General features: G+C 46.6%; 3 protein-coding genes across 6 annotated transcripts; 2 read left to right on the forward strand and 1 right to left on the reverse strand.

Annotated features, from left to right (window-relative positions):
* Positions 1-16233: 16233 nt before the first annotated feature.
* Positions 16234-34834, reverse strand: abcc12 (ATP-binding cassette, sub-family C (CFTR/MRP), member 12). The gene is made up of 31 exons (XM_062472116.1): positions 34802-34834; positions 33630-33698; positions 33197-33363; positions 32637-32783; positions 31939-32086; positions 31578-31814; positions 30853-31026; positions 30345-30492; positions 29805-29953; positions 29138-29245; positions 28594-28833; positions 28415-28486; positions 28160-28284; positions 26444-26516; positions 25988-26191; positions 24640-24774; positions 24327-24420; positions 24181-24240; positions 23745-23828; positions 23087-23205; positions 22610-22795; positions 22091-22317; positions 21666-21803; positions 20938-21127; positions 20059-20148; positions 19183-19372; positions 18798-18957; positions 18497-18575; positions 18198-18311; positions 17526-17690; positions 16234-17187 (listed from the first exon to the last, which is right to left on the reverse strand). Exons 1-31 carry the CDS (start codon positions 34817-34819, stop codon positions 17095-17097), a joined length of 4203 nt encoding a protein of 1400 aa, XP_062328100.1. The 5' UTR covers positions 34820-34834; the 3' UTR covers positions 16234-17094.
* Positions 34835-37788: 2954 nt separating this feature from the next.
* On the forward strand, positions 37789-87023 carry fhod1 (formin homology 2 domain containing 1). 4 transcript variants are annotated; one of them, XM_062472090.1, is made up of 25 exons: positions 37789-38130; positions 39647-39753; positions 43917-43981; positions 60216-60283; positions 60984-61089; positions 62435-62529; positions 63041-63152; positions 63353-63447; positions 63777-63920; positions 64317-64762; positions 66887-66997; positions 69922-70011; positions 72148-72198; positions 74126-74283; positions 76379-76513; positions 77623-78581; positions 78995-79150; positions 79443-79625; positions 81029-81148; positions 81914-82075; positions 82316-82506; positions 82725-82917; positions 83297-83456; positions 84517-84693; positions 85829-87023. In XM_062472090.1, the coding sequence occupies exons 1-25, from the start codon at positions 37966-37968 to the stop codon at positions 85909-85911; spliced, it is 4332 nt and encodes a 1443-aa protein (XP_062328074.1). In that variant the 5' UTR covers positions 37789-37965; the 3' UTR covers positions 85912-87023. The 4 variants fall into 4 exon arrangements, with proteins under 4 accessions (XP_062328074.1, XP_062328076.1, XP_062328075.1 ...); XM_062472092.1 differs by lacking the exon at positions 66887-66997; XM_062472091.1 differs by lacking the exon at positions 72148-72198 and having other exon boundaries at positions 37790-38130.
* A 244-nt stretch (positions 87024-87267) lies between these two features.
* slc9a5 (solute carrier family 9 member A5) lies at positions 87268-115651 on the forward strand. Its single transcript, XM_062472095.1, has 16 exons — positions 87268-87770; positions 93157-93459; positions 93798-93961; positions 97885-97963; positions 98422-98599; positions 100778-100998; positions 101226-101428; positions 103689-103778; positions 105556-105626; positions 105828-105954; positions 110781-110872; positions 111050-111176; positions 111423-111572; positions 113424-113496; positions 113697-113828; positions 114285-115651. The coding sequence occupies exons 1-16, from the start codon at positions 87437-87439 to the stop codon at positions 114863-114865; spliced, it is 2925 nt and encodes a 974-aa protein (XP_062328079.1). The 5' UTR covers positions 87268-87436; the 3' UTR covers positions 114866-115651.
* Positions 115652-144179: the final 28528 nt, after the last annotated feature.

Below are 144179 nucleotides of genomic sequence, written 5' to 3' on the forward strand. Positions count from 1 at the left end.
CAGTAAGTACAGGGACATTCCCCTGAGGCAAGTAGGGTGAAGAGCCTTGCCCAAGGACACAACATCAGTTGGCATGACCGGGAATCGAACCGGCAACCTTCGGATTACTAACCCGATTCCCTCACCACTCAGCCACCTGACTCACCTCGACGAGACTCACCTTACAACACTCGACGCGCATTTCACCAAAATTAGAAATATAATACGTATATCTGAAAGTAAGCACTGTTCCAACAAGGCTACAGTGACAAAAACTGGCCATGGAAGAAAAGCATAAAGAGGGTGGGAAAGAAAGCGAGACAGATGAAATCGTTTAAAAACCGTTTCCAGCAGGAAGATGGAACAACTGTTATTAGTTGAGGCCTGCCGCTTCAAATCGAACACAGCGGCTGGGCGGCGAGCCCGCGAGCGTGCGACCAGAGGAGCTATGAATGTAGTGTGACATAGAGAGCCAAGGCGCTCTGAAACGGACAAAGTAGAACAGAGCAATCCATACATTCATGCACAGCCGCAGGGCCCGAACCACAGAAGAACAAAACCAACTGTCAGACAACTGTGGAAGATGGGATCAAACGCAATGATATCACCGTTATTTGAAATATCCTGGTTACAAAATAAGTCTAGTTTCTTGTCAGGACTTAGGTTTCCTCACAATGTTACACAGTGTGACGCATGTTGGTGACAGTGACACTCAAACTTCCTGCTTCTGGGTCCTGTTGCATTTCACAGGTAGCCTGTGGTGTGTGTATGTGTGTGTGCGAGTGTGTGTGTGCCATGGTCACTGTGGGGGGTGTCCCATTGGGAAAGCTTGTTGGGGACGGCTTATCACTTCCTCTCTCGGACAGTCTGGACAGCAGCAACTTCCTGTGTGGAGGATGTTAACGGTTGTGACGTCAGGTACCTGGATAGAAACAGAATCTCTGGCACAACTGTTTCTTCCAGACCACTTCTCTAACTCAGACACACACACACACACGGGCCCACACCACAAACACACACACACACACACACATACACAGGCAGTCAGAGAACGCAAGAACTCAAGTAAAGTTTTAATGATGACTGCAGGTTCATCAGAGCAAGTTTTTACAGGTTTACTGCGAAGCCCTATCTAGCTGGCAAAGCTTTACTTTAGGGATAAACTCAACTATCTGTGAAAACCTATCCTTGGAATATTATGTTTGAATATAGACATTACACAAACACAGAACACAGATCCACCAACTAAAGATGCATTTTACACCTCCAACAACGTCAAACAACAATTCATACTTGTATTCTCCTTATCATGCTACCTATTCCTTCTAGTTCAACCGATTCATTTTTACTGCTCTTTGGCAGAATCCTCACTGGCCAGGACTAGAGAAACTGTCTTCTCATGGCTGGAGAAGACTGTGTAACTCAGGGATAAGCGACTGTCTCTCCGCCAAGCAGTACAAGAGAGGACTGGGGAGATGTGAGTTACGCCCCACCAGAGGGTAGTTTGGTTTAATCCGACACAGAAATCAAGTCAAAGAAACCCCTCCCTGTAGGGATATGAACCCTGAGAGCTGATTCAATTAGCACTCGAACCCTGAATCATGTCAGAAACCCTTTCTGCTTGAATCCCAGCTAGCGGTCTCAAAACAAGCGAGTGCTTTTTGGAATGATAGTGGAGTCAGCAGAAAAGGACAGCAGGTCTTGCGTAGCGTTGTTGAAAAGAAAATCCTTGACATACAGCAAAGTCAATGAAAATGTTGTGTCTTTAACACTGTAGATTATATGGATATTACATTATGGATATTACTGAATATAATGGATGTGATATAATGGGTTTGATATGTAATCCACCAGTATACTGTATATGTACTACAGATACACTGTTGTATTAGATATAAATCAAGGTAAAGTTTCCAGTATTCATGGGTTAAAATAAACAGTCCTCACTTTTTCCCACAACAACACAGTCTCTGATTGTTCATTAATCACTTTTCACCTTGTCTAAAAACATGACACTAAACACTCCTTGACAAGACACACACACACACACTCTCACACACACACACCCCACCCCAGAGAAGCCCGCTCCACAGTGCCACAAACACGCTTCCACTGTGCAAATACCGCGCGAGAGAGCAATCACCCTGGCCCGGGTCCACCCGACACACACACTCCACCACAACACACACACACTCCACCACAACACACACACACTCCACCACAACACACATACACACTCCACCACAACACACATACACACTCCACCACAACACACACACACTCCACCACAACACACACACACTCCACCACAACACACATACACACTCCACCACAACACACACACACTCCACCACAACACACACATTCTCCACTACAACACACATACACACTCCACTACAACACACACACACTCCACCACAACACACACACTCTCTACCTCGACACACACACTCTCTACCTCAACACACACACACACACACAGTCCACCACAACACACACACAGTCCACCACAACACACACATTCTCCACTACAACACACACACACTCTCTACCTCAACACACACACACACAAACACACACTCTCTACCTCAACACACACACACAGTCCACCACAACACACACACTCTCCACCACTACACACACATTCTCCACCGCAACACACACACTCTCTACCGCAACACACACTCTCTCTGCCGCAACCCCCGTGGTAGAGTTCTGTGGGTGGGTGCAACAGCCAGGGGGGGCGCGGACAGCAGCGTCCAGGATTTACAGCCCATGGTTGGGCTCGCCTGCCTCCACAGCTGCCTAGTCTGCTGCCAGGGCTCCGGACTGGGCCCGGGGTTAGATCAGGACAGGGAGAGAGAGAGAGAGAGGGCCTCAGTCGCACACAATAAAACTGCGTTTCGTTTTATGTAGCGCTGAGGTCGTAAAACCTGAAGAGACGAGAGAGAGACCTGAGATGAAGGGGTGGAGAGAGGGAGCGGGGTGTTGAGTTGGAGAGTCAGAGCTGTAGGGGGGCTGGGGTTGGGGGGGGGGCACAGTGGGGGGGAGGTAGCATGATTCTGATGTCAGGTCTAATCTCTACAGGAGTGGTGTGTGTGTGTGAGGATGTGTGTGTGTGTAAGAGAGAGATTGAGAGAGAGAGAGTGACAGAGAGATTGAGATACTGAGATGCAGAATTGGCATCATTCAGGCTGGAGGTAATCTCTTCCTGTGTGGTAGACGTGAGTGGTTGGGACTGATAGAGCCAGACCCATCCCTATCTCCAGTGCAAACACACAGACATGTCATCACACACACATGTGAACACACACAGTGGTTATTTCTCGTCTCTCATGCACACACAGTATTGTCTCTCTGACACACACACATACTACTCTCTCTCTCTTTCTCTCTCTCTCTCTCTCTCTCTCTCTCTCTCTCTCTCTCTCTCTCTCTCTCTCTCTCTCTCTCTCTCTCTCTCTCTCTCTCTCTCTCTCTCTCTCTCTCTCTCTCTCTCTCTCTCTCTCACATACATACAGATATGGACGCACATACACACACACACTATCAGATACAAGGAGATCTAGGTCTTATCTCTGGCACTGCGTTGTAAAACCACACAGCCCACAGACACAGACGTCACACCACCACAGACATCATGATAGGAGTGTGATAAGACAGAGGCCACCATCAGTCAGACCCCAGCATGGATCTTAAGATGGAGGGGGGGGGTATGGCAGGGGAAGGGGGGGTGTGGGTGGGTGCGGAGGGCTCTAGAAACACTCTCCTCTGTTGCAGTCTCTGTGAACACTGTCTTCACCTCTGCCAGCTTATTCATCACATCAGGACAAAGCCATGTAGCCACTCTGGAGGACTGAGAGTGGACTGGAGATGGAGAGAGAGGAGGAGGAGGTGAGGAGGACTGAGAGTGGACTGGAGATGGAGAGAGAGGAGGAGGAGGTGAGGAGGACTGAGAGTGGACTGGAGATGGAGAGAGAGGAGGAGGAGGTGAGGGGGACTGAGAGTGGACTGGAGATGGAGAGAGAGGAGGAGGAGGTGAGGGGGACTGAGAGTGGACTGGAGATGGAGAGAGAGGAGGAGGAGGTGAGGAGGACTGTGTGAGGAAGAGGGAGCTGGGTAGACCTCTGGCTTTGAAGGGGTAAAAAGAGAGTTAAATAGAAAGAAAGAAATAAAGAGAGAACGAGTGAGTGTGAGAGAGTGTGAGTGAGAGAGAGAGAGAGAGAGAGAGAGAGAGAGAGAGAGAGAGAGAGAGAGAGAGAGAGAGAGAGAGAGAGAGAGAGAGAGAGAGACAGATTACAAGGATACTGTTTACAAACAGCCTCCAGTGTATTTCTTCATTTGCACACAATGTAAAAAAAGTAATCTCCCTTTCACTTAAACGTAAAAGACTGTCTGGCAGAGCAAGCAATCGTTTTGTTGACTGTAAGTTACCCAAAAGATAGCTGACTGGTGATTTACAGTAGTAATACCATACGCTACCTCAGTGATAGTGGCGCTTTACTGAAAGCCTACAGCAGGATGTCCTAATGCTGCTCCTCTCGCCACAGACCTCTTCAGTGTCCCATCCGTCACAAAGCTGCGTGGGGCTGGATGACAGGCCGACCCCCGACCCCCGGCTCCACGCGTGGCCAAGCAGCTGGAGCCTCCAGTGGACCTCTGGGGAAAACCCTGATGAAGCCGAACCCGCAAGTCTCCCCTACACACACACACACACACACGTACACACACACACAGGCACACACACAGGCATGGACAAACCAACACACACACTCTCTCTATCACACACACAGGCATGGACAAACCAACACACACACTCTCTCTATCACACACACACACATGCACGGACAAACCAACACACACACTCTCTCTCTCACACACACGCACAGGCATGGACAAACTAACACACACACTCTCTCTTACACACACACATACCCTGAGCTAGTCTTGACAGCCGCCCTAAAATAACAGTCCTCTGCTGCCCCTTCCGGCATCTTTATGAGGACTTCAACAACCTTGTGACACATCCATTTTTCTTGGCCTCATCGCCATCGCCATCTCTACCTGAGCCTCACACACACACACACAGTAATGCACACTGTAGGTCTATTTGTCTTTGGGGAAGCCTCAAATCACATTCCTCTTTGTACTTTGCCAGAGTCTCAGTTAAACCCAGCATCCACTTCTATTAGACCCTTGTGTCATCTCTGCATTTCAGCCCTGATCAACCCCTCTTGCACACGCTCACACTCTCCACAACGATCAACCATCAATCAGTCCATCCTCCATCAGCAAACGAGCTTCCACCGCAACTAAGGTTTTGGGTCTTGTAACGTTTTGAAACTCCTTCAGGGATTTTGAGACTCGATGGAGATTCTTGACGCCAGACATTGCACACTTTCAATGTTTGTTGAAAGAGGGACTTGTGAAAAAGGTTTGTAAAAATTTGTGAAAAAAAGACGTCAGTTAGGAGAAGTTTGCGAATGGGTGACTCAACTATAACAAACACCTGGAAGGAAGCCTACTGAGGAGAATGCTGAGCTAGCAACGTTGCGACAACCATCGCCTTTAGTCCACTTCTTCTGGGTTTGTTTCATGGTCAGTTTGAGATCTATGTCGACGAGGAAACATCCACTGATAACCTAATTTATTAACCTATATTCTGACTGACGGTGTGTCAGTGTAGTCTACTGGGAATGTAACTTGAAGGGCTTGTGACACACAATATATATGTGGTGGTGGTGTTCTGACAGGAAACCTTATACTACCCCTCTATGGTTATACCTGTTACTAAAGTAAGATCTGTATAATGCAAGTAATCTTGCATTCAATACAATCTTGTCATGTTTCATACCTGACTGTGTGTCTGGTAGACATTTTTAATGTGTTTTCAGAGAAAGATGTGTGTCTAGTCTTGTCTCAAGAGGTGAACTGAACTTCATTTCAACAATGTTGAGCCCTAAGCCTGACCCTCCTCGGTGTAAACTCTTTGGATCGGTATGATTGCGGGTTAAACACACACTCTCTGGAGCACGGGACTGAAAACATCACAATTGACCCCGATCAACCAGAAAAAAATGGCTTTTCTCTCCTTGTGTGTGTATGTGTGATAGTCAGTAAGCCTTATGTAAAGTCTAAGAGGTCCCAAAAACCATGGGATTGTCCCAAATGCCCCTCTACTAATATGACCTTTCAAAGGACCATAGAGTTCACCACCACACTCCTCTCCACAACCAATGGAAACCTCCCACCTGAAACCTGTTGAGGAAGGCAATTTTCAGCCTGATTGTATAAGTCATCCATAGAAGATAAGAACTAATCGATTAGGCTTGATATTTGAGTTTCATTGTAAAAATAACAGAAAGCTCATCACAAACCGTACACGCTTGTGTGGTTTTTGGCTTTTTGACGATGTCCTTGACAGCAACTTCTTCAAACAACTGTACAACTAACGCAAACGACAGACATGACATGACACTTTCTGGTCACTTCTCGACAGATGCATCTCAAACATCAAGCGTCAGAGGATGGCAGGCTGGTTCAGAGGGTGGCAGGCTGGTTCAGAGGATGGCAGGCTGGTCCAGAGGGTGGCAGGTTGGTTCAGAGGGTGGCAGGCTGGTTCAGAGGATGGCAGGCTGGTTCAGAGGATGGCAGGCTGGTCCAGAGGGTGGCAGGTTGGTTCAGAGGGTGGCAGGCTGGTTCAGAGGGTGGCAGGCTGGTTCAAAGGGTAGCAGGCTGGTTCAGAGGGTGGTAGGCTGGTTCAGAGGGTGGCAGGCAGGTTCAAAGGGTAGCAGGCTGGTTCAGAGGGTGGCAGGCAGGTTCAAAGGGTGGCAGGCTGGTTCAGAGGATGGCAGGCTGGTTCAGAGGGTGGCAGGCTGGTTCAGAGGGTGGCAGGCTGGTCCAGAGGGTGGCAGGTTGGTTCAGAGGGTGGCAGGCTGGTTCAGAGGGTGGCAGGCTGGTTCAAAGGGTAGCAGGCTGGTTCAGAGGGTGGCAGGCTGGTTCAGAGGGTGGCAGGCAGGTTCAAAGGGTAGCAGGCTGGTTCAGAGGGTGGCAGGCTGGTTCAGAGGATGGCAGGCTGGTTCAGAGGGTGGCAGGCTGGTTCAGAGGATGGCAGGCTGGTTCAGAGGGTGGCAGGCTGGTTCAGAGGGTGGCAGGCAGGTTCAAAGGGAAGCAGGCTGGTTCAGAGGGTGGCAGGCTGGTTCAAAGGATGGCAGGCTGGTTCAGAGGGTGGCAGGCTGGTTCAGAGGATGGCAGGCTGGTTCAGAGGATGGCAGGCTGGTTCAGAGGGTGGCAGGCTGGTTCAGAGGATGGCAGGCTGGTTCAGAGGGTGGCAGGCTGGTTCAGAGGATGGCAGGCTGGTTCAGAGGGTGGCAGGCTGGTTCAGCGTCACTTCAACGTTGGTGTTCAGTGTGAGGCAAGGCGAGGTGTCCTGGAGCAGAATTGTGTCAACATCTCAAACGTTTCGGGGGGCAGGTGTTTGGCGAGGATCCAGGTGAGAGGTGAGGAACAGTCTGTTCTTTTCTTCTCTCTGTGCCGACTGGGAGCAAAGCTACGCTCACTGCTCCGAGGCTAACCATTCTGTCTTAGGGAGACATAAAGAAGCAATTACTGCTCACCTTAACAGACTGACAGGGTGGGTGATGCAGTGTGAGACTTTGCTGCCTCAACACTTTTCTGTTAAGACTCTGTTGACTCAAGGAGGGTGTAGACAGGTAGGGTATAACAGATGAGCTGAGGATGACAGGGGTGATTTGTGAAGAAAATGGTCTTTCATGGGATTTTGGACTTTATTTGGGATTTATTAGAGTTAGGGTTAGGGTAAGATTCATGACTATTATGTTTATCTTGTACTTATTTCAGCCTGCTTCGCCATCCTTGAAATGCTGCCCATGCACATGTACTGCAAACATTTGACACAGCTTCATTGTCTTACGTGGGCGAGGTGCTTACATTGTCTTGCATGAGTGTGACTTTTAAACAAAACAACTTTCCAGGAAGTCTCCTTTAACCCGTTAAGGAGTAACGTCACACATATGTGATCGTTCGAAAGCGGGCCCCACAGAGTACCGTCACACGTGTGATTCTGAACATTCCAACCGACTATTTTCCGATAGAAAAAAACTATATGACAAACGCTATAGTATGGCTTCAAAATGTACAATTAGGAGGCTAACAAGTAACACTAGCAGGTAGTAGCATTGCTACGAGTATTATGCTAGGTTGCTAGGTAACGGAAGCTAACTAAAACTAGCTAGCTTCCGTTTTGGAAAAATAACTCACTCTGGTGGAAGCGTCGGTAATATTTAGAACTCACTCATTAAAAGGTTAATATCAGTGCTGTGACGCGGTTTGATTACAAGCGAAAACACATGAAACTTATTGTGTCGAAGGGTGAACCTCCTTATACACCACAGAAAATCTGTCAAGCCAAACCACAATCATCATTCTGACAAACACTAATAGCTCTTCATGGTACAGTGCATCTGCAAGAGATTTCAAATCACCCCCTTCACAACTCTAACTGTCAATCAACACGTTCTCTACAATCACAAATCAGAGCACGAACGCACACACATCAGTAACCAAAAAACTGTTCCCATGCCATGACGGAATGACAGAGGATGGCGACTCGCCAAAGGGAGGCCTTTACCGCGGATCACCACACACTCCAAAGGGAGGCCTTTACCGCGGATCACCACACACTCATCCACACCTCTGCTCTCTCATGGCCTCACTTCCTAAAACACAACCGTCCAGTGCCACTGTCCGTCCTCACTGGGTGTCCGAACCCCATAACCCCTTCCTTTTCCTTGACCTTGAAACGACTGCAAAGAAATTCACATCTAACCCATCGGCTCCCCTATGCTCCCAACTCAACAGGGGAGGCAGGCTTGCGTAATTCTCAACATCACCCTTGACGCCCTTTCCCCCATCCCCCACGCGCTGTCCTGATGCGACAATCCCTCTTTATTTTATCTTTTCGTGTAGCAGTGTTCCATCACTTTAAAAACTTATTGTGAAACATTGTCTCCCCGGGCAGTGTGTGTGGAGATAGTGGTGTGAGGCCGAGGCCAGGGTAGATGAGATGATTCTGCAGAGTCAGATGAGAGAGGCCTGTTGTGTATCACTAAGAAAGTTACAGGTAGCAGAGAGAGCGGAGTGAAAGAGGGAATTAATTCGAGAAAAAGGGTTGAGAGAGATGGAGGAAGAGGCAGAGAGAGAGGGGATTCACCGATGTGCGCATTTTTCAGTCAGATGCACAAGGGTTTTATGTCGGTTGGAGGAACTAAAGCAAAAATAAAAGAAAGTCACGAGTATCATCTGTCAGCACTTCTACTCCTGACCAGAAAGGTGAGTCAGGTCAGCTAATATCTACCTCCTCCCCCCAAATCTGACATTACAGCAATAGATGGCTGAGCAAACACAGGCTGAGGGCAAAGTCTGTTGCTAGGCTGGGATGACAGAATTGGCTGAACTAGGCCAAACTAGGCCAAGCTTGGCTAGACTAACAGCTCCAATCAACTCTTTAAAATGTATTGTGGATAATCATTTGTATGATGATGCCTCCCATTGGGTTGCATTGAGCCAATGCTTTTTATTTCACACAGATAAGGCATTTGTCTGGCTGATAGTAGACGTGGTTCATATCCTGCAGGTAGAAAACGGCGTTGTGCTGATTATCCTGGATGCACAAGCGGACGCTACGGTAACTCATTCGGCGATAAGGGCCTTAGATAGGCCCCGTTTGATTTACGATCCGTATCGCTTTTTCGTTATGGCGGCGAACTGGGCCAAGGGTCATGATTACATTGCATTATAGGGTAATCCAGGACAAAGGCCAGTCATACAGGCTTCCACAGGCCGATCCGGGCGAGATGTTTGGGGCTTGGGGAGGGAAAGGAGTGGAGGACAGAGGAGTGGTCGGAGAAACTCTGGACGTTTTACATTTAGCAGACTGTCTTATCCAGAGCGACTTACAGTAAGTACAGGCACATTCCCCACGAGGCAAGTAGGGTGAAGTGCCTTGCCCAAAGATACAACGTCATTTTTTTGCACAGCCGGGAATCGAACCGGTAACCTTCTGATCAGTAGCCCGATTCCCTAACCACTCAGCCATCTGACTCCCGTGTTTTAGAGTTCAGCAAGGGAGCTGTCCCGCCGGCCTCTCCCCTAAAACCCCTTTCTGCCATTTCTGATTGCAAGTGCTAGTTGCTAGTTAAATGGTAAATGGACTGCATTTATATAGCGCTTTTCTACCTTAACGGTACTCAAAGCGCTTTACAATGTTTGCCTTTCATTCACCCATTCATACTCTCAATCACACATACCGACGGCAGCGAGCTACCATGCAAGGCGCCGGCCTGCCCATCGGGAGCAACTTGGGGTTCAGAGTCTTGCTCAAGGATACTTCGGCACATGGCCTGGGAGGAGTCGGGGATCGAACCGCCAACCTTGCGATTAACAGACAACCCTCTCTACCCCCTGAGCCACAGCCGCCCCGTAGTTGTCTGATTGCAAGTGTGTACCATGTGTTTAGGTTAGACACGTGTGTGATGTACTGGTGGGGGTGTGGGGCCGATTGGGCACTGCAGAGGCTCACACACCCACGCAGAAAACACACACACACACTCTCGGGGATGCTGCATGACGCAGTGTTGGCGGAGTGTGTGTCTGTAAAGGCAACGTACTATAAAACAGCACCTTTATCACACCACTGATTAGCACACATCAAATCACAGTTTTATCTGATAACCTGGTTACTTAGTTTCATCCCCTGATTGATTTTATCCCCTGATGATCTCATGCTCGTCTGTGACCCCAAATCGCTGATCACGTGACAATGTGTCGACTGGATTGAGAATAATGGAGTTGCAGACGATTGTGGCCCTGTTGAAGGACTCGCTGTAGTTCTGCTGAGGCTTGAGGTTATAAAGTACATTACTTTACATAATTGTACAAGAGGGCTTGTCACACTATTCCCCACCTTTCTCCTTTTCAGTTTACTTACTAAATCATATTTTAAGCAGCTTACTTGGGGTTCAGAATACTGTAGCCAAAAACGTCTGGGAGGGGTGTAAAGTCCTGTCTGTAATCACAGGGACCAAAGAAGGGGTCAATGATCCTTTTTTATAGCCCATCTCTCTCTCTCTCTTTCCCTCTCTCTCTCTTTCCCTCTTTCCCTCTCTCTCTCTCTCTCTCTCTCTCTCTTTCCCTGTCTCTCTCTCTCTCTATCCCTCTCTCTCTCTCTCTCTCTCTCTCTCTCTCTCTCTCTCTCTCTCTCTCTCTCTCTCTCTTTCCCTCCCTCCCTCTCTCTTTCTCTCTCTGCGCCTCCCTTCTCTCCCTTATCTTATCATCTTGCAGCCTACCCTGTCTGCACACTCACTGATTATCAGTCAACACAGAGGGAGCCGCCTTACCTGTCACCCGGCCAATCACAGGTGTGTGTGGGTGTGTATGTATGTGTGTGTACATGTATGTATGTGTGTGTGTACATGTATGTGTGGGAAAGGTAGGAGGGGCATGGCCCATAGCCATGTGCTGTACACAAGCATGTGTGTGCTGGTGTTTTTGTGAATACATGGGTCTTTGTGTTGTGTAAGTGTGTTTGTGTTCTGTGAGTGTGTGTGTGTTGTGTGAGTGTGTGAGTGTGTGTAAATTGTGTAGCCATTAACCGGGCCAAACTAATAGGTAGAGTTAAGGAAAAGCTCCTAAAACAGATCGACTAAAGTTTGGGAGGCCGGTCTTGGACTTGTGGCTTGTCTCTATTGGTTCAGCTAGGGATCCTGAGGCCCAATCAGTGATGCACATGGGATCATGAGGTATGAGAGGTCAAATACCACAAGGGCCTGATATGAGGAGGTCAGGACAGAGGTCAACTTGATGTTTTAAGGTTCAACATAATGCATTCTTTGAGCAATATAAACAGGTTTGACCCCATCGGTTCACACACACACACACACACACACACACACACACACACACACACACACACACACACACACACACACACACACACACACACACACACACATACACACACACTGTGCTTGAGAAATAAAATCATCATTATATTTACTGGTGTGAAGGGACATTTTAAGTTAGACTCTGATATTTAGTCTTACATTGAAAAACATATCTGTGAAAATTTCCCATAGAGAAAGGTTCAGACGCCTGCCAACATTTTCTTCGGAATCCATAAAAGTATTTTGACAAAAATAACATTAAACTTCAGAGAACTCCCCAATGAACAATTGAATGGTTTCCAAAAACATACTGTCCTTCCTACAGTGGCAGTGATAGATGTTCCAAATGCCTCAATTCAAACATAAAACACAACCGAAACGAGACTCTAATAAATTCCATAGGAGTCGGCGCTCCCTTTGGAAGAGCACTGAACTGCAAACCAGGCCTATCAGCGAGCCGTTCTGCGAACCAGCGTGCACGTTCTGACAATCGAAACTACATTCCACAACAGCTGATTGTGAACGACGAGGGAGAGATGACAATCAGATCATCTTTCTGGCAGGACAGGCTACGATGCAGTGGGAAAATAACCTGACTCCAACACGGCTAAACGAAGGATCATGATGAGCGCCGTTACATGTGACGGTCAAGGCTGAGCGGTTGGTGCCGTAGTGAAAACATCTGACAGCCTACGGTAAAGAGGTAGAAGAGAAGCAGGTCTGGCAGGGGATTCCATTTCAGATAGACAAGTAGGGGCCTGTAATCTACAGAAGTGTGTGTGCATGTGTGATAGAGGGTTCTTTAAAGACCCAAAACAGGAATGATGAACCCAAAACGTGCCCTTCTGATAAGCAATGCTACAGGGAACAAAGAATCTGATGAGCTGTATACAATACATTCATCACAGTGTAAATGACTTGTAACCAACTTTCAAGGTTGGGTGATTCAACCGCAAACTAATGTATACTGTTTAAGTGCATCTGAGGGGGAAAGAGGTGTGTGTGTGTGTGTGTGTGGGGGGGGGGGGGGGTATTTGTGTTTCAAACACACACTTTCTATCTTACATTTCCTTCCCATGATGGATGCACGTGGAAAACACACACAACCATCCCATGAGTGACTATTGTGTGGTGTGGTGGCCTCATGTGGCCAACCAGCTCACAGTCACAAGGGTGAGTCATCCTCTACTAAACTATCCGGTCACTTCTGCTCTTTGGCACAGCGATGAGATCAGAGGTCTCCTGTCACTGCACACAGCGGATGTTTCCTCTTTTCAAACAGGAGAGCGAGGAACACGAGGAGCTAGGTCAAACCTAGAGACCACAGTCAGACTCCAGAGTGTGGAAGTTCTCCTGTGAGTAGGTCAGGGGAGAAGGTTTGTTTTCAGATGTGGGGGGGACAACTTTTTATAACGACTGAGGATGCGGCCATAAAATAGTTGTTCTTAATGAAAAGGGGAGGGGACAGATTTGCCTTTTTCAGAAAGTATAAAAATGCCTCTGGAGTAGTCCGACTGAATGGGGCTTTTCTGTCATGTAGGCTATATATATATTAAATTATCCAGTACAACCACAAATTCATCCTAAAGTTCTTGTACCTTGACTTGTTTGTGCGCATGCCATGAAAGTGGAGTCAAGTTCATCCACAAATGAGTGGGGCGATGCTTCAAATTCAAATGAGCAACTTCAACTGTCTTGAACATGTGAATCATAAACCTGCTACTGTGGACAACCCATGACCCAGAATCCTAACTTAGTTTGGATAAATGCTACATCAATCACTTTTTAACCTTTTATAACCTTTCGTTTCCTTTCCGAGTAGACTCTGTCCTGTCCCAGAAAACAAGAGACACTAAGTTTTGAATCTTCCAACAACTCGAGGGTTTACTGAGAAAAGATCATCTTGCCGGTTCCATCCCAAAACTGTCACTTCCAAAAGCCTCATAACTGGCCCCGCATGTCATGCAGATGGCCCGGTAATCAGGATCAAGCACAGCGCAACATAATCCCTATGACACACACATGAATGAAACTGCTGGGAGTGAATATATTCACAAGCAGCTGATCCATTTGGATGGAAAGAAGGGTCCGTCCCAACAGAAACACATGAAAACATTTAAGATCTTGTGCTGGGGATGCCTTCAGTGCCAGAAAGCAGACATTCTGTACAGTCTCCATGCATACATCAGGCCAACAGTGAAACCAATACTCACAGACAGCAGGCTCTCATCATCCATACCAAACACAAACTCTAAAAAGACTACTGGATGTTTTTCTCTTCTAGGACACCTTGGAAGATGGGGAGAGGTTATGTTCAGGTTAGACCATATATCAAAGGATTAAGCATTTCCTGTGTGAAAACGTAGCGTAATCAGCTTTTTCAACTTGAAGATTTGTTAGCGAAAGGGGGGGTTCAGATGATCGGACTGCAGAACACTGGGGATGAGTAAAACACATCTGCAGATGAGTGTCTGTTTAATGTCTCAAACGGCTCCAATTAGCTTCTTGGCTAGATCCAAAGCACTTTTGCTTCATCCAGAAAATTCACTTTGGTTTTTTTTTCTCTTCCAGAAAACATGAGGAAAGAGAAGCCTCGCTAGCCAACTGTAATACAAGGCTAAGAATAGTCGCCTCACAATTGACAAAGATTTGTTGTTCTTTAAAACTACCAGGCGGATGGACAGGGCGATAAAAATAATCGGAATCGGTTGTAGTCCAGCAGGGGTTTGTAAAACAAGCGAGGCGCACTTAATCACACGTTTTCCTTGGCTCCGTTAATTTTAGTTTGTAGGAAATTGTCAAACACGGTACTTTATGACCTGCACGGGGGAATAAAGTAATGAACCTTGCCGTGTATACATTTGCACTAATGGCAAGGCCAAGTCGTAGAAGCATTTACTGCCAATTTCATTTTTAACTCATTGCTAGTGTCTATTTTTGTGACGATAATGAATGTGTGTGCTACTGTTTCTTTTCCAAGTGTCCTTTCTGAATTTTAGTTGGTACAACGCTCTCCGCCTGAAGTCTTCTGTCCTAGGCAATGCTGACCTCTTGTGTACACCTGCAGTTCTTTCTATCCAAACATGGATATGCAATACAGATTTAAACTAAATTCAGCTCATAATTTTCGATTGAAAGTGGTTGTATGCTCTCCGAAACGTGTTGTCCTTTGTGTCGGTGTGTGAAACTGACATTTTCTGCAGGCTTTAGAGTGCATTTGCATTGAAAAAAATAAAAAATAATCTAACAAATCTAACAAAAAAACAATTTTTTCTTTTTTGCAGATCATTCCGGATCATTCATGCTTTGTGTTTGTTGGCAGGTGTTATTCATCAAACCAGCTAATCTCAATACCGGTTTGGTTACCATCCTGCGTGTGAACGTCTGAACGCATCAGTGAGTGAGAGAATAGAAAATAAATTAGGCTTTGTTTTCTAAAGACAACATTATTTATACACACACTTGGCCTAAATTGAACTACCTTCAACAATCAGACACAGTTTTATTCTCAAAACAAGTTTCATCCTGTTTCATCACGCTTCACTGATGCAATCCAGTCGCAATCTGGTCAAACGGTAAGTAACACAGGATACAGTGACCCCTGCTGTTCAGGTTTAAGTATAAGTGAATTACTTGTAATTTTATTTGAAAGCTTTCTCCCCCTTAAATTATGCTTTATTGAGATACTGGCTTCGACAAGATATCTGTAACAGGGATTTTAAACATCTCAAAATCAACCATCAATCAAGAACACAATCCTCACAAAATGAGTTAAAAATTCAAAGAATGAAAAATAACTCAGAATTGCAAAGTGCACTGAGCTATATAAATACAATCTGTAGATACACTTGTCTGTTCCAAAAACACATTTTTGTTAAAATAGTACTAAAATAGTACTATTTATTCAGTTACATTTAAGGCATCTGAAATCTTGGCTCTTGACATATGATTTACAGTACTGTACATTCACAGATATACCAAAATTGAATAAATATTTCATATTTATTTCATATTGTATAAGAATATAAATAGAATATGTACACTCATTCCAAACGACTTCTGTTGTCAACATTACAGAACCCTGTGCATCGACACAGGAAAATTGTCTTTCACTCCGAACGCTCCTTGCAAAGAGATCAACACTCAAAATTATATGCTAAAGGCATAAAAAATATCTACAAATCCCTTTGCATGTGCTATGGATTTATCTGGAATAACAAATACACTGACTAGACTATATGTTCCATTCTAAGTGTGTCTGTGAGTGTGTTCCATTCTGTGTGTGTCTGTGTGTGTATGTGAGTGTGTAGGAGAGTGTATGCCTGCCCAGAGCCCAGTGAAGAGTTAAAAATTAAAGTGGATGTCTGATCAATGCTTATACTATATGAAAAATATATCGCAATATAGATTTGATATCAAATATATAATCAATCCACTATTTACTGTCTACTCATGTGACTTTATATATACTGTATATACTGTGCATACACATGCACACATAGATCAGGATCGAAACTGGGTCATCCTCACTTCTGTTCTCACTTCTCTAACTCTCTTTTTCGTCTTGGTCTAGAAGACTCAAGGTCACCGAGGAACCGGGAGTAGAATATGATGAGGGGGTTTGGCAGGAGCTAAACGTATGGGGAGTGTGGAGGTCACAGGAGATATGGGATATTGCACACGTCTCAACTAGAATAGGTTTTTTGTGGGTGGCATGGGACCATGTGCAGGACATGGGAACTAGATGTGGGATGCCTCTATAAGCCTTAGACCATGGATGTAGCTTCTTCGAACTTCCCCAATGCCTCAGCTTTTTCCACCTACAGTCTCGACGCTTTTCATCTACCGATTAGTCAAACAGTCTGTTAGTAAACTGGTTAGTAATTTAGTTGTTTTGTTCTTTGCCTAACTTTGAAGAATTAAAGTGAGTACCATGGAATTGGAACCAGTTTTTTTTTGTTGACACTTTGAATAGGAACCAGTTTTGTTAGACAGTCTTTCGAGACATGCCTCCCCAAAAAATCATCCTCCACAACAGCACTGAGAGCTGGGTCAGCAGTGATGAGAGCTGGGTCAGCAGTGATGAGAGCTGGGTCAGCAGTGATGAGAGCTGGGTGCAGGCCAGGAGACTGTGTTCACATCTGGGTCTGCTTCACGTGTTGACCGTGTTGGCTGCCTCCAGGAGAGAGGCGAACAGAGAGTCTGGCCTCTTCATCAGCACCTCTGGAGGGTCAAACTCCACTACCTGGGAGACACATGAAGATCAGATCAGATCAGATCAGATCAGATCAGCCTTTATGGATCCACAGGCAGAGATAAAACAGTCAAACATTTACATTTAGCAGACGCTCTTATCCAGAGCGACTGGACAAACAAAGTCTGTTTTCACGTGAATATATACTTGTCTGTGTATATGCGTACATATGTACATGTGTGTATGTATTGGTATATGGATGTGTGTGCCTTGGTATATGCATGTGTGTGTGTGTGTGTGTATGTATTTCTTATGCATATGTGTGCGTACTTCTTATGCATAGGTGTGTGTGTATTGCGTTACACACACGTATGTGCGCAGGCATTTACCTTTCCGTTGTCCAGGACCAGGATGCGGTCACAGTCCAGGACGGTGTTGATGCGGTGGGCGATGGTGAGCATGGTGCAGTGCTGGAAGGCCTCCCGGATGGTGTGCTGAATAAGGCTGTCCGTCTCTGAGTCGATGGAGGCTGTCGCTTCGTCCAGCAGGATGATCTGAGAGGGGCAGACGAGACATGAAACCTCACACGGTCGCTGGGTCGTTTCTACTTTGAGCGCTGCTGTGGTAGTTTGGGTCTGTGTTAAGCATAGGGTGCATCACATCTGCTGCTGTGTGGGTACGATTTAAACAGTTGTTTCTGCAGTTCTTTTCTGTCAAGGTATGGGTTATCTGGTTGTGTTGTTCATAAATGTATTTATGAATGTTTTCAACGAGCACTGAAATAGTGGGTGTTGGAATCATTGAGACTATTGAGATGATGGAGTCAGATGGTTGAGCGGTTAGGGAGTCGGGCTATTAATCAGTTCAGTTCGATTCCCGGCCGAGCAAATGACGTTGTGTCCTTGGGCAAGGCACTTCACCTTACATGCTTCGGGGGGAATGTCCCTGAACTTACTGTAACTCGCTCTGGATAAGAGCGTCTGCTAAATGACTAAATGTAAATGTGAGAGAGCCCAGGAATGTCGTTGGTACTGGTGGATGGGTGAAGATGTGCAGCACACCTTGGAGTTCCTGAGCAGAGCTCTGGCCATGCACATCAGCTGTCTCTCGCCCACAGAGAAGTTCTCTCCGTTCTCCACCACCTCCGACAGCAGCTTCTTAGGCAGCGCGGATATCTGGGAGAGAGCAGGGTCACCACCATCATCCTCACTATCATCCTCACCATCATCCTCACCATCATCCTCACCATCATCCTCACCATCATCGGCATCATCATCGGCATCCTCTATCATCATCATCTAGAAGTACACAACAAGGCTGTAATCAACCAGTGACACAGAAAAGTGATACAAGAACATACCGTGTCTTTAATATACGTCTTCTCCAGGGCAGACCAGATCTCCTCATCGCTGTAGTTGTTGAACGGGTCCAGGTTATATCTAAAAAGGACAGGTTTACAGAATCAATCACAATAACAAAACAACTAAAATAGAAGATGGACACATTGCATCGAAAAGAAATTGTAGAATATAAAGAACGATACACAGGGATGTGCCACGCACACACACTTCCAAAGGGGAGAGCTAGTGCATGCATGTGTGTAAAAGTGTGCCGTAGCGTGTGTATGTTAGCATGACCAGGTGTAGTGGACTGGGCTGTACCTCACGGTGCCTATGAAGAGGACCGGGTCCTGGGGGATGACGGACAGCTTGCTGCGAAGGTCGTCCAGACCGATGGAGCTGGTGTCCACGCCGTCGATGGTGATTGTGCCCGCGGCGGGCTCCACAAGTCTGAACAGAGCCACACCCAGAGACGACTTCCCTGTGTGGACCGTAGATACGCGTTCAGAGGTACAGTAGCTCAAATACGGAGGTGTTTTTTGTGGCTGTATTCTTTCAGAATGTTGCATTTATCTTACAACTGAAATGAATTATTAATTAAAACCCCAATCTGTGATGAGTGATGCTGTATTTTCAATACTGTTACAGGCCCATTTTTTTCCTTTGTAAAAGTGAGGTATCACAGACACGACAATAAAAGCCTTACCTGAGCCCGTTCTTCCCACAATGCCGACCTTCTCCTTTGGCCTGATGCTGATTTGTAGTCCGTCGAGCACTATGGGCGTGTTTTCCCTGTACCTCATCTTGTAGTCCTGGAAGTTGATGGCTCCAGCATGGGGCCAGCCCTCAGGGATGTGGACACCTTTTACCCTCTTAGGAGCCTCTGACACACAGCCCTGGAGCGAGGGGTGGGAGGGGAGCGAGGGGTGGGAGGGGAGCGAGGGGAGGGAGGGGAGCGAGGGGAGGGAGGGGAGCGAGGGGAGCGAGGGGAGCGAGGGGAGCGAGGGGAGGGAGGGGAGCGAGGGGAGCGAGGGGAGCGAGGGGAGCGAGGGGTGGGAGGGGAGCGAGGGGAGCGAGGGGTGGGAGGGGAGGGAGGGGAGCGAGGGGAGGGAGGGGAGCGAGGGGAGCGAGGGGTGGGAGGGGAGGGAGGGGAGCGAGGGGAGGGAGGGGAGGGAGGGGAGGGAGGGAGGGGAGGGAGGGGTGGGAGGGAGGGGAGGGAGGGGAGGGGAGCGAGGGGAGCGAGGGGAGCGAGGGGAGCGAGGGGTGGGAGGGGAGCGAGGGGAGGGAGTATAAGAGTGGAGAGGAATCTGGATTTGAGACACATAGCAGATCGGTGCCTGTCTGTCTCTTCTTGACATTTATCAATTCCAATAAGCTTTCTTATCTGAAAGTGACTGTTTAAAGTTTCAGGTTTATTTGAAACAAGTACAGACAGATCGGAATTCTTGTTCCCGCACCTCTAAACAGCTTCCCAGTTACCGACCTAACCCCTAATTCTACGTTAGATAAACATTCTCATCAACAGTATATGAAATAAATCAGAATAGACCTGACAAAGTGTGTTTCTGTGAATATGACTCACCATGCTGTACTCCTGCAGTCTCTCCACAGAGGTGAACTTGGCCTCCAGCTCTGTGGAGAGCCTCACTACGTACTGGAGCATGCCTGTCAACTAGAGACCAGAGAGAGAGACGATAGCAGCGACAGAGAGAGAAGACACACAGAGACATGGAGAGCGAGAGGAGACACAGAGAGAGAAAGACACACAAAGACAGACAGAGACAGAGAGAGAGAGGATACACAGACAGAGACACACAAAGACAGAGAGAGAGAGAGAGAGAGAGAGAGAGAGAGAGAGAGAGAGAGAGACAGACAGACAGAGAGGAGACACAGACAGAGACACACAAAGACAGAGAGAGAGAGAGAGAGAGAGAGAGAGAGAGAGAGAGAGAGAGAGAGAGAGAGAGAGAGAGACAGAGAGAGAGAGAGAGGAGACACAGACAGAGAGAGACACACAAAGACAGACAGAGAGAGACAGACAGACAGAGAGAGACAGAGAGAGAGACAGAGAGAGAGAGACAGAGAGAGAGAGACAGAGACAGAGAGACAGACAGAGAGAGACACACAAAGACAGACAGACAGACAGACAGACAGACAGACAGAGAGAGAGTGAGAGAGAGAGAACCATTTGAACCAGGGAACAGGCACCGCTTTGGAAGCTGCACCACAAACCAGCAGAGGGCAGCATTGTGTAACATTGTTGAACTCCCTCACTTGTTAACTCAACAGCAGTGAGTTAACAAGGACAAAAAAAGTTATAAAGTTAAGAGACGTTATAAAGTTAAGTACTTTTACGAAACAATGACATAGTGCTCATTACGCACATTTACACTGAGTAATTGAGCCCCAAACTAAGTCAAAGCTAAGCTCAAATCCAGAGTCCAGGCCATGGCTCCCGTACCTGGATGGTGTAGGACAGGGCGAGGCCCTTCATGGAGGGGCTGATGATGCTGCTGTCGCTGAGCACCACAAACAGAGCCACTACCAAGGTCACGGTGGCCGACAGGAAGTCCAGCCAGAACGACAGCCAGCGTGTGCCGCAGTTGAACAACAGGAAGTGGTTGCTGTTGGTGTCGCTCATCGTTTGGAACCTGGAAATAACATCGGAATTCACCGGATTAAGGGGATGGTAGTACGTCAGTGGTAGAGCACTTGACTGCAGGTCAAAAAGTCACAGGTTCGTATCTCTGTTAGTGGGCATCACACCCTAGCACCCTAGACCAGCATGTTCTGTTGAAAACGTTTGTGTTCGTATTTTGTTAATAAATTGCCTTTTTGAGGTGTACACTGTCCCTGATCATGTGTCCATCTTCAGCTATGCAAGGTCACCTCACTCTGAGCCCCTTGGTTGCTACAGTGTCAACATGCAAATATGTGTTGTCGTCTGTGTTCCTAGGACAGGTTGTGTTAGTTTAGACAAACAGGGACATAGCACACAGCTGTGGTCTTATACTCAATCCGACTTCTAATCTAATCAATAATAAGGGGGTCATAAAGTCAATCAATAGAGTCGATAATTCCTGTGAAAAGCCAGACAGTCCACTATCTGTCCTCCATTTTATTTTAACGAACAAACTACTTGGTAAAGTGTTTAACTCTGACCAGCGTGAAGGGAGGTCTGGGTCTTACTGCTCTATGTACTGCTGTCTCTTGTCGTAGGCGTGGATGGTGCTGAGACCCTGGATGGTGGAGGTGGTGAGGGAGATCCACGGTGAACGACTGATGTTCTCCATCCTCTTCATCTCTCTAATACTCCTCTGGAACATACTGACGACACACAAAGAATAAGGGTAAGGGGAAATTCTGTTTACTCGGCTTGACAACATCTCCTTCAGCACAAACGTGTTCACAGACAACGGGGATGACCAAGACGCCGCCATGACGATGCTGGAAGGGTATAGCTCAGGGTTTAGCTCCTGGTGGGGCAATTGATCACACACACAAATCAAGAGGTCACAGGTTCGAATCCCCTTTGCGTATGTCGCTTTAGATAAAAGCGTCCTTTAAACGAATACGTTATTGCAACGACGGTGTTAACGGCGTCCTGAACTCACAACAGGATGAGGGCGAAGATGGCCCCGAGGACGACCACGGCCGCGAGGAGAGGCGGGAAGACGGCAGAGATGGTGCAGATGGTGTAGGTGACGATGAGGAGGAACTGGAGGAAGTTCTCCATGTTGAAGGGAATCACAGTGTCCACCTCGTCCTGGTCCTTGGAGAAGCGGTTCACCAAGCGTCCTGTGGGGGTGGTGTCGAAGAAACTCATGGGGCTGGCTAAGATCTGGAGGACGGGGGAAGCACAGGTAGTTACAATTAGCTTATCTCGTTAATTAGCTTGGTGTACCTTGTGGCGCACTAAGCATCGTTAAGCACTTTTGGTTAAAGGTTATAATACGCTGTTCTTTATTTACTATAGCAAGTTCTGCTGTACATAATATAACAATGTGTATGTCGCTTTGTCTAAAAGTGTTAGCTAAATGTAAATAAACGTTTAACACCAGAATTAGCTTAGCATGAGCTAAATTAGCGTTTGTAATTGTTGTCTTTCTAGCGTGTTCTCCAGCTTCTCGTACCTTCTTGAACATGGTGTCGTGGAGCTTGGAGGAGGCATGGAGGGTGACCTTGACGAAGGAATAGCCCTTGATGGCGCTCAGCACCAACATGGCCACCACCGTCAGACCGTAGATCATCTGGTAGAAGCTCAGGTCAGGGTTTAGGGAGATGTCTCCCATGTCAGGGATGGAGGAAACGTTCGCTGTCTGCAAACACAAATAAAAAAGGAGTCACGTGAAGTTGTTTAGGATGTCTTACTGTATTTCCACACATCTATGGTGTAAGTCAGATGAGAATTACGATGTGTTAACCTGTGGTCCATCTATTCAGGATGTTCAACAGAAGTTACCCCCCCCTCCCAAGATACATTCTAGAATCCCCCACACCCCTCCCAAGATACATTCTAGAATCCCCCACACCTTCTCCCCCCCCCCTCCCAAGCTGTTGTTCCAAGCAACCCAACTGTTGATGCTGCTGACAAACGGTAAAAACAAGACTGAGTGTGTCCTTACCCCAGGTCCTTGCTCTAACCAGTAGCTGAGCCACCAGTTGCTGAAAGCAGTGGTCCCCACCAGCAGAATGAAGATCAGCATGACTAATGTCAGCAGGATATACCCTGAGAGATGATAAGATATGGATCAGGTACTGTGCTACTGGATGGAAGATATCTGCTGCAGCTAGCACAATGTGGCAAACTCGTACCTCCATCTCTCTAACTGTGTGCATTTGTGTATCAGTGTGTGCGTGTGTAGGTTTATGTGAGCAAACAAGCGAGTGAGAGTGAATGTGTGAATGAGTGAGTCAGTGTGTGGGTGAATGAGCGAGTGAGTGAGTCAGTGTGTGGGTGAGTGAGTCAGTGTGTGGGTGAGTGAATCAGTGAGTGAGTCAGTGTGTGGGTGAGTGAGTCAGTGAGTGAGTCAGTGTGTGGGTGAGTGAGCGAGCGAGTGAGTCAGTGTGTGGGTGAATGAGCGAGTGAGTGAGTCAGTGTGTGGGTGAGTGAGTCAGTGTGTGGGTGAATGAGCGAGTGAGTGAGTCAGTGTGTGGGTGAGTGAGTCAGTGTGTGAGTGTGTGAGCGAGTTACTGAGCTAGTGAGTGTGTGAGTGAGTGAACGAGCGAGTCAATGTGTGGGTGAGTGAGTCAGTGTGTGAGTCGGACCTCCAGCGGCGAGGCAGTACTGATGGTAGGTCCTCCAGGTCACAGATCCTTCCACGGAGCCCTCCTGCTGCACCAGCTGGTCCTTAGACTCTGTAGGAGGGAACAACATCAGACATCATCAACTGTCGCAGATTTAAAAAAAAAAAACAAGAAATTTTGATGGAATTTTTTTATAAATAATTTAAAAAAAAAAAGGAAAATGTTACATATAGTGCTTCCAAGGATCATTGTTAAAACAAGTCTTTTAAATGAACCAGTTAATCCGAAATTTGGTGCAGGATGTGTAATGAATGTGAACTGTGTATTGCCTGTGTATTGCCTGTGTATTGCCGTGGTTAGCTTTCTAATGAGGCAAGATGAGAGACAGTGCTTAGTAGTTTGTCGTAGATAAAGGTCAAACAAGGAAATATTTATTCAACAGCCTTACACTACTTACCCTTAACCTCAAACCTGGATTCCCCTCTCTTCTCATTGGATTCATCTGACATGTCAAAGGCTGTAGAAAGATGTTACACATATCAGCATGTCCGTAGTGTCCAAAACCACAAAAAATGTCATTAAAACGTGTATCCCTGTCAATACCTGGATTATCCATTCCGTTGGCATTTTCTTCATCAATATCCTTCTTGTGTACTTCAACGGGCTCGGCTGGCTTATCCATCTCCTCATTTTGTGCCTAATTATACAAGACAAACAGAATTATATTACACTGTTCATATTATAGTGTGTCAGATTTAATTGACTAGCCCACATACCTGAGATTTAAAAAAAATTATGGCTTCAGAACCAACTTCAAAACTGCCTGTAGGTTAAAGATTTCATAGGCACTGTGCGATAGCTCACGATGATAAACAAGAGCAACGGAGAGAGATAACGTGAGAACAATGTATCTTACTTTCGACTGTTCCAGCTGGAAGTTTTTAATGAGCTGTGCGTATCGGCCCTTGGCCTCCATCAGAGCCTTGTGCGTCCCCGCCTCCTTGATCTCCCCGCTCTCCAGCATTAGGACCTCGTCACAGAACTCCAGGTACTGGTGGGCAGACATAAATATGGATCACACCAACAACACCGACATTTACAGACACTTTTCCCTATTTTTTACTGAAACCACAATTTCCAAAACACAGGTCAGCACTACAATTAAAAGCGAATAATACGGAGAACACTTGTGATTTTTTTTCGTCCTGGACTCGACATAATTTGACATAGGAAAAATCCTGCCGACACAGTAAATAGGTTCAGTTACTGTAATAAGTTATACAAACATTAAAGGCACAAGCAGGCAAGTGTGAATTTGTCGTTTTTCTGGTATCTATTGCTACACCAACCGACCAAGCTTAGAAACCTGAACCTAAGCTAAGCTTTTACCCCTGTGGGGGGAGATAGAAAAGACAGCAAGCACAATGATCAAATTCAACCCTACATATATAAAAGTTACACATTTACACAAAGCACTATGGTATTTGTTTTAGAGCCCTTCGAACAACCTATGTACAGCAAAACAGTTACTAGGTAAATGTGCGTTGACTGTAATTCGGATTTTTTTCAATGTCTTGGTTAGACAAGAGCTTAAAGTAATTGTCTTGGTCACTGACTACCATGAGAACTAAATGAGGGACAACGTGTTCTACAAGAAGGGAAAACAGGGGATCCTGTCATGGATCATATTATTAGCACCACTCATGTACATTTAGTCATTTTAGCAGACGCTCTTATCCAGAGCGACTTACAGTAAGTACAGGGACATTCCCCCTTGCCCAAGGACACAACGTCATTTCACGCGTCCGGGAATCTAACCGGAACCTTCTGATTAATAGCCCGATTCCCTAACCGCTCAGCCATCTGACTAATGTAGAGTGCTAACCCTTCCTAAACCAAAACCGTAACAAACAAAACATTCTAGAATCCAAGTGCAAATGCAGATTCCTTTTCTTCAGTACCCAGTGTTTCCCCTACCATTATATTAGGGGGGCGCCCCGCCCCCCAACGGCACCCCCCTCCCCCTGGAAGGTCAAGTTAATAAAAAAAAATAAAAAATAGCGCCCTATCACAAAATAAGTCATTTATGGTTACCTTTCGTATAAAACAGGTCTATAGCTTGCTCTTTTATTAAACAAACTAAATGGCCTTATGTTATTTATCTTAATTACACGGCGGCATGTCATTTCTGTCTCTACATGGTCTACGGGGGGCGGGGGGCGACCATGTAGAGACAGACATGACATGCCCCCCTCCCCGAGTACCTGCAGCTGATGAGTGACCAGGATCACAGACTTCCCCTTCAGCTGCTTCTTAATGCAGTCCTCAAAGATGTGCTTCCCCACGTGAGCGTCCACGGCAGACAGCGGGTCGTCCAGGAGGAAGATGTCCTTGTTGGAGTAGACGGCTCTGGCCAGGCTGATCCTCTGCTTCTGGCCTCCAGACAGGTTCAGGCCTCGCTCGCCGATCTACGGGAAGTTAGAGAGGACATTCAGAGCGATCTGCAGTATTGGAAAATGCTGCGTAAGTATCCGCTTTTTTGCGAGTCAGCAGGTTTGAGGATAAAGGCTTTACATTTCTATACACGCTTGACACTAAAGAACAGCAAATATAATTCTCAAGGAAATGCAATGCTTTTACAGTTGGAAAACTATTGCATAGACGCTCATTGTTGATTTGACAACTGTTTTTGATGCAGTGACCATGCTAAAAGTCCTTACTTCAGTCTTATCTCCATAGGGAAGAATAGCCAGATCGGGTGTCAGGCTACATGCGTGGATAACTTTTTTATACCTGTTTGAAAGACAGAAAGGAACACAAAAAAAGCAGTGTTGGATTTTGTTTTTGATGTAACTGTTATCCTGTATAAGAATGATTCTGTGTTCAGTATTCCTTGTGTGCAGAGAGGCCTACCCCCAAATCTGAACTCTGGGTAACACTAGGCTTACGTAAACAAGGGGACCTGGGCTTGATCACAATCTTACTGGAGAGGCCATAAAAGAGTTGGTCAAGCTTAGAGGGGTCAGAGAGCGCACACACGCACACACTCAAACACGCACTCACACACGCGTGCCAGGTCTATGCAAGGGAGCCAATGTAGAAGAGCCATGGGACATTTGCATGCCTTGTTTTAACCAATGACTGTCAAGAGCGGGTATGTTTAAATAGCTAGCTAGCACAACATGCTAGCAGACAAACTTTGTAGCACAATGGCATGTGATGTTTTTGTCTCCTTGTGGGCCGGCCGCAAGCAATAAAGCTTTTTTAAACTTGTTCACCGACTGACTGTGCAATGCTTGATAGATAAATATTCCTGACAAGCAGTTATCGGTTATTTTTTGAGGAAAATAAAATATATTCTCTACTGGGTGTACTGAGGCATAAAAATCTCCTTCTTAGTCAGCCATATAGTCATCGACAGCATAATATTCACAATATTGAGATTGCACTGTCTCCTGTAACACAGGGATCAATCTGTCAAAAGGAAGTATATTACATTTACATTTAGTCATTTAGCAGACGCTCTTATCCAGAGCGACTCACAGTAAGTACAGGGACATTCCCCCCGAGGCAAGTAGGGTGAAGTGCCTTGCCCAAGGACACAACGTCGTTTTGCACGGCTGGGAATCAATCCGGCAACCTTCTGATTACTAGCCCGATTCCCTAACCGCTCAGCCACCTGACTCCGAAGTATGATGAAATAAAGTTAAAGCCAGACCAAGTCAGAATGTTCATTAAACAGGGCCCTCTGACGCTCAACCTTTGTGCAAGATAACAAGCGTGGCACTTTGACATACTAAGCCATGCCTGCCCTCTCATAAACCAAGGGTTAATTTCCCATTAAAAGGAAGCACTAAGGTTAACTCAGTAACCAAAGTACTTCAGGAGGCTTGTAAAAGAGTAAGACCAACTCAAAAACACGATGGCGTCATTGCATTATTTGTGCCTTGTCATGTCTATGTCAAAGACCATTTCATCCACAAGATACGGTACGGATGCTTCTCATGAACAAGCTAGCTTTCTCTGCTAGAAGTAACCTGTTACATTGTTTCTTCCATCAGTAGCCACAGTAACCAGCTTTCTTAAAATTGTTAGGAACTTTCAATTCCAGTACTATGTCCTGAGAAAGGAGGAAATAATTGTTCTTTGTATTAATTTCCTTTCTCGTATTGAGATGACATCCTGGGGCTTTCTAATGTCACAAATGTGAACAACCTCAGGAACAGATATGTGATTTTAGTTAGTTAACTTATAGATGCTTAACTATAAGAAAACATTTGTTTTCATTAAAATATGTTTATTTTACCCATATCATTATTTATTAAGAAAATATAAATGATTGACAAATTGTATTAAAAAAAAAGTTGTAACCTTTTTTTTACAAGTCCCAGAAGGATATTGTGGTATTCGATCTGTGTAAGAATCACGCTGATTACCTGTCCTGGTTGAACGGTTCTCCCATCAGGATGTTGTCACGCACGGTACCGTGGAATATCCAGGCCTGCTGGGAAACGTAGGCAAACGACCCGTCGGCCGTCACCGAGCCACTTTCCAGATGCATCTGAAACGAAGGTCCCCCACCAGCAGAATATTCAGCTCAGCTCATTTGCAGATACTCATTATGGTAAACAAATGAGCTGTTTATAATAATGCTAATAAAAGATATTAAAAAGTTATTATAATCTACACACCTGTTCCAAAATGCTCGATAATAGCGATGTTTTTCCGCTCCCGACATTGCCACATATCCCCAGCAGGTTTCCCTTTAAGAGGAAACCCAAACATGGTCATCTTTTGTTTACACACAAATCTCACTCCCCTTATTGACCCCAACTCTCATCCCGTCAGTAATTAACCCTTGAATACACACCTTGGGTAGGGCAAAGGAGATGTCCCTCAGGGAGGGTTTAACACTGCCCGGTGCATGAGTCCCGTTCTGGGGCATATGGTCATCCCTCCCCTCCCTCTGGCTGTCCGCTGGGTCTAGCGGGTTGGTAGACTGGCTCTCAGGTTTGGACCATGAGAAGGTGGCCTTCTTCATGTCCAAGGCTGAGTCTGGGCTTTTTTTACGAATCAGGTAGGATTCTGGATTCTGGACTAGCATGAGTTTCTGTAGTAAGAGTATATGAAAAAAAGGTACACATACATGTAATACATGAATCCCTTCTCAGCCACTTATCTTACACTATTAGTGATCCAGTGATAACAGCCAATCTGGATTACTCAACAAATAAACATGTACATTCCCACACAAACTATTAGCATATTGACTTCATTAAATCTACAGCATGCCACTGTGCTTTTGAGCATTTGGTGTTACATAACAACAAATCGATTATAACATATAACATAGCCTATGAATTATGCAGAATATTGGAATGAGTCAGCATGCAGCTGTCAATGACAAAACTCACCTTGAGTCTGGCTAGAGACACATTGGCCTCGGCCAAAGCTTTCACAGAGAAGGGAAGCAGGCCAAGAGAAAACCTCATAGAGTTGAAGATGGCAATGATGGCGAAAGCCTGGGTAAACACAACACCAGGGATGACTGCATATCCACAGGGTTAAGCATGACTGTACATTTACATTTGACTCATTAGCAGCTGGTTTTATCCAAAGCGACATCCAAACTGTGCATATAGAAAGTATAGTAGAAACATAAGGGTCAGAAGTGTATGGTTCTACAGTATTTCGGGAATCAGAGTCAAGGAACAGTCTGTGTTTACTAGACAAATCACATAGCAATCACTGGCAAACCACAACCAGCAAACATGCCCCGGTACAAAAAAATCGAACAATAACATCTCAATGGCCTAAGTATACAGCAACAATGACATCTCATTTAGAAGGTAGCTGATTAATGAACGGTGAACAAAAATAATAATACTTAACTATGATAATAACATCTCAACTACAGTCTTGCAATGACGTCTCAATTACAGTAGTGCCTTGTGTACCCGGCACCTTGTTCATTTAAGTCAACAATTAACTTTGAAGTCTGACATTTGAAATGGATGACAGATAAGTAACTGTTGTTTAGCGAATATACAGTCTGCTTCAGAGGAGGGAAGTGGGACATACCGTGGACGGGTTGAGGGGCAGGCCGATCACGGTGTGGGTTATGAAGGTGAGGATGGTGGCCAGGGTGGGGATGATGGTGGTGATGGAGGAGTTCACGCTCTGGACATAGCCAGCTTTCTCCAGTAGCTTCCGCTCGTCCTGCCTGATGTCTGGAGACATTTACATTACATTTAGTCATTTAGCAGACGCTCTTATCCAGAGCGACTCACAGTAAGTACAGGGACATTCCCCCCGAGGCAAGTAGGGTGAAGTGCCTTGCCCAAGGACACAACGCCATTTTTCATGGCCGGGAACCGAACCGGCAACCTTCGGATGAATAGCCCGATTCCCTAACCGCTCAGACGGCTGGAGGAGATGAGCGAGGAGAACGTACATCGTCATATTTACAAGATTATATCAACGTCATCGACCAGAAATACTACAATCAACGTGTTTTGGAGCAGTGGTCAATTCCAAAGCACAGACGTAAAAGTGTGCGTGATTCACCAGAGTCCATCTCTGCCTGTACAGTACTTGCACAACTGAATATCAAACACTGACCCAAGATCTTCTTATCAAAGGAGGTTTCCCAGGCATACATCTTGATGAGTTTTATGCAGGTGAGAACTTCGTTCATGGTGCGTACGCGGTTATCGGTCACCAGCACGGCTTTCCTTCTCAAGATGTTGATAAGTCTGGCCATGAAAAACTGCAACAAAACACACAAGTCAGTTCATCCCCTCCTCAGGCAGACCTCCAACTCTACTAATGACACTTGTGTTTCTGTCGACTCATTATGACAAAAGCAGTGTTTGTTTACTTAAAATCGGTCAACTATTCTATCAGACGGCCAGAAACTCGGCCTCTGCTCTGTTCTCAATATGAAACTGAGCACCATATAAATTTATTTGTATAGGTAATATACAATTATTTGTATAGGTAATATATAACATATTTTGTTTATAAGAAAAAATATATATATATTTTGTTTAAGAAACAATATTTATTTTATTTATAACAATTTATATATTATTATTTTCCTCTACTTCAATGTGCTCTCTGGACAAACCTGAATGGGGATGAACACGAAGTACACCAGGACCCCGATGAGGGCTGTGTACCCCAGGATGTAGCATGCATAGCTGATACAGATTATGAGCAGCACTGGGATACACAACAGGAAGGTGCCAAACACCACCGCCTCAAACATCCGGTAGCCATCGCTGGTCAGCACGTTGATCATCTGTCGGAGGAAGGAGAGGTTTGAGGGAGGACGTGAGATTAAGAGTGTTAAGAGCATTTGAGTAGTCAACCATCGACTATTCAGATACCATAACTTGAGAATCTCTTTTAGAATAATCCAAAATCATCTGACTGACTGATATCAGATTGATGAATCAATGTTTCAAAAATCATCAGATTACCGTATGTATCAAATGAACGGACCTGGTATCAAATGAATCAATTGATCTAGTACTTTGGACACTTATATACTGACAGTAACTGTCAGTAACTGAATTTCCCCACGGGATTAATAAAGTATATATCTATCTATCTATCTATCTACATTTACATTTAGTCATTTAGCAGACGCTCTTATCCAGAGCGACTTACAGTAAGTACAGGGACATTCTCCCCGAGGCAAGTAGGGTGAAGTGCCTTGCCCAAGGACACAAGGTCATTTGGCACGGCCGGGAATCGAACTGGCAACCTTCTGATTACTAGCCCGCTTCCCTCACCGCTCAGCCACCTGACTCTCTGCATCTATCTCTAGTAACCCAGCTGCCAAATTACCTCTCCCACAGAGATGCTGTTGACCACTCGTAGGGAGATGATCTTGCTGAAGGCCAACATGGAGAAGGCGTTCTTCACTCTGATGGCCGTGCGCAGGTTCACGGCCCACATCAGCGAGATGAAGAAGGCTTTGCAGAACTCCGAGCAGAACATGGCCACACACAGACCCACTCCGTGAGTCAGCGTGGAGCCATTGGGTTCCTCTGAGTATTTCAGGATCTCGTAGACCAGAACCGACTGGGTGAAGACGTGGAACACGGATTAGCAGTAATACCATTTTAAAGCAAAGCTGTGTTACATTGAATAAAAAGGATAAACTGAACTGACCGAGTTAAATAAACAAAACGCTCAAGAAACTTACTGGGCCGATAAATACAGCAAATGTGAATATGACAGAGATGAAGAAAGCCACTAGCAATCTTGTTCTTTGGAATCTCAGGACGACTCGAGTCAAGGAGGCCTTCTCCAAGCCCACTTTAGACACCTCTTCATCCCAAAGCCTTTGAAACCTTAAATCAGAGAAGGTTCATCATTCATGCAGTGACATCCAATAAAGAAGCAATCCTCATTTCAACTCGCTTTACTGTCAATGTTATCATTCCATGTCATCATATCACACTGTCAATGTTATCATTCCATGTCATCATATCACGCTGTCAACGTTATCATTCCAGGACACTTTTTTTTGTGCTTCTCTCGCTGTACGTCTAAATCACTTATCCAAGTAATTGCGATAAAATCACCAATACTACAATTCAGATCATCAGTTCACATCACTTAGTTTACACATAGGGTTACCCTTTAGTCACACACACACACACAGTAACAATAGTCTCAGATATCCTTTATTTTTAAGTCTCTAGCATACCATCTGTAGATGCTTGTACTGTACTATCAATAAACAATGAACAATATTTAAACTATTGCTTTCCTAGACATCTGGTCAGGGTTAGGGTCGGTTGATGGTAATTTACCATTTGTTGATGATTGTCTGCAAATTGACTGATTTGACTGAATTGACCGATCAAATGTTCTGTTGTTCCGTGAAAACCGTTCTACCTTTTTCCGTTGATGTCGGCTCCGTCGTGGGGAGACAGCGCGAGAGAGCTCCTGTCCAGTCTGTTCCTGAACAGGCTCCACATCATCGGGGTCATCCAGGCGAACGAGGTGAAGGAAAAGAATCCTGCGCTGTCCATAGGGTGGGACCTGGACCAACACATGCGACGTCAGATGACATGCCATACAACAGTACACCTAGCGAAATGAATGATCTTAAGAGTCCATAACTGAAACCCATCCATCCATGTCACAGTGTGTCCTTTAAAAATGTACTGACAACGGAAGGATCCCAGACCGGAAGGCTCTGACGATATGTCTTCTATTATACTTGTAGTAGTTCAAGTGTTTTATCTCTTTGTTAAGGCCAGTTTACACAGCCCTCAACGACGTCCAACAAACACCAGACATTCTACTGTTGGCTGTCGGGTTTAGAATGTTTGGAAAGATAACTGTCATTTTCACACTGCCCCAACAGGCATATCACACCAATGCAACCCAACAACTGTTGATGTTTGTTTGGCAAGTGTGAACAGCCCTTAATGTGTGTCTCATCTGCTTACTTTGAGCCGAAGCGGAAAGGCATCAGTGTCTGAAGGCTCCTGTGGTACTTGTTGCGTTGAGGAGGTGGTTCCTCTTCCCTGTAGTCCAGGGAGGGAAGTCCCTCAGGCAGGGACTCGATAGTGGCGTTGGATGCACTATTCCACTGGATGCTCTCGCTTCTGTTACGCTGTGCGTAGAGAAGGACAGGACAGGGAGGAAGACATAGAGAGGGGTTCAGAACACAAGTTGCGAAAGGTCGTCTTGTGTCATTACGGTGTGCTGTTTAACCTTGAGCTTTGTAAAAGAAGGATTGAGAACAGCAACAAGGAAGAATAACAGACATTTGGCAGTATGAGAGAGACACAGTGACACGAAGCGAGATAAAAGGGAAGACACTTAGAAGGGAATGAGTGAGGAGTGTTGGAGTGGAGAAAGCTTGTGGATTCTACTTACAAAGGAGAGCCCTGTGATAATGTCCTTCTCCCCTGACATTTGATAAACACCCTTCATTTTTTCTGGTGTCTAGGGAATCAAAGTAAAGCAAAAAAAAAACATTCAACTAACTTAAATACATAAAGCCATATATTAGTAAAAAAGTTGCTTTTTAAAAGTCAGATGAAAAGCAGCAAATAACACCATTGAAACTTGTTAGACCGGCAAATAACCAACAGTTCTTATAGTATTCTTTTAACAGATTTGAAATACAGAGCAAGCTAACAATACCTTGTTTTGCTGGTAAGAGATGGGAGAGTTGCAAGCTAGACGACCAACTGATACAAAATCCAAATACTTATAACCGCACCAACGTGCTCCAGTTGCGCATGCTGACAAGAGTTACATCACAGAAACTTTATGCCGCTCAAAGGTTAGCTTGTGCAGGGGTCTCTGGAGCACCTGGCTACCAGCTGCCACAAGCAAACAGTTTTTTTAATATGAAATAAATCATCTTAACAGAATACCCTTAGACCACACATTGGTAAAAAAAAAAAATTGGCTATTTATATCTTTCATATTATGTTACGGATCCATTAAGTTGGCTGTTGAATATATAAATCAAAGTTATTAAAAAGATTAAGCCATGGGATCGGTCCACACTGTAAACAGTTTTGTCAACATCGTTTATTTTAAATGAATAATCCCTATTTTAAAACAAACTATGTTTAAAGTACTAGTTATTAAAAAGATAACTGTGTCCACCTTGTATCAACATTAAAATAGCCTGAATAATGTGAATGTGAATTAAGCTTAGCTCTATGTGGACTGATGTTGTCGAACGTCTGTCTAGAACTCGGTTTGTGTCGGGGCCTAATTGTATTTCCCAATAAATTCAGCTTTACAGCAGCAGATAGCTAATACAGTACTTGTAGCTAACGTTAGCTCTAAGTTAGTTTAAAATCTCAGAACCTGGGATAGCCTAACTGGAATGTTTGATTGATTATTAGCTGGTTAAGAGCCCACAAACGATTGCAAGTTTAGCAAATAAACTTCCAAAGCACTTTTAGTGGATGAAAGAAAATGTACAGTAGCCTAGCTAGCATTAACCCCGAATACTTTCACGATTCAAACGAAACAGACGATGAAATGTGGAGTAGCCTACAGTACAGTAGCATCCAACGGTCAATTACCCGATTCATTCGTTTCATCTCCGTTGTTACAGTGTCTAGCAAGCTTTCATAAAACAGTGAGGGACACTACCAGGTTTCGTTTTAAATTAGATTTGGGCACTAATACTGTAGTTTAATCAATGACCGCTCTCATTTCGCAACATTGTAGTGAACCTTTCTTAATGTCATCATGCACTGCAGGCGAGCGAATGTCGCTCAGTGACGCCAATCGCTTAGTAACCCACATCTGGCGCTGATACCGCATTGTTCATTAATGTAGCCGACTGTCGCGGGGAACAATCCCAAACGTTCTCAAGCATGGTAAAAAAAATAAAAATAAAAATAAAACGTTAGGACTAATGTTCACAATTTATGGTTGTCAAACCGAACTGACACACTATGAATTCACCACAAGTCAGGTTGCATGCTTACACTTGATGTCTTCCACTATGCAAATGAAAGGAGAAATCGATCACAAGTAAGAAACACTAGCGGCATTGAGAACAATCGACAAGAAAGCCACTGGTAGTCATATGCCAGTCAGGTGCTTGTTTTCAAATGTGGGTGGTACAGGTTTTTTTTATATAATTGAGGATGTGGCCGTTAAATATTGTTTTCTTGATAAAAAAGTGCGTGTGTGTGTGAAGGGGGGGGGGGGGGGAGTGCATGGGGGGGACAGATAGGCCTATTCCTATAAAAACTTGAACACCAACTTTCCTCCTGGAAAGTGTCAGTTAAGGACAGTAGCTTCCATGTTAGCTTGCAGGAAACTCTGAACTTACTGACAAGTGGACCAAGGGTGCATTCCCTGCAGGGGGTTTGTGTGATATTGTGCCGCGGAGGAAGACGGCATGCAGTGCCAAAGGGCGAGGAAGGGACCAGGCTCGAGGTTTCTGTGAAACAAGCAGTAATGTTTTGATTCCTTCTGGCCACAGTCTACTGCCACAGACCAAATTAGTCCTCTTGATTACTGGAACCAAGCAATTAACCCTTGTGCTGACTTCGGGTCACATGACCCAAAGGTTCATAACGAACCATCGTTGGGTTTACCCGATTTTACCCAATACAAAAACAAATAAAAATAATTTTCTTTTAACCTTTGCCATGTGGGGGGTCTGAGACAGCCCAACGGTTAAAAGAAAATGCTTCACTTTGTTTTTGTATGCGGTAAATTTGTCGCAATACGACGGTGGGCCACAATGACTGATGGGTCATAATGACCCGAAGATAACACAAGGGTTAAGGTCGCTGTAATGCAATTTGAAGCAATGTAATTCTGCAAAATGCAGTAGAATATCTAAAACTGGAATTCATCCACAAAACCGTGAGATTTTCTCAACTATTTCCCTGCCATGATATTTATTCCAGTTTACCACAGTTGTTTGTGTCTGGGTTTTCATTTGGAATAACATTCATAAACATTCTATCACAATCCTAAACACGTGTCATCACCTGACTGCAAACCAGACACAATCCAGTCAAACACTTTACAGTACTACAGTGACCTCTGCTGTTTTGATGTACTGCAAGTTCAAACATACAATACATTATTACTGAGGGACTCTTCCATTATAATGACCCAGTTAAGACATCATTACATTTTAGTCATTTAGCAGACTAGCACAGAGGTCACCATTTCTGACGACCGCCAGAATGTGGGACCAACTGCTTCCCAAAGGAGTTAAAACTTAAAACGATGGTTTGGGGTATTCATGTCATCCTTTCACACTAATCTGGACCCATGTTTTCTGATTTGGAGTCATCACAGAGCCAGTACCACAGAGGGTAGGCTACTGTCCGAGGCAACCACTACACCTAATTTAGCCAGTTTAAATGGCTGCTAGATGTCACTGTTCATTTTCAATGCGCCGATAGTTTGCCTCTTTGGGCCGGCACAATCCTGAAGAAACCACCAAAGCTTCACAAGGCATCATTCGCCCATCCCTACAAAATAAACCAGAATATTTCACAAAGTTAACAAACTAAAATCCTAGTAAAACTTTCTCATTCTTACCAAGCTCACATCAAGCTGCCCCTCCTCCCTGTACCCAGCCATAATGAGGCTTTTATACCCTGTGGCCCCCCAATCCTAGCTGGCCTAAACCATCTGCCCAGGTGAGTAGGGGGGAGGTACAGTAAACGCACACAAAAAAACTTCTTCCGTTGCTAATAATTGTCTAAACAAACAGACATACATATTATTGATGGGTAGACATTTAACATAAAAACTTCGTGTGTGTTGTGTTACAGACTTCGTAAAAATGTAGTACAATGTATTGCTTGCCATCAATCTATATGTTTGACAGTGGTGGAATGGAGCGCTCCTTGTAATAGCGTCGTTATACCACAAGGGAGAGCTCTTTCAAAAAACGTTGACTGCAGGAATCAGAAAGGGTTTTAATCGCCATGAAAGTTTGCACAAACAAGGAATTTACTTTGGCAGGAAGGTGCATACATTATTAAACATATAGTAATCTTAAAACTTAAATATGTGGTCTAACTATACAAAAGGTACAAAGTCTAGCTAATACTAAGGGGATAAAAAATAAAATATAAAGTAGCCATAATTTACAATATAAAAATAAAAAAAATACAACTAGTACAAAAAATACAAATAGTACAAAATATACAAATAGTGCAAATTGCAATGTGGCAAGGTGTCATTGTGCAGATTGTGATTAATTAAGTCATTAAAGTCGGTGTGAGCCCTTGGCCTTGTTGAAGAGGCCAAGAGCGGATGGAAAGAAAGTGGAAGACACTTCAAGACAACCTTTGCTAAATAACCATCAACAAGTCTGTAGACGTCTTAACGCCAATTATTCCCGCGTCAGTTCTGGTGATGTTACTGATTGTTTAACCCGCAATTGATCCAACTTTACATTATACATTTTACATTTTTATAATTTTGGAATATGTAGGATCGTATAGACAGCGCTGTTGTGGGAAGGGGTGTGTCTGTGCCAGCTGAGCAGTGTGGCCAAGGAAAGCTCTATTTTCATTCGCATGACTCATATGACGTCACGACTCCCACGGGTAGCCTAGTCCGCTCGAGCGATCTTTTCCTCCAGCAATAATTGCGTCTGTTCAACTGAGCGGGTCGCGTCTCCTTTTATTTCTCGTTTCAATGGGCACATAGAACAATAATATTTTAACAGCTACAAACAAGGTAAACACAAGATTGAGCCATGGCTACTATCACATGCCGAGTCCAATACCTGGAGGATTCGGATCCATTCGTTTGCACAAATTTCCCAGAGCCGAGACGACCGCCACCGTACAATATCGATGAAAACCTTGCATTGAGTGAACAAATTGCCGGAATTCACAAACTTCTAGAGGCACCTTTGAAGGTATGTCTGTTGATACTTTTACAAAGAAACGAGTTCAGAAGTGTTCAGAAGTGTTTTGTCGACGCTAGAAGGTTAACAGGTGTGACAAGCTATGCCAATCATAGCTTGAATACCTGAATCCCATTCCTCCTGTTAGCTTTTGAAATCCATTATAGATGACACTTTCCCACTGCAAACGGGTTGATTTGGACTTAAATTGTTGTAAGTGCTGCAGCCTTAGCTTTGTGAATAGTTGAAATTACAAGTAAAAACAGAATGTGCAATGGACCCGCACACTGCATATGACATGCAGGCTGATATGCCAACATGCAAGTTCATTGCACGCTGTATCTTTCCATGTCTGCATTGTGGAGAAGTACGCTATCTGTGTTCCCGTCAAATTGTTTCAACCCCCCACTCAATCCCTCTCTGACTGATCCTAAAAACTTTGTTCCACCAAAACGCATTCCATCGCCAATCCAGTCTCCAATCCCAGATCGCAAACATGAACCAGAGGCGAGACTTGCATTGCTCTGGGGAGATCAGAAGGACAGGTAGCAATAAACGGGTATGACAGTTTGCACACTGCATTGGCAACTTTTATTCAAACAATTTGACCCATCACATGTTTTCTGATGTTTTCCTAGGTTTAGGTCTCTGTCTTTCATAAGAAAAGGGGTATCTGGCAAATGTAACCCCCCCCCCCATCTGCGGTTGCCAGTTTATGGCTAAATTGAGTTGATGCTCAAGGAAAGGGTGGGATCTGTAAACACAAGATAAGCTCAGTGAAATGGCCTCCTTGACTTTGTATTCTGGGATAGGAAACTCCTGAAGTGTAACTCCTGTAGAGTGTGGTATGATATCTTGTCCAACCATTAATAAAATGTACCTTCCGTTCCTCTCAAATGTGATTCTTACATAGTCCCAATATAACTCTTAGGCATGTCGATTGTTACGAGTGCATAGTTGTAATTGTTATGTTATTGCTAATGCCGTGACTTTGTTTACATGTTTTAAAAATATTTCCTGGACTGGTTGGTATTTAATGATTGTTGTGTGGCTTCTATCACTCATTATAAGTAAACATGATATCAGTGAACTGTGCGCATGAGGTATGCCACAGAAATGCCCTTTTCTGACTCACTGTGCTAGAACAACAAGACTATGCGGCCATGCCAGAGTTATCAAGATGATGACTGAAATGCTATAAATAGAGAGTACATATTCTAACCTCAGAACAAGCTCAAAGTCCTTCTAAATGTGAGGGATGACAGCATCTCGCAGGCCAAGGGAGATATCCTGCCATGTTTAGAGAAAGCATGCAGCCTCTCTCATTATCGGTCTGTCGAATACTTTAGAGATTGATCAGAGGGATGTGATTGCAGTCGTGAAGTATGCCAGGATAAAAAAGACGAGAGAATTGGATCTTCGTCTGTGTGTGTGAGACAGAGAGAGACAGGGAAAGTGTGTGAATGTATGTTCACTTGTATGACTGTCTGCCCCTCTCCCCTTACCCCCACCCCTCTCGCCCTCCTAGTTGGAGGAGTGTGCCCTGCAGCTGGCCACCAATGGGAACTACCTGGACCTGGAGATGTCCCTGGCGGAGCAGCGAGATGAGCTGGAGCAGCTGTACGAAGACTCGGCGTAAGGACGGCTCCCTCTATCTCCCCTCCTGTCTCTCCTGTCCCTCCTCCTGTCTCTCCTCCTGTCTCCTCCTGTCTCTCCCGTCTCTCCTCCTGTCTCTCCTCCTGTCTCTCCTCCTGTCTCCCCTCCTGTCTCTCCTCCTGTCTCTCCTGTCTCTCCTCCTGTCTCTCCTCCTGTCCCTCCTCCTGTCCCTCTGTCTCCCCTCCTGTCTCTCCTCCTGTCCCTCCTCCTGTCCTCTAAACCAATTTGTTTTATCTTAGTAAACACTTTCTTTAGCGCTGTTTGGTGGCACAATTCGTTCTGATTGGTTGAGAAGCTGTTGACTCAAACAACTCTGAGATGACTTATTTAAGCCAGTGTACACTGTACAGGATGGGTATTTATGCATAAAAGCATATCCCACAGACACAAGGTGAGTCATTGTGGCAGGCCATGAGTGTGTGTAAGTGTGTCACTAGAAGAGGGCTTAGACAGGACTGGTGTGTCTGTACAAGGTGAGTCAGAGTCCCCTGTACGTATGACACCACTAGGGAGAGAATGAGAGGGAGTAGATGGAGAAAGTGAGGGGAAAGAGAGGGATAAAGGGAGGGGAGGGAGGGAGAGATCAGTGGTAAAGACAGAGTGATGACAGTAAAAACACAGGGTTGACTCAGGATAGAGACAGTGTTTTATTTTTGTACCAGCACAGCAGACGGTGGGGGTTGTAGGACTAGGCCACTGCCTGATCACTGTGATCTGAAACAAGTTACTGTCAGGGGCCCCACCGCCGTGGAAAACTCTGGAAAGTTAGAAGTGGTGATTTAAAGGGCCCGAAAAATCATGGAAATGTTTTTTTTTGTGTGGAAAAATCCTTTGATCTGCAGTTGTTGAAACCCCGGATGGTAGATTTAGACAAACAACCTTTCAGAATCACAGAGACGCAAGTTGTGTGTTGTCTCTTTGTATAAAACATTACCTAACGGACGGCGGACCATTTCTACACCTCTCTGTCACTCCCAGCTCCTCCAGTTGCCGTCTCCGTAGAGACCCGCGGCGCAGAAAATGGCACGGAGCTGTGATGACCGAGGGGAGAGATGGTGTATGGGTGACTGGTCTCTCTGTGGCATGTGTCCAACCAGGCCAACCTGTGAGCATGTTGATGTGAAGCTGTCCTCACTCTCATGGAACCCCTCTGTCAGAGAAGAGGAGCTGGGTAGGGACTTCGAATACAGTAGAGTGCTGCCTTCACACACATTTAGTCATTTAGCAGACGCTCTTATCCAGAGCGACTTACAGTAAGTACAGGGACATTCTCCCCGAGGCAAGTAGGGTGAAGTGCCTTGCCCAGGGACACAACGTCATTTTGCACAGCCAGGAATCGAACCAGCAACCTTCTGATTGGTAGCCCGATTGCCTAACTCAGCTCAGCCATCTGACACACACACACACGCACGCACTCGCTCACACACACACTTGACAGGTTGGCACATACAGTACACACAGACGCTCAATACACACACACAGGTGCACACACCTCCGTCAGAGCAGAGGAGGAAAGAAGGGGTGTCTGCTCGAATACAGTAAGAGTGCAGCTCACACACACACACACACACACACACATTCACTCGCACAATACACACAGACAGTCAATACACATACACACAGGTGCATACGTACTGTCGCATGACCCCTTTAAATGCAACCCAACCATTACCCTTAATCTCTTATAATGGACAAGTGCTGACAGAAAATAATATTCATAATGACATCATCCGACCCGTTTGAACTCCTTGTTTGAAAATAGCGCCTGGGGGGAAGCGTGACAAATAACTTTACCAGACAATTAATGCTTTGTCTGGAGCAGGAAACTCGGATGACTCCGTAGAGAAATGGGTCAAGAAGGAGACCAAGAAACGAGGACTATACGACTACACAGTACCTAACTGTAGATTCAGTTTTAACTACCGGTACTGCAGTAGTGTTTTAGTCTGGTTAGGTCTTGGGAGCCTGATTGCAGGTGGGTACAGACTGGCGTGGTGGAATAGTAGTTTGAATTGTATTTGATTTTCTTTCAAATGGGATTTGAAAGTTGAAGAATGAAGTGGGTTTAACCCGTGAGGTATTGGAAGAGTCCCACGAATCTTAAAGTTGAAATCATATTAACCAATAGACAATCATAATAGTTCCAAGTAGTTATTAGGGATTAAGTTCTAGGGTGGGAAGTTCAACAGTTAGTTTATCAAATGTTTCTGTTGATCTCTAGTACTATACGTCATATTGGCCTGAGACGTGTTGTTCCTCTGCTTAACAGAGTTATAACCCCTATCCATGATCCTGAATCATTTACAAGGTCCAAGTAACAGTAGCATGCCCACACACACACACACACACGCACACACACACACACACACACACACACACACACACACACACACCTGATACAGCTTGTCATGGCATATAATCCTTGGTCTTAGGACAAATGACCATGGAGGCTAAATAGTGGGTTAATGGTGGTAAAAGTTTCATGAATCTTACAGTTTAAATCATATTACCCAATGGCCAATCCTCATAACCATTTGATACACTCTATCTGACTCTATTTGTAGTTTGGAGTTAATTGCAATCTGGGATCAATACCCATTCACTTCAGTTTCTTGCTATTAAATATTCATATGAGCCCAACTGTAGGTTTACACTGAAACAGACAGTCATTGTTGCATATTCCAATGACTACTGGTTCATATCTTTGGCCTCTATTCAGCGAATTGTCAAACAATGAAAATATTTACGATGGCGGAATGCGCTGGAATATTATTCGAATCCTGTTTGACCCCCCCCCTCTCTATGCTGGCTGGCTGTTCTTGTACAGCCTGTATGTTGTCCCTTGTGACAAAGGCACATCCTGTTCTGAATGGGTGAAGTTTCCCTGGGAGACTGACTCAGAACCTTTCCTATCGACCTCTCAGTCATCAGTCTGTCGCCTCATGGCTATCAGAATGTATCTCCATTCAGTGGTGAACATGGATTGGTGACAGTGGTCATATCAAATAGCCTGTTTTACAGGCACAAATAAATGTAAATCCCCCCCCCCCCCACACACACACACACACACACGTAAAAGGAGTAACAACACTAGCAAAATGATGTAACTATTCAGGAGAAAACGTGACCGTGAAAGAAAAACACTTCTGGCTGTTGGAGTCCTGAGCGTGTTTGTTTTGGATCCAGCTTCCCTCCCATTAGAAAAGTTACCTCAGAGGATCCCCTGCAGTTCCTGCAAGACCGGGATGGCTGCTGCCTTTACGAACATGGTGATCAGAGGAAAATTGGCAGCGGGTCTTGTAACTGTGTGTGTGGCTGTGTGTGTGTGTGTGGTTGGCTGTGTGTGTGTGTGGTTGGCTGTGTGTGTGTGTGTGGTTGGCTGTGTGTGTGTGTGGCTGTGTGTGTGTGTGGTTGGCTGTGTGTGTGTGTGTTTGTGTGTGCCTGGGGCAGTTGGTCACAGCTGAAACACTGGTAACTTGGGGTGGGGAAAGTAAGACTGTTGGGGTGAAATACAAAGAGGAAATGTGTCACTAGACGTGGCCTGGAAAATGTGGGCGTGATTATCGTTTGTAAGAGAATGTGCAGCTACTGCACGTGTTCACAGTATGTGTCAGTTGCTGAGAACCTAAATCCTTTATTTCAGACCTACACACACACACACACACACTCTCAGACAGGGACAGATACTTTCCATACCTCTATGTCGGCTCTAGAACTTTCCATAGTACAAATCCCTGCTGGTCGGGCCGCGGCCGTCACAGCAGAGCCTCTGTTTATGGGATGGCAGCATGTGGGAGGGGATATGGAGATCCAGTGTCTCCCCAGCCAGCTGTGTTAGTGTTCAGGCGCTACACATCAAAACCGCTTCTTTTTACTGCTCTACACTTGTTCCCATTGTGGAAGGGCCGGACGATAAAGAAAGTCCAACTGAAATGTGTTGGAGGCATTTTTTTTGTGTGTTTTGTTTTTTTCTTTTTTCAGGCTAATGTTTGAGGAAATATAGTGCTTCACTTCTCAATTTAAGAAGTCTGTGTTTATCTTAGAATGTTGAGTGGTTCTTAAATCAGGTTTTGTCTCCTTTTTCACTCTAATTTGTCTTCTAAACTGTCTTCTGAACCGTCTTCTCATCCTCTCCTCCGCAGAAAAGGAAAGAAGCCCATCCTGATTCTTCGTACCCAACTCTCTGTCCGGGTCCACTCCATCCTGGGTAAGTACCACCTCCCCTCTCTTCACCTGCCCTACCCTCTCCTCCCCTCCCCTGCCCTCTCCTCTCCTGCCCTCTCCTCCTCTGCCCTCCCCTGCCCTCTCCTCTCCTGCCCTCCCCTCCCCTCTCCTCTCCTGCCCTCCCCTCTCCTCTCCTGCCCTCTCCTCTCCTGCCCTCCCCTGCCCTCTCCTCTCCTGCCCTCCCCTCCGCTCTCCTCTCCTGCCCTCTCCTCTCCTGCCCTCCCCTGCCCTCTCCTCTCCTCTGGGTAATATGATTTAAACTGTAGCAAGCAAGCTCTGTTCCCAGTCTCCAGTCTTGGCCATCAGTAGTGGTGGCTTCCAATGGCTCCTAGTGGCCTGTCTTGAGCTTGAGCTCTCCATTCGTCAGGGAAGTTCTGACACCGTCTCAATCTTCCCCCACGCCCCACACCTCCCCAAATCCCCCCCCCCCCCCCCCCCCCCAAAAAAAAAGATCTCAAGTCCTCTTTCCATTATCGGCCCCAGACACTCGTTCTTTCCTAGCTCGTGGCGGGGAGCGAGGGGAAAATTCTCCACCGTCCAAGGGATGCCTAGATGGTTTTTATCCTCCTGTTATTTCCTTTGAATCCTAAGTAACGTCCATACCATTGTGATGGGATACATCAGTATTTCTTCCAGACTGCAACAGCCCATATTGTTGCACACTCATTGAGATTTTAGCACTTTTAGCTGATGTGTCAAAAGCAACGTACAGCTGGGGCATACGCTGTCGTAAGTACAGCACATCACCAAAGATCAGAAATATGTTTCAGTTGCTAGAGCTGAGGAATAGACTTAGTTTTTACCAAGCAGTGCAACAATGTCATCACAACTACGATATTACATAATTCTGGCGATAGGGCAGCATTTTTAGTCCTGTGTTTTATAGCCTAACATATTAAATATGTGTTTTTCTTTTCAATGCAGCCGGTTGACTTAAATTTCTACTATGCAACTGTGTTTAGTCACATGACTAGCCGCACGAGAGAGACGAGTGTAGACACAATGGGATAACCACCCCTACTGTAGAACAGACTCATCTGTTGGTAATTATTCATATCTGGCTTTCATGTGGTGTTACTGTTACCTGGCTTTAGGAGTGTTGGTTTTGACGGGGCCAGACTTGTAACTCTACTGACTCAACCAACCTTCCAGGGTTCCAAGGAATTATGTAACCTTCCAAGGTTGCTCCATGTAGGGCTGACTGCTGCACTCGGCTAGTCTGCTAGTACGTTAAACATGGGTTCAAGTGTGACTACATTTTATCCACAGCTCTGACAAGTCTTGATGAGAACAAGACGTCCCTGAGGTCAATGTGGTTGCTGATATTGAGGTGAAGAAGATGTTTTGGGGAATGCCTGTAATGTCTGTCTGTTCCTGGTTAGCTGGAGAAAAACTCTTTTTACACTCTGCTCGAATTGTGCAGAGTTATGCAAAGAGCAAAAGACTTCTAGCCGTTTCCTCCGTACATAAACACATGAACACAACGCTGCAAAACATGGACGCGCCCTCAAACGAAGTAGCTGGCCATCGTAGCTGATTACAAACGGCCACAATTCCTTCTCCTGTCTCAGGCTGTACGTTTAGAATCACAAAGTTGATGCTCTGCAGTGGTTCAAATCCGCTAGTTTAGCCAGACTTAGCTGGGGGTTTTTTCTTTCTGACAAAAGGTAGTTGGGCTTGACTAACAGGTTCCTGTGCTCCTTTTTTAGCCTCAACAATGTGTGTGTTTATCTAGCATTAGCACATAGCAGGAGGTGTGGGGGACTTAGCACTTAGCTGCCTGCAACATCAATACTGTAGCTCCCAATTCATTTGAACACACAGTCCAGAGTTTCCCCTACCATAATATTAGGGGGGCGCCCCGCCCCCCCAACGGCACCCCCCGCCCCCCCTGGAAGGTCAAGTTAATAATTGACAAACAAGAGAAGGGGTGGGGGGGGGGGATTTAAACCTGTCGTTTCTGGATTTGCTGTCAAATATTCTACCACTGAGCTATTCAACCCTCAATGATCTGTAAAACCTAAAGCAACAGCTGCTTCACCCACTTCTCAAACTTCGAGGGCTGAGAAATGAAATGCTTGTTTTGAGCTTTTACCACTTGTTGTTTGTTTACCAGGGGCAGATCTAGCTGTTGAGGTGTAGGTTTGCAAGTTAACGGCACAGCTACATTCTCGGCCTGTTTAGTCAAGCTGATGGATGTTTTACATTTACATTTAGTCATTTAGCAGACGCTCTTATCCAGAGCGACTTACAGTAATTACAGGGACATTCCCCCGAGGCAAGTAGGGTGAAGTGCCTTGCCCAAGGACACAACGTCATTTGGCACGGCCGGGAATCGAACCAGCGACCTTCTGATTACTAGCCTGATTCTTTAATCGCTCAGCCACCTGACTCCCCACCTGACTACGTTTTCTTGACCCCCCCCCCCACTAGTTTCCTCACAGGCGATGGGGGAGTGAAATGTTTATGGCTCTTGAAAGTGTTCTCTGGGTGCTTTTCATAAGGAGTTCTCCTCAAATGAGTCACTTATCCTGGTTTCCCTTTCTGGCTGTATGCTTACAAGCTGAAGAGGGTTTCCCCTTCTTTTCCCGACCAGCAACAGTGGCTTTTTCCTCAACACACACCCTTCTGGCTTTCTGTTTTACCTGAAGGAAGAACCGGCCAAATGAGAAGGAATATTGCTGTGGACTCTTGTGGACTGTGGAATCTTGTGCCAGCTGGCTCAGTGTTACATTTAGTCATTTAGCAGACGCTCTTATCCAGAGCGACTTACAGTAAGTACAGGGACATTCCCCCTGAGGCAAGTAGGGTGAAGTGCCTTGCCCAAGGACACAACGTCATTTTGCACAGCCGGGAATCGAACCGGTAACCTTCAGATTACTAGCCCGATTCCCTTACCGCTCAGCCACCTGACTCCCTATTCAAGTGCCCTAAGGGAAAACGAGCCACCACATTAGCTGTTGCCTTCGAACATTTTATCAATACCATCAATGATCGAAGTCTGTCACAAAAAAAGCTGTCACTATTAAGTGATGTTACTGCCCACTGTTACAATTCTGACTGTCAGTGGATCACACAGTGGATAAAACCACTAAGGGACCCACACACTGTGTGCGTGTGTGTGTGTGTGCGTGTGTGTGTGTGCGTGTGTGTGTGTTCCGGCAGTCCCTCGCAATGAATAGTCCTTCACGAGAGGCGGGAGCATGCGTGTACAGAGCGCTCCTTGGACATGGGGTAGTAAATACGTGCCAAGCCAGTGAAGCCACGCTGATCGACATGACAGATAAGTCATGTCTATTCCAAATCGACGGGCATGTGAGACATTTCAGATGCAGTGACAGACTACGAGTGCTGTTGAATTGTGTCCTTCCCCTGCAGCTCTAGCTGTTGTTTCTTCAGGATGCATCCGCCTACACACACACACACACACACACACTAACACCACCACAACCACATTGCCTGGAATCGACTGAGTTAGTCTGCTCCCTGATGTTTCATCCTGTTGTTGCGTGATTGACTTCCTGTTGTTGCGTGAGAGTTTTGGGGGGGAATAACTGCTTTGTCAGGACTTACAGGAATGTGTCCGTTTGTCCTAAGGTGCTCTCCAGGCTTTATAAAATATTTAAAAATGATTTGCACAATACACGTTCACACTGCATGTGTGAAATTACATCCTGTAGTGACTAATTCCGACACTGAGAAATTCCTGTTTTGTTGTTGCCGTTGTAAGCCTGGAAAGGCTGTGTAACATGCAGGCGTGTTTCTCTGCTTGCGTTCGTCCGTTTGTCTGTTTCTTGCATCTCTTTCCTCTGTGTGCGTGTATGTTCTGTAGACGTGTGCGGTCTGACACGCTTGACCTGAAGGCCTTTTCACACACGCTGTCCGAACACAGTTTCCATCGATCCACTAGGAAGGGCTTTCACATGACTGGCCTTGGAGCTTTGCTGAATGTTGATTACTCTCATTAGCACATAACAACAAAATGGGCCAAAGGGGGAACCGCTAATTGCTTTTTGTCCTCATTCTAACTTCTCTTGACATAGGTGGCTTTCTGAATTATTTTAGAATTGCATCATGCGTATCGACTATCATTGGCTTGGTGTTGTAGCCATAGCAACCTATTGTGATACAGGAACAAAAAGTTGGTTTGTTCAGTGGCCACACCCTGGATTGGAAACATTACCACAGGTTATGAAGATCTCTCATTCTCTATCTAGGGTTGAGAACTCGATGAGAGAGAATCAAATCCTATCCAAGATTGTCCTTTCAAGAGCAGATGCAGTGAAAATGTTATGTTTCGACTGACCATGTCGAATTTGATGGTTTATTGAAATATTCTTGTCTTGGATTTTTTTATGAAACATAAGAATGAGAACTGGGTCCACACTGATTGCTTTGTGTCGACACGGATCATTCTAATTCAGATGCAGTAACAGGAAATGCCAGACTCATCATATCTGGGTCATCTCGTGTCTTCACAGGGCAGAGGTCCCCTTGTTGACTTTTTCTCTCAGTTAGTAACCCCTACAGTTACATTTACATTTAGCAGACGCTCTTATCCAGAGCGACTTACAGTAAGTACAGGGACATTCCCCCGAGACAAGTAGGGTGAAGTGCCTTGCCCAAGGACACAACGTCATTTTCCACGGCCGGGAATCGAACCCTGAAGACTGCTACCCTTGAAGTGCATTGTCCCAAACTGATAAATAAGATGTTTGGTCTACCCATACTGTCTCACATATTTTTGTTTGAAATTCTATCATACAGTGTTAAGTTGTCTTCAAGGCTAAGTGAATAAACAGTTCCTGTTCACATACTTAACATGCTTGCTGTTAGGGTGTTAACATCTGATCCAAGCCATTTTTAGCCTACACTAATTTCAAAAGGAACAACCTTTTTTTTGCTGTAGGTGCTGCGAAGCAGGCAGTTCTGGTCGATCAGCTCCCAAGCCTGTGTTTGTTCATCTCCACAGCGCAGTCCTGTTTTTTTTACAGACCATCAATCTCTCTCCCTCTCACTTTCTGTCGAAAAAGACACCAGAGTGATGAGCGAGTACAGTCATTAAGCAGGCATGCAGCCTTGACTATGTCACACCTCAGCACCGCGTGGTACCAGTGCGTACCACACATTGCTGGGTGAGTTACAGTAAGCAGGGTTAGCTAGCGTTAGCACTCCAAGGCTTTGAATGAGGTGCTGTTAGCACAGCTTAGCGGTTAGCGTAGAGGTGGTTTGTTTGGGACCTGCCCCATCACAGCGCCAATGCTCCAGTATTCAGGCCCAGTACCCCAGTAGAAATAGCCTGGTAACCAGACTTTCGTACATTTCATTTGTACAGAGAGTCTGGCCTCGCTCCATTGACAAGCATTGACTTCCTTGTAGACGGCTACTCTGTTGAAGTTTAAAACGATTGTATCTGCCCAGAGCCACTCTGATCTGCCATAACCAATCGCTAGCGTTCGCCTTAGCCAATTTACATTTACATTTATTCATTTAGCAGACGCTTTTATCCAAAGCGACTTCCAAGAGAGAGCTTTACAAAGTGCATAGGTCACTGATCATAACAACAAGATAGCCAAAAAACATCGCGGGTGGCCAAAACATGAAGCACACATTGTGAACAACCAATTCCTTCACCACTACTGTAACAGAGCTAGCTGCAGTAGCTGGAAAATCGAACTGTTCCCGAACCCCGTGGGGAGGAGGGCACGGAAGTACGTAGGAGGGCAGAGCCAGGCTACAGTAGAAACCCCCCTGAACCCAAACCCCAACAGCCAGTTCCTGCTTATGACAACAACAAGAAGCACTCACCAGCCTCCCAGTCTTTAGCGCTAGCTATGAGCACCGAGTCTTGAGTTCCTAGCCCAACTGAGCCCAATGAGGTGCTGTTAGCATAGCTTAGTGGTTAGCATAGAGGTAGTTTCCCAGTGTTTAGCGCTAGCTATGAGCACTGAGTCTGAGTTCCTAGCCCAACTGAGCCCAATGAGGTGCTGTTAGCATAGCTTAGTGGTTAGCATAGAGGTAGTTTCCCAGTGTTTAGCGCTAGCTATGAGCACTGAGTCTGAGTTCCTAGCCCAACTGAGCCCAATGAGGTGCTGTTAGCATAGCTTAGTGGTTAGCATAGAGGTAGTTTCCCAGTGTTTAGCGCTAGCTATGAGCACCGAGTCTTGAGTTCCTAGCCCAACTGTCTGCCTATGAGCCCAGACCCAGCAGGGAGGGAACTGTGAGAGCAGTCAGTCGTGTGTCGTTTAACTATAATGATCTCCATATCCACTCTAATGTGTGAACCCCTGCTGCTGGCTTGTGGTTAAATTACTTCGGCCCGTAGAGAGAAGTAGAGAGAGAGGGAGGTAGGGAGAGAGAGACTGGCCCACACTATGGACTGGGCAATGCCCTCTGCCCACTCCTTTTATCTTTCTCTCTCTGTCTCTCTCTCTCCCTCTCTCTCACTCTCTCTCTCTCCCCTTCCCTCCATCTCAATATTTCTCTACCTTCCTCTCGCTCCTCCTCATCTCTTTAACCCCCCCTCCTCTCCCTCTACATCCTCCCTCTGCTCTGCCCGGTGCCCAGTGTGTTTGGCCAGCTCTTCTCCACAGGGACTGGGGAGGGATACAGCCCTATAGCCCAGTTGGAGGCTATTTATAACAGCGGTGCCAGCCAGTCACTAAGCTTGCGGAGAAGAGGACACAAAGTGCCCATAGACGTACAAGTACAGCAGGGCACAACAGCGTGAGCATCAGCAGCTTTTAATTACAAAGCTGTTTTTTTTTGTTTTTTTTAAACTCATTTTTGTATGAGTTGTGAATACAGTTCCGCCTGTGAGGTTTTTTCTCCCTGAGAGATTCATAATGGTTGCTTTCTTCCTACATCTATTTTTCCTCTCTGTCCCACTTGGGGACCAATGAGAAGTGGTGTGGCTTAAAGATGTCTGCTCTGGTAGAGGACAAGGGTGAGTTTAATCATTTCTCCAGGGCTACCCCTCTGTTATGCCCCCCCACACACACATCTCTATTGCCCTTTAATCTGCTCCCATGCCAGGGTCCATCTGAGTTCAACACCCAGTTGCTAAAGGCTATCTGCAGAGCTGTGGTCAGAGCACAGGTATTTGACCCTCCACACACACACACCCAGCAACACCCTATCTCTCTTGCTGGGGAAGCCTCAGGCTGGTGGTCCTCCTCTCTAACAATCCCAATCCTCTCCTGGACCAGCCGTTCTACCCCCAGCTGTCGCTGTCCCGGTGCGGCAAATTTCCCCTCCTGAAATTGATTTTGGCTGGCGCACATTTTGGGTCCTGAATATCTCCTTCATCCCCAGGCATCGCACTGTGCCAGCCCCAGTCATCCAGACAGTCAGGGACCACACAGGGTCTTCTGTTGGATTAGCAGGCTATACTGCCAGACCTCTGGCCTTTAGGTTGCAACCACAGACTATCTTCTATCCCCCTGGCTCAATTCTCTGGCACCATTCCCAGTCTTTCACTTTTTAAGGTCATGTATTTTGCATCACACACAGTGATAAGTGTGTGATACACAGTGATTTAAATGTTTGTTTTGTTATGAAATCTCATATTATGAGAGGACACGCATCATTAAGCATTTAGATGAGAAAATTATGAGAGTAGAGCAAGACTACTTGTACATGCTTGTGAACAACCTTTTATTATTAAATTATGACCTGAATGAATGTATAAACAATACCGTATGAATTGCTCCACTTGGTGCATAACCCACACAAGTCCTCTACCCAACCAAGCGTTTGATTCCCACATTACATTATGTAATGTGGGAGAATAAGATAATATCTTGACACTGAACTGGCATGTGTGAGCCCATCTCAGGTGAGACACGCAGTGGAACATAGTATTCTATCACAGACTTAGCTGAAGGGTTCTCTCTCCATCTGGTAGACCTTGCACACCCACACTCTGCACCAGCCTGTGCTTGGCGCGCAGGTCAGTAACAACGTTTATATAAGACCTTATCACAAGTTTAAAAGTCGACCACCGGTGACAGAATTGTTCGTCGCCCCTTGCTTGCTTGCTTGGCTGGGCTAAACAGAAACTACACTAACGCCGTAAAACTGACACGAAACACCAGGAACCTGATGGAGATATTTGTTGACCTAATTTTAATGTCGACCATGGTTTGGCTCAAATCAAAGTGTAGTTTACCTGTACTCCTATCACCCAAACATGGTACCTGTACTGTCACTGTGCAGCTAATGATATTAGAAAGCACAAACCACTCCCAAAAGAACAATTTTAAGATGTACCACAAACTGCTTCATAGCATTCCAAGAATTTAGGGAGTGGTTGAGTCGCTAATCTCAGTTGCTAAGGGCAGTTACCAGGTTCTCACATGCAGGTCTATTGTCCACAGTGGCTGGTTGGTGATCAGTATCAGGGGTAATTGTGCTTGCACTGCGTAAAGCGATGCCAGATGCACCATTCTGGCCTCATGAGACAGTTTAGCTCCCAGCCTCACGTCTCTGGTCTCAGACTGCATCTATGGATGATAGCTTTGCCCGCTGGGTCATATTTATGAAGACAGTTTCTTATGATATGTCTGGCTGCAGGTGTTTGAGAGTTGCATGCTTGTTGAAAAGTTACAGTTACTCGTGTTGCAGTGCAAGCAGCTAATATCTGACCTGTTGTAACTTTTTATATACGATCTTTCTGATTGCTGTGGCGGTTGTGGGATTTGGAGTCATGCTGTCCATGTGCACATTTTTATTCAGTGACTAAACATTTTGGATAGTAGTCAGAACCCTGCGGTTATCAGGATCTGGGGCCTGTCATCCGATCCAGGTCCTTTGGCATCTCCTGCAGTCCTTCCGACTGAGCGATCCTGCAGTGTAACCTGGGGAGGTTACTGTGGATCAGAAGGAACATAACCATGTCCAGCACTCACACGGTGACCAGCAAACACTCCTAGCTCGTTACAGACAGACTTGACAGCTGAACACAGCCTGCAGTCCTCCGGACTCTGGGAATGATTTAGATGCTGCACAGAGTTTGGCAACTCGCACCAAGAACCTTTTTTTAATGATTCAAGTTAGCTGTTTTTTGCTTCTTGTCCTTTTATGGAGGTTTGTGGTTTGTGTAGGGGACTCAACCTTGAAACTGGACCACCTTGGCGATCTGAGGTTTGACATGTGTGACCTTTGACCTGTCAGAGCAGTCACTGCTACTGTTATGGAAGGCAGTCCCGGTTGATTTGACCCGGTCGGGGTGTCTGTCTGGACCTTGGTGTCTGCAGACTCTTTTGGTCTGGTTTTATTTGGGTGCTCCCTGTGAGGATGCTGGACTCCCTGTGTAGAAGTAAATAAAGGAGGACCTGGTCCAGGTCAGAGATCTCTGTTCACAGGAATGTAGCTGTTTAACTGGCGTTTTTATCATGGAGAGTTTGGTCTGCCTTTTTTTGAACACATGCACACTCACACCTCGCATAAACACACACACACACACACACACACACAAAGTGCCTACACACAGAGCACACATATACACACAAAGTGCACATTTAACACACACACACACACAGCCCTCAGCGCTGTCAGAACATTCTTCACCAGGACATCGTACTCTGCACTGTATTAGGAGGATATAAGGCCGGATCTTCATCGATTTTTTAACTGCAGTGTCTCACACTGTTTGCACTGCTTCAAAGACAATATCATGTCTGGAATCCAGCACCAGGCCTCTATTCTTATCCCTCCTCCTTTGCTCCCGGTTCAGGACACAACGACTGTGCACGTGATAGTCCTGCCCATTAGACCTTACCAAGATGGTCGCCAGATTCAACAAACACTTGAGGTCAGATCCATCTGGGAGGGATGAGGGACAGCTCTGCCTAAACCAGGAAGCAGAAGCCGTGGGTGATCTAATATCTGCACAGAAAAGTTCTATCAAGAGTTATAGAATCATCGTTTAAAAAATAATCCCTCAGAGTGCCTCAAATATTAGTGGTTTAATACATGTCACGTCACGTTTCTGTCCTAACTTAGCCAGCTCCTTGTCAATCAATAATATTACTTCAGCAGTAACCTTACATAGTTTTAAAGGTTCATACTTGCGAAGAGCAGAGATCAATGTCAGCTTACGTTAGTGTTCTAGGTTTAAGGTCAAAGAATAAATGGCCATCGTCAGATAATCCTCTTCTTCAGGTAATTTAGCTCTCGTTAGCTGGGGCTCCAGTGAGGACTTTGATGATTTGACATCTCGTCTGTTGATGTGAAACTGGGGCCACGGGGTTCAAAGAAGTCGTTTCTGAGGTACAAGGCAAGGGCCCGGTAACTTCCGGAAATTAGAGATGTAACGTTGGCTGGGATTTATTTCTGTCTGGCGCTTTTGTCGATCACTTGCAGTGTTTCCCCTACGTTTACGGCGGCGGCGGGGGCGACGACCATGTAGAGACATAAATGACATGCCGTCGTGTAAATAAGATAAATAACATAAGGCCATTTAGTTTGTTTAATAAAAGATCAAGCTATAGACCTGTTTTATAGGAAAGGTAACCATAAATGACTTATTTTGTGATCGGGTGCTATATAAAAAAAATAAAAATAAAAAAGTATTATTATTAAAGTTAAAATAATTTAAATACTTTAAATTATTATTAAAGTATTTTTTTACTTGACCTTCCAGGGGGGGGTGGGGGGTGCCGTTGGGGGGGCGGGGCGCCCCCCTAATATAATGGTAGGGGAAACACTGACTTGAATGATAGCGTTGGAGAACGGCAAATACCGGTGTGGTTGAGCCAGACCGCTTCTCCTTCTAGCTCTGGAACGCCACTTTTGAGTTTTACTCTGTGTGCTGCTACACCAATCTTACTTTAGGCTACACTGCAAAATATGACTTTCCTTTTTTAGTCTGCTACGATTGGCTTTCAGAATCTTTCACTTCCTTGTCCGTGGTGCTTCAAGTGTTGAGATTTGAGATATGAAAGCTGAGAACTGAAACCTGATAGTTCAGGTTATCTGTGCTCGATCAAGTCTAGTTTTCCTCCTGTTTTCCTTCTCTGGGAGCAGCAGAGAAACCATATCACCCTGAATAAGCTCATTCTGTCTGACTTCAGGAATGCACTGATGGCCAGCTTGACTAAGAAAAGGCACTTGAAACCGTTTCCCTATCGCACTTTAAACCTCAAAGTGTCATTAGTTGTGCTTACACACACACACACACACACACACCGTTTGTGAACAGCTTAGCATGGCACTTTACTTTTGAAGTGACAGGTTAACATTGTTCACCACTGAAAAGTGTTTCAAAGTTAATGCATTCAGGTAGTGAGTAGTTTGGTTAAATAGTTAAAAACTCAGTTTTGTCTTGTTCTTTTGGTGTAGTGTGGTACTGTAGGAGGAAGTATTGACAGAAACTCATTATATTCTTTTTTTTATTGCTAGCCTTTCAGAACTTTATAATCTGTTGTTTATAACACGCCCACATGGGGAAATCCCCTTAAGACATTTTGGAAGCAGGTGAAGGTCTATAGCTTCTGCTGTCTTTCATGGTTCCCTTTCACTGTGGATTCATTTTTCTGTGTTAAAGAGTGTTGAAATAGCTCTACTCATCCTTGTATTGCCTATTTGCAAACGTAAACATGCCGTAATCAATTCTGTGGAAACTCTCATGACTCCAGTTCAGTTACACAATCAGAATCCGAACAGACAGAATTTATCAAGTTTGAACGCGAGTTCAAACTCGCGTTCAAACCCGCACCCCCTCCTCCAGGCAGATGCGTTTCCCAGAACAACATAGCTGTATGTTTGCCTGTGTGTGTTTGGATTACGTCTCTGTTTCCTTCTCATATTCCAAACAATGCTGTCTTGCTGTGTTTAGCTGTCAGGCCCATCTTCTGGCTGAGAGTCAGTTACCCCTGGCAAATGAGAACATGTTGTCCACAACAACTTCGTATCACAGTCTCACAAAATCCTCAATGACAAGCTCTGTTTTTCCAATAAATGCCATGTATTTTCACTGATGTCAGTATTATACTGGGCATATGAGACAGGGGTAGCATGCCCACATGCGTAAAGGAAAAAGGAGAGAGGGCAGCTGGATCATAAAATGCCCCAGAAATAGTTGGAATCAGTCCCATGTGTCAGACTCTTATTTATAATCCCTGACTTGGGAACCAATCTCTACTGGCGGTCAGAGCGTCACATGACCCAATGTCAGGAAGTAACAAGCTTCTACAGCGATGTGAAACTTTGTTTCCCATCAGGCTGTGCTGGGTCGTTCTAGTGAAAAAGTGGGAATAAAGAGGGTGTTTTAGTAGTTTTAGACGTCTCTCGTCCTGGCCTCTTCTTTTTGTTTTTAATAGTGTGTTTATTTGGTTGGGCACATCCTGTCTGTTGCCCCCCTGATAACCACCCTGTGTGTGTGTGTGTGTGTCCCCGCAGTCCTTTAATTTGTCTGCTTCCTAACATCAGTCTCTTCCTTTGAGACATGGTAATGTGTGTTATCTACAGCGAGCAGCCCCTTGTGGTATAGACCGCCTGTCGTATAGCATCACTTTACAGCCGGCCGGCCTTCCTTCCTTATGGAGGTACATATAGCTTCTGCTTGAAGGAGGGGGGGGGGTTGATGATGACGGTTACACACAAACACACGTGCACACAGCACTAATGCACACACACATACAGCATAGACATGTGCACACACACACACACACTGCTACCCACATTCACATACATGCAAAAACACACACACTTACATATATACCCTTAGCACGTTTGCACAACCAGTTATCATGGACACACACACACACACACCCTGCCGCACACAGAGGCAGTAAACACATCTCATCCTAGTGACAGGCTGCTGGTTGTCAAAGCAATGAGAACAACAAATAAGGCAAAATTGGTCACTTCTCAATCCTGCCTCGTTTCTTACGCTGGATGAAGTAATGACAAGCCATTCATCACCAGCATGAATTCTATCCCTCTGAAAACCAAAAAGACTTTAAATCCTCTAAAGGACTCTATACTTGATCCTGTGCTGACAAACAGTCTTGGTGTCCCATTCCATGCCACCCGGCCAAACTGAAGTCTAAACATGTGTGAGTTTGACTTTCTTTTGGTTGGGATACATATTACCCTTTGGTCTGCATCTTACCTTTTAATAACTTTAAGAAGAAACTTTAAATAAGTTTATGCTTGCTGTGGGCTCATGAATCTCACCTGTGTGCTCAGGTACCTGTTGGCCTTCAGTCTCTGTAACACACTGTCCTGTCTCTGTGGAACCCTAGCCAGGAGGACATGCTGTTTGTTTTCAGGGATATCTCAGAATAGACAGATCCATAAACGCCCATGAAAACTCTTAACACACAGCGAGTCAGGAGAAGGAGAACGTCAGTGTTGTCCACGGCGGTGTCCTGTAGAGCAGTCAAGGTTGTCCTTCCCAGCGAGGATCCTCTTTCACTGAGATTAGCTCTCTCTGGCCTGGCCTCAACTGGCCCCCTTCTTCCGTCCTTCCTTCCTTCCCTAACTTCCTTCCTTCCTTATTATGGACATGCCGACTAGCAAGCCTTCACACAGTGCTTGTCAACTAGACCTCTTGTGTAACCTGAACAGTAATCTGTTGAATTTTCTATGCCGTTGCGGAAAACTTTATTTCCATTGTACCTCTTCATTGATTACATGTTATACACATCTGTTTGTTTATAATTTTGTTTTCCATTCTAATTTGGAATCCATTTGGTTTGATGCACTTCTGTGTCTAAACAACTTCCGTTGACTTTAAACGGTGAAGTCATTTGTGAACAATTCTCACAGAAAAATGCAAACCCCTATCAACCCAAACATGCCAAAGTCCATTTTTTTAACTGTCCAACATATCACACATTCTTCAGTAGTAAATATTTAATGGCTATTGTATAACAACGCGTGTTATACACCATTTCCTTCTCATCCACACTGGACTGTCCGTTCACTACACAAGTCCCAGGCAATCCAAACTAACGACAACAACTAATAAAACTGGCTTGTGACCTCTGAGAAGAAACAAACAGGAAATATTTACATTCCACTTGAGGGGGAAAACCCCTCAACGTTCATCCTCATTTGAAGCAACTTTGTTTGGCGTCAAGAGATTTGACTTCCCTGTCCTCTGAGCCAACCCACCACCTCGTCAGTGTTTCCCCTACCATTATATTAGAGGGGTGCCCCACCGCCCCCAACGGCATTCCCCGCCCCCCCTGTAAGGTCAAGTTAATTTTGTAAAAAAAATAATATTTTTTATTTTTTACATTTTTAATATAGCGCCAAATCACAAAATACTGCTTGTGACTTACATTTTACATGTTACATTTTAGTCATTTAACAGACGCTCTTATCCAGAGCGACTTACAGTAAGTACAGGGACATTCCCCCGAGGCAAGTAGGGTGAAGTGCCTTGCATTTGGTTAGCATAGCCGGGAATCGAACTAACAACCTTCTGATTACTAGCCCGATTCCCTAACCACTCAGCCATCTGACTCCCTGGGTTTCCCTAGGTGATTGGATCTTGAGCAGGTCGACGTGCATCCTTCGTTGCCCACTGTGAGCTAAATGTAGATAAAGTTTCCTGGTTGTCTCGGTGTGCAGTATTTGCGGGGTGGTTAGCGTTCTTAACTACATGCACATAAAGCTTCGTAAAGACTGTAAATCTGGGTTGTGGTGGTAGAAAAATATTTTTTTAAATTCCTGCAGCAAAAGTAGTTGTTACTTCTGTTGCATCATCACACTGTAAACGTCACAGTGGTAAACACACCTTCTGGACCGGGATAAGCATCTTTATTCCTGTTGTTATGATTCCCATTACTGAGTAAACCTCCCCGTCCAGATGTCAGGCTGGTGTTTGGAAGTTGTTGCCCGCATCCATGGAGACTCGAGTGGCGAAAGGCAGGAGCCAGCCAGTTTCTATTGGTTTACGATCCACGGTTGAAACCATGTCTGCAGCTGTGTCATGAACCAGGCCTGACGACCTGGGGTGCTGCCAGCACTCTGCCGGCTCAGCCCAGCCCCAGACACAGCCCCATCCCAGGCCAAGCCCCATCCCAGGCCCAGCCCCATCCCAGCCCCAGACACAGCCCCGGCCTCAGCCCCAGCCCCGGCCTCAGCCCCAGACACAGCCCCATCCCAGCCCCAGACACAGCCCCATCCCAGCCCCAGACACAGCCCCAGCCCCAGACCCAGACACAGCCCCATCCCAGCCCCAGACCCAGACACAGCCCCATCCCAGCCCCAGACCCAGACACAGCCCCATCCCAGCCCCAGACCCAGACACAGCCCCATCCCAGCCCCAGCCCCATCCCAGACCCAGCCCAGCCCCCAGGCCTGTCAACTACACAGCAGAGGTCTTTAAGGCAGCCTTTTCCCAATCCTGGTTTATATTTTTCCGTTCTTCCAACATACCTGATTCAAATCAAGGGGTTATTATACATAGCAGAAGCCCGATAACAACCCATTCATTTGAATCAGGTGTGTTGTAGCAGTGAAACATCTATAGCATGCAGGGCAGGGGGACACAAGCACCAGGTTAGAGAACCCTCATCCTCACCTCTACCCAGGGGGTCTCTCTGATGTCATGTTTTCACTTAGTAGATGTTTTTATCCAGAGCTACGTAGGGGGATTTGCACCTGCGACCTCTTGATGCTCTAACCACTGAGCTAAACCTAGCCCTCCCATAAGCAACAATGTGTCATCTGGCAGGAGGAAGATTCAGCGATCAGCTCCTTTTCTTTTGATCTACGACTGATTTCTACACGGAAAGTTATTTAAATTCCTTATCACCGATACTGGTTTCTGATTAGAGGATTTACAATAGAGCAGACATCAAGGCCTGAGTGGGAAGTTGTAAAGCCTCCACACATCTCATGTCGTTTGTGGGGGTAATGTTCACGATGGGAATTGTGTGCTCGTTTGATTATATTCTTAGTCTGCAAAGTTTCGATTATATTTAGATGTGGTCCTCATCAAGTACTCATCAGTGATGCAAACTTCTTTTTTCAAAACCCTTTTTCAAAATATATTTCCTCAACCTTTTGAAACAAAAAAAAAAATATATATTTTACCTGTTGATAGCTGTCCCAACTTGTTTAGCTTTGTCATTGTGTAGTATTGTGTGTAGGTGGATGAGAAGAAGAAAAAAAAAGAGGAGGAACAAAATGTGGAAACTTCAGAGTCTAAACTCTCTGTAAGCTATCTGTCTAACCAGCTTTGTCTTCCTCTTCAGAGAAGCTGTACAACTCTCACGGGCCAGAGCTCAGAAGGTCCCTGTTCTCCCTCAAGCAGCTCTTCCAGGTAGACCACAAGAGCCCGAACTCACATCCCGTCTATCGCTGTCAAACGTACAGCTTTTCCTTTTCTGGGCCAACTGCCACTGACAAGTCCAGAGGAAACACCCCCCCCCCCCTCCCCGACCTCTGACCTCTGACCTCTGCTCTGAGGTCTGAGTCAGAGGAACAAGGAAGAATGGAGGGACACTGGAGGAAGGGGGAGAGGAGAAGGAGAGAAAGAGAGAGAGAGAGAGGGGGAGAGAGAGAAAGCGAGGGAGGGAGGGAGGGAGGGGGAGAGGAAGGGAGGGAGAAGGGAGGGAGAAGGGGAGAGAGAGGGGGAGAGAGAGGGGGAGAGAGAGGGGGAGAGAGAGGGGGAGAGAGAGGGGGAGAGAGAGAAAGCGAGGGAGGGAGGGGGAGAGGAAGGGAGAAGGGGAGAGAGAGAGGGAGAGAGAGGGGGAGGGAGAGAGAGGGGGAGAGGAAATGCATACCAGCCGTGCCAGAGACCCAATTGTAATCCTTTCAAAGATGGAGGACAGATAAATCAAGTACATAATTATGTAAGGGCCCTGGACATGATTGCTGATACGATGTTCCTTTAGCAGTTGCTTTCAGACTTCTTCTTAAAAGAAGTCTGAAATAAAAGACTTCGTCTTTTATGCTGAATTTAAGTGGTATAATGCTGATGGCTTTTCTATAACTGTTACATATGCTTGTGTGTCTCCCAGGATGACAAAGACCTGGTACCAGAGTTTGTGAACTCTGAAGGGCTCACGTGCTTCATCAAGGTGGGAGCTGAAGCTGATCATAACTACCAGAACTACATTTTGAGAGGTACATTCACATTGTCATTTAGCAGACGCTCTTATCCAGAGCGACTTACAGTAAGTACAGGGATATTCCCCCCGAGGCAAGTGCCTTGCCCAAGGACACAACAACACATTTTTCACGGCCGGGAATCGAACCGGCAACCTTCTGAAAAAAAATGAATAAAATTATTAATAGCCCGATTCCCTAACCGCTCAGCCATCTGAGGAACAGTTCCTGCTGCAGATACTGTGACACGCCTGAAATTAGCGTTTGGCTGCAGGAGGTCGAGGGTTCAAATCCCACCAGGGTGCTGCTTTGGATGAGTGTCTAAATGACTGTGTGTGTGTGTGTGTGTGTGTGTGTGTGGGAGTCAGGTGGCTGAGCGGTAAGGGAGTCGGGCTAGTAATCTGAAGGTTACCGGTTCGATTCCCGGCTGTGCAAAATGACGTTGTGTCCTTGGGCAAGGCACTTCACCCTACTTGCCTTGGGGGGAATGTCCCTGTACTTACTGTAAGTCGCTCTGGATAAGAGCGTCTGCTAAATGACTAAATGTAAAATGTAAATGTGTGTGTGCGCTGAGTTCCTCTGCATCATTTGATGGATATATACTGTTTGGTGACCAAGCCTACTGATTTAAATTGGCAGGGAACTCAAATTTTGTAACAGTGGGTAAACTGAAGTTTCTTGAAATGCGTCATTAGACAGGAAAACGATGTACTGCCAAAGACTTCCACAAATACAATGTGTCTACCTCACTTATCCAAAACTCTCCAGGCACTATGAAAATGTGTTCTGAATCAAATCAAAGACTTCTCACACCTGGCCCCTTGCATCAATACCTCTAACTCACGTCCCGACGACACAAATCACGTCGTTAAAAGCAGCGACAGCGGCGAAGACAGCAGGAAAACGACAGCACAGCTATCCCAGGCTACAGTAGCGTCCACGAGAGTGCGTGTTCCTGCTTCTCCTCAGTCAACATCAACAGCAGAGGCTCCGGGATCTCTACCAGAGCCAGCGAAGGGGGCCACTTACGGTGCAGTCCAACGCCGACCGCTGTGTGTGGAAAAAGGCCTATTTGCCGATCTCACCCCGGGATTATGCTGGCGTGTCTCTCCACCGCAGGGACCCCAGTCAGCACTCTTAGAGCTGGACTAGAGGTGGCAGCTATGTCAGGGTACTGGATGATCTGGTTAGACTCTCATCTTGTGTTTAAACCTGGTCTCTTTTTTTTTGTGCTCTCTCTCTCTTTCCCCATCTCCCTCTCCCACTCCCACTCCCCCCCCCCCCCGCTCCCTCCCTGTCGGTCTCCCTCCCTCTCTCTCCTTCCCTCTCTCTGTCCCTCTTCCCCCCCCCCCCCCCCTCTCAGCCCTCAGCCAGATCATGCTGTTTGTGGATGGGATGAACGGCGTGATCAACCACAACGAGACGGTGCAGTGGCTGTACACGCTGAGTGGAAGTCTGGTGAGGCCCCTGACATGCCCGAGGACCACGCTGTCCTGTACTCTTACAAAAGCAGTTATGAAAAGGCCCGTTCTTCATTGTTGTCTGCCTAGACACCAGCCGGTGTTGAGTCCAGGGTGACAAGTAGTGCTGTAACCCCCAAAGTCATATCTCATCTTGTCGGTATGGAGAAGTGAAAGTAGTAGCTGTCAGAAATGAGAAATGAATCTTGAGGTTCCACTGAAATTTGAAAAGCTTTGATGATGTTGACTGCACTACATGTTCTCACTTGGAGAGAACATGCTGCTGCAGAGCAGGAAGAGACAGCACATCCAAACAGGAAATCCAGCGTGAATCATGAGAAACCAACATTCAGCAGTCATGTTTTCACATTAAACTTTGAGGTCAAGCATCGACATTGCAACACAGTGTTTTATGAATTCCCTGAAAGTGTCAAGACCTCCACGGTCCTCTGTTGTTGTGTGATATGACCATCTAGTGGCGAGGTGGTGTAACTGCATGTGCTCCTCAGTCCAGGCTGGTGGTGAAGACGGCTCTGAAGCTGCTCATTGTGTTCGTGGAGTACTCCGAGTCCAACGGGACCCTGCTCATCAAGGCTGTTAACACTGTGGACGGCAAGAGAGGTAGCCCCCCCCACACACACACACACACACACACACACACACACATATCCAGACACACAGATCTGCATGCAGAGGTTTGCGATAAGAGCTGGGCTCGGCTGTAAAGCCCTTTCTGTAGTGGTTGAGTGGGTATTTGAGCTAACAGGCATTTGACACAGTCTGTCAAGTGGGTCAACAGGAATGTGTGTGTGTGTGTGTAGCTGTGAAGCCCTGGAAGTACCTGACAGAGATTCTACAGGAGAAGAACGGTTCAGACACTGAGCTGCTGATCTTCACCATAACCCTCATCAACAAGGTAACACTCAACCCAGTCAGCTGGGTAGCTTTGATGCTGAAGTGGCACACACTGAAAGACATCGTCTGTGTTTGTATTTCTCTGAGTGCTTGTGTGCACTTGTGTGTGTGTGTGTATTTCTCTGAGTGCTTATGTGCACGTGTGTAGTTGTGTGTGTGTCTGTCTGTCTGTGTGCATCTGCACATGTGCATCTTCAAATCGACTGTGTGTGTATATTGATTGTCTGTTTGTGTGTGTATATATATTTACTGTGTGTGTATATATATTGACTGTGTGTGTGTATATATTGACTGTGTGTGTGTGTATATATTGTCTGTGTGTGCGTGTAGACCCTGGCAGCCCTGCCGGACCAGGACTCGTTCTACGACGTGACGGACTGCCTTGAGCAGCAGAGCATGGAGAGCATCATGCAGAAGCACATGAGCAGCCGTGCCACTGAGCAAGACCTCAAACACCAGTTTTCCATCTACGAGGTACGCCCCCCCCCCGCCCAAGGTCACCAGCAGCCCTCTACCATACGTGGTGCTTTTACATTTACATTTAGTCATTTATCCAGAGCGACTTACATTCCCCCGAGGCAAGTAGGGTGAAGTGCCTTGCCCAAGGACACAACATCAGTTTGCATGACCGGGAATCGAACTGGCAACCTTCGGATTACTAGCCCGATTCCCTCACCGCTCAGCCACCTGACTCCCTAGCTTTTATGTTATCATGTTACAGTGCTTGTAATGTGCGAGTTGTGGGTGTCTTAGCTGTTTTGATTCAAACTTTACGCAATCTGTGAAGCCAGAAATGGATTGATAAAGTCGTAGTGTAGGAACACCTGTTATGGGATGCTCGCTGACTAGTTTTTCCTGCTGACCGTGCAGACTGCTCTGAAGTTTGAAGACGGGGAGACAGACGAGACCATTCCTCACATTCGCAAGGAGCGACGTAAAGTAGCAGCGAGCGAGCAGGAGGGCAGGAGGAGCCGGCGCCAGTCGTCTCAGAGCCTCCCTGACACCGTCTCTCCCTCCAACCCTCCATCCTCCTCCACCCCCCTCTCACCAGCCTCCTCCACCCCCCTCTCACCAGCCTCCTCCACCCCCCTCTCACCAGCCTCCTCCATCTCCGCCCACAGCCCCACGGTGGGGCGGAGCCAGAACAACTCCCCGATATCCTCCGAGCCTCGTAGCCCCTCCCCCCAGACTCCCTCCTCCAGCCCCTTGGATGCAGGCTCACAGAGGGCTCCCCCTCTACTGCCCCCTGGGGCCAGCAACGGTACTAGAGCAACACTCTCTCCCACCGAGCAAGAGCCCAAGGTTCCCCCCAGCCCGTAAGTCTTGGGAAATGTAGTGTGTGTGTGTGCGCACGTAGGAATGCACTACAAAGCATGAGCTTTGCATGAGCTTTGATGATGCATGCTGAAAAATTATTTGATCCGAACCTCAAGTTCCTGTCTATTAGATGAAGATGAATCGTTTGTGGGTTGACTCTGCCCACGATGGCGTAGAACCTGTTTAAAAAATCCCTTCAAATGTCGTTAGCTACCACGAGCCTGACGTGTTCCTACGTCACGCCCAGGTGCAGTGACTCACCACAACCTCTAGGTGGCAGCGCAGGGATGCGCCACGTACCATCTGCTGACTCAGACTCCGAGTCATTTTCATCCCTCCTGCGGTCAGGAAAACAGACATCCACCCCAGCTGCTGTTATTGTGTTTCTGTTGATACAGCTGGACAGAGACACAACAGTTCAGTCCTTGGATGGTAGCATTCTCCGTTCTGGTGGTGTTTTGCCAGTATTCATAGTGCTCAGTACAAAAAGGATCCAACAAGAATGCAACCACAGCCCTGGACTGCTGGCGTGCTGACTGAGTAGTTTGAGAATGTAGGTTGAGAGAGAGAACTGCTTACATGGGGACAACGCATATATTCACATGTGCCGTCTCGCAGCGAAAAGGTCCCAGGTTCGATTCCCGCTTGTTGGAGCCTGCGGCTATCTTCTTGTAGTTCTTCATCAGATAAACCAAACGTCAGTGTTACGCAACTGGAAAAAAAAGACAGAAATTATGACTCGCATTCCTAAACATGCTAATTTAACAAAGTCAAGTTCAGCTCAGGTTAGCTGTGACTAACCATGCTGGACAGGTAAGAGAATCCTTGAGGCAGGCCTCCCCTGCCCCAACTCAAACTTCCCAAATTGCTACGTGTCTCTCTCCAAGTATAGCCCCACTGGCCAAAGCAAAACATTTTATTCAGCTGACTGGCCTTGTGTAGCAGTGGAAAGCAAATGTTTGATTTGGATACCGCTTTTCTCTTAGTTCAACCTACAGGAATCTTTTTTTCTCCCCTCCCAAGTTGCTTAAACCATCTTTTTGGTCATGTTTGGGGTTTTAGACGACCGCAAAGTGGACCTGGCATAGTGTCGAGGCCAATCATTTTTTGTGAGCTCACACTCAAATGAATAATTTCCATCTCTCCAATTACTCTGACTTCATGTAGTCATCGTTTTTTAGGGGCGACTGACACACTGCGTGGTCTAGAGCTAGCCTGCCCCATTCCACCTCTACAGGGAAACAACAATTTACATTTACATTAATGCATTTAGCAGACACTTTTATCCAAAGCGACTTCCACGAGAGAGCTTTACAGAAGTGCATAGGTCACTGATCATAACAACGAGATAGCCCTAACATTACGAGCAACCAAAACATGAAGCATACATTGTGAAAAACCAAATAAGTGCCAAAGGGAAGAACCATAAGAGCATGCAGTTAAACAAGTCACAATTAAACAACATTAAACTCAAAAGTGCAAGAACGAAATCATGAACGTCTCTGGAGCGTTCAGTCTTTTGTTTTCCTCCCAGTGTGTATATAGATTGTGAACTTTGAAACAGAGCCTAGAGCAGAAACAGTGCTTCATTCGGTTCTGTCCTGGTTCTGTCTGGAAACAGAGCCACGACCAGAGATGTACTCTTGTTTATCGTCCTGCCTCACTGTTTTTCCTCCTTAGTGGCTGCATGTCTATATCTGGGTGTTTCCTTTTACGTGGTGCTGTTCCAGCCTCCAGATGGCTTGCTGACAGTGTGGCTCTCTCACTCTCTGGGTTGGTGTCGGGTGTTTGGCCCCATTCTCATGTAACCGCTATTGTTTCCACCTCTGTTTCTCCCTCCCTCTCTCTCTCTCTCCCTCCTCCCTCACCCCTTTCTCGCTCACTCCATCCATCCTTCCCCTCCTCTCTCTCCACCCCCCCTATTCCCCCCACCGCTCTCTCTCTCTCTCCCCCTCCTCCCTCACCCCTCTCTCTCTCTCTCTCTCTCTCTCTCTCTCTCTCTCTCTCTCTCTCTCTCTCTCTCTCTCTCTCTCTCTCTCTCTCTCTCTCTCTCTCTCTCTCTCTCTCTCTCTCTCTCTCTATCACTCTCTCGTTCTACCACCACTTCCTCCCCCGACCACTAGGAGTCGCTCTTTCCTCAGCCACCACATGTCTGCTCTGGGGATTTCTAGGAGGTCCAGGTTGTTTAACAAGGCTGGGTCCATCTCAGAGGACTCCTCCCCAGCCTCCAGCAGGTCTGTAACACACCTCCACTTTCCTCTGAACTCCCTCACTTTAACACCCAGTCATTTACCGGCTGTGTCTCAATACTCCAATCTTAACCCCTCCTCACCTCCTTACTCCTTGTCTCTGATTGGGCATTGAAGTATTAAGTATTTCGACAAAATTCGGACAATTTATTTCCCGGAATGAGAACGAACTGGAGCTAAGGAGTATTGAGACACAGCCAAGGTATCTTTAAAGGAATGTAACAAACTAACTCACTCCAACAACTGTAGCTCATTCTCTCACCTCATATAGCTGTCCTACAAAACCACAACGCAGGTGTAATACACAGGTATAATTCTAGATTCCAGAACGTTTTCTATGAAGTTTTTTCCTCCAGACTGCTATTCAGCGAGCAACTAGACAAGGAATGAACTACAGTATATGTTCCACATCACAATGGCAGTGCCACACAAACTGACACTTGTAGCTCTTAATCTGGGTTGGCACTGTAACATCTCCACCATTCACAGAGTCCTTTTTAAATCCCCCCCCCACCTCAATGAGAGCAGGAGCCCCAGCTCATTAAAGGAGCGTCTGAAAGGAGAGGATTAGTGTTAGAAACACTTAAGGAGCCTCGGAGGGTCTCTCTTCGACCAGTCCGACGGATCGGGTGAAAAACACTTCAGTGCCATCTTTTCTCTGAGGTGATGTCAGCCTGACCAAGAGGTCTGAGGAACAGGACAGGGTCCAGTAATGTTGTCTAGGCATTCAGCTCAAACCTTAGACCAGCGATTCCCAAACTGTGGGTAATGCAGGTGGGCCGCCAAACCAATGAAAACAACTAAAATATTTCAAATGAATAAGTATCAAAATATTTATATATACTGTTGGTAAATGATTATTACAATTCTTAAACATTTGAAAATGACATTTTATCGCGTTAACTTGCATACGCATTACTTCTGCATATTCCATGAACAAGTTTTTTACATGAACTAGGTTTACAACTTCCAGTAGCTAGCAGTTATGTAAGTTCTCGTACACAAAATGCCGTTTTTTTACAAGGAGTTTGGGTTATCTTCCCGAAATGACAATTAACGATGTACATAGGATGTTGCTGTTCCCAAGCAAGAGGGAAAAGGGATTCAAATCGTTTCGAGCTACATCCACAATTACATCCAAATAATTAGTCTGTTATATTTGTTCCCTATGGAAAATGCAAAGTAACATGTCTATCTCAGTTTCTAACAAACATCTGGAAACGCTTGCTGGTTTGTTGGAAACGGGAGACATCTCTGTAAGGGCGGTTATCGCACAATGGGAAAAAAGCGAGAAGCCGCACAATCTTGAGTGTAGGGTTAAGAGAGCAATAGCGAGGGGTAACCTGTTCTGGTCATTAAAAGTAATGTTTATAACTTCATCAGAAGTTCTAGACCTGACATATTTTCCCTTGGTAATGCGTATCACTGTCGTGTGCATAGCCAATAGGCTATAGTAGTTTGCATATGCTATATGGAACTATAGGAATGGTTGTAGGTACGCAGGTTACCTCTCTTTACAATTTGTGCTTACTGTGGCGCTGATGGACACTTCTTGGATCGCTCAAATACATTTTGCCGTGAAAGCGAACCGTTTTGGCTCCCGTGGCATTAAACATGTGTGATAAGGCTGTCTAAGGCTTGGACAGCGTTGTTGGAAAAACAGATTTCATTCTTTTTTTTTTCTTTCACAACATAGCTGCTTTCAAACGAATTTAGATCAAAATCTTTAGAAATAAAAACCCCAGACATAACAAAAGTGTATATCTTTCTAAAGCTTGCATTGTTTCCAATACTAGCTGTCTGAAACATGGGAGTTCAGTTTAAAATGTGTTGACGCTGCAGTTAGGCGTGATGGTTTCCGTAGCAACGTAAGCGCGTGTGAAGTGTTGCTGTGGATTGGCTAGGTCCCAGACAGCAACCAAACAAGCTGCTATTTTCATCACAGCCGCTCCAAGCAGCAACCACTACCTCCATCGCTGTCCTAGCTGCTTTTGTCATTCCAACTCATGAACTCACCTTAAAAATGCAAAGAATAACACACATTAAATTCAAAAGACTCGAGACTTCCTCAAATGAAAGTTGACTGTTGTTGCAGTAATTTTTTTTTTTCTTCTTCTGATGAATCATTCATCATCTACTATGTTCTTAGTGCACATATTATTAAGGAACATGGCGTACACTCTCAAGAACTAGTTCCAGCGCGGTTATTGGTCACTTGAGATTGTTTTGATTTAGTGTTGATGCCTGCAGTGTAGTGTGGCCCAGCCAGGTCAGACCCAGAGATGGTCTGATCTGCAGACATGGAGCTGAAGAATCAAGGGTGTCAAGAACGTAGTTCAGGACGTAGTTCAGGACGTAGTTCAGCCTCCTCGTCACTCAGCAGTCAGCCTGGAGAGAGGAGACACTGATGTGAAGGGACACGAGCGCAGCCAGTGGCTAAGCTGAGCCCACCGCTGGGAGTGACATAATGTTGGAACGCTTACATGAACTGGGAGAGAGGAGAGAAGGTGGGGGGGTGGGGGGGTTTGGCTCACACACTCAAACTGTCTACACACATACAAACAGTGAGACACCACACACACACCCACATTCTCACACACACTCTCACACACACACTTTCTCTTTTACAAACACACACTCATTTTTTTTTTCTTCTCTCTTTCACTCTCTCTCTCTCTCTCTCTCTCTCTCTCTCTCTCTCTCTCTCTCTCTCTCTCTCTCTCTCTCTCTCTCTCTCTCTGTTTCTCTTTTACAAACACAAACACACACACACAGTCTGCAGTCTGTTTTGGAGCCCCATCTCAGTGGACTGGACTAACAGGAAACACCGTTGTTTGGAGACAAGGCGCTGAAGCACTCTCTCTCTCCCTGCGTGTGTGTGTGTGTGCTCCCCTCCCACCCGTCCACAGCCCATCTCCCACAGACGCCAACGCCCCTGAGAAGAAGCAGCCCCAGCCGGCCCCAGAGCAGGGCAGACCGGAGGGCAGGAGCACCTTTAGGTGAGTACCGACCCAGCCAGGGAGAAGGGAAACTTTACTGTGGGTGGGGGGGTGGGTGGGTGCTGGAGGGGTTCGTGATGGTCCCAAAACAGGTGGATTGAGTTTAAGTTTTGATTGGTTAGTACCTGACGGGAGTGATTCCACTAAGTTGCTTTTGTGTTCATTTATTTTTTTCGTTGAATTTTTTTTACTCGACTAGTTTGAGAATTTTCATACTTTCTGTTCATATACTCTTCGCTCGTTTTCGTTTGGTCGTTTTGGCTGTGTGTGGTTTTCTGATGTGTGTAGCGGTTAGATAATAATTAAAATTTTTGTTGAGAGTTAGGACGTTTCTTTTCAACATCACCAACGGATGTAGGTGATGTTGTTGCCTTCGTAGATCTAGTCACTCGTTCTGACGTTAAAGAGAAAGTCTGTAGTGTAAAACACTTTTATTATGTACAACATCTGAAGTATTTAGTATCCACCTCCTCATATCATCATTTGTTCTTTATCATCTACTTTGCTTTGCTTAGTCTCATCTTGTAACTGCACTTTGCAGTGTTCTCTATAGCTTCAACCAATCTCTCTATTGACTCGCTTACCTATATTATGTCAACCTTTCTCTTTCTCACTGTGCCTTCTAGCTCTTTCTCACTACCCCCCCCCCCCTCTCTCTCTCTCTCTCTCTCTCTCTCTCTTTCTGTCAGTTTATCTGATGTGTGTTTCCTTCTCTCCTCTCCTCCTTCTTCATAATGTTTGGCCACGGTCCTAATCTTTTTCCTTGCTGCTGTGGCCTTCAACATTCCTGTTCTCCAACCCTCTCTCCTTTTACAGCGCTCTACAGGCCAGCGACACCGACTGGTAAGAAAAGCTGTCTCTCTCTCTCTCGTCACTCTCGGTGTCTCTCTGTCTCATTCTCTTTCCGTCTCTCTCCATCTCTTTCTCTGTGTCTGTCTGTCTCTCTCGTCACTCTCTGTGTCTCTTATTCTCTTCGTCTCTCTCCATTTCTCTCATTCTCTCTCTCTCATTCTCTCTCTCTCATTCTCTCCCTTTCATTCTCTCTCTCTCGACACAGCCCAAAGAATGTTGCTTTTCTGAGGTGCCGTTGCCATTTTAAATCATCATGATAGTCAGTCATTAGGTGGAACGAGAGTCTGAAGGGATGGAGGAAAAGGGGGTTAGTCAGGGCGCCGCACTGTTCAGTCACTATGTTTACGACAGACACTGGTTCTGCCTGTTCTTAAACACAACTAATTAGCAGCATTCTGGCGGAACACTGTAAAAGATTCCCCTTAGACCAAGTATTTGATTAAGAACGAGCTGCTCGTCGTGTTCTGTGGAAGGTAGAATGAGGGTGCAGTGATGTCATCCTGGAGATAAGGTTTTCTGGCGACAGGTAAGACCTGCAGTCTTCAGGATCACTGGGACTTGTTCTGTTTCCTCTTCACGTCCTCTCTGCTTCTTTCCCGAGCAACTTCCCTTTTCTGTCTTCAGTCTTTCATCTAATAGCTGATGATGATGATGGTGATTGATGATGATGATGATGATGGTGATTGATGATGGTGGTGATGGTGATGATGATGGAACACAAAATCAAAATGTTTGGAAAGAAGAATTAGGTTCAGACGAACAAGAGGCATACCCTGTAATGTGATGATATTACAGTATCACTTGCATGCTACAGACTGATGTAGCCAGCTGTCAAATGGGTCTGATAAGTGGAAGGTGTTGGGTTTGGTGCTAGTCAGTGTTTCCCCTAGGTTTACAGCTTTGGGGACCGGGGACGGGGGACGGGGGACGGGGGACGGGGGGGGGACAGAAATGACACGCCGTTGTGTAAATAAGATAAATAACATAAGGCCATTTAGTTTGTTTAATAAAAGAGCAAGCTATAGACCTGTTTTATAGGAAAGGTAACCTTAAATGACTTCTTTTGTGATCGGGCGCTATATATATATATATATATATATAAAATATATACCGGTATATAAAATAAAATTACAAATTAAAAAAAAAATATATTTTTTTTTCCATTAACTTTCACCTTCCAGGGGGGGTGGGGGGTGCCGTTGGGGGGGGTGGGGCCCTCCCTTATATAATGGTAGTGGAGACACTGCTAGTGATGTGTAAGTAAAACCTAGTGTCTTTCCCCAGCCTGGAAGAATGTAATGTAGATATGGACAAGCCGGTTCTGAGAAAGTTTGCGTAAGTATGAGTCACAGGTCATGGTGTCACGGTTACAGGTCCAGAGACCCATTAGCGAGCTCCTGATGCATGCTGGGAGGTGACGCGGGTGTGGCCTCCTGCTTTGGAGCCTGCTGCTTTTGGGATCTTGGTGTGTCGGCCATTTGTATCGTGTGATGACACTTTGGTTATTAATGGGGTGGTGTTGAGAGTTTAAACGTCGTCTCTGATTAAGCCAATCACTTAACACAATTTAATGTTGAAGATCTTTCTAATCACATTGTTTCATGAAAGTAAAAGTTTGAGCTGTATCTTTTAGGTTTTGGAATATATATTTATTTATTTGTTGATTTATTTTTTGGCCCACTGACCTTCACGGTTCAATATCCGATCATCTACTCCTTAGTTTCAACTTTTACCTACATAACAGAAAGATATTCTTTTTTCATCTTTTGTTTTTTGTGTTTTATACGCCGGTTCTACTCTGCATTTCCTGCACACCTGTGATGGTAATCACGGGAGTAGAGTCCTCCTGGATCAGGAATAGAATCCCAACAATGTGAACAGGGTTCTAGAAGACAAGGCCACCGCAGGAACACCAACACCAGACATTCTCCTCACGTCCCAGAAGTTCCTCTGCAGCCGCACATAAAGCATGAGTCATTTCAGACAGATTATACGCCTCACACATCTCTTTAGGCAGGGTTTGTCTTCCACAGTAGTCATTAGTGGTGTGGGGAGTCCAGCCTCCCCACACACCCTCAGAAGACACCTCTGCTTCCCAGCGCGTGTCCCAGCGTGTGACCTGGGAGCGGTAGTCATGCCTGGTGCTGTGGACTAACCTGGGCTGCGTTTCCCGAAAGCGTCGTAAGCTTAAGTTGATCGTAGAATCCATCGTACGACGAATCTTAGTTTTACGGGTCGTTCCCAAAGACACCGTAGCTAAAGTGTCTCTTGAAAATTTGTAGCTCTTGAAAGCGCATAGATTAGCCTACTCCTTACTTATGTTTGGGAAACGCACGTAAGAAATATCGATGGTTTCGTTATTTTGCTCGATCGTTGCTACGATCCATCGTTATCGGGAAACGCAGCCCTGGCTTGATTGGCTATGTGCCGTGGTCTTAAATCCATACTTCAGCCATAAGGGCATGGAACTTCTGATTTCTGCATGTCAATCGATCGATCTCACCCGATTCCTGACCCGATGATCACCAAGCAGGCATGGCGAGGTTAGCAGAGGGGTCTCCTGTTGAGGTCAGAGGCAGTTTGAGTACAGTACCTGGTATATCGTACATACACTCAGATATATTAAAGTCATAAATCTCATCCATGTAATGGAGTAATCCCAAGGGGTCTGTTTTAGGGTACAGCCCCCCCTTCCCCTGTGCTCTCCCTCATATCCCGTCCTGTGGTTTTGTATCATTGTGTGTGTGGCATGTGTACGTTTGTGTATGTGAGTTTGTGTATGTGAGTTTGTGTGTGTGAGTTTGTTTGTGTGTGCATGTGTGTTTGAGGTGGAGGAGGGGAACTTTGTAGGTGGGGTTGTGGGGGTATGATGCTTGGCATGGCTTCTATTGCTGGCTGGGGAGGGGGTGTGGGGAGGGGGTGTGGGCTTTAAGCCCTTCAAAAGTGCGTGTTTTCACATTTGGGTGTGCTAAGGGAAATGAGCAAAACGTGTCTTTGCCTGTACTGCCTCCAAGAAGAGTCTAAGGGTCTCCAAGGTATTTCTCGTTGGCTATAACCATTCTGAATCTGTCATCATTCACTTTGGTGAGGGGAATTGTATGGCACCTGGATGGTAATGGTCACAACTCTGTCCCTAAAATACTACTTTTTCGATGTATTCTGGTAAATAACCCTTTCTGCAGTGCCCTAATTCAGCTCGTAGCGCTCGCCATTTTGTTCCAGTGTCACAAACAGCTTCCTGTTTTGCTGTGCTGTCATGTAGAGACACGTTCCTACGCAGCCTGGCCATCACTCAGCAGGAGAAGAAGAGAAGGGGTTTGAACGTCAACAAGCTCCGCAAGTTCCCATCCCAGGAGGACAAGGTCCCTGCCCCGCACGAGGACACTCCCTCGCCTGCGGACTCAGGCACCCCCACGGAAGGTAACAGAAACCACACCTGCATGCGACCCGCACCGTAGACCTCACTTGTGCTTTAAAGATATCCCACGCTCCAGCTGGGTCCTGACTCTCCGCCTCCTCCTCTCCCCCCCTTCCTCCCCACGCCTCCTCCTCTCCCCACGCCTCCTCCTCTCCCCCCCTTCCTCCCCACGCCTCCTCCTCTCCCCCCCTTCCTCCCCACGCCTCCTCCTTTCCCCCCCTTCCTCCCCACGCCTCCTCCTCTCCCCCCTTCCTCCCCACGCCTCCTCCTCTCCCCCCCTTCCTCCCCACGCCTCCTCCTCTCCCCCCCTTCCTCCCCACGCCTCCTCCTTTCCCCCCCTTCCTCCCCACGCCTCCTCCTCTCCCCCCCTTCCTCCCCACGCCTCCTCCTCTCCTCACCCATGTTTCCTCCCTCCTCACCCCTGGCACCTTTCCCTCCTGAGGTTTTCCGTGTGACGCACACAAGCGTTCCGCGCAGTGAGCACACGTCTCAAACGATCACGGCGAGCACCTCTTCCAGTGTTTAGGCCTGGTCTTTCTGAAGCGGAAAGGGTCACAACCTCTGACATAAATCGCACACACACACACACACACACACACACTCACTCACTCACTCACTCACTCACACACACACACGGTCTAGGCTTCCTGCTGCTCCTGACCATAGATGCTAACAGGCTTATAATAGACCCAGGCGCTGACACACCGTTCCTAGAGCTGTTAAAACAACATCAAATGTTGTTCCCACCAGCTGATGTCTGATGCAGATGTTACTGTCCTGGCCTGGGTCAAAGACATAGATCAGAAACCTGGACGTGTTTGAGGTTTGTTAGATTTATCCTCCGGCTTCTGCCTCTGTTGAGCCACTGCCATCGCTTTCACCACGCTGCATGACTAAATCAGGTACAACGTCAACAAATGGTTCTGACCCGGGTCAGCGGAGTTCCCAGGACAGGACTCCAACTGCTCAGAGATGAGGGAAGGGTCTGCCAACATGCTTTCATGTAGGATTTACAAACATCCCCTGTAGTAGAGGAGTAGTTTGATCAATGTTCTCTAATATAGATGTCACCCCAGGGAGTCGCTTCTCTCCTCCATCTCCCACTGGGTCAGAATGAGGAGTCGAAATACAAATCACTCGGATAGCCTTCGTCTGAAACCGTTAAATCCACAGAAGTGCGTCATCCAATCAGATTCACAGAAAGCCTGAGGCCACCTGGGCTCCAGATTGACGGGAGCGGTCTCTGTGCCAGGCTAGGGCCAGGCTGTGCCACCACGGTCTCTGTGCCAGGCTAGGGCCAGGCTGTGCCACCACGGTCTCTGTGCCAGGCTAGGGCCAGGCTGTGCCACCACGGTCTCTGTGCCAGGCTAGGGCCAGGCTGTGCCACCACGGTCTCTGTGCCAGGCTAGGGCCAGGCTGTGCCACCACGGTCTCTGTGCCAGGCTAGGGCCAGGCTGTGCCACCACGGTCTCTGTGCCAGGCTAGGGCCAGGCTGTGCCACCACGGTCTCTGTGCCAGGCAAGGGCCAGGCTGTGCCACCAGATGAAGGTCCAAGTTGGAGTTTCCCATGAAGTGTCCCGGACCCCTGCGTGAATCGGGCCGCCTGACAGGGTGGCAGTGCTCGCTGAAAGACCCGCTTTTTTTTCATCCGCTAAAGAGATGGAAATGAGACAGGCCCAGAAAGTACCCCCCACACACTCACACACACACTCACACACACACACACACATACACACACACACACAGGCGTAGGATGGAGGGAGGCGAGTGAAAGGGCTCTTGGCAGCTGAGGGCAGAGGGCTTTTCACGTTGACATGAATTGAAGACAGTCTGGGTTGCGTTGGGGGGTCAGGCACTAACGTCTGAGATGGGAGAGCCCAGTCATACACAGTTATCTGTGTGGGTCATTCACACATTGTGACCTCTCTCAGACTCTGGTGTTTGGTGGACAGTATGTCTCTAAAAAAAATCTATAAGTATATGGTTTGTTAGAGAGATTTAGTGAGTGTTTGTGTCTGTCTGATTTTTCTGTGTATGTTGGTATAAGCATTTTGGTATAAACGTTTTGCGTGTGTGGTGTGTGTGTGTTTCCTCCAGGATCGGACCAGGAGGGCAGCGGTGCGGAACCCCAGCTGGCGGGTCAGGCCTCCAGGGAGAACAGCAGAGGTCCCAGCCCCTGCACCCTGGAGCAACCAGCTGACTCAGACACACAGGCGGCCAATAATGAACCAGGCAAGAGATTACAGTTACTGCAGTATCTCTCTTTCTTTCTTTCTTTCTTTCTTTCTTTCTTTCTTTCTTTCTTTCTTGCAACTCTTAGGCTTTGCATTATATCCAGTAAAGCAGTGTATTATCATACAATCAAAAACCGTAGTCGTACATTTTGTTGAAAGGGAAGCAAGGGATCAAACATTGTAGCATAACTAAAAAAAGATCACAGCCATACATCTTTAACATCATGGGTGATACATTGGAGATATTGAGAAACTGTTGTTTGGGTTTAAAATCTCCAGATGAGTGGGTGGAGCCACTGAGACACCTAGTGGAACTTAGAGAACACAACAAATATCCATTCGTAGCAACAATATCCTCAGAACATGTGTGTGTGTACATTTCCCTAGAACACCATTTGACAACTTTCTTTTGACTTCAACAGATTTCTTTTATTGCTCTGAGCAGGTTTGACCCTCTTACAGTTTCTTCACGTCCGGTAGCTAATTTGGAGCCTAAATATTTTCATTGTGACTTTGGCTTTGAAGATAAGTCAGATCCCATCTCCCTCCCCCCCCCATCTGTGGCCCTGTGCCAAATGACCCAATCCAAAACCAGGGCCCCAACGGCCCTGGGCTGGTCCACTTTGGGAGGGCGGGGGACGTAAACTGTTTATACAGAAGCCGATGAGGATCTGCTTCCCGTTTCCTGTTCTCGTCTGTCTGTCTGACTTAGACATGCAGACATGGTTCTGAGCTCAGAGCGTTTCCAGCTCATGAAACTACTGAACTCCGCTCTTAAATCGACCAGGTCACAGGTAACGCGGATAGTAGTGTTATGTCCATGTTCCTCCTAACCTACAAGCTTACTACTAACAGTAGTAAACACTACTGTTTACTCTGAGGAGTAACATGCAGTTGAGTCTGGAAATATATTCATACTTTATTTGACGGAAATATGTTTTTCATTTTTAGTTTTGAGTTGGACTGTGGTTGTGCAAATAATTGACAACAAATTCAAGATTTGTTTGTAGTGACTGCCGGCTACTTGTTGCCATTATAGGATATGTAATTTCTGCTCCTGACCTGTTTACATTCTGGAAGAGTTAATTCCGTGCTCCCGTCCTCTAGGTGGCGCTGTCCGTCGGCAGGGCAGTGTGGTGGAGCAGCGCAGCACCCTCTCCAACGACAGGAAGTTCATGCTGGACATGCTCTACTCCAAGAACTCCACCGGAGGACCTCTGAGCCCTCTGGCTGGCTCCGCCAACGACGAAGAAGAAGAAGAGGAGGAGATGGAGAGCCCTGGCGTGGACGACGACCTGGGCGGCGTGGGCAGCCTGGCGGAGCGCCTCTCCAGCCTGCAGGCGTACTCGGCCCGCCCCGCGCCCAGCGAGGACGGCAGCTCGCGGCGGGCGGAGCTGGACTTCCTGGGGGGCTCCGCGCAGGCGGCCCGCGCCCGGCTGGAGGAGCGGCGGGCACACGGCAAGGTGCGTCCACAGCACAGCATCGACGCCGAGACGCACTCGCGCAGCCTGGAGAGGACGCTGATGACACCGTTGGCGCGCGGCCAGGGCCAGGGCTGGGAGACACTGCAGCCCAGCTGCCGAGCCCTGCGCATCAAGGACCTGGACTTCTCCGACCTCCTGGAGGAGGAGGACATTGACGTGTTGGACATGGACGCTTTCGACGCCAGGATGCCCAACGGCGGCGTCCCTCCCCCTCCTCCCCCGCCGCCAGGTCAGGCTGGAGTTCCCCCGCCCCCACCGCCGCCGCCGCCCCCTCCAGGCACCGCCCCCCCTCCTCCTCCCCCCCCGCCCGGCCTGGGAGGCCCTCCTCCCCCTCCGCCTCCCCCCCCGTGTGCTCCACCTCCCCCGCCCTCCTCATCCTCGCACCAAGGCCCTGAACCGGCGTTCGCCAAGAAGCGAAAGACGGTCAAGCTGTTCTGGAAGGAGCTGAAGCAGTCCGACAGCCCCAGGAAGTGTAAGTTTGGCCGGGGGACGGTGTGGGCCTCGCTGGATAAGGTAACCGTGGATACGGCCAAACTGGAACACCTGTTTGAATCCAAAGCCAAGGAGCTGCCTGTTGCCAAGGTAAGATGAGTCCCTGTAGAGAATTCTAGAACTGGCGGTCGGTTTCTGCGCCCCATTTAAAGATGACTCATCTCAGTAGATTTCCCTTGATTGTTAGACTTTTTACATTAGTGTCATCTCTTCATTTTTTATTAAGTATTAAGTTTAATTACGTTTTAGTATTTCTACTGTATTTGGAACTATGTTACTCTACGTAATGCTCGATTGTTTCTTGTTCTTGTCATGTTTTCCTGTTTCTCTTCTCTGTTTATGTAAATTCATATCTTCCGTTTTCTTTGTAAATCTTTTTGTATTTTTTTTGTAATTGTAATTGCCACGGTGGATTTTCTGCGAATGCACAAAATGCCCCTGAAACGAAAATGGAAATGACAAACCTGAAATTCTGATGAACCGTTTCCCATTTCCTCCTGCAGAAAGGACCAGAAGTGAAGAAGTCTTCTATCCAGGTACTGGACCCTAAAAGGAGTAATGCCATCAATATTGGCATGACAGTACTTCCTGCCATCCACGTCATCAAGACAGCCATCCTCAACTTCGACGAGTTTGCCATCACCAAGGAGGGCATTGAGGTATTACCATGTTTCTACCACCGGGGGGTGCTGTTGGACTGGTGATGGTGCATTGCAGTGCCCAGTAATGTTTTGGGCAGAGCAGCGATCAATGTAGGCTGATGTTTGTCAAACACAAGTTTGTACGTGTAAAGCATCATAAACAGGTTCTGAAAATAATTTCAGCAAATAATTGTTTGTGGTCTGCTGTCTGTTGTCTTGTTTGTCAATACAAAGACAAATCAAACAGTATTTAAACAAGTGAAATCTCACAACCACCACCCACCCTCCCTCCCTCCCCTCCCCTGAGCAGAAGATCCTCACCATGGTTCCCACGGAGGAGGAGAAGCAGAAGATCCAGGAGGCTCAGCTGGGCAGCCCTGACGTTCCCCTGGGCACGGCCGAGCAGTTCCTGCTCACGCTGTCCTCCATCAGCGGCCTCAGCTCACGCCTGCAGCTCTGGGCCTTCAAACTCAACTACGAGACTCTGGAGAAGGTAGCAGGAAGGGAGGGAGGCAGGGAAGGGAGGGGAGGGAGGGAGGGTGGCAGGGGAGGGAGGGTGGCAGGGGAGGGAGGGTGACAGGGGAGGGAGGGTGACAGGGGAGGGAGGGTGGCAGGGGAGGGAGGGTGACAGGGGAGGGAGGGTGGGTGGCAGGGGAGGGAGGGAAGAGAGGGAGGAAGGGAAGGGAAGGGAAGGGAGAGGAGAGGGAGGGAGGGGGGCAGGGGAGGGAGGGTGGCAGGGGAGGGAGGGTGACAGGGGAGGGAGGGAGGGTGGCAGGGGAGGGAGGGAAGAGAGGGAAGAGAGGGAGGAAGGGAAGGGAGAGGGGAGGGAGGGAGAGTGGGTGGCAGGGAAGGGAGGGAGAGAGGCAGGGAGGGAGGGAGGCAGGGAAGGGAGGGGAGGGAGGGAGGGTGGCAGGGGAGGGAGGGTGGCAGGGGAGGGAGGGGGGCAGGGGAGGGAGGGAAGAGAGGGAAGAGAGGGAGGAAGGGAGAGGAGAGGGAGGGAGGGGGCAGGGGAGGGAGGGGGGCAGGGGAGGGAGGGGGAGGGAGGGAAGAGAGGAAGGGGGGAAGGGAAGGGAGAGGGGAGGGAGGGAGGGAGGGAGGGAGGGAGGGAAGAGAGGGAGGAAGGGAAGGGAAGGGAGAGGAGAGGGAGGGTGGCAGGGGAGGGAGGGGGAGGGAGGGAAGGGGGGAAGGGAAGGGAGAGGGGAGGGAGGGAGAGTGGGTGGCAGGGAAGGGAGGGAGAGAGGCAGGGAGGGAGGGAGATATGGATATATGGATATGGAACTGCATGTGGGTGGGTGGATCAATGAATGGCCGGCCGGCCCGCTTCGCTTCCTTAAGGCATCCTTCAGGTGTTATACCAAATCCAGCCAGGAAGCTCCCATCACTCTGCTTGATGCCCGACGGCCTGATAATGTTGAGGGGCTTCAGGCAGCGTTTTCTAGAAGAGCGTGCAGGGAATATGAACAACCTCAACATTATCCGAAGCACAAGAATTTGCTAAGTTGCCACATTCTAACTGGCTGGTGCCTGGAGCGTGTGCCAGGCATACAGATATCCTCCATCATCTCTCTAAATACAGCCACACAGCTACACCACCTACACACCACCACCACGGCAGGCAGGTTGGGGTTGGTTACCAGGGTGACGTTAAACCCAGTGGCGAAAATCTGCTATCAATATAGGGGGGGGGCAATTATATGACATTTTCTCAAGAGCAATTCCTGAGGACACCAAAATTACTGCTGTAATTGTACATTATTGAAATGTCCTTATGTTTACAGTGATTTATTGGGGGGGACAAATCATATTTTTCCCAGGATGGCCGGGTGTCCCCCCCCGGATTTCCGCCTTTGGTTAAACCCTTCTGTCCTCCCTCCATCACTCTGTCTGCGGGAACAGGAGATTGCAGAACCTCTCTTCGACCTGAAGCTGGGCATGGAGCAACTGGCCAAGAACAAGACGTTCAAGCGTATCCTGGCAACGCTCCTCGCCATCGGCAACTTCCTCAACAGCACCAGCGTAAGAGAAACTTGTGTTTGTCTGTATCGTTACGTGCGCCCGTTGTCCACCCTCTTGAGATGAAAGAAAGCGAGCAAGTTCTGGATGTTTCTTCTGCATTCTGTCTGTTTTAATCATTTACATTTAGTCATTTAGCAGACGCTCTTATCCAGAGCGACTTACAGTAAGTACAGGGACATTCCCCCCGAGGCAAGTAGGGTGAAGTGCCTGGCCCAAGGACACAAGGTCACTTGGCAGAGCCGGGAATCGAACCGGTAACCTTCAGATTACTAGCCCGACTCCCTAACCGCTCAGCCACCTGACTAATCAAAAAGATAAACATGTTTTAGTATCTAAAGAGTTGAAATGCATACGTCCTGCGCGTTCTGAAAGCTTAAACGCTTGCCTTGGACAATCACCTGCCTTCCTGATTTACTCTGACTTGTAGGACATAAGCAGATTAGAAGAACATGTTTGTTTAAAGGTTGTAAAGGGAACGCCAGAGGATCCATGTTTGTTGTGGCTTCTTATAGAGATGGATGGAGGTCGGCTTCCATGTTTGTTGTGGCTTCTTATAGAGATGGATGGAGGTCGGCTTCACCCAGGCTTCAGCCTGATATGGCCTTGAGCATATCTGGTACTCTGTGTGTGTGTATCTGAATGTGTGTCTGTCTGGTCTGTCTGTGTGTGTGTGTGCGTGAACATTGTGGGTGTGTCTGTCTGGTCTGTGTGTGTGTGGTGTGTATGTTTGCGTGAACATTGTGTATGTGTGTTTCCATCCATCAGGCCAAGGGTTTTGAGCTGACTTACCTGGAGAAGGTGACGGAGGTGAAGGACACTGTCCACAGACAGTCTCTGCTCCACCACACCTGCAACTTTGTGGTGGAGAACTATCCGGACACCTCTGACGTCTACTCTGAGATTCCTGACATCACCCGTTCTGCCAAGGCAAGACCTGGCTGTTACTGTTCAGCTGACCACAGTTCAAGAGATAAAAACTCTCTATTCCAATAATATATATATTCTAATATCCTAATATAGAGTCAGTGAAAAGTTATTTATTCATCTTTTGCTTTAATTTCTTTTTCTCTTGCTTTCCTTCTTCAATATTGCCCTTCCTCTCTCTCTTTCTCTCTCTCTCGCTCTTCTTCTACCCTCACACCTCCACCTCTCTGGCGGCGTACGCAGGTGGAGTTTGAGCAACTGTCTGACAACCTGGTGCAGCTGGAGAGGAGGTGCAAGACGTCCTGGGACAGCCTGAAGGTGGTGGCCAAGCACGAGACCAAGACCCTGCTGAAGAACAAGATGACAGAGTTCCTCAAGGACTGCACCGAGAGGATCATCATCCTCAAGGTGGTGCACCGGCGCATCATCAACAGGTACAACACACACACACACACACACTCTGAGAAACACGCACACCTTTGAGAAACACACTCCGAGAGAAACACGCACATAGTACCCACCAACCACCTGCACTCAGCCTCCCCTCATTCAGCACCTCTTTCTCTCTGTCGCTCTCACACACACACACACACACACACACACACACACACACACGCACGCCACAACCATGTATTGATCTTTGCCGCTCCAGGTTCCACTCGTTCCTGCTTTACCTGGGCCAGCCTTCCTACTCGGTGCGTGACATCAAGGTGACCCAGTTCTGCAAGATCATCAGCGAGTTCTCCCTGGAGTACAGAACCACCAGGGAGAGGGTCCTCACCCAGAAACGCAAGCGGGCCGTCCACCGAGAACGCACAAAGACCAGGGGCAAGATGATCACAGAGGTGGGGCTTGGGTGTAGGGCTGGAGAGGGGGAGGGGGTGGGGGAGGGTTATGTGGTTCTGATGAACCCACACACAAAGGAAATGTGGATGTTGTGATGTTTACTAAAGGAAGAGCTCACAGAAATATTGTCTTGCTTGGGTAAACAGAGTTGTTGGCTTACTTGTGTATTAAATGACAGTGTCCGGGCCTGGCCTTGTGTATTGGAGAAGCTATCACTCTGCTTGGGTACTCATCGTAAATGCCTTCATTTGAAAACTAAATGACCTGATTGGACCCTCTCTGTCTCTTTCTTTCTTATTCCTTCCTTCATTTTCCCTCCTTCTCTCCTCCCTGCTCCTCTCTTCCCTCTCCCCCCCCCCCCCTCACCCACCCACCCAGACGGAGAAGTTCTCCGGGGCGGTCTCACAAGAGGATGGCTCCGCCTCCGTCTCCATGGCAGCGGAGGCGGAGCCTGAGCAGGAGGAGCATGAGAACATGAAGAACATGCTGATCAGCAGCTCTAACCAGGGAGGGCTGAGACGCAGCCGCGCAGTCCGCAGTAAGAGACACACACACACACCACACTCACACACCAGACACACACACACATACCAGACTCACACACACACACACACCAGACACACATATATACCAGACTCACACACACACACTCACACACACACCAGACACACACACCTATTAAGTTAATTCACAGGCAGGTTCTTACTACGTTCACACACACACACACACACACACACAGCATATTGGTTTTCCTGGTAGTTTCCTTGAGTCGCAGTTCTGTGGGTGAATAGGAAGCCCTCTGTGACAGTGCTTTGTCAACAACAAGGGCTGTACAAATAAATTGGATTGGATTTAATATCCTCTCACGACAAATGGGGATTCATGTCAAATATGACTCTGGCTTCTCCAGTCCCAATAAGCCATGAGAGGAGAGTAGCCAGCTACCTCCAGACAACTAGATAGTGTCTTCATCTGCTGTTCAGGATTACATTTACATTTAGTCATTTAGCAGACGCTCTTATCCAGAGCGACTTACAGTAAGTACAGGGACATTCCCCCGAGGCAAGTAGGGTAAAGTGCCTTGCCCAAGGACACAACGTCATTTTGCACGGCTGGGATTCGAACCGGCAACAATCTGATTGGTTGCCCGATTCGCAGTAGTTCCCAATCCTGGTCCTCGGGCCCCCCTGCCCTGCATTTTTTAGACATTTCCCTGCTCCAACACACCTGATTGAAATGAATGGGTCGTTATCAGGCTTCTGTTGAGCTTGATAATTACCTATTTATTTGAATCAGGTGTGTTGGAGCAGGGAAATATCTAAAACATGCAGGGCAGGGGGGCCCGAGGACCAGGATTGAGAACCACTCAGCCATCTGACCCCTGAGATCTGAATCTAACACACTAAGACACAGTGTACCTTCACCTAATACTTAGTCACAACTTGGCCCATACATGTGAGTGCCTTAATCCACCTAATTCTTAATAACATGAATTTTTAATAAAGGCTATATAATATGTATAATGTAATGATAAAGTATGATATGTTTAATATAATATGAAGATGTTAGTTGTATAATAAGCGTGTGGTTCCCCTCAGGCCTAGGCAGGGTTAGTCCCCCTCAGATGTCTGTAGCCAAAGAGGAGAGCACCAGCTCTCAGGACGACGCCACCGACGAGATCATGGATCGGCTCGTCAAGTCTGTCACGCAGAACCCGTCAGAGAGGCCGTCCAGCCCCAAGACACGCAAGCGATCGCGCCTCAACAGGAAGTCGTGTGAGTGCGCGAGATCTCAAAGAGGAAGTGTGAGGGGACTGAATATTGAAACAGAGCCCTTTTCTACAAAAGAGTATACATCTATTTATACACACACACTCTTATTAATTGATATGCAGTATACATACTACTACAGTTTATAGTTATACTTTTGGACCCCACTATGTGAGTCAGAGATGGTTTGTCACCTATCCCAGAAGTAGAAGACCTCCTCACATCTTCCTATCCCTTTGCACTTCGCTTCGCCCACCATGTCTAGGAAGGGTCAAGGTGCTGACCCCTGTCTGCCTGTGTCTCAGCCCACGCTGATAAGGACAGGGCACAAGATCCTTTGTGTCTAAGCACAATAGCGGCACTGTGTCCAAAACAGCCCACTATCTCCCCAGGGTCTCTATCACTGTTTTCAGTTTCTCTCTGAATCTAACCCTGAAAGATTGAAATCATAACCAGCTTGTTCAAACACTGAATTGAAACGCTGTCTGGTAGGATCTGTGTGGCTGGTTGCTGTTGAAATATGCAGCGCTGCACAGTTCCTGACTGACAGATGTTAAGTCATTACCTGGCAGATTTAGCTATTTACATTTACATTTAGTCATTTAGCAGACGCTCTTATCCAGAGCGACTTACAGTAAGTACAGGGACATTCCCCCCGAGGCAAGTAGGGTGAAGTGCCTTGCCCAAGGACACAACGTCAGTTGGCATGACCGGGAATCGAACTGGCAACCTTTGGATTGCTAGCCAGCAGACTCCCACTGACTATTTATTGATTCAGCAGTGAAAGCCAACACATCTGAATGCAGAATCTGCTCATGGGCTCTTATACAGTCTCTCTCTCTCTCTCTCTCTCTCTCTCTCTCTCTCTCTCGCTCTCTCGCTCTCTCTCTCTCTCTCTCTCTCTCTCTCTCTCTCTCTCTCTCTCTCTCTCTCTCTCTCTCTCTCTCTCTCTCACTCTCACTCTCACTCTCACTCTCACTCTCACTCTCACTCTCACTCTCACTCTCTCTCTCTGTGTGTACTTGTGTGTGACCTTCTGTTGTGTGCTCTGTTAAATTGACAGGCTGTGTGTACCTGTGTGTGTGTGTGTGTGCACCTGTGTGTGTGTGCACCTGTGTGTGTGTGTGTGTTGCTTTCGCAGTGCGGAGGACACTGAAGAGTGGTCTGACTGTGGATGTGGTTCAAGCACTGGGCCTGAGCAGCAAGGACAAGGACAAGATCTGAACACCTGCACACATCTGACAGCACACAGCAGCCTGAAGGCCAACTTGGAGATGTTTCCCCTCCAAATGAACTGAAGAACTACAAATATGGAGGAAAAGACCCCAGCCAATGTCCTGTAGCTCATGGGTCACCTGTTACACTAAAAACAAGCCTTTGCCTTAAACTTCACAAACTTGATGGAAGGTTTTGTGGTTGAATACAACTTCAAGAAGTAAAATAAGAGTGGATGTGATAAGTTGACAAAGTGTTGAACTGTTCCAAAGTATTGCATTTTCAGTTTCAGTGTAGTACACCTTTTAAACAAAGATGTGAGTTTCAAGTCATATCTTGTATTTTAAGATTACAGTGTACCAGTGTTTGTAAGAATTGAGATGGCACAACGTTTAGTACAGAGTTCCCAGGTTGTGTTAAAATTGGTGTTACATTAGACAGCATACCACTTCCTGATAGATCCTGTGTTGAGGTCAACCCTATCTCAGACAAAGCTATCTAGATGGAGGTGACATAAACAAGGGTGTGTGTGAGAATGTGTGATAATAAGAGAGGGTAAAATGACTACCACGCATCATATTTCTACCAACTGTTTAGCGCTCCAACACCTGTAGGTTAGCCACTGACTAAATCCATTTAGTGTATTTGTCTCCACCCTGTTGAATTACCACTCTATCTAAAACGTTTTGTGTGAGATTATTTACTGTACACAGGGGATTTTGTTGGTCTTGAAGGATTAATTTGATGTACAGACATTGCTTTTTTTTTGCACTGGGAGGGAGGGGTAATATTCTATGAATAGCAAGGAACTATTGCCATGATTTAAATAATGCAAACCACACGTGGTCACTCACTTTCGTTTTAGTTGTATATAAATTATGGTTTTGACGTATGTATAGTTCAATGCATACTGCTTGTTTACACATTGAATGTATCACTGTCCGCGTTCTTAACATCCACCTGTCTCCTTGCTGAGGCACATATGCAGCGAAGTGAGCACCCCATTCGTGTTGAAAACCCCTGGTGATAATGTTGATAGCAGTGATTTTATCTGTACAATAGGTGGACAATTTTAAAGTGACAATGGTGCAGTAAATAAAGTTTCAAACAATATATGAATACATTTCGATATTCATTGACTTCTTGATATATATTTTTTCAATAGCAATATTTTACTATACATGGGCTTAAACAAATGTTGCCTATACACTGATAAAAACTGCATGTTTATGTGCAAAATAACGTAATTCTTATTTAGCATGTAAATGTTAACATCCAAATAGATACAAAGTATGGAGACCTAATCTGACAGCTTTGTCCGAGAGCACACCGTCACCGGCATCTGATGGCTCTTTAACAAGCCTTTGCTGGTCCTGAGAGGGTTGGGTCACGTGCCAAGATACGCCAGCAGTACCTCTGTTGGGTTACCGGCAAGTGACCGGTCACTGGTTGTCCCGCCGTCTCTCCGTGACTCCCCTTTATGGACGTATAAAAGGGAAAGGAAGATGTCCACACCGTTGAGTGTACCGGGAAGATGCTCGCGCTCAGTTTTCTGTTGTTGCTGACGGTAGTCGGTGAAGCTGCGACTGACCTTTATGTGACAGAAGCATCGCTTCAACATGAGCTCGGGCTCAGTGCGTCGCCGCCGTTGCCTTCCCCGACTGCCTCCCGTTTTAAACCCGAGGAGTACGGTTCGCCCGGGATTGCCTTGGCGAGGACTGCTGAAGAACCGTCCTCAACGACGGAAGACGGAGACTCATCGCATCATCACGGAGGCGGTTATAAAATAGTGCAGTGGGAATGGAGCTACGTTCAGACACCTTTCATCATCGCTATCTGGCTCCTGGTGGCCAGTGTGGCGAAAATCCGTAAGTTATCCTCTCTTCTCCAGTGTGTAATAGTCCTACTGTGGTAACCTTACATGACAGGCTATTAAACCTATGGTAACGCACTTAACTGTAAATGTTGACGATTTAGGAAAGTTATGTAGGCTATTAGACATAAATATGACGACATGTATGCAATTGTGCATTCGTATTTGGGGCCTACACATTTAGATTGACTAGATTCGTTTTAAGACATTTAAAAAGTATCTGTTATTCACTGTAAGGTCTAACCGTAGCAGCATAGCCTACGCTTCTATCCACCTGCTTGAGTGAATTCCTTCAATAGACCACTCTACACTACGACACCGACTTTCTTTTGAACTCTGAACTACCCATGTGGATAACCACAAACCCTGCATCAGCAGTAGCTCTCTGAGGAAACTCTCTCAGACGTGACTTCGTTATTTTCCCTCCTTTCAACTTTTTTTTCTTTTTTAAAATCCCCGTTTCAGCACAGTTAGCCAGTGCTGTAGCCTGAAGGCCCGCAGCCATGCTATTGCCCTCTGTCGTAGTAGAGTCACGTCGGGCTTACTATCACGACTCTGCGAGGTCCCAGGTCTAGCCTGTGTGACTCACTCAAGCATCGGGACTCCCTGTAGGACTGGTAGCTACGATGAGGTGAAATGCTTAGAAAGTAATATTTCCTGAACACACACCCCACCACCAACCCTTGAGGGTGACGCTGTGTCTCCTCTCCTGAGTTGCTGGCAGGGAAAACTGGTGTTCATTTGCACACACTCACACACACTCACACATTATACTCAGGCTCTCTCACACACATGCCTGACACTGTTATACACCGACACACACGCACACCTAAACGCCGCACGTTGGAACATGAAACAAGTCGTTCAGTAAGTGTCCACTGTCCTTGAGCTGTGTTCTTCAGAAGTTGGACTCCAGTATAAAGCCTACTAGCTCAGCCAGCAATATCCAAGCAACGGGCATGTTTCTATCATCGGAACTCCTAACCATCTGGCTCTCTCAGTCTTTCTCTCTCTCTCTCTCATTCTGTCTCTCTTCTCTTTGTGTTTTTTTGTTGTTGACACGACTATTTGAGTATGCCTCGTGTCTCGTCTTTTACCCCCCCCCCCCCCATCACTCTCCTTTCCCTTTTATTTTGCCCCACTGCTCCAGTATTGGGATATCGTTCATAACCAGTGACACATTCCCTTATTTCAGATTTATTCCATCACTTCATTCTACCAGACGTGTTCTGTTTGTCAGAGGCGTGTGTATGTGTGTGTGTGCGCACTAATGTGTCTTGTCTTGCCGTGTGGGTGGTTGCATCTCGTGTGTTGTGTGGGTGGTCGTACCGGGTGTCTGTGTCTGCCTCACCAGCCCACACGTTTCGTACAGCAGGAGACATTGTGACTAGCTTCAGGCAAATGTTCCCCTCTATCTATAGCGATTGAAGAGCAGATGCCATTAGGAAAACCAATGCCAGAGAAATGCAGTGAGAATATGACAGGTTGGCGTAGGGACAAATTAGTACACCTTTCAACCATTTTACTGGTTTCCAATAGCTCGGAGCAGAGGCTAGCCAGTGAAATAAGTGTTCTGTGTGGGATTTTGCCTTCAGCAAACAGGGTTTACACGAAAGCAAAGCTTTTCACCCACCTGTATTACCAGCCACAATAAGATGTTTTTTCTTCACATGCTTTTGAGTGCACTTAAGCTGAATGTGCTCTCAGGGTAAACCCACTAGTTTCACTTAATTATGACCTCAATGCCTTCTGGGATGAGCTCAGGAGTGCATATTTGCCTTCGGTTGAAGCAGGCATTAAGTGGTGGATCAACAATTATGTATATATTTTTATACATCCATACGCATCTATCTACCTGTGTGATTGTGTCTCGTTATTTTTGCGTTTCTTTACTTTTCGTCTCTGTTTAATTTGGCCACGTCAGGGCATGATTTCACAAACCCTTCTAGTCATCAAACTAAAGAGCTCAGTCTCTCCAGTCTCTCTCCAGGAGCACAGGCTGTCCTCATGGGACACAGGCTGCCCTGGAGCACTGGAGCACAGGCTGTCCTTGTGGGACACACCCGAGACAGCCAGATCCCACAGCCAGGCATCCTCTCTCTGTCCTTCTCTGTCTTTCTCCCTCTCTCTATTGCTCTCACGCCACCCCCCTTGTCCTCCCCCTTTTTTCCTCTCTCTCTCTCTCTCTCTCTCTCTCTCTCTCTCTCTCTCTCTCTCTCTCTCTCTCTCTCTCTCTCTCTCTCTCTCTCTCTCTCTCTCTCTCTCTCTCTCTCTCTCTCTCTCTCTCTCTCTCTCTCTCTCTCTCTCTCTCTCTCTCTCTCTCTCTCTCTCTCTCTCTCTCTCTCTCTCTCTCTCTCTCTCTCTCCTTTCCTTTCCTCAGTCTTCACCCACCTTGTTCGCTTCTCAGTTTGTCCTTTTTGACCTTTTCACAATCCTGTGTTCCTCCTCTCCTGCCCAGTCAGTGGGATGATTCAAAGGGAAGCACTTCTACCTAACTGGAACACACGTCATTCCTCCCTCTGGTACACTCTCTCCACCTGGAACACATACGTCAGGCTTAACACTGGTAGCGCTAAGATCAGCGCTGCACTCAACCGTGCATTTACTCACGCTCCTTATCTCTGGCTCTCCAACCGGAAATAACCTCTCCAGGTTTCTATAATAAATGCACGTGCAACAGTTCTCAGCAGCGACGCGACACAGGAAAATGCTTGTCCTGTGGCCTTGCTTTGGAAGAATTGGGCACACACAGGCAGCATGACTGGTAGGAAGTTTGTCCAATGTACCATCTTGATGTAGCAGCCAACAGCTGTATTATTGCACAACAGACCTCAGTGGCCATCGGTTAATTGGTCATGCTCAGCCATAACAAGCCTATTTTGCACTTCCAGGTATTGTAAAACACCACACACACACAGTCACACACGCACGCAGTTACCTGAACATCTCTGCCACTTGCGTCCTGTGTGTTTAATAGGCCTCTCTAATTCCGGGGCAGCCAGACAGTAATGAGTGGTGTTAGCCACAGATAGACTGCCATTGTAGATGGTTTCTCCTCATGTGTCTACTGGCAGACGAGGGGAAATCTGTCCCTTTCTGGGTCATTACCAGACCAGAGCTTTTCAATCACTGTTTGAAGGACAACTGGGTGTATATGTTTGTGTGTGTGTGTATGAGTAGGTGGCTTTAAGTGGATGTGTGTTTGCATCTTTTTCAAGTGTGTGCATGATAATTTGTGTGAATGGCCATGTGTGTGTGAATGCGTGCGTGTGGCCAGGTGTGTGTGTGTGTGGCCATGTGTGATGTGTGTGTGTGTGTGGCGATGTGTGTGTGTGTGTGTTGCCCATCCCCTTTCTTCTTTCCCACATGGTGACTCACGGCCGACCTTGATTGATATGTTCTAGGCAGAGACGGGTACACACACACACACACACGGGCCAGAGTGTTATGTTGTCTTCAGCCCAGTCATTACACTCTCATTATTCTTATTATCCTTTCTCTCAAACAAGCGGAACAGTTTAACCCCTTAAACGCTGTCTGAGAGATATCTGGATGTTGATGATCCAATGTTTTAAATTATATTTCCCCAACATTTCTAGCAAGAACCTTTTGGTTCTGTGGGATTTTTTTTTTCGGTTGAGATATTTCAGTTTATTAATTTTTTTGTTTCAGATAAATAAAATAACATAAAAATAAAACCAAATACATTATCCTAGGTACCATACACTGTTTCCCAATGACTACAAACCTACAGTATTTTTAACATAACAATAGGTTCATTCACTCACTGACCTTTTTTACTCCCAATTTAATAAGTATTGACACCTACAGTCGTAAGGTCTTTATCTTACTCTGTCCAGCTGGCACTAGCAGGCTTGTTAAAGATTACGTACAGTATTATTGAGGCCTGAGCCATACAGTTCTCTCTGTGTGTGTGTTGACGTTTTGTGTTCTAATGTAATTCTGTGTTACTCTAGCAACTGAGTCTTAGCACGTGGTCCTTAGAATACAAGGCTTACGAGCAAGCTCAAGACTTGGCCCTTTGTACTGTGGACTCTAGTGCATTCTGGGAATCGTAGTAGATCTCTAATACGGATATGGAGACCACCTCGTTAGCTAAACGTGGTTTGCCGGAATGGTACTGATCTCTTCTGACTCACTCAATAAAACGTAGTGGTTTCGTGAAATAAACCTTAAGGCCCAGTTTCCCAGACAGGGATTAAGCCTAGTCTGAGACTAAACACGTTTTCAACGGAGATCCTCACTGAATTTTTCACTTACTTTAGGACAAGAGGCTTAATTCACATATGAGAAACTGGGCCTAAGGGTTGAATGCTGTGACATGTACAACTGATATAGGAGTCAGGTGGCTGAGCGGTTAGGGAATCGGGCTAGTAATCTGAAGGTTCCAAGTTCGATTCCCGGCAGTGCCATATGACGTTGTGTCCTGCCGAGGCAAGTAGGGTGAAGTGCCTTGGCCCCTGCCCACATGTTTAAGATTCTGCGACCGCAAAAACAGGGAGTCAGGTGGCTGAGCGGTTAGGGAATCGGGCAAGTAATCTGAAGGTTGCCAGTTTGATTCCCGGCCGTGCCAAATGATGTTGTGTCCTTGGGCAAGGCACTTCACCCTACTTGCCTCGGCGAAATGTCCCTGTACTTACTGTAAGTCGCTCTGGATAAGAGTGTATGCTAAATGACTAAATATAAATATACACAGGTAGGTGTGTGACACTAGGTGTAACAGGGTGGGCGTTACGTAATGTGTGTGCCTTGTTGTTGACACACTGGACTGTTTCATCACTGGTTAATAAGAGACATCATCTCTCCAGATGGCTGGGAATACTGTTGTAGTAGTATTTAGTGTATATATATACTAGTATATATATATATGACATTGGCAAAGATGTTTATTGTGTGTGTGTCTGTGTCGTGTGTGTCTGTGTCTTGTGTATGTGTTGTCTTGCGTGCATGTGTATGTCTGTGCGTGTGTGTATGTCTGTGTATGCGTCTGTGTGTGTCTGTGCATGTGTCTGTGCGTCTATGTATGTGTCTGTGTGTGTGTGTCTGTGCATGTGTCTGTGTGTGTGTCTGTGCATGTGTCTGTGTGTGCGTCTATGTATGTGTCTGTGTGTGTTTGTGTATGTGCATGTGTGTATGTCTGTGTGTGTGTGTCTTCCTCGCCCCACGTGTGTGTGTGTGTGTGCATGTGTGTATCTGTGCATGTGTGTGTGTGTCCTCCTCGTCCCACATGTGTGTGTGTCTGTGCATGTGTGTGTGTGTGTCCTCCTCGCCCCACATGTGTGTGTGTGTGTCCCATGTGTGTGTGTGTATGTGCATGTGTGTATCTGTGCATGTGTGTGTGTCCCCTCCTCGCCCCACAGTGTTCCACTTCTCCCAGCGCTTCACCACCGTGGTCCCAGAGAGCTGCATGCTCATCCTGCTGGGCCTGGTCCTGGGCGGCATCGTCCTCATCGCCAGCAAGAGGTCCCTGTACCAGCTGGACCCAGGCCTGTTCTTCCTCTTCCTGCTGCCCACCATCGTGGGCGACGCGGGGTACTTCATGCCCTCCAGGCTCTTCTTCGACAACCTAGGGGCCATCTTGTTGTACGCGGTGGTGGGGACCCTGTGGAACGCCTTCTGCACCGGGTTCTGCCTCTACGGGATGAAGATGCTCGGGGTCATAGGTGAGCTGAGGGTGAAGACCTCTATTCTTGTGTGTGTGTGTGTGTGGGGGGGGGGGAGGGGGGGGGGGAATAAGAGCAGACGTACTGGGAGGAGTTAGAAATGGCGGCGACTTGATATCGCCACTTTTAAGTAGTGAGGGAAAATGTATTTCCAAGGCAGTCCTTAATAGTTTTTATACTTTTGCGTTAATCTGCACCTTACTTAGTTCGACATGGCTTGTCCCTTGGGACAGTGTTTAATAGTTCACAACACTAACAGTTGATTTCGGTGAAAGAAACAGCCAAACTTGATTGGCAGCCGAGCTGACTATTGAGCTTGTCGTCCAATGGGTGTTCAGATGAGAAGGTTGAGGGCGGGCTGATGGAGTTCCTGCTGTTCGGGGCTCTGATCTCGGCCGTGGACCCCGTGGCTGTGCTGGCCGTCTTCGAGGAGGTCCACGTCAATGAGACGCTCTTCATCATCGTCTTCGGCGAGTCTCTGCTCAATGACGCGGTCACCGTGGTGAGTCACAGGCTGAGCCGCACCACGCGCTCACAAACACTAACGCCATGTGCACCCATTTTTCTCTGTCACACACACGCGCCAACACACTCGCACACTGTGTAAAGAGCTTTATTCAAATGAACTACGGAAATATTCTCACCAAAGGAGAGGTGTAACCATGGCGATAGAGGAGCTTTGAAGGTCAGGAGAACCATGAGAGCACAAAGCACAGCTGGTCAATGAGAGAGAGACGCAGCTGGAGAAGAGAGGAGAGAGGGGAGATAAACACAGCTGGAGAGGAGAAGAGAGGGTAGAGAGAGAGAGAGAGGTGAAGAGGATAGGAGAGGAGAGGAGAGGAGAGGAGAGGAGGGGAGGGGAGAGGAGGGGAGAGGATAGGAAGGGAGAGGAGAGGAGAGGAGAGAGGAGAGGATGGGAGAGGAGAGGAGAGGAAGGGAGAGGAGAGGAGAGAGGAGAGGATGGGAGAGGATAGGAAGGGAGAGAAGAGGAGAGAGGAGAGGATGGGAGAGGATAGGAAGGGAGAGAGGAGAGAGGAAATCCACAATAGCAAAGGGGAGGAGGAGGGGGACAGAGAGCAAAGGAGTGACAGCCTGAAAGAGCAGAGCTGACCTGTAGCAGTGCCTGCTCCTGCCCCTCTCATCAGTGTCACTGGACAAACATGTTGACATTTAATCCTGGACACAGGAACCACACCTCACACATCCACACCGGTGATTCACAACAGTGATCCTGTATCAGCCCTAAGGCTATCACGTTGAGCCCAAGGCCCCATTACATGCAACAAGAGGTTGCAGGTTCAAATCAAATGTGATTTGCATAGCCCTTTTTACAAGCAGTGTCACAGAGGACTTCACGTAAGCCTGTAGAACAGCACCTCAACCCTCGAAGAAGACAAGGAAAATCTCCCTGGAAAACTTGAGAAGAAAAAAGAGGTTCAAATCCTCCCTTGCGCACTACTTTGGATAAAAGCCTCTGTTAAATAACGACATTATCATTATGTTTCGACTTTGCTTTAAAGCTGTCTCAGTCTCCAACACTGAGAGAACGGAATAATGGAGAAGCGATGCAGAATGTTAAGAAATGAGCCCAGAAGATCTGATGATTGCCTCATTGCATGCCTCACGCTCTCAACAGGTGTGCATGAGTAATAGGATCTGTGGCACTCTATGACACCCGGCAAACACCCCACCCTGTTCCTCCCCATGCACACACACACACGCACACACACGTGCACACACATGCCATGTCTCATTGGCAGGCAGATGGGAGTGACTGAGGGAGGGAGAGAGAGAGAGAGAACTAGAAAGCAAGAGAGAAGCAGGTCAGTGACCTATTGGGTTGTGCTCTGTGCCTTATGTTGTCTAGGTCGTATTCTCCCTGTCACTGTGACCCCTTGATCCTGTGTGTGTGTGTGTGTGTGTCATCAGTGCATACACTGGAGAGGGACAGACTGTGTTGCTTCCTCCCTCTCTGAGGTTTGACCAGGGTCCTCTGACTCACACATACAACAACCACCTTACCTTTCATAAATACAGCTATAGCCTGCTACACCACCGGAAAGATAGCAATTTGATGGTGAGCGGTACTTATACTGAGGTGTGAGTTTCACCAATTAAACTCTGTTAAACTAGCTGTGAAATAGTAGTAAAGGCTACTCAGGAAATTCTTCAACTGAGGGTCAGAACATCATTTGAAAGTATTTGGGTTGCGTTGTTGATTGAACTCAGACTACCTCAGGTCAATCGGATTCTATTGGGTTACACACACTGGGTCAACTGCACCCCAAGTATCTGACAGTATTTGCTAATGCTATTTGACCCAAGTCCAAAGGGAAACCAAATCCACACAGCCACACCACCAAGACTCACATACCAGACTAGTTCTTACCATCCGCGTGGTGAAGAGTGGGATTAGTATAAATGAGGTGTTCGACCCTGGAATTACAGGACAAAACCAGTAAGCCCCTGACATTCTTGGCCTTCTGTGGCAAAATGAGAAATGTAATCTGCTCAGTTCAACGGTTCAAACCTGTTCAAGTTGGCACGACTCTGCTCTACACCGCTCTGAAATGTGATCCAAATATCCCCAAATTCCCAACGTTGATTACCGTCACGATTAGCGTGATGATGCAGGCTAGATGATGCTATTTTCTTTGAACTTTGGTTTGCTCACTCAACCAGGAGTATGGTGTATAGGCTGGCATCATGTTATGGCGCTCCAGGTAGCCATTTTCGTACCAAATTGCACATTGTTGAACACTAGACACTAAAACATTTAAAAGTTAGTCCCATAAAACCGTGTCACCGTGTTATTTGCATGACACACTTTTCAAAGTGAAACGTTTGTGTTCTTTGCAACATATCTGTCCCACAAATATGGACAATATGGTCTTAACCCCTAACAAAGTCACTCATCTCACATATCTCGATGCAGTCGTCTACAATTGGCTACTCTGCAGTCCAGCAAAGATGGCAAAAAGCACACATCCTTCACTCAAGTATAAGTACAGGCTCTAACATATAAAAAAAAAAAAACTTTAGTTTCAACCTTTTGAAACTTTTTTTTTCAAACTTTTCTTTTTTTCAAACTTTTCTTTCAAAACTTTTTGCAAAACTTTTTTGGTAAAAAAAACAACTTGACACAAAAAATGTGTCTTAAGTAGATGTTTCTGGTAACAGTACTTTACTTTCTCTGACTACTTTCTCTGACTACTTTTTACTTTCATTCCTTAAATTTAGTAAACAAACATCTGTAGGCTACTTTCTACTTCTTACATTTTCAAGCCAGGCTCCTTACTTAAATTTAAATCTGTATTTGGTGGCATGATCTCTCTCTCCTCTCCTTTCACCGTGTGAAAAATATTTACGAAAAAAAAAGGTTTGAAGTTAAGACATGGCATGAGGGGTGAGGTAGAGTTCAACTATCCTGTAGCCTACATTACATTACAGCTAACTAGCTAGCTGCCGTAGCCTACAGCATTGCCTTGTCGCTATCAGCGTCCAAGCAGCTTTGCCACGGAAACCTAATTAAGCGTCTTTGCTCAAACGGCTTGTTGATGTGGCTGTAGCTGCATTAGCACTCTGTTTACATACTTGCGTGTCAACACAGAAATATTTCTAACAGGCTAAAGCTCGCTTTCTCCTATGTCTCTCTTTGTCCCTTGTTTCTTAGCTAGAGGTAGGTGTTACGCAACCGACTTTTTGCCGTCGGAGTGAAAGTCTTATTGGTCCGGTGGATAGTTGTGAAGTTAACGCGATCACCCCTTTTTAGCCCCTTGAGCTACGCTTTTTCCCACCATACTTGAGAGAGAGCGAGAGAGCGCGAGAGAGCGAGAGAGCGAGAGAGAGAGAGGCCTTGTCCAATCCATAAAAAGTCATTAAAGTCACATTAAAGTCCATAAAAGCCAAGCTCTCGCTGACCTCACTAGTCTGAGCTACATCGTCAGCAACACCTGAAATTCTCATTATTCCACATAATTTATTTTAATTAGTAGGCTATGTTTTGGTCCCTTGCTTTGTGAACTGACCTCAATTCATTACCCTATTTACGGTAGAATACTGTAAAAATAAATACATTTTACCTTCATGGACCATCCATAGTCGTGTTGAAGGAATGACACAAGACATACTGCCACAATAACTAGTGTTGAGGAGGGCAGTCTGTGTTTTCACAGTGAGCTGATCTATTTTAGGTCACCACCACAACCAATTAGGCTGCAGATAGCAATTTTCTTTTAACACTGGGATGATCAATACTAGACAAAACACTTTCTCTCGATGCTTACAGGTCAATGAGCTTGCACTCTCTAAAAAATACCTTCCTTAAAATCACTGGCTTCTGTGTGGCTGTTTGTTTTTAGATTCATACACTCTCGTATGTCAAGGATGGCGAGTGAATGTGTGTTGGTGTTGTTCCTGCTGCAGGTTTTGTACAAGGTGTACATTTCCTTCGTGGAGGTGGGGCCAGGGAACGTCATGACGTCGGACTACTTCAAAGGAGTGGGTAAGTATATGCGCAAATCAGTTTCCGGATCTGTTGTGAAAATGGCAGGTTGGAGCACAGCCTGTCTACGGTCCATATTAGACATTCTCTGGTTGGAGTCATGAACTTTTGAGTTCCCAGCAGACCCTTCAGAACACATGTTTTTACACGAACACAGCATTTACCTGCATACATTAGATTTGAGGTATTCTGCTGATGTCCGGTGGCTGAGCGGTTAGGGAGTCGGGCTAGTAATCTGAAGGTTGCCAGTTCGATTCCCGGCCGTGTCAAATGACGTTGTGTCCTTGGGCAAGGCACTTCACCCTACTTGCCTCGGGGGGAATGTCCCTGTACTTACTGTAAGTCGCTCTGGATAAGAGCGTCTGCTAAATGACTAAATGTAAATGTCCCTAGCTTTCCTCGCTAGTTGTTTCTTCTTCTTTTATTTCATAGTTTCTCCCTCCATCATCTCCCTGCAGCTTCCTTCCTCATTGTCAGTATCGGGGGCACCCTGGTGGGCCTGATCTTCGCTGTCATCCTGGCCTTCATCACGCGCTTCACCAAGAAGGTGCGCATCATCGAGCCCCTCTTCGTCTTCCTCCTGGTCTACCTGGCATACCTGACCGCCGAGCTCTTCTCCCTGTCCGCCATCTTATCGTAAGCAACATGGCCGCCGCTTTCAGCAGGGCAAGGCTTCATGGGATAGGTGAAACGGCTTTCGCTTTCGGTACGGTCTTACATGAGCTAAAGACAATCAAAGTAATTATGTGATTGATATTGAAACCCGTTTACGATAGGTTCCTACGGGCGTGTTCTGAGTGTCTTTTGATTGAGCTACTAAGGATGGGTATATAGAAAATCTAGAGGTGTCAAGTGGGTGCTTGGCTGTTGAATGGAGTGCCAAGCAGAGAGACATTCACCAGAAGTGATTCCCACCGTGTGTCGAGATGAATTCTAGGTCGACCACGAGAAGAGATGAAAGAGACTTGAGAGCCAGGAGAAGGCTGTGTAACCTTGTGTGTGCATCTACCAGAACACAAAGGCTTTCTTGCAGTGTGTGGTGTGTGTGTGTTTCTTTGCATCTAAGTTTGAGCGTGTGTGTGTGAGCATGTCTGCATTGTGTTAGTGTGTGTGGCCCATTCCGTATTACTGTCCCACTATCACACTGTCTGTGTGTATATGTGTGTCTTTCTATGTGTCTTTCCAGCTGTGTGTGTGTGTGTGTGTGCCTGCTCTGAACCCGCACAGTACATCTTGTTCACAGAGTTTTAAAAGACTCCTTCTCTTGGCATCTCTGCCCTTCTCATCCACCCCTTTCTGCCCCTGGGAATCAACCTCAACCCTTTCTTTTTGGGGCAACCTCGATTAATCAGATTATTCATCAGGGAATTAGATTAATCTTTTCTGATAATTATAGTACCGAAGTAGACAGAGAGATTTAGATTTTTCCGTGTGCAGAGTCATGGCTAGGATAAGCGATTCCATAAGGTCAAAGCTGGAAAGTCGATTGAGGTGTTTTGATCCTTCACTGTTACGCTGGAGACAGAAGGCTTGTTGATCAGTTTTGTTTATATTTATTGAAGGCTTGGTCATTCATTTATGTAATTAGCGCCACAATGTGGTCACAGAGGGGAGAACACTGCCAGGGACTTGAATCGTAATGTGTTGATGCAGCACGCAAGCATGGCTAAGCACATTTTGGACCGACGGACTGAATGAACCTCCCAGTATGAATGTCCCACTTCTAACAAATAGTACAACATACAGTATGTTCAAAGTATCTTCAGTCAGGAGCCGAACTACTCTCTCTCTCTCTCTCTCTCTCTCTCTCTCTCTCTCTCTCTCTGTCTCTCTCTGTCTCTCTCTGTCTCTCTCTCTCTCTCTCTCTCTCTCTCTCTTTCTTTTTTTCCTATTTTCCTCCTTTCTTTCCTTCTCTCACTTCTTTCTCTCTCTCTCACTCTGTCTCTCTCTCTCTCCCTCTCTCTCTCTCTCTCCATCTCCCTAATGCCTAGTGACTCATTTCCCTCCCAGCGGATCAGATAAACGTCCAGGTGTGTCTGCTGTCTCGGAGCTCTCCCTCCATACACACAGTGACGGGTGTCGCATGTCAGGTGTAAATACGATTATCGCTTTCCCACAGATGCATGACAACATGAATATCAGTCCTCAACCACAGGTAACGTAAGATAACCTGTGGAGGACAAGGTCTTCCCCTCGCTAGTGTTCACAGTAATAACGATGGCAGTGTTTAGCTGATGTCTTCCTTTAGTATTGATGTACTGGCCGCTTTGATTATGTAGGTATTGGTTGATTTCATTCAAACATCATGCTTAATAAGGCCCATGTATTGCTTTGAAATGTCTTGGTCCTAAAATGGGTCAGTTCATTGTTTATTTGTGTGAGCTTCTGGTAATTGCTTTGCTTCAAGGGTGTGAAAAACAAACTCTCAATTGGGTTTCCATTGTGGGCCTAATTTAGACAACATTTGTTTAACTGACTAAAGCTGTTTGAATTTGTTTCTCCTTAAATCCCCTGTTTCCTCTCATATCTCTAAATACCCTCTCTTTCCCCCTCTTTCTGTCTCTCTCCCTTTTTTTTCTGCCTCCCTCTTTCTCTCTTCCTATCGATCTGTATTCCCCTCTCTCCTTTTCGCACTCTCACCTATTCGTCCTCTCTCTCTCTCTCTCTCTCTCTCTCTCTCTCTCTCTCTCTCTCTCTCTCTCTCTCTCTCTCTCTCTATCTATCTATCTATCTATCTATCTCTCTCTGTCTCTCTCTCTCTCTCTCTCTCTCTCCTCCTCTCTCTCCCCCCCTCTCCCTCGCTCCCTCGACCAGAATGACCTTCTGTGGCATCGGAGCCAACAAGTACGTGGAGGCCAACATATCCCAGAAATCCCGCACCACGGTCAAGTACACCATGAAGACGCTGGCCAGCATCGCCGAGACCATCATCTTCATCTTCCTGGGCATCTCCGCGGTGGACAAGTCCAAGTGGGCCTGGGACACTGGCCTGGTGTCCTGCACCCTTATCTTCATCCTCGTCTTCAGGGCCATGGGTGGGTCGCCGTCAACTCTCACACTGCTCTGGGAACATGGATGTGGGCATCGTTTTCCAGTGTCCCAGGTCCCCTGTACAACTTCCACAAGTCACTGAGTTGAAGTCCAGCCTGAAATCGATTTGCTCTGTGTGTGCGAGAGAGCGTGTGTGTGTGTGTGTGTGAGCACGATAAATACATAAATAAAATGATAGATAGAGCTCCTTCCTGTCTTGTCTGTGTTCAAGGTGTTGTCATGCAGACCTGGGTGCTCAACTGGTTCCGCCTCGTCCCATTGGACAAGATCGACCAAGTGGTGATGTCGTACGGTGGCCTGCGAGGGGCAGTGGCCTTTGCACTGGTGGTGCTGCTGGATGCAGAGCATGTCAAGGCCAAGGACTACTTCGTTGCCACTACAATAGTGGTGGTGTTTTTCACTGTCATGTTCCAGGTAAACTAAGAGTTCTCAGTGCATTTCCTGAACCCATGCTTTGAACAGTTTTGAAGTAGAATGGGAACTGATTTCTCATGTGAAATGAGTCATGGTTTTTCATAACGGTTATTTCTATTGCCATTAGCCGTTCATGTTGAAACGGGAGAATCTTTCTCTCCTGGGCTGCAGCTTTGGCTGGCTTCGTGACTGCAAGATGATAATTGAGTGAGCTCTTATTTAATCTGTAGAGTATCGCAGTTAATGTCTAATGGTCCAGCCTAGTTGAAAGTAATCATTCCCGGCATCATTGGGGCATGCGTGTGTGTGTGTATGGAGGTGCGTGTGTGTATGTATGTGTTTGTGTGTCTGTGTGCGTGGAGATGTGTGTATTTTTATGCACATAACTGGGACTCCAGGACCCTTGGTGTCTGTGGTCTTTCATCCATGCCTCTGGGTGGTACTGGGTGATCGTGCGGTAGGTTTGACATTTAGCGGAGCTGTGGTGTTAAATGGTGACGATTGAGGCTGCAGAACGCAGATAGTAATTTTGATGAATGGATGCAATTTATGAACATAGAAGGACAGGATCAGTCAGGATCATGGTGACATGAACGTGCTATGCTCTATGGATGAGCATCCCCAACATACACACACACAGTGCACATACACACACACACACACACACACACAGTGCACATACACACACACACACAGTACACACACACACACAGTGCACATACACACACACAGTGCACATACACACACACACACAGTGCACATACACACACACAGTACACATACAGTACCTACACACACAACCTTACACTTCTAACACCAGCACATATGCGCCTCACATTAACACACAACACACACACACCCACCAGCCAGACAGCATTATATCATATTCAGTGTGGAGAGGCAAATAAGATGAAACCAGATAAAACCGGTCTGCTGTATATCCTAACACACACAAGCCCCGTAGAGTAACAACGTCTGGCGAACTGAAGCCTCACATTTCAGACAGATTAGATTTGGATATAAAAAATACATGAGGTGAAGCTCTTTGTTCTCATAAAAGAGGATAGAAAAGTGATTGGCTCGGGGAACACAAGTCTGTGACTAAAAGACGGCAGGAATAATTTGTTCCCCCTCTGTTGACGGTGGCATTAATACTGAATGATGGATTTCACAGTTGAGCTGTGAGGACAAGGAGTGACAGACAGACGCCGTAAACCTCATCGACTGAGGCGTACCCCTAGTGGACGCTATCAGTTTTGGATTATTCTTTCCACTCCATGAACACAAACCTCTTTATAGATTTTCTTAACACTAGCCTGATCGTAAACGACGCATTGCTAGTTTGGTATCACGATGTCAGTGTCCATGTCGTACTTTGATGGATGATGCTGTTTTATTACGCTGTATCGGAGCACTGAGCTGTATTGTGCACTTGATTAAATATAATATGGATTAAATCAAATCCAGTGTAAAGTAAGATGTTCTTGGATGAATGTCTGATACTTTGTTGTCACATCATGAGAGGAGAGATGAGATCTGGATCTCAATTCATAACCAGTGTCTGACCTTGGTTTTCAACCCTACCATCCCTACGGCTTGTTGTCCTGCGACCATCTTGTTAACACACAAGATGTCCTGTACAGCTTATCTGTGTGTATAGTATTGATCCGGTGATATCACAACCCATAACACAGTAATATGTCTGCATGCTGGTGCGTACACACACACACACTCTCACACACACACACACACACACACACACACACACACACACACACTCTCACACAGTGGGCAGCGTATAATCCTTATTGGAGCCGTGAGTTGAGAGTGGGCTAGAGGATTTCGATTTTGTCTTTTACATTTACATTTAGTCTTTTAGCAGACGCTCTTATCCAGAGCGACTTACAGTAAGTACAGGGACATTCCCTCGAGGCAAGTAGGGTGAAGTGCCTTGCCCAAGGACACAACGTCATTTGGTAGAGCCGGGGATCGAACCAGCAACCTTCTGATTACTAGCCCGATTCCCTAACCGCTCAGCCACCTGACTCCCTTTTAATAAGGAGTCTCGCCTCCACCCTTTTTGTCTGTCTCTCCCCCTCTCCCTGTCTCTCTCTCTCTCCCCCCTCCTCCCTCTCTCTTTCTCCCTCACCCCCTCACTCTCTCCCCTCCTCCCTCCCCCCCTCCCTCTCTCTCCTCCTCCTCTCTCCCGCCCCCCTCCTCTCTCCCGCCCCCCCTCCTCCCTCCCCCCTCTCTCTATCAGGGTCTGACCATCAAGCCTCTGGTGAACTGGCTCAAAGTCCCTCGTGCCACCAACCGCAAACCCACCATCAACGAGGAGATCCATGAGAGGGTGAGTCACTTCAGACACGCGAATCTCCGGAAAACAGAGCCGACGACACGATGCACGCTACGTTCTACGCTACATTTAGTAGCGTACACATATATACACGACATACAGCACACTACGTTCTACACGACATTCTAGTCCATCTCCACGTCAGTAAAACATGGCTGGTAAACAATAACATTCTGACAGCCGAAACACCACAACCCCACCATTAATAAGTTTACTTCAACTCCCTCCTTTCCTTCGTCAAGATCTCCTTGCTGCCAGACTAAACATCCATTTCTCCGTTCGATCTGACGAGCGCTCTGTCGCTGTCATAAAAACCCTGAAGCTACCGTCCCAGAGGCTAACGAGACCTGTTTTTAGAGGCCTAGTGAGAAATGACCCTCAGACAGTTATGACACCTGAACACCCTTCTCATCTTCCACCGAGACACTCACAGCCGGGCACACAGGGAGCTGGACTCCCCCACCAGATCACACGGGCCGCCATGACAGATTGCTCTCTTTCACAGGTCTGCCAGCAGTCAGTCTCTGGCTACACGCTCGCTTGAATCCTGGGAGCGAAAACCTCAGAGTAAAGCAGAATGTTACGATACTTTGAGGTGAAATTCAGGCCTTCGGAGCGTGTTTATTGTGATGAGGAGGTGTGTCTCATGGGCCAAACCTGAGCTGAGAGTCTCTGCACGGCCAACCTTGCTGTGTTTGGATCCAAGGCAGGTCTAATACATCCATTTCTAACCCGGATAGTAGCAGAGAGCAGCTGGGGAACAGAGAATGCTGTCTTCCAGAGAGCTGCAGACACAGGGAGGCTTCTGGGTCAGATTAATAAATCATCACAGCTTCCCCATTCACTGAGGTCACCTGGTAGGGGCGGCCATTTTTGTTTTTCAGAGCCACTCTTGTGCTGCTCGACAGGACTTGTGGAGGGGGAGTGGAGGGGGAGTGGAGGGGGAGTGGAGGGGGAGAGGAGGGGGAGAGGAGGGGGAGAGGAGTGGGAGTGGAGGGGGAGTGGAGGGGGAGTGGAGGGGGAGAGGAGGGGGAGAGGAGGGGGGCGGGTGAGGTGACGTGCAGAGAGAGAAGATGAAGCTGGAGGGGGAGAGGAGATGAGAAGAGGTAGAGTGGTAGGGGGTGCTTACTGCTTCGGCTTCGGAGTGATTGTATCTGTTAAAAATAGCATGTGTCTTGTATAATTGAGAGATTGACAGAGAGGGAGGGAGAAAGAGAGAGGAAGGGAGAAAGAGAGAGAGAGGGAGAAAGAGAGAGGGAGGGAGAAAGAGAGAGAGAGGGAGAAAGAGAGAGGGAGGGAGAAAGAGAGAGAGAGGGAGAAAGAGAGAGGGAGGGAGAAAGAGAGAGAGAGGGAGAAAGAGAGAGGGAGGGAGAAAGAGAGAGAGAGAGGGAGAAAGAGAGAGAGAGGGAGAAAGAGAGAGAGAGGGAGAAAGAGAGAGAGAGGGAGAAAGAGAGAGGGAGGGAGAAAGAGAGAGGGAGGGAGAAAGAGAGAGAGAGGGAGAAAGAGAGAGAGAGGGAGAAAGAGAGAGGGAGGGAGAAAGAGAGAGAGAGGGAGAAAGAGAGAGGGAGGGAGAAAGAGAGAGAGAGGGAGAAAGAGAGAGAGAGGGAGAAAGAGAGAGGGAGGGAGAAAGAGAGAGGGAGGGAGAAAGAGAGAGAGAGGGAGAAAGAGAGAGAGAGGGAGAAAGAGAGAGGGAGGGAGAAAGAGAGAGAGCAAACTCAACATCTTTACCATGCACCATGCACACCACCCATCAGCCTGTCTTCTCTTCCAGGCTTTTGACCACATCCTGACTGCAGTGGAGGATATCGCCGGCCTGCAGGGATACCACCACTGGAGGGACAAGTCAGTACACAGTCCCACTGTTAAAAATCTATTTTTATTTTAAAAAAATGGCAGTAAAGACAGTTTTTTTTATGATCCTGAAATGGAATGAACTTGCAGTCTCAAAGGACAGAGATCAAATTACATCAAACACATTCAAAACAACCATTGTGCTCCTTCCAATCTTATTTTCTTTTCTTAAATGTGTTTTTCCCCTTTTAGATGGGAGCAGTTTGATAAGAACTACCTGAGCAAGCTTCTGCTACGCAAGTCTGTGTACCGCAAGAGTGAACTGTGGGAGGCCTACCAGAAGATCAATATCAGAGACGCCATCAGTGTCATAGACCAGGTATGGAGGGAGTGAGTTAAGTGAGAGGGGGAGAGAGGGGGAGAGAGGGAGCGAGGGGGGGTTGAGGGAGGGAGAGAGGGGGGGAGAGGGGGAGAGAGGGAGGGAGAGAGGGGGAGAGAGGGAGCGAGGGGGGGTTGAGGGAGGGAGAGAGGGGGAGAGAGGGAGGGAGAGAGGGGGAGAGAGGGAGCGAGGGGGGGGTGAGGGAGGGAGAGAGGGGGAGAGAGGGAGGGAGAGAGGGGGAGAGAGGGAGCGAGGGGGGAGAGAGGGAGCGAGGGGGGGGTGAGGGAGGGAGAGAGGGAGAGGAGGAGAGAGGGAGAGGGAGAGGGAGAGGGGGAGGGAGCGAGGAGGGGGTGAGAGAGGGAGCGAGGAGGGGCTAAGGGGAGGGAGAGGAGGGAAATAAACATAGCTAGGACACATCTCTACTAATGTCTTGAGAACAATGAAACCACCAAATATTGATTAAAAAAAATTGACACCGCAAATGTTCCTTACACCCTTGATCATTTGGGGCACCGTCACATTAGCATGCAGACTTATTTAAGTTCCAGAGACGACCACTAGATGGCGGTGTACGTTAACCAATATCTTCAATAAACCCATACAGTAATACTATATTTGTCCAATAGGTGACAGAGCCCAACTTCACAGCTGTGTATACATGCTATATGTCACTGCGTCTGCAGCAGCAAACACACTATATACCTCCCTGTCAGGTGGATCTTGCCTGTGGAAAGCTCTCTGTGAAACATATCATCTGCACATGTGAATTTTATGAGGGGAAGTGCGGCCTGCCAAACGTAGAGGTGTGAGACTCCTGCAGCTCATCGCGGCTTGCGACCGAGACGTGCAGAGTTTACTACAGGAAATTGTGGGAGAGAGTGGTAAGGAGAGAGTGGGAGAGAGTGGGAGAGAGTGGGAGAGAGTGGGAGAGAGTGGGAGAGAGTGGGAGACAGTTGGAGAGAGTGGGAGACAGTGGGAGAGAGTGGGAGAGAGTGGGAGAGAGTGGGAGAGAGTGGGAGAGAGTGGGAGAGAGTGGGAGAGAGTGGGAGAGAGTGGGAGACAGTTGGAGAGAGTGGGAGAGAGTGGAAAGGAGAGAAAGGGAGATGTTCTCCGATGACTGCGTCTCGTGAGAGAGAAAGAGAGGAAAGAGAGACAACGACAGGGGAGGGAGGAGCAGGAGGGAAAAACTGAGATAAGGAGTCACAGATAGAGACACACAGATACACAGAGGGATAGAGACTGACAGACAGGCAGGCAGACAGGCAGACAGGCAGGCAGACAGGTAGAGGGATAGAGACTGACAGACAGGCAGACAGGCAGGCAGGCAGGCAGGCAGACAGGTAGAGGGATAGAGACTGACAGACAGGCAGACAGACAGGCAGACAGACAGGCAGGCAGGCAGGCAGGCAGACAGGTAGAGAGCGATAGAGAGAGAGACAGAGAAAGGAAGGAAGGAAGCCTGAAAGTGTGAGAAACAAAAGAGAGAGAGAGAAAGAGAGAGAGGGTAGAATTCGTCCCTTTGTTTCCTATGTCGACCGCCCTCCACCACCACCGCATCACAGCCTCCACCCGATACCTCCGTGTCGCCACATCAAAGGTGCCCGTCTCCGCCTGTGACATCACAGCCACAGGAGTTCGTCGTCAACGGCGACGGCAGAGCCTCGGTTTAAACCTGGCGAGGGATGGGGAACATGACATCAGGGAGGAAGAATCCCTAGCACACAGATAGCCAGCTTCCAGCGGTAGTAGCAGGAGGAGGGATTCATCAAAACATTAGGCCAGGACAGATAAGACCGTGTTGGATTTAAGTCCTGTCGTCTTACGAGTGTGAGTGGTTTTATGAGCTGTGCCTGATGAGTACAGTAGCTGCTGTATTAATGTATCACTGTACAGACCTGTGGTTGGAAAACAGGTGTAAGATTTGTGGTGAAGTTTAAATGATTCACAGCCCTGACTATTCTCATTGTACATGTGTTTTAGATTGACGATAATAGCTACAATTAGCACAACATAGGCAGAAAAATTGTGAATGCATAAAAAACTGACTTTATTCTTTGGATGCTAGCCACATCTGAGTGATTTAGGCCTTTTGAAGTATCGTAGTGTGTGTGTGTGTTTGTATTAGTATGTGTGTGTGTTAGTATGAGTGTGTGTTGTAGTATTTGGAGGTGTGTGTGCAGTATGCGTGTGTGTATGTTAGTACATGTGTGTATTTGTCTCTTTTGTGTTGTGTGCAGTGTGTATATGTTAGTACATGTGTGTATTCGTCTCTGTGTGTTGTGTGTGTGTGTGCAGTGTGTGTATGTTAGTACATGTGTGTATTCGTCTGTGTCTTGTGTGTGTGTGCAGTGTGTGTATGTTAGTACATGTGTGTATTCGTCTTTGTCTTGTGTGTGTGTGCAGTGTGTGTATGTTAGTACATGTGTGTATTCGTCTCTGTGTGTTGTGTGTGTGTGCAGTGTGTGTATGTTAGTACATGTGTGTATTCGTCTCTGTGTGTTGTGTGTGTGTGTGCCCTGAAAGAGACTCATCTCCTGTCAGCTGGATGGCTGAGATCACGGCAGTGTTGAGAGCAGGTTGTCAGACCGAGGGAGAGAGCGTTCACAGACCGGCAGGCAGGCTAAAGGGCCCATGAGCTGAGGTGTGCTGAAATGTTGAGGTGTGTGTGGGAGGAAGGGAGGAACCGTCCTCTCTCTCTCTCTCTGTCTCTCTGTCTCTCTGTCGCTCTCTGTGTCTCTCTCTCTGTCTCTCTCTCTCGCTTTCTGTTTCGCTCTTTCTCTCTCTCTCTCTCTCTCTCTCTCTCTCTCTCTCTCTCTCTCTCTCTCTCTCTCTCTCTCTCTCTCTCTCTGTCTCTCTCTGTCTCTCGCTTTCTGTTTCGCTCTTTGTCTCTCTCTCTCTGTCTCTCTCTCTCTCTCTCTCTCTCTCTCTCTCTCTCTCTCTCTCTCTCTCTCTCTCTCTCTGTCTCTGTCTCAGTTCAGTTCAGTTCAAAGGGCTTTATTGGCATGAAAACAACAATTGTTCATATTGCCAAAGCAACGGTAGAATTACAGAAATATTAATCAATGTAAATCATGGCCTTATATATACTTATATTTCACACACTCACATACAGAGAGTCTCTCTCTGTGCTCGGAAAATGTTCTCAAACTCAGTTCTCAAACCTGGCAGGGATCCGCCTCATGTCTGGGCTGATTTCACCAGCACACTGTCATCATCCTCCGCCGTGCTCCTTTCAACAATCTTTTTCTTTTTCTCAGTTTCCTTTTCTTCTCCTCGACCAGCCTTACTCGTCCTTTCCTCTTCTCTGATCTCCTGTGCTCCCTCCCTCCCTCTCCCTCCTCCTGTCTCCTCTCCTCTCACCACTCCCCACTTTCAAAAAACAAACGTCAAAGAAAACACGTCCTTCTGTTGACACAGCAGTTACCTCCACTCTTCACCCTCTTCCTAAAATACTCCTCACACTTTATCAAAATAGTTATTTTTCAGTTAATTTTTCACTGATAAATAAAAAATTATTAATTATTAATTTACGTAATACCATCTTTTGTAGGCTTTCATGGCTGGTAGTTCTATCACTGTGAAGATACCAGGAATACTTGCCATGCAGTTTCATACTGTAGCAATGATTGGTGTGGGTGGTGGTGTTGGTGTATATGGACTCACCCAAGAGTTCCATGCCACTCAGCAGCCTGTGGGAAAGAGAGGATAACATTAGCGCCCAAGTCTAATTCTGACGGTCGCTCTTTACAAGCGAGGGCCACCCAGTGAACGGTCTAGGCAAGGAGTGAGTTGAAACATTATTTGTAGGACAGAAAAGGTTAACAAGGCTAACAGCGAAAGGAAGTTGTTTCAATGGATATAGAAAACCACTAATACCAGTCTTTTATGTTAAGAGAGTAAATTGGACTAAAGTTTATGTATTGTTAATGGTCTACTTTGTGGTTTTGAATTGTTTGAACGATTCCTTCTCAGTAGCGCACTCGGTTGAATTTCAGTGGCTCGTCACAATTCAAGGTTAAGCAAATTACATTATCCGGCTACTTTGAAAACATCTTGAGTTTTTGTGTCTTTTTCTGCTTTGAAATGCCTTTTCTAGAATTTTGTAATTGACACTTCCAGCACCACTTTGCATTGCAGACGCCACGCTACACTGAAACTGTCCACAAAACAAGCACTGGCAATACCCGTGATACTTAGCCTGTCAGAAAGTGTTACTCAACAATTTACCAGGTATAATAACACATTCTGTATGGAACACAAAAAGATCTGCTTTTCATCACTTACAATCCGCTACTTGGTGCTGCCGTCTGTCTGTCTTAAATAGGTACTTACCAAAAAGTAAGTCCTGGTGCCCTGAACTCAAAGATAAAAGAGAAACATGTCTGATTATTATTTCAAGATTGTTTCATGTGAAACATCAATGAACCAGCAGTTCATAGTACATGACACATCATTCCCCACTCCTGAGTCTGCTGTATGTAGCCTTTACTGGACTCTGCTGTGAATGATTTCAACATAGGAAAGGGATGCATAACTTAGATTATAAGATTACAGCTCTGGAAAGAATGGAGAGACCACTGCACCTTTTTCTTTAATATGTAAAAGATTAAAGAAGGACAATTCTGAGTGAGGAACAGAAGGGTAGCATATATAATTCTATCATCTCTAAGATGATAGAATTATATAGGAATCTTGGATTCGTTTAGTGTATAGGTCTTCATGGTTCAGAGACAGCTGGAGATGATTGTAGGATAATTTGACCTTTGACCCTGTGCATGTGTGTCTGTGTGGGTTTGTGTGTGTGTGTGTGTGTGTGTCTCCTACAGGGTGGCAATGTGCTGACCTCCGCCAGGCTTTCTCTGCCCTCCATGGCCAGTAGGACATCCTTCCCAGAAGTCACCAATGTCACCAACTACCTGTGAGTCAACGCTGTACTCATGCGGTAGATAGTGTGTGTGTGTTTGTCTGTGTTTGTGTGTGCGGCATTGCTGGCGCGTGCAGGGTCATTTACAATCTTTTCGCAGCGTTTTCTCAACCTTCACGATGTACTTGTGTGTCAGTGAATAAAAACGTGTTTATCTTCCTGTCCAATCAGAAGGGAGAATGGCAGCGGTGTGTGTCTGGACCTCCAGGTGATTGACAACGTTCCCGGTGCCAAAGTAGAGGAGGAGTCAGAGACGCATCACTTCCTGGCTGGGAACCTCTACAAGCCCAGGAGAAGGGTAGGCTAAACTAAACTAATCAAAACTCTTACACACGTGGAACGTGAAACTGGCAACCAACCAAGAATACATTTTTTAAAGTATGCAGTCTTCATTTTGGCTCATCAGAACTGAACATAGACTCAATTACCACACAGTACATACATGCCTGCCATGATAACCTTCCCATTGAATCGAGCAAACCAGACATGGTCCTGTGAGGTTTAGCAGGCACCAACAGCACCATCCTACCTCTGTGTCTCTCAGCACCAGTCCCACTACAGCCGACACTTCATGACGCTGGGCGATAAGGAGCGTCAGGACAGAGAGATCTTCCAGAGGAACATGAAGAGCCGAATGGAGACGTTCAAGACGACTCGACACAAACGCCACAAGAAGGACCGTAGCCAGAAGAAGGCATGGACCTCTCTCTCTCTCTCTCTCTCTCTCTCTCTCTCTCTCTCTCTCTCTCTCTCTCTCTCTCTCTCTCTCTCTCTCTCTCTCTCTCTCTCTCTCTCTCTCTCTCTCTCTCTCTCTCTCTCTCTCTCTCTCTCTCTCTCTCTCTCTCTCTCTCTCTCTCTCTCTCTCTCTCTCTCTCTCTCTCTCTCTCTCTCTCTCTCTCTCTGTGTGTGTCTCTCTCTTTCTCTCTGTGTCTCTCTCTCTCTCTTTCTCTCTGTGTCTCTCTCTCTCTCTCTCTGTCTCTCTCTCTCTCGCTCTTTCTGTCTGTCTCTCTGTATCCCTTCTCTTTCTTTCCACCGCTCTCTCTACCCATTTCACTCTGTTTCTTTCCATACCTCTGTGTCAATCCCTCTTCATCTCTTTCTCTCTGTCTCTACGGCACCTGTCTCTCTTTTTCCCTACCTCCCTCGCTCTCCCTCTCCCCTGTTCTCTCTACCTTCAGGATACTCTCCCTCCTTCTTTACCTGTCTCTCTAGCTCTCCCCGTTCTCTTTCACCATCTCTTTCTTTTGTCTTTGTTTGTTTAGATTGAGCCAGCTTCTGTATAGATTCACTCATCTTTGTTCAGTATACATATCGTCACTCAACCAGTTTGTTAGGGATGGTTTAGAGTGCTGGATCTGTCCGTCTTCAGACCAGACCAGACTTGACTAGGTTGTTATGCAACTCTAAACTGACCTTGACCTTCAAGCCTCAAGGCAGTTTATGTAGGCCTGAGATGAATGGATCGGTGTCAGAAATAATGTGGAGCTTTCAGATTCCTGCAGTGTGTCAAAGGGAAGGAAATAGATGATCTGTCTTGTCTGTGTCTTTTAAAGCCGGATTTTACGAGCCCACAGAAGGCTAATTTGTATAGATTAGTCTAAACCATGCTAAACAACAATCTAGGTAAGGCTAGAGTGTTCCCATTCCTTTTATAGGTATTTTACAATTGACCTAGCTTAGCAGGCTAGCTTTTGCTAGCCTGTGCTTGACGAGTCTGAGTTAAATGATGCTAGTATTCTAGTTTGTTCACAAGGTCACATGCTAAAGGAGAAATAGAGGACAGCAGCGTTCGGACGGGCAGGTTTCTTTTTATGATGGATTATCGAAGACCCAGGACATTTAAAGTGATAAATATTTTTTATAAATGATTCCATCTTCCTTGTGAAGGCTGGCAGGTTTCCACCTGTCCTGTTTCACAATGAGAATATCACCTTGTCCTTTTCCCTGAAACCCCTCCACTGGTTTCCTGGAGCCGATAAATCACTCTACACAACTAGCCGAATGGACATTTTAGTCACATTGTTTAGGCCAGGATGTTCAATTCTGAATATAGCAGAGGACAGACAGGTTAGAGGACAGACAGGTTAGAGGACAGACAGGTTCAGGCAGGAGGACTCAGTATGACCTTACGAATACTTTATTTCACACTATACAAAACACGATTGTACATTTGATTTGGCATTGTGGTTCTGCTCGCATCGGCTCCCTGCCGCATCCAACGAGACACCGTCTCGACCTCCGAGCAGAGAGCAGCGACGCATTCCCCCTGAAACAGGAAACAGAAAACAGAACCAAGGGTGGAGGCCGGGGAGGCGGAGGCAGCAGGAAGACTGAAGTCTATGTCGCACTAGCGATGCATATGCCGGGAACCCCTTATATACCCCGCCCTATTAGGAGGGAGTGCCCTGCGCATAAAATGACGCGTTGCTAGTGGCGCGCTATGTCTCACGTCCTCCTTCATGAACCAGCTCCGCTTGTTTAGAGGACAGGCAGGTTCGGTCCTTCCTGTAGGAGACACACATAACCAGCCCTTTCTCTTCCACAGCGGAGAGGGTCAGACGTGAAAGGGGAGGACATGAACGACAAACCTCGACGGAACGTCAGCTGGCAGGACAAAGGTCAAACAAAACACCGCACCAACACCACTTTAATTTTAGCATCCAGAACAGTGGACAGTTTTAAAAGGGTTTGGGCTCGACTGTAGGTGCCAAAGTTGCCGAGTTGTGCATTGTCCCTGTTTTGAAAGGCGTCCCCCAAAATACAATTTCTTATTATTATTTCTATTGTGGATGGAAACCGTGTTCCTGTGCCCCTCCAGACCCAGTGGTGGTGCCGGTGGACTCAGAGGAAGAGAAGGGAACCCACTCGGAACCAGAGAAGGAGGAGGACGAGGGGATCACCTTCGTGGCTCGCAAAGCTGCAGAGACACCCAAAGAACGGCCTAAATCAGGTCAGGTGATGAAGGGTGTCGACCAACACTAAGACTTTACACATCTTGATTTGTGCATCCAGTCGAATATCTTACCTTTGTTTAACCAGGCAGGTTGATTCAGAAAACAAATACGATACGAAAAAAATCATTGGTTTCACATTGTACATGCAGTGTGACGTATCGAGATATAATGTGATAAGCTGGAGCAGTGGTTCTCAATCCTGGTCCTCAGGTACCCCCTGTCCTGCATGTTTTAGATGTTTCCCTGCTCCAACACACCTGATTCAAATGAATGGGTCGTTATCTAGTTATGCAGAAGCCTGTTAACGACCATTCATTTGAATCAGGTGTGTTGGGACAGGGAAATATCTAAAACATGCAGGACAGGGGGTACCTGAGGACCAGGGTTGAGAACCACTGAGCTGGAGGATCTAAAGTTCTTCTGTTCCCTGTTCTTCGTGTTGTGTGTCTCAGTTCCATCTTCCCTAGAGGCGTGTCAGAGCCCCTCGGTGGCCACACCCCCCTCCCCTACCTGTGGGGAGGAGCACCTGCCCTGGAAGGGGGGCGTGGGCACCCTGCCTGTCTGCGTGTCCATGGAGGCCACCAAGATCATCCCCATAGACCTGCAGCAGGCCTGGAACCAGAGCATCTCCTCCCTAGAGAGCCTGGCCTCCCCTCCGGCCCCAGCCGAACCCATCCACCCCAGAGTCAGTGCCCTGTCCAGGCTGGGAGCCCAGCGGCCAGCCTCCTACACGGGGCCGCTGGGGTCTGGAGGGTCTGTGGGTGGATCTGTCGGGGCCAATGTGGTCCAGGGCTCCGCTTGCTTCCAATTCCCGGAGAAAGATGATGAGGAGGGGGCCCTCTCCGAGGAGCAGCAGGAGATTCAACCTCTCATGTCGGCCACCCTGAGGCCCCCCGGACCCCCTGGGGCCCCCCCGCCTCCAATGTCCCAGGGCTCAGGGAAGAGGAGGAACCCCTGTGTGTATCTGAGGAGTCTGGTCACAGTGCCACCTCCTGGTAGCGAACCACATAGCAGGGGCCCAACTCAGTTGTAATAACGACCCCTGGCCACATTCAACAAGTTTCTAATCCAGTTTCCCATAAGGACAGGCCTATGTTCAGTCTTTTTAAGACATTTTAATTGTATCTCTGCGAGGGCACAAGGTAGAAGTGAGCCTAGATCAATCTTCAAGCCCTTCCACTGTCTCCTACACTAACCCCCCTCCCCCTCCCCCGCCCCCCACACACACACTCTAAACATATAAACACACAAATTCACATGCATGAATGTACACACACACACACACGGACAATCACTCACACACACACACACACACACACACACAGCCGTCCAGCTCAGACCATCCAGCCCAGCTGCTCTGTTTCCAGTCAGCTCAGATGAAGAGTGGCAACTCTCCTCCGCTAGTCCTGCTTTGGTCTGCAGGACAACACAGAGCCGCTGGACACACAGGCTGACCCTATAAATAAATAAATACAGAATGTCAGGCCAACACAGTACATGATGGGACAGAGGGGTTGATGTGGCAGTTGGTTCAGTCACAAACAATGCATATCAGTGAATGTGGGAGGAGGGAGTTTTTCCACATTTTATATTTCCCCCGCTGTCTTCAATGCTCTGTTTTATACAGTTGAATGTAAGTTAATGTCAAAATGTAAGCCTATTGAAAATATCTGTCTAGACCGCATTACCCAGGCCTTGTGGGGTGTGTCCATCATGCTTCACGGACTCTATTCAATTGCCCTGCACACATGCACACACACATGCGCACACACATGCGCACACACATGCGCACACACATGCACACACACATGCGCACACACATGCACACACACATGCACACACTCCAGGAACCACAAGAAAAGAAAAAGCCACAAGGAAAAAAAAAAAAGCGATCTTGGAAGAACCTCCATCCAGTAAATGGTGATGCCTAACAGCTTAACTTTATTTTTTAACTTTGGCATGCCCATCTAAAACAAAACAAAAGGCCTTAGGCCCTGAGAGAATCAGGCTGGCCAACCCTTGCTGTGAATATCCTGAAAGCCGAGAGCCGAGAGAGGACTGAAAGCACTCATAGATCTCAATACCCCAGCAATGGCACTGAATCCGCACTACAGACGACAGGCATGAAAGTATCTCTAATTTCATAAACTACCTTCAAACACCAGCCAGTGTGGGAAAGGGTTGGTGATTTACTCAAATCCCATCTGTAGTAACGTATGAGATTTATTTAGCAGATACTTTCATCCAAAGCGAAGTAACCTACATTTGAACCTGTGACCTGTTGGTCTGCAGTCAAATGGTCTGCCACTGAGCTATGCCTATCCCCCTAGAAATAGAGTTTTGAGTTATAGAATCCTTTGGGAGCTGCCGTTTTGAATATGATGTATCACAAAAAAAAGCTGCATGATCTCTTTAACACACTAGTTTAAAGTGACAGGTAATTACTTTGAGTATTCACGGGGATATCTGCTTCTCTCATCATGTGCAGTACATAAACAGTCAGCTATCCATACTCCCATTTAAAGTGACTTGAAAGTAGCACTAATGCTTCTATGACTGTCTTTTCTTTTCTGTGTTGGAACAAATGCAGCCATATATAAACGCGTGTAACTTATTTTCTATTTATTCCGTCAAAGCTTCTCTTATATCTACTAAAGACAATTTTTGTAAGGCTTCACCAGGAACTCGCAAAGCTACAAAATAATTGTTTTTAAATGACCAAAGTGTAAGAGCAAAATTTATATATGACGATGTGTGTTATTCTGTCTTTCATTGCCTTATTCTGTTCTGTCTATATAACTGTGTGTTAGTGAGTGATTGGTGATGATTATAATAAAGGGTCAAATGTGCTTTTGTTATGAAGAGGGGCACTTGTCAAAGGTGATATAGTGCCTAATCAAATATTGATCATGAAACAAATATAAAGTTTTACAGGAGTGCCGCAGATGTAACGTCATAAACGTGACACTTTTAGACAGATCGAGCAATCTCTGTACTGTCAAGACCCTCACAGAAGAGGTGAAATAAACAAATTATTCTATGCGATATTGTTATGTTATTTTTCATTTTTGGTCGGTGGTATCTTCTATTCATTTGTTTTTGCCAAAGACACGTTTGCAATCAGTTCCTAACAGGTCACTCTCTCTCCTTGGCTGTTAAAAAAACTGTCCATCTAATCACATCACCTTATTGTGATTTCGTTGTCATGATAAAACTACAAAATATCCAGTGGGCGCAGCAATGAAGGCGCCTTTAGCCAAGGAATGCGGTGCCCGATAAGAGGATGCATGCAGGGCTGAAGAGGACCTGACCTCCGCAGTGTCTGCTGCTCCGCAGTGTCTGCTGCTCATCAGTGATCACATAGCTCACCGAGTGCTGAGAATGACAGTATTTCATTTGAGTGCTTGAACTTGTCAACTTTTGGTGTTTATTATGCTAATCAACATTTGGGCCCATTGAATTTTCCCTCGCAGAAATGACAGGAATGTTCTGAAAGTCGAATCTTTTTATGACTCTTTTGTTTTAAAAATGTGTTTTAGCTGCCTGGTTGTTGTACGGAAATTAAATTAAACAAGTCTGTGCCGAATGTTAACTTTGGCTTTTGCCCAGAAACAAAGTAAATAAATGAGAAGAGTGCTTTTAAGAATTAATACATTTTGGACTGTGCTTTTAATGTAAATTACACTGTGAACAGGGAAGTGGGTCCAATCAATAAACAAACAGATGCTATTTAACGATCCTAATTACTTCTGTGGGTTCAGCTTGTCCCTCAACCTTTGAAAACAGGCCCTGCTTTTTGAGACAGAGCATCTGGCACATCCATGGACTTATAGGCACAGTGGAGGGCGGTTAGAAGGGAGATCGGACAGATAAAAGAGTACCAAAATCCCAGAGGCCTAGGTAGGACTCCAAAGGCCTGGCGCCCTCTAAGGAAATCTCGGTATTTATGTGCAAATGTGGCATTTACCCCAAATGGTGCGCTTTTTAACTGGAGACAGGAGATAGATGAGGTCATGGGTAGCTAGAAGTTGTCTCCTTACGGATAAAAAGGAATGCCTTTGAAGTGGTATCCTTGCATATCATCCTTAATGGCAGATGATATTTGAAACGTGTACAAATGTGAATAAAATAGTGTTTGTTTAAAGCAGTAAACAATTCTCAGAAAGGTGGTAAGCCTAAGAACCAATCATCAGTCTTGACGCTAGTCACATGCACGTGTAGCCACACTGATTTCCATGACTGGCGGGTGATAGTAGATGACGATGTGAGTAACTTATCTAAATCGTTTACTAGCCATTCATACTAGCCACGTCGTTGGTTAATCTATTGGCCACCTAGTTTCGGATGCTTCAATTTAGTTTAATGATGTGAAATGTAAGAATTGTTTTACTTAACCAACATTCATAGCTAGCTACTACCACTGGCTTTAGCTCTCTCCAACAGATGGCGTTCTAGCTAGCTAGCAATTCAGCTAGTTGTAGCGGCCCAGTTAGCATATCATGCACAATCTATGATATTACGCCATGTTTCGCGTATGTAGTCAGCGCATGCTTCTTTGTAAGGTTCAGAGCAGCACTTTGAGGTGTCATTGTGAGTCAATGAGTGTGATTTAGAATTTCAAAATCAATTTTGAAACCTGGCGCTACAATAATGTCGTTGGTGGTCAAGCTTGAAAAATACCAGCTAGTTGGTTTTCCACCAACAGTCCGGTGAGGGGTAAAAACCATTTATTTTTTACCTCAGGCAAGAGTCGAGAATGGAAATGAGAAAATACATACTGTGAAATTAGCCTAGGGATAAACTAGAGGGGTTCTCTTTAATATGTTGAGGAGGGCATACTGGATTAAGTTCTGTTCCACTTCAAAATGTGTTGTTTTTAGCCATTAAAGCGCCATATTTTTAACCGCATAGCAAGAGCGGTGCACTTTGAATAATGAAATATTCGGTTCGACACTGCGTAGTTCCAAGTGTGAAATTACATTGGCATTCCTTTGAGTGACTGACAGGCGGCATGTTATGCCTCTAGGGCGCTAGACTGCTGCTGGAAATGCCTATTTTGTTAATGTCATTCCAAGATTTACCCTGCAGTTACAGATGTTGTGCAACGCAGCTTTCGGTTCTGTGACAGCATGTCCATTTGGATACAGGTGGGACACTTTGTACAACTTGAGGTACTTTAAACACATAGATACTAGTACGTTAAAACACAACAGGTAAACAAGAAACCTAAATCCAGACTTGTTCAGTGCACCGTTAAGCTCGTAGATCTTAGGCCATTAATGTAAACTTTTTTGATGTCATTATGAATTTGTCGTTAAGTATCATTTTAGTTAGCGTAGTCTAGGCCCTAAACGGTATATTACTGTCTAGACTGTTTATTAGGGATTCAGTCAAGTATGAAGATTTTTAATGACCCGGAGAATTAAGATATGTTGTATGTAACCTGTTTTTATTACCAATGAATAAGGCCTGCTCTACCCTCCCCTTTCCCCCAAATAACCCAAAGAATGTGTCTCAGGTGGTAGGCTAGACTGTCTAACTAAAACGGCACCTTCACAAAGTGAAACAGAGATGTGTGTGTTTAAGGCCCACTCTCTGTTCCCGATCCCACTGACTCTGCACGTTACCTCCCCAGCTGTTCTGTTAAATCAGCGGTTGTTGCCCGGACGATCCCCTCTTACCCCGCCATAGGCTGCTTCACCACCAGTGGGGTCAGTTAATCCCTGCACTCCAATGTAAGCTAATAGCCGAGCACACACATTTGATACGGCAACAATCTGGTCTGTCTCAGCCCAAGGTGTGTGTGACTCGAGATGGGCCACCCTGTAGCCTTAGATTAGCTTCATGTTGTGTCTGGCCATGAACTCCTGGAGTTTTACATTTGACCTTAACCGTTTTACCATACAGAAGTGCTTAGTCTGCTTCCCAGAGGATGGCCAGGGGGCAGTTCTGTATTTGAGGAGGCATATGTTTGAGTCGTATTCATTAGGCGTGGTGCAGTGCTAGTTAGCATGACACACTCTCTGGGCTTGAGGGCCAGGCAGGGCAGGCTACAGTGGGCACACGGGATCCACTGTTAAAGCCGTGCTGACAGTCTTATGCTGAAGCTGAAACCAGAGCAGAATGGAGAGACTGAGCTACCGGATGGTCACGAGTCTGGATGGACACTTATTGAGGGGTGTTGACAGAACTGTGAGGATATGAAAGCGAGAGAGAATTAAGTTTATGTTATTAAGGGAGGTGTTTGTCAGTTGACAGATTAACGTCACAGTATCTGAGACCTTTTGATCTTGGTCTAATTTATAAATTCCTCGCGATATCTTCCGATAGCACATTTACTGTGATGAAAAATGCAGAAGCTATGTAATCGTTCAGACAACAATAGACAGCGAGGATGTATTTAACTGTGCAGGCCTGAAGGTAAATTAACAAGCAGTTTAAGGGTCAAAAGTCAGATAGGTCAGCTGAGATTATTTGCTTGACCCTGTGCAGGCCTGAAGGTAAATTAACAAGCACTTTAAGGGTTAAAGGTCAGATGAGATTATTTCCTTAACCCTGTGTATTCCAGACGCAAATATGTAATTGTCTGTTCAGGTACAAACGTCACCTGGATGGTCAGATATAAATCAGTGTCTAATTATTGGGTTTGTGACCAAGCTCCGACCGGGCGGTCTCAAGGAACGTAGTCAGCTCAGCCATAAACACTGTAGGAAACAGCCAGGCCTGTAATGAGACACACTCCCCCTGGTGATTTTCTTTTTCACAGACACACTTATTCATTTGTGTCTGTCTGTCATGTCCGACCCAGTCGCTACAGCCTTGCGGTTCAGCTCCCACGCTCTCCCGACATCCCACTCTCATAGTTTCCGAATTCTCAAGCACGCTAAATATCAGCCTGGTCACGAAGTGCAGCTGTAATCACGGAGGCTGATGTAATCATCATACAACATCAGTCGTTGACGATTAAATGGATGTGGCGTGTGAGGCTCGGATCTTAACACGGGAATATGCTGGATCTGGTTCTTAGGCCCTCGCTTCAGAGTGGTCTCAAGGGCTGTTGACAGTTCGACGGATGGGTCAGGTAGAGGTGCTGTCGATGGGGACTGTGTGCTGTGTGCTCTGTACCGGCCCGGAACCGGGCCAGTGCTGCTGGCGATGCACACAAATACTCAAGAATGAGCCCATTCTTTTGAGGGCTTAATTGTGGGCCTGCTCTGTGTGGATTAGAGGGAGGTGCTCACCCATGCACACTGCTCTCCCCATTGGCTCCCTTGCAAATTGTTCCCCGGGGTGGAAAACCTGTTCACATTCTTAACCGCTGATTTGTATTGTCACCCAGTGCAAGCACATCGGACGGCCTTATCTGTGTGCCAGTCACAGCCAGGACTTGAGAACGGTAATTTTCCATTGCATGTTGGTGGGAGACTTGGCCCTCACTGGAGCCTTTTGCCATGTGAAAACTCCCTGTAAAGACATACAGACTACTGCAACAATGTACAGACTAGTTATGTCGCTGTTGTGGGAGGAATGCATGTTTTTATGTGCTGTACTCACATGTTTTATGAATCTGTTGTTCTCACTCTGTTGGACTCTGCAATCCTCAAAAACAAAAACAGTGCCATCAATTTGGCAGTATGGAACAAGTTGTCTTCTAAATCAACGCCCTAGGCCACGGGCCGTAATTATCACTTTTGTATGGGGACATCACTGTGTGTGTGTGTGTGTGTGTGTGTAGTGAGTGAATGCTACTTCGTACTGTTAAGGAGAAATTTGAGAAGCCAAATGGAAGAGATGTTGCCACATTAATTCAGTTGACCCAGCCTAGTGAACTGCCTTCTAAAACCAATGCATATTCACCATTCCAGTGAAAGGGCCATGCAGTCGCTGCTCAAACTACTGATGGTGGTTTAAGGTTGTCACCAGGGTCAAGTTGGGGATCACCCTGGGGATGCTAATACGATAGCTCAAAGGCTAGCCAGGCGTCTTTTGGTTTAGAAACCAGAATCCCCTCATGGCCAGGTTTTGAAAGTATAATGGAGCCAACAATCCAACTATGTTAGAAAAGAGCGTTTTAAAGGTCCAGATAGTTTATAAATTTGTGTTCCAGACTGGCTCAGTCTTGTACCCCATCAATTATTGTCTTTCAAACCCTGGAAAGTATATTACATTCCACGGTTGGCTGGCTTTCCACTGCCAGAATGCATAAAGTATTAGAAATATCTAAATGCCCATGTAAAACTGGAATGTTTCACTGGTTCAAGTAGCCCAGCGTTGAGTAGCAATATTTTCGGCAATGAAGTTCTTGTATAAGGATACTTTCTTTACAGGCTTGTTAACTGCAAATCATTTGTCTTTAGATTAACAGTAGCAATTTATTTATCGTAAAAAAAAAATAGGTATGTTGGCGACAGTGCCAAAACTCATTAATCATTTTGGCCTGCCATGCCATGGTCTCTTGGAACAAAATGAATGTTAGAGAAACTGTGTGGTGCCTATTGTTTCTCAGGAAGTCTAGCTTCATTTTGTTTCAGTTCACTCTTTATTAAAAAGATCCTCTGGGAGAACTGTAAACATGCACCCTATTTGTTTGCTGCATCTCCCCTTCATTTGGATCAAGTTTTGCATTCTTTTGACAGTACAAAAGGCACATGTTCGAAATTAAGGAAGGCATGAATGACAAGCATTCAATGATTCCTGGCAAGCCCTTCATTACTTAGGGTAGTGCATAATGCGACAATGCTGATTGAACCATTAGGCTAAGGAAAAAAATGCTGACATATGGTCCCGCCTACATTTATCCCTAAAAGCTTGAGATTGGTTTAGGCTAGTATTGGCAGCAAGAAAACTGATGTTGCACGAGACATTTAAATATAAGCTTTGTGTTTGTTTTTCCATGTCAGCTTGGATACGGTATTGCATCGTTGTACTGTAGAGGATGTTCCAGAGAACCAGACTGCAAGAACCATTAACTCCTGAAGGGGTTGTGATCTGCCTAGCAACAACAGGTAAGCAAATGGAGAAAGCTTAGGCTGATGAATGACTGTTGCCTTATGATAAGTGTGGTCTGTTAAAAGGGTTTTTATCATAACTAACCCTGGCCAGGCAGTCATCTATACATCTACTCCACATTTAGCTGTCTGTCATTGTGGTCTATGAGTCATGAGTCATATTTAGTATTCAGTTCCTCATCTACATGGATGTTAAATGAGCAGAATGTCTCTGAGGACTGTCTCCAGAGACATGCCCTTGCCTCGTTCACCATCACTTCTGAATCTCTAATGGTTAAATGGTCAGCCAAGCTTGAGCTGTGTGTGGGTGGCCACCTGGCTGTTAAATTTGACTGAAGTTATTGGTACTGATTAGGGGTTGCAGGTAAATGTACTTGTCCAAAACAAAAACATTTGTTTGCCCAGGTTTCGGCGCATTAAGAAACCTTTTCTCACTGAACTTCACCCTAAACCTCTTAGATATTGCCAATGTCGTCTGAATCCGAAAAAGAAAAAAAAAGTTTCTGAAGGTTTTTTTAAACATTTGAGAAAAAAAAAGTTTCTAAAGTTTTTCAAAATGTTTTGCAATACAAGTTTCTAAAAGTCAGAAAAATATTTTCTACAAAAAGTTTCGAAAGGTTGAAACAATATTAGAGATTTTTTTTCAAAAACAGGTTTGCATCATTGATGAGTACTTGATAAGGGGTCTACTAAACTCTACTCTGCTCTGCTTTACTCTACTCTGTTATAGGCCTCTCTGGTCTCCTCTCCCCTCCTTTCCTTTCACTGTGTGTGAAAAAAATGGCTGTTCTTATCCTGTTTAGTCTCCAAATTTCTCCAACGCGACAGTGGCTTGAAGGGTGCACCTCTTTCAGGGCTATAAAACAAGTTGACTAAATAAGATGTTATTTGCAGCCAACACAAGCGGCAGCGTGTGTAAGGCACTACCACGTAAAATCACATCATCCACTTAACTGTGTTGATGTGTTGTGGAGGCCTCCACAAATGGCATCAACAGCGGTGTGGCCACGTTTATGAGGCACGTCTAGCAGCCCTGGGCATGTACTTCCTCTTCCAGACCATCACCCCTTGTTGTTGGAGTTTTAATGGCGTTTTCAGACCGGAGGTAACAAGACACTCTCCTCTCTGGAGAGGAAATGTAAACAACACCCCTGTGTGTCGTCCCTTGTCCTTCTGTCCTTTCAGGTTTTCTGAGCACTAGCTGCATTTCCACCACAAGCCCCCGGAACTTTTACTCCTGGATGGAATTTTTCGTCAGACCATCAATCCTGTGTTGTTTTATTCTCCATGTGTGTTTACATTTACATTTAGTCATTTAGCAGACGCTCTTATCCAGAGCGACTTACAGTAAGTACAGGGACATTCCCCCCGAGGCAAGTAGGGTGAAGTGCCTTGCCCAAGGACACAACGTCATTTGGCACGGCCAGGAATCGAACTGGCAACCTTCAGATTACTTGCCCGATTCCCTAACCGCTCAGCCACCTGACTCCCTGTTTTTGCGGTCGCAGAATCTTAAACATGTGAGTGAGTGTGAAAGAGTTTGGGCAGACGGCATGGCTGATAATAAACTCAATGGGGCACATCCTAAACACTGTCTGCAGGGGCCGATAAAGCCTCTAACAGCGCGAGGCAAAACCTGTCAAACAGACCGGGAAAGAAACAATACTTTGGAAAAATGTATTTTTTTTAATAATCACGTTCTAAAAATAGGAACAGTTATCCACATTTGGACTGTGAGCAGTTTATAACCCGCTGTTTTTGTGCTATTCCGACCAGCGCTTTTCAGCCTACCCCTCAGGTAGCCTGAGGTTTACAAATCGCATCGTTACCGCCGGTGAGCGAGGGCAGTGGCGCGGTAGTGGATTTGTCTGCTCTGTGAAAAAAGCCTCGTAATTACAAGCGAGGAACTAAAGGCAGTAGCGCCCAGGCTTTTGTTGTGTAACTGCCGTACAGTGCCCAGGTAAGAGCCGTGCTGTGTAAGCTTCACACACGGTTATTGTGTTTCATGCTGTTATTAAGATGCCCATCAGGGGTGGGTCAACCTGTTCGGCTGGAGCACACAGCCAGCTTACCAGACTTGTCACCTCTGTTCTCTGATCTCAGTCAGCCAATGTTGAATATTAAACGAAATAGAGGGTTTTTTGTTTAGAAGCGTTTCGATTTTGGTTAGAGACGACAGTTATTTAGATTGTCGACTATCGACATTTGTTGAGATGATTGCGTTTCACAAACACATTTTGCACAGTCACGTCACCCAGGGCTTATTAGCACAGGAAGAGGAGTGGTACCCTTCTAAAACCAGTGCCTTTTATCCAGCAGGTTCTTGTTATGACACCCTGGCTTAGAGGATCTTGCTTGGTGTGTACTTACCAAAAATCAGTTTCAACCCACCTGAAAATTTCCATCCAAGTGAACTATGTGTTTGAATGTGAATATGATACTGGGTGTTTTTCTCACCGTGAACAATGATACTGTTACGGGAAATGTAGCTACGCTAGCCTTTTAACTTTTAACAAATACTGTACTGATGAATGTGGACATAAATATTCTGGCAGTGATGATGGGATCTGGACTGTACCGGGAAAGCATGATGAAGCGTCTGCAGAAAGAGTGAAAACTGAGTTTTTCATCTCATTCCCATGGAATGATTTTTCATAGAGCGTGTCTGATCCACACAGATTCTACTGTACGTACACTGGAAACCTCTAGATGCCTTTTTCCTTTTCCCAGACACTCTGGAACCACTCTGAATCCCATCCAGTAGTGTTTCTTGCCTGCATTATGTCAAAGGCATTAGAAGTTATTACATTAAAGAGTTGGATATCACCAAACTCTGTTCGGTTCTCAGCTTGTCGTCCTTGACTCTGTAGAGGGAATGTTCTCGACTCCTTCCAAAGACCACTAACCGTCCAAGACCATAATAAGAACGTCAAATGTTCCCTTGGCTGCAATGCTGCTCTCCTTGTGTTTTCCCTCCTCTGTGTGTGTGTGTGTGTTTGAGGGGCTTGGCTTTTCAGTCCAGCTGTCTGCTACACTCACACAGGATCAGATAGAGGGGCTCACGTGCTGGAACAGGCAAGAGAAGGGCTTGGGGGGATGTACTGAGAGAGAGAGAGGTAGGGACAGAGGGAGGGGACACAGAGAGAGAGGGAGAGAGAGAGAGAGAGAGGGGTGGAGCACGTTTCAGATGAGCCGCCAGGCTGACATTCTGGATTGAGGAGCTTGTGTGTGAACATACACAAGTGTGGTTCGTTTTGTTTTTATTTTCCCCCACAACTTCACACACGCATTGTTACACTCTCTCTCCATCCAGTCTGAGTCAGAGCGTTCTAGTCTCAGGACTCCCGACCGTTGAGACTTACTCGGTTGACGGTGGCTGCTGCTGAAGAGTGGATTAGTCCGGTGTGCCGTGTCCGGCCCCTGCCTGAGGTAGGACAGCAGCAGCAACAGAACTCTAAAGCCTCAGCTTGGTGGCAGGGTAAGTAGCTGGCTTTCCTCACCTGTCTCCTCAGGACACTTCCCTGTGAGCTCACCATCTCGCTATAACAGCAAGTCAGAGCAGTGAGATCCCCTTACTGTTTACCTCTGGGTACTGGGAGAGTTCATGCTTTCTGCTGTGTCGGGCTTTGGGAGAGTGTTCATTTAGAGAGGATGGGGAGTATAGGGGTGTATTTGTAGTGTGTGTTTGAACTTGGAATCAGTCTTGTCTCACACATTCCCAGGATGACTTAATCAACAGCTTGTGCACCACAGTCAAAGGAATGTCTTGTTGGCTTTAGAATCTACGGCTTGTGCTAGTTCTAAATGTTCTAAATGAAACAGGGAACAAAGAAAACATCCCACTGGGAGGATGGATGCGTCGCAATGTTTAAAATAGAAGCGTTGAAACTATTGCATGGCGTGACCCTGTTGAAGTTCACACACCGTTAAAACCCCCCACACACACGCAGGGAGACACGCATGCCTGGAATAAGCGTTTGCATTTGTCGAGGTGTAAGAGAGCTATAAGTCACCCATGGGGTTTGGGGCCTGGTTGGAGAGATATCTAAAACTACCAGGGCTGAAGTAAATGGATGATGAAACCAAACAGAGCTAAGATGGATGGTGCAGCCTTGGCCTCTGCCTCTCCCACCAGTGCCAGCCCGTCCAGTTAACAACAGCTCTCTCCCCCCTCCATGGTAAATCCGGCTGGATTGCGATTGTGTACGAATGAGGAGCCTAAATGGAATCCACAGGACTCCCCTAAGCCCTCTCTCCCTCCTCTCTCACCCCCCTCCCCCGTACACCCCAAATCCTCCAATCTGGCTTTTGCTATCGCCGGCTGCCCCCCCTCCCCAGAAAACAGGCACATAGCAGGACTTCGAGACACACAACTCTTGGAAGTACACAGCCCCACAACAGCCTCAGCTGGGTCATTTCAGAGAAAAAGGGGGATGATTAGGAGCTCCATAGCTGGTGCAGGTGTGTGCCTGTCTGGGTTGTGTTAAGCCACGATGCATGTGTAAATGCGTTACATCAGGATCTCTCCCTTAAACACCCGGCCCGGCAGAGGTTAGAGGTCGGGTCGGTCGCCTCACTGATTGGGGTTTGCGGAGGCGGTGTGTTGGAGAGCAGAGACTGTGACCCGCTCTGGGCCCAGCGTGTGCGGTGGACTGGATAATGAGAGAGAACTGGTGGAGACTCGCACAGGCGACCTACCGTTAACCTCCTTTTCAACTGGTGGGAAAAACAGGCGCTGCCTCTCTAGCCTCGCATGACTTTTATTGAAATGTCAAAGTGCTTAGGCAGCACAATACTCGCGCATGTTTAAGGTCAGCGCTCAGGCCCATGTAGACGACCTTAAATGCATCCACAGGGTGCAGCTTAGGTAGATCCTGCAGTTAGCTCTTAACGTGCAATTTTCTAATTTGATTCGCAGTAAACTCAAAAATGTTTTACTTCGACTTTTTATTTCTTCCTGGGCAGCTTTTATGACAATGCACCGAATGCAAAAAAGCACAGGATATTACAACATCTCCAGACAGAACAATAGCCCCACAATCCTCCTCTTCGTACCCCTTCAGAGTTTAATTTCCTCTCAAGAAACCTTGACAGCTGCAGTAGGTACTCAGCAGCCCCAGTCCCTGACTTTGTCTTGTACTCTCGCCTGAACATCTTGGAACCTTTCTCCTTTCTTTCAGAGTACTGAGTACTGAATATTTCCTTACAATCGTAGTCTGGGAAAACACAGAAAGGCTGCCATATCTTGTGAGCAAACAACTGGTTGTTTCCTTTAAAAGCATTCAGGCTTTTGGTTTACATTTGCCATGAACCAGTGAAACCCACAGATTTTTTCTTTTCTTCAGTTTGTCATCCATGCAATGGTACATGTATATTATCTTATGAATCGGATCAAACGAAGTGAAATACCACAGGCCAAAGTTTACGATTCACATTCAAGTCCCGTGAGGTTTGGATATGATTAAGCTTCATTTTATTCCAATGACTGTTCAGAAGGAGTTCGTGGTTCCGCTGACGTTACTGAAAGATTGACCACTTGGCACCTCCATGTGTCTACATTTGTTCAAAACTCTTCTCTGGAGGGAAAGCATAGTTGCAACGGAGTTTAGAAAAATAGATTCCATAAAGCTTTCAGAACCGCCCCCCCCCCCCCCCCCATCTCTAGCCACACTCAAAACCAACATAAAAGGACATAAGTCAATGTAAGCGCCAGCATTGACCAAAAGGATGGATTTATCATCCTTCAGGTCAAGGTTCAAGCCAGACTCTGGCCCTTTTAAACATAATTACCGTCCAGACTGTTGCCATAACTGTCGATCAATATAGGGTTTCCTTTCTCCAGACACAAAATCTAAACGAATCTATCTTGGTTCGCTTGGACATCCCTCTTCATGAACTGTATTGAGTGCTGTGTCCTGCTCCATTAGCATGGCACATGCCCAACACCCCTCAGGGAGAATGTCGTGACATTGGCTTCAAATGACCTGCCTTTCTGTTAGATTGCTCATTAAGAGAAACACACTGTCCCCCTATAGAACACGGATGACACCCTTGCGAATCAGCGGCATGACAACAAACAAGTTTGCTCGGTAGCTTCAATCGTGCAGCGCAGTTTCAGTTACAGGTGCTTGCGTCTGACCTTCGCTGGAAGCCATGTCCCAGCAAGATATGACCTCAGTGTCGCCTGCTTAGTGCAGATAGGGCGAGACAGGCTTCAAGTCCTACGTCTGAATCTGGAAACAAACTGGAACACTCAGTTCTGGCCGGTAGTGGTAATCTGTATGTAAGCCTGTCATACAGTCACAACAAAGGAATCTGACAGTTTTGCTTTACAAACCTCTCCCTGATTGCACAGTATTTAGTAGTATTTTAATGCTAAACTGTATGTAGACTGTGTCCAGAAGACACTGTCCTTCTCAAGGGAGGGTGGAGCTGTTTGTCAACCGATGATGTAATGGTATTAGTGCTTTTTAAATGTATTTTTAATCACCCATGACAGTTTGTTCTGTCGCCTACACAGGTACAGGCAAAACCTTGAACCTTGTGAATGCATTTCCCGATGTTTGCACAGCACAGCTCAAATGAACGCATCTCATTTGTTTTCACAAGTTTTGAACTGTGCCGCTGTTGTAGCCGTGGCCTCGCACTCTCTCTGTTGGCGCCCTCTTCCTCATTCCGAAACGCAAGCTTGATACACACCGTGGGAGTTGAGGCTGCATTTTGATGTTTTCTCCTTCCGCCAATTCATCATCCAGTTTATAGGCAAGGTTACAAGAAAATAGCCTCTATGTGCAGCATTACAAAGCAGGCCTGTGAGGGTTGACACCCACGATACAGCTTTGCCTCTGTTCAAAGAAATGACACTCATGCAATGGGTGCACCCATTGACACCCATGCGAAACTGTACAAATCACTGCGATTTGATCACAGTAAGGAGAAAGGCGTACAATAGACGACAATTATTTGTGTTGAGTTGTGTTCGACTTTCTGTCATCTGACGTGACGGAAAGACAAACTGATTCGGTCGATATTTAACGAAAGAGCTGCAAGGGTATTACAATAGATGCACTACGCAGCGCAGGACCCATCCAGATTCTACAAAAGGACACAGCAATTATTCAGTATCTTCAATAACGCCCATTCAGCAGTCTATTAACTCCTTACAACCCGAGTGACTGACAGTCTTCCATTGTTGCTAGTCAAAAGCGCGGCCGGCCTATTAACAATACAGCAGCCAGCAATACAGCAGCCAGCGCTATCTCCCAGCGGAGGGAGAGAGACGAGAGACAGACCGGATCAGATAGCATCCGCACAAAACAACACTGCGGAAGGCCTTATCGAATGACAGTGATGCATCAGCGCCAGTCTGGGACTCCTACCCTGGAGATCCACATCTCTCTGGGCTGCCTAGCATCCGAGGGACCCCAGGAAACAGCCACGTTTCACGGGGAGAAAATGCAGAGCACAGCAGGCCGTCTAGTGATACAGCCTCCATTTAGCGCTTTAGTAAAATCTTTCATAATTTTTTTTTTAAAAGGCCTGTTTGAGAATGATGGTTAGATGGTAGAAGCGTGATTATGTCTGAGAATAGGCAGCCTTAAAATTCATGTTCTTTTAGTGACATCTGCTGTTGTTGTGATTCGTTATTATCAACCTACCAGACATGATGGGGAATAAATGGCCCTTTAAGTACAATACACACATATTTTCAGGGGACAATTAACGGGGAGGGAATGAAACAGATACATTTGCGCAGCATAGCTGTTCTTTAACGAAAATCTCCCATCAGCCCGTGTGCTTTGTGATATTCTAGTTCATTTGTCACACATGACACACTAATACACTGCGATGATGGAGAGCTTTCATTAGATATTAATGGAACAGTCTGGCATTGTGTGAAGATCATTTTTCTCCAGGCTTCATACATGAAGTTTAGGAGAGGTCAAAGGTTAATGGACTTATAAAGAGATAGACCTGACTGTAGTAACGACTGACCCTTTGATTTATGTGAAGCTTTGTTAGTATACAAACAGTGGCTTGTGACACACTACAATATTTATGTTATACAGTGGCAGGTGCTATTGTGACACATGGCCTCCACACACATACTGTAAATGTCCGCAAAGTCTGTTGACTGTTGCTATGTACATTAAGCTACAAAGGTCGTATTATTCGCCAAAAAACACCAACTTCTCACCTTCCGAGGGGTTATTCAAGTGAACTAAGCCGCCAGACTCAACCTGTCACCACACTCGAATGAAAGGGTTCTGCTGTGTGGATTTACACTGTCCGTGTTTACTCAGCGAACGAGCGTCGATTCATCTTTTGTGTCCAACTGTAAGCACGTTCAGCGAGTCGTTTTACTGGGTCTGGTCTGGCTACCTTATTTGGTCTATGTTTAGCAAGGTAAACATTGCTACCGACATACACACACACACACACACACCCTACAATATTAACCGCAGGTTTCTTTTTTCTTTGTGTTATGATGATCCATAGAGCAGAGTAGGAAGAGTGTTTATTATCACAAAAGAACAACTGATAGCCATTGAGGATGTGGCTAGTTCCTTAATCACAGAAGCGTAATCACGGAGCGTGTTGACACAAGACACAACCCTTCGTCCACTTTCCTTCCTAAGAGTGGGGTGGGAGAAACCTATATCTCCCTGATAGGATGACAACAATGTTTGTTTTCTGCCGGACTGTAGAAACTCCAGTGTTTTTACTTGACGCAATCTTTGCCAATGAGAATAAAGCACCATTGAGCATCCTTGTTAATGATTTGACTGTATAATACCTTGTTTGTAGCCATTAGCCATGATATCATTGACTTGGCCAGAAACTGGATAGAACTACGGAACTCCCATATAGAACCCAGGATCTTGCAATGTCACAACCAGGTGTTCAGAGGACTTCATATGGAGGGGTGTCTATTTCAGCCAAACACAGAATATTGGATGAGTTAGCAGCCTTTGAGAAAGGCCTGGTCACTGAGTTCAGAAGGAGCCCCATACCAAAGCATAAAGGGAGGACTTAAGCCCCAGCCTTGAGAAGATCAAATATTTGATTTGTGTAAGCCGTTTTCAGACAACGGGGTGACTTCATCTGCAAGTGTGTGTGCCTGTTTGGGCCAAACGTGTGTGTGTGTGAACCTGTGTGTGTGTGTGTGTGTGTGCCCGTGTGTGTGCAGTAGGGGGGGCTGCAGTGCACATAAAACATCTAGGTGACCTTGATCCTGCAGTCTAGGGGTCTCTGCATGAGAATATAAAAGAGGCGACTCTGTTCCTGGAAGATAAGGGTGAAATCAGACACTCACCACCAGACAACACTTCCCAATGACCTAAAAATGCTTCTCCATGTGAAAGCACCGTGAGACAGATGGAAGTAAAGATTCTCCTCAATGTTTGAGTAGAGGGAATCTCCAATCATGTATGACGCTGTGAATTCTTTAAGCGATTCTTCTCGTAAATCCCACATTTCCCGAATACAGCCGGGATTCCTGGCAAGTCAAGCACAGACTGCAGAACAGCTAAACTCCCCTTGATTAGCTAAGATTAGGCCTTTGCTGATGGTCATGAGTGGAAAATAATCTGTTTTCTGACCAGGTGGTCCATATGCTGTCTGCAATGATCCAAATGGATCCCAAGCTCAGTCTGACTGTCCTGTTGAACCTTTGGCAGTCTTTCTAGCACTTACAGTACGAGAGCGTCCCTGCACCGGGTACGAGAGCATCACCGCCCCGTTAGTGTGGTTGTATAACTACTGCTGATCAAAGTTTCTGGCTAAAGATTAGGATTACCATGGGGAACTGTGTGACCCCCTGTTGTGGACATGGATTTAAAAGTTAGAAATGTGTTTTTCTTTACTTAGGGTCGCAGGTTTGATCTTGAATCCTCCCCTCTCTGCCCTGCTGTCACTGTCTCTAGTGTGTGAACAGCAGCATGGGACAGAGTGCATTGACATACTTTGATATGTTTTTAATTGGGGGGTCAGATGGCTGAGCGGTTAGGGAGTCGGGCTAGTAATCAGAAGGTTGTTGGTTCGATTCCCGGCAGTGCAAAAACGACATTGTGTCCTTGGGCGAGGCACCTCACCCTAGTTGCCTCGGGGGGGAATGTCCCTGTACTTACTGTAAGTCGCTCTGGATAAGAGCGTCTGCTAAATGACTACATGTAAATGTAAATTTGCATGTAGTCATGTATAGTGTTGTATCCAAGGGCTAATCTGAGTCAACAGTGGTAGAGGACTGTAATCCCAGAGCATCCTGTTTGGCATTATGATGTCTGCAGGCTCTACAGTGTTGATAGTAAACAGGGTCGGGTCATACTGCCCGACCCTCTAAGGCTATACTTTCTCACTAAGCTTTCTAGAGAACCTTTTTCACCACCACCAAAGGGTTCAACTGAACCACTATTATTACTGGGTGGGGTAAGCAGGCCGTGTGTGTTTTCAGTCGAAATGCCTGAAATTCTTACAGCTTAGATGAAGAGTAGTTTGTGTGTGTGTGTGCGGCGTGCGCCACAGCTGGTAACAGCATCTGGTACCAGCCGGTCCCTGACCTGGGCTAATTGAATCTCCACCAGTGACAGAGGTGTTGAGGCTCGTCATGCATTTCAGACTCACCTTCACATACCTTGTCTTTATTACACATCAGGAAGAAAACAAACAGCTCCAGGTGTTCTCTGTGTTTGTCAGGATCCTTTCATTAAAGGTTATCTTCCAAAATATTTCCTTTCTAGAATGATTTACTCTGTGCGAAGAAAAAAACAGCTAATTTAACATTTTAACTAGAATTGTACTTAAAACCACCTTTAAAAAGGATTGATTCAAGCAATAGTGTAGCAACTACAAGACCTACACCTCAAAGTCTAAGTTAGACTTAAAGTCTAAAGTTTAAATATTAAGTACCTCACAATTGTTCCTGAACACGCCTGCTAACCTTTGCTCTTCCGCCTTCCTACAGTTTTTTTTTGTCCATTATACTTTAAATCAAATTCCCCATACATACCATTATCTAAATTTCGCCCTAACGTGATGGTAATTGTGAGAAATAGATTACTTAATCTGTTATTGGCCAGTGTTTCAGGGCCCTGACATCCACGTCTGCTGTCAGGCTGTGAAATAAATAACTAATCACCGGGGGCGACATATGGCCTTGTTTATACAATCCCCTCTCAGTGCACGGGCTGCACCATTTACTTCCCTTTTGTGTTTTGACGGCTTTGAATGGAGGTCATCCATGTTTACAACCCCATTCCTCAGGTCCTTTCTCTACAGGACCGTGTTAGCAGGCCAGGGCTTCTCTCACATCAGATCTGGACTAGATCAGATAGGGAACATCTCTGATGAACGCTCCCCAATCTAATTTCAGCATATTTCCCCCCTCATCTCCTCCTCTGCTTTCAGGGTGCACTTCAACGTGACAGGATGCCAACGTCGACATATGATGAACCCCATTAGCGACTAACAAGATTCACGTCCAGTTCCTTTCATGTCCACTTATTCAAAATTGGATTTCCTGAAAACAAAAACAACTGCATGTTTCCTTTGGTTTATGTTGAACTAAACCGCTAGCGACACAAAACGTTTTTTTCTTCTTCCCCCTGCCTAAGTGGAATCCTTTGAACATGCTTGCCAAAATTACTTCAAACTATCCCTCTTAAGGTACTATCAAAATACTTTTATCGTAGTAGCTTCATTTCCACAAAGACTGAGATAGAAATTTCCTCTGATGTCAGATAGACCCTACATTTTATCTGAGAAGAAGAAGGTGGCTTCTAGTACAGCCATATTGTGTAAACACAGATTATCGCTGAACTGTCACATCTGCACAGTCATCACTGTCATCACAGCTTCGACCGCTAATGTTGCTACTCATGTCGTTACTGTATTGTCCAGTTGGAAAACAGCTTGCGGCGGTTTGCTGACATGTGTTTCATTCCTGCACAAACAGCTCCATCACACATCACAGCACCTAACCTTCTGGATGTTTGCTGGGGTGGTTGGGGTGGGGTGGGGGTTAAAGGTCAGTGAGTTAGGCTCACATCCAGGCTCTGCTGACTGTCACTTCCAGGGAGGGGTCATGGAAGGGACGAAGAGATACAGATGTCAGGGCCAAGGATTAACAAAGGCCAGCGTCTCTCAGGGCAACAAGATATGTAAGATTGAAGCAACAAGCAGTGCTCCTTTAAGTTATGTAGGACGTTTTTTTTTTTGGTGGAAAAAGTTAATCTTTGCCATGATTTATCCCCCCCAACACACACACACACACACACACACACACACACACACACACACACACACACACACACTTCTTCTCTGCTTCAGCCCATGTGAAAGGTTTTAAGCGATGAGTAATATTCACGTGTCAGAATGTGTGGGTCCACCATAAAAGCACCCCCTAATGGGTTTCCAGTCCAGATTAACAAGCTTGTGTTGGAGCAAGGCGGGGGTCTCGGTTGGCAGTATTCAGCTTGTTAGTTCCCCGCCCGGGGATAGGTGTGGGACGTGTCACTCTGATGGAGGTGTTATGCACCGTTAACCATCCACCACCACTGAGAACACCAACACTCTCAAGCACATCTATGCACGCTGCCAAAAGGCTGGGACCCAAGAATGAAGCAGTCAAAGTTATTACTAAATCCCTCCCACACACACACACACACACACAAACTGACACATCTGCACACACACAAATAAACATACACACAAAAAGATCTTGTCCTGGCAGCTCACGAGATAGAGATCTCCAGCAGACCTGGAGCCGCTGGCTACATTCTCCCCACTGCCTGCCTGCCTGCCTGCCTGACTGCCTGCCTGACTGCCTGCCTGACTGCCTGCCTGACTGACTGCCTGCCTGCCTCTAAGCTTGGTTGCCTCTGCTTGTCTGACTACCTCCCCACCTGCCCAAATTGGCTATCTCTGCCTGCCTCTAAGATTGGCTGCCCCTGCCTGCCTCTGAGCTTGGATACCTCTGCCTGACTGCCTCCCATCCTGCCTCTAAGCTTGGCTACTTCTGCCTGACTGCCTCCCATCCTGCCTCTAAGCTTGGCTCCCTCTGCCTGCCTGGCTCCCTGCTTGCCTCCAAGCCTGTTTGCCAGTGGCAGCAGCTAGCTAACTGTCCAGCCAGTGCCAGGAACTGAGGCTCTCACATGCAGCTCCATGCCCACTTCTACCCAGACCTGTTTTTCTCTGGCAGCCCAATCCACATCCATCTCTCTGAACTGAAGAGGTGCCACACTACACCACCCCATGTCCTTATCTTATCAGCTGTGTAGCTAGGCTCTCTACCTTTTGTAAACAAAGATACACTATCTCAAACCATCTGGTCTGGGTGTGAACACCCCAAATACACCTTGATAACAAATAGCTTGGGTAACAGTGATATGTGGACTTTTCACACAAACTTTTCTTTGATATTCAGCGAAACCAAGATACAGGAAGTTAAATAAATGATTATGATCATTAAAGGGACAAAAAAAAATATCGGAATGTCACATTATCACATGAATTACTTATGCCTCCTTATAATGTGCTACCTCAGAGCGGCTTTTGTTCGTTGGTTTCATCTCTAGAGATTTAACAGACAACCAAAGAGCTCATGTATGACGTGTCATCAAATCAAAGACAGAATAATTTATTTAAATTCAGTAACAAATGCAGCCAGTTTTCCCAAACAGTATCGGTTACCAAGAAACCCCCTCTGACACTGCTGCCAGATTTCAGTGTTGGCAAACCCCTTCACATGATTCTTGCTGATCTGTGTCCATGTTGAGATAGTCTTACACATTCTTTCCCTCCGTGTTATTGACTGTGGTCTTGTTTACACAGACAAGTTGGAACAGTCTCGTCAAAACATAGATGGATGGTTGGGCTGTGGAAAACCATCAGATCTGCTTAACTGGCCCTGGCTGACAAATATCCATGGCTGACCGAGACCAAAGACTTTCATTTGATACAAGCCCAGACCAGGTTCTTCTCAGTCCCTTCCACCATCCCACTTCGCAAATACTGGATTAGGTCCTAGTTTTATATTGGTACACAAAAGGTAAAATGTGTTGTCAAAGCTTCCTTCAAGCCAATCAGCTGTAAGTGTAGACTTTGTGAGTTATTTTTTATGCTGTACAAAGTCTTTTTTCAAGTGACAGTTTAGGTTCAGTACGTACTAGACGGGTTCGTTGTGGGGAAACTCATTATCAACAACCTTCCTAACTTCCAAACAAGACAGGGAATATCTGGCACCGTGTGCCCTTCACCAAGAAGGGGGTCATTTGCGTTACATAAACACATCCACGCTCTGTTGTATAACAACCACCAGGAGCCATGATGGAGCGTTTACGGGTTGAACGGTCGAAGACTCGGGGCTCCATTGTGGCTCAAACCTTTGATATGTCAGAGGAGTCGTGTCGGATCCCTGACACCTTGTTTTTACCAGGAAGCAGTTTCCTGACGGCTGCCCCGTAGCGGATAGGCCATATAATATAACATGTCACCTATTCAGGACCAGAGCCATTGTGAGGATGCCAGTTTGCCTCACGGCTACGCTTCTCCCTCTCCCCCTCACAATGAGAGGCTCTGAAACCCGATTAGCTCGGCTTCCTTTCGCCTTTCCCAAGCTGCAGTCCCGTCCGCGGCCTGATGTAAACTTGTAGGGGTTCAGTAACCGGTAACCGTCAGCTAACGAAGCAGGCTAGCGACAGCGAACACCCGGATGCGACAGTTGAAACAAAAGCAGGGGACTAACTGGCAGTTAGGAAACAGCACCAGGGGTTGTTTCATCCTGACATGGCCGACATGGATCTGAGTTCTACAGTCAGAGGGGGAAAAAGATCTTTCGGCAGGAATACAGAAAGTGTGATTGTGAAGAGTATGTGTTAAGACTAAGTAGCCCTCCAGGCCTTGTCAACACCACAGCGAAGGCTTCTTCTCCTCTTAGGACGTATTTAGTCCCACAGTGGCAGCTGTTTGAAAAGGAGAGTGAGAATAAACAGTGGAGAAAGGACAATTATTATTATTATTTTTTTTTTTTACCGGTTTAGTTGTAGACAATACATTATCACCGTCAAACACCATTTGTCACGTTGAGAGCATAACACAAACTATCAGTGGTGTGCAGAGAGGATATATTCCCATCTGTATAAACCCCCCTGGTTTGAGGGCTGAGAGTGCATGTTTGCACAAGCCCTGTTAAAATTAAATTGGGTCTAATTGAGGCACAGTCACATGCTTAACGTAGCGCTGCAGGCGAAAGGTGGGGTGGGTGGGTGGGGGCGGCTGAGACCAGGCCAGCTATCTCATAGCTTTGGCAGACATGCTAATTGTGGAGCCTGTATAAATAGAGGGGCTAATACCACCGGGGACTTTATGACCCCCGTGTCGGCCATTTTGGATCAGATAAACCTCGGTGGTGGTCAGTTGCGCTGTCTAATATGGCCTACATCTCATGGAAATTTCTGGTGGCAAATTTTGCATGAGGTCTGCTTTGCATGAAACATGTATACCGGGGAACTGTCCAGATAGCCGTTTCCTCATACTGTAAATGCACTATTACAAACCTAGTGCTCTCTCTCCCTCTCTCTCCCACTCACCCCCTCTAATAGCACTGTGTGGACCCTGTCTCTCCCTCTCTCTCCCACTCACCCCCTCTCTCTAATAGCACTGTGTGGACCCTGTCTCTCCCTCTCTCTCCCACTCACCCCCTCTCTCTAATAGCACTCTCTGTTTCCCTCTCTCTCTGGTTCTCTCTCTGTGTCGCACTGCTTTTCTCTCTCTCTGGCTTAACCCGTATGGGTGCCTTCTAGGCTTTCCTGATGCTTTCTTTCTTGATGTTTAAATGTAAGTTGCTCTTGATTTGAATCGCAAATGAGTCACAATAGAAATGTAGGGGTATGTGGGAAACGGCTGTGCTTCACAAAAAAAACTGTGCATTCAGCAACAGCTTAATGAAGAGACGTTATCCAAGCTGAGCGACCACCCCAACTCCGTTACGATCCAAAATGAAATATGGAAATTCCAACTGGTGTTGTTTTCACCGAGGCCCCCTCTGGTTCCCTTTTGAACCGACTCGTCCACAGCCAGACAGGATGCTTGCCAGCATATTTCTCAGGGAAACATTTCCACACCCATCTGTGTCAGATTTGCATGTGAGACAGGGTGGACCATTCCCAAACCAGGAAACTCGGTCCACCCCCAAGTTCAGACCGCATGGCTCTGTTGTTGTGCTCGCTACGCAGGCAAGCCAGAGAACGGCTATGGGTCCTGGGGGGTTGACAAATGTTGCTTTGTTGTATGATATTGTGTTGGTGTCAGTCAGCCAGACAGTCGATGGAGGGGCAAGGGAGGGAGGGTGAAGTGAGGGACTCGTGCTATGAAGTCATTTCTCAGCTGAGGGGCTTGGGAAGCACAGGTTAGATCCAGGGCTTTAAAGACCAAACACACACACACACACACACAGAGCTCCTTCCCCCCTCGACACACACTCAGGCTAGTCTCCTCACCCCCCACTGAGCGGCCCGAATGGGCCAGGGGAAAGAGCTGCCAGCGTGCCAATCAATCACAGCCCGCCGGCTCCCACTCCCAGCCTCACACTCACAGGGTCCGCCAGGGGCATTCACTGTGGAGCAACCATTCATACTCTCTGTCTCTCTTTCTCTGTCTGTCTCTCTCTCACTCTCTCTGTCTGTCTCTTTCTCAATCTCTGTCTGTCTCTCTCTCTTACTCTCTCACTCTCTCTGTCTCTCTCTCTCTGTCTCTCTCTCTCTCTCTATCTCACACAGTCACTCACTTTTTCAGTCATTCTAGGTTAATTCTCGTATTATCTGTACGTGTGTGTGTGTGTGTGTGTTATCTTTGTCTGCCTCACAGGGGTTTTGGGATGGTATGCTAAACGTTGTCCATTCGTCAGTCATGCGAGCAGTGCTCTTCAGTGGCATGTTCACTGCTCCACAGATCAAAGGCAGCTCTTCCACTGCGTCTCAAGCTCCCTGACATAGACCCAGCTCAGATCCAGTCCACATTCACACAGACTCTGACAGGCCTTATTTAGTCATGTAAATCGCTGCCTGCCTTCCACAGATGTGTAAAAGCAGAGCGTTTAGGCTTCGGATTATATGTGGCTGCGGATTCGGTTGAGACGGAAATGTTTGATTCGATTTATAACCTGGAAACGGGTACTGCAAAAAAGAAAAGAAAAAAGGTTTTCCTGAGGTGCAATGTTAAATATCATAATGCATGAGTTTATGCAATTTCCTTGAGCTCTCTGTTCAGTTTGCTTGTGTTGGCCGTGTCAGTTCCTGTTGCCACAGCCCTACCAGCAGAGTGAGACATAGAGAGAGAGAGAGAGAGAGAGGGCAAAAGGAGGAGTGACTGAAAAGGAGGCAAGGGGGAGGGCCCAGTTTAGGGGGCAGAATGACAGGCGGGCCAGTGGGCGGTCCCTGGCGTGCTACAGTTTCTGCAGTGTGTGTGTGTGTGTGTGAGTGAGTGCTGATGGTATCAGACCTGCAGTTTGAAGGGGAGACTACAGCAGGAGAGAAAAAACACACAGAGAGGAGACCTACAGAGGAAAATGTTCCTACCCTGGAGTACCCTGCTACAGAGGACCCTCTTCACTCACCATGGTGAGCCCACACACACACACACACACACACACACACACACACACACACACAGAGCCTCGCTCCGGGCCACATGGAGTACAGCACTGAAGCTGTGCATGTTTGTCTCTTGTGTGTGTTTTTTTTTAGCCCTAGGTGCTACTGGCTAGGCTGTACCTTGCTACTACGGGGGAGGGGAGCCATGCTGGTCTTCACTGAGGTGTTAAGACTGTTGTTAATCCTACTGTAGAGAGGCAAAGGAAAAGCCCACCATTGTTTTAAGATCTTTTGTTGAATGCAGAAAAGGCTTGCATGAGGCAGACTGAGAGGTTGAATGGACGTGCATTCGCCGTAGTGGATTCTTCGCAAGGGCTTGTCCTGTGCTGTGTGTCTTTAAGCACTGCTGCTGCTGCTGTGGATAGTCCCTGACTATGCAGAAAGTTAGTTATCTCTCCAGGGGGTTTGGCTGGCAGGGTCTATGAGGTAGAGCAGGAGGCTGCACTCTCATCTCTCAGATGTGCTGCGCTCACTGGAATCAGGGGACCGAACAGGTCCTGTTTTCGGAAGATGTGAACAAGGTAGTGTAGGTGTGTGTGTGTATGTGGCGCGTGTGTGTGTGGTGTGCGCGTGTGTGTGGCGCGTGTGTGTGTGTGTGACGTGTGACTCGGCTCTCCTTTCTCCCAGGACGTCCTGTGGAAGGTCAGCCCTGCGGTGAGAGGAGTCGCTGGCGTCAGGAATAGTAATTTCCTCTTTTCACGGTCCGGCATCGAAGCCCCAGAGAGAGGGGAGAGAGAGTGATAAAGGAGGAGAGAGAGAGAAATAGAAAAGGAGGAGAGAGAGAGAAAGAGAGAGTGGAGAAAGGAGAAAGAAAAGGAAGGAGAGAGAGAAAGCTAAAAGGACGGATGGAGAGAGAGAGAAGCAAAGAGGTAGGAAGAGAAGAGAAGCAGACTGCTGGTGCAGGCTCTTTCCTTGTCCTCAAGAGTGATGCTGTTGATTCCCCTGTGATAGGTGGTGGAGGTCTGCTTATGCAGAAAGAGAGATGACAAATAGAGGGGTGAGGTGGAGAGGATATTAAACTGTCGTCTAGAGACAAAGATTTCTCTCTTATCACCTAGTCAGTAGTCAGTCTTTTCTCTCTCTCTGTTCTCTTCCCCTCTCAGCCAGGGGAACCAAAGACAGACATGTGTGGATTCAATTTGAGCTTGTCCCTTGTTTGGGTTTGGGGCAGCCTGGGGAAACTGGATTCCTATTGAGCCAAGTCCTGGAGGAGCACAAGGGAGAGAATGAAATTAACAGTGGAGGCCCCTGTCTGTATGCATATCATAATATCTCTTACCCAGACAGGTTTAAGCAGTATGGAAAATAAGGTAATGAACCTTTGAGCCCGGCTCCTGCTCAGAATAGACTTCCTTACTGAGGAAGGTAACCAAAAACAAATACTCCTATAAAGACAGAAAGACTAGCAGTTATAATGTAAGCACCCTTAAATAGTCAGCCTTTTGTTCACACATTATTGTACGAGTTTCCTTTTTTTTCTTCTTATAGTCCTACTTGGCACTGGTCTTGTGGTTAATCCCGGGAGTCAGATGGCTGAGCGGTTAGGTAATCTGGTTATTAATCAGAAGGTTGCCGGTTCGATTCCAGGCTGTGCAAAATTACGTTGTGTCCTTGGGCAAGGCACTTCACCTTACTTGCCTCGGGGGGAATGTCCCTGTACTTACTGTAAGTCGCTCTGGATAAGAGCGTCTGCTAAATGACTAAATGTAAATGCAAATATAATCCCGTCCCCTGCTGGCTCCAAGCAGCCTGCGAGTTCCCCCTCTTTCCGCATCTTCTCCCCTTCTTCATCTTCTCTCACTGTCCACCCAGGTTACAGTGTTTCTATCTGTGGCTTAAACCCAGGGATTGATGTCTTAGCTGTTAGCTTACAGCTAGGCTAACAGCTTTTCTACCTATGAAGTTGCTCCGTGCCACTTGGGGGGTGTGTTTGCAGGTCAGGGAATGAGAGAGGGTTGTCCCACTGGCAGAGGGCAGGGGTTCATCCTGTTTCAGCCGGGTCGTCCTCTGAAGGTGTTCACAGCCCTTCGCACACTGCCCTCTTATGTGTTACAGTTTAACCTTGCAAGGGGAGTCTGTGTTTGGAAAGCCTTCAGATAGAGAAGACTAAGCAGTCTGGGGAGAGAGTGTGAGTGTTTGTGAGTGAGTGAGTGTGTGTGTGTGTGTGTGTGTGTTTAGTGCTAGCATTGGTAGATTCCCTATCTATGTCAGCATTCACGTGATCGTATGTGTACGCATTGCGTCTAGGAGGACGAGTACGGGTGTGTGTTGTACGAGTGTGTGTTGTACGAGTGTGTGTTGTACGAGTGTGTGTTGTACGAGTGTGTATTGTACGAGTGTGTGTTGTACGAGTGTGTGTTGTACGAGTGTGTGTTGTACGAGTGTGTGTTGTACGAGTGTGTGTTGTACGAGTGTGTGTTGTACGAGTGTGTGTTGTACGAGTGTGTATTGTACGAGTGTGTGTTGTACGAGTGTGTATTGTACGAGTGTGTGTTGTACGAGTGTGTAATGTACGAGTGTGTGTTGTACGAGTGTGTATTGTACGAGTGTGTGTTGTACGAGTGTGTGTTGTACGAGTGTGTATTGTACGAGTGTGTGTTGAATGAACCCACATGTGAAGTGCCGGGGTTTAATCACGCACTGCAGAGGTTTTTTAATGTCTCGGTGGAGCTGATCTCCTCTCAAGCCTGGTTCGTGTTTATTTTGCTGAGGTGTAGGAATGCACTCCCTCTCGGCCCCCCCCAGCTAGACCCAACCTACGGTGTTGGGTATAAAACGTGATTGCATTAAAGAATGAAACTCTACCCAGTTTCCCGCGGCACCACAACAGAGCCATCCGTTAGACGCCAAGCTGATTGAGACGACAGATGCGGGCCTACCCGTGTGGGGGGTCAAGGTCGGGATTGCGAGCCATTCAGACTAACGTGATGTAGCGCAGACGTAACCCGTAGCACGCTGCCGCGATCACGTACGTGATCTACAGCCTCCAGCGGTCACCGGGTTGGCGGTGGAGGGTGTTCTTGGTGCACAATCACCCTTCGTCGCCCTTGCCCTGGGTGCTGAAAGGGTCCTGCAGCTGGGACTGGACCTCTGTGTGACCTCTGACCTCTGCACTTCATCTCTGGACGTGGATGAAGCGGAAATGTTTCTTAATCCCCTCTGCCCATGCCGCCGCTGCCGCTGGCGTGTCATAAAGATAAGAGGCACAGCCGGCACACCCTCTCCAGACTGAAGTCTGCTTCAGTCTGCGTCAGGTGTCTGAGCGGTGAGGGAGTCGGGCTAGTAATCCGAAGGTTGCTAGTTCGATTCCCGGTCATGCCAACTGACGTTGTGTCCTTGGGCAAGGCACTTCATCCTACTTGCCTCGGGGGGAATGTCCCTGTACTTACTGTAAGTCGCTCTGGATAAGAGCGTCTGCTAAATGACTACATGTAAATGTGCTTACTCGACTTCACGTCTCTATCCGAAATCCCTACTGAAGTGCCTGTAGCAAACACCCGCATCGCCGCGTGGAAATCGCTTGGTCATCCTTGACTAAACGGATTTGGAAGATGACAGACAAATTGCAGGATGAGAGTGCGAGAGAGAGAGAGACTTTGATGGAAACCCAGGGATGGTTAAAGCCCTGTCGGAATCAGATGACCATAAATCATGCTACGGAATTCCGGGTGCACTGCCCTGTCGGGGCCCT

This window comes from Osmerus eperlanus, chromosome 10 (genome assembly GCF_963692335.1).
Source record: "Osmerus eperlanus chromosome 10, fOsmEpe2.1, whole genome shotgun sequence".
In the NCBI taxonomy this organism is placed as follows: Eukaryota; Metazoa; Chordata; class Actinopteri; order Osmeriformes; family Osmeridae; genus Osmerus; species Osmerus eperlanus.

Excerpts from the sequence above, each read along its gene's own strand:
- abcc12 (XM_062472116.1), bottom strand. Across the intron at positions 28,834-29,137 it reads TGTCTCTAGCCAGACTCAAG|AAACTCATGCTAGTCCAGAA; the intron begins GTGAGTTTTGTC and ends CTCTTACTACAG. Across the intron at positions 18,312-18,496 it reads AGACGTATATTAAAGACACG|ATATCCGCGCTGCCTAAGAA; the intron begins GTATGTTCTTGT and ends GCTCTCTCCCAG.
- fhod1 (XM_062472090.1), top strand. The coding sequence starts at position 37,966 with ATGGCTACTATCACATGCCGAGTCCAATACCTGGAGGATTCGGATCCA. Across the intron at positions 43,982-60,215 it reads CCGGGTCCACTCCATCCTGG|AGAAGCTGTACAACTCTCAC; the intron begins GTAAGTACCACC and ends CTTCCTCTTCAG. Across the intron at positions 63,448-63,776 it reads CCATAACCCTCATCAACAAG|ACCCTGGCAGCCCTGCCGGA; the intron begins GTAACACTCAAC and ends GTGTGCGTGTAG.
- slc9a5 (XM_062472095.1), top strand. The coding sequence starts at position 87,437 with ATGCTCGCGCTCAGTTTTCTGTTGTTGCTGACGGTAGTCGGTGAAGCT. Across the intron at positions 105,627-105,827 it reads TACCACCACTGGAGGGACAA|ATGGGAGCAGTTTGATAAGA; the intron begins GTCAGTACACAG and ends TTCCCCTTTTAG. Across the intron at positions 113,497-113,696 it reads CGTCAGCTGGCAGGACAAAG|ACCCAGTGGTGGTGCCGGTG; the intron begins GTCAAACAAAAC and ends GTGCCCCTCCAG.